This window comes from Arctopsyche grandis, chromosome 11 (assembly GCF_051622035.1).
Source record: "Arctopsyche grandis isolate Sample6627 chromosome 11, ASM5162203v2, whole genome shotgun sequence".
Classification (NCBI taxonomy): Eukaryota; Metazoa; Arthropoda; class Insecta; order Trichoptera; family Hydropsychidae; genus Arctopsyche; species Arctopsyche grandis.
The window spans coordinates 14,933,447-15,077,625 of NC_135365.1; the positions used below are offsets into that span (position 1 = coordinate 14,933,447).

The 144,179-nt window shown below is 33.8% G+C and overlaps 3 protein-coding genes and 1 pseudogene across 8 annotated transcripts; 2 read left to right on the forward strand and 2 right to left on the reverse strand.

Annotated features, from left to right (window-relative positions):
- The first annotated feature begins 3,224 nt into the window (after positions 1 to 3,224).
- Unc-115a (actin binding LIM protein Uncoordinated 115a) lies at positions 3,225 to 68,499 on the forward strand. Of its 2 annotated transcripts, XM_077441228.1 has the most exons (20): positions 28,124 to 28,436; positions 29,860 to 30,152; positions 56,190 to 56,350; positions 56,489 to 56,738; positions 56,810 to 56,867; positions 56,943 to 57,105; positions 57,186 to 57,276; positions 57,355 to 57,479; positions 58,371 to 58,442; positions 58,589 to 58,805; positions 58,895 to 59,031; positions 59,451 to 59,562; positions 59,645 to 59,740; positions 59,843 to 59,990; positions 60,076 to 60,263; positions 62,722 to 62,801; positions 63,209 to 63,278; positions 64,360 to 64,400; positions 66,723 to 66,944; positions 67,027 to 68,499. In XM_077441228.1, exons 2-20 carry the CDS (start codon positions 29,924 to 29,926, stop codon positions 67,138 to 67,140), a joined length of 2,574 nt encoding a protein of 857 aa, XP_077297354.1. In that variant the 5' UTR covers positions 28,124 to 28,436; positions 29,860 to 29,923; the 3' UTR covers positions 67,141 to 68,499. The 2 variants fall into 2 exon arrangements, with proteins under 2 accessions (XP_077297355.1, XP_077297354.1); XM_077441229.1 differs by lacking the exons at positions 28,124 to 28,436; positions 29,860 to 30,152; positions 62,722 to 62,801 and adding exons at positions 3,225 to 3,360; positions 62,012 to 62,091.
- Positions 68,500 to 73,240: 4,741 nt separating this feature from the next.
- mfrn (mitochondrial iron transporter mitoferrin) lies at positions 73,241 to 105,271 on the reverse strand. Of its 4 annotated transcripts, XR_013261180.1 has the most exons (7): positions 105,034 to 105,271; positions 103,393 to 103,478; positions 79,602 to 79,732; positions 79,327 to 79,383; positions 76,456 to 77,262; positions 76,246 to 76,376; positions 73,242 to 75,976 (listed from the first exon to the last, which is right to left on the reverse strand). XR_013261180.1 is itself a non-coding variant. In XM_077441230.1 (5 exons), exons 1-5 carry the CDS (start codon positions 105,148 to 105,150, stop codon positions 76,523 to 76,525), a joined length of 1,131 nt encoding a protein of 376 aa, XP_077297356.1. In that variant the 5' UTR covers positions 105,151 to 105,271; the 3' UTR covers positions 73,241 to 76,522. The 4 variants fall into 4 exon arrangements, 1 of the variants encoding a protein (XP_077297356.1); XR_013261179.1 differs by having other exon boundaries at positions 73,242 to 76,376; XR_013261178.1 differs by having other exon boundaries at positions 76,246 to 77,262.
- Positions 87,092 to 88,785, reverse strand: LOC143919213 (TGF-beta receptor type-1 pseudogene; annotated as a pseudogene). Its single transcript, XR_013261203.1, has one exon. The product of XR_013261203.1 is annotated as a TGF-beta receptor type-1 pseudogene (transcript).
- Positions 105,272 to 106,384: 1,113 nt separating the features above from the next.
- Positions 106,385 to 108,877, forward strand: HtrA2 (HTRA2-related serine protease). Its single transcript, XM_077440471.1, has 7 exons — positions 106,385 to 106,905; positions 107,016 to 107,147; positions 107,255 to 107,351; positions 107,427 to 107,594; positions 107,674 to 107,774; positions 107,854 to 107,918; positions 107,999 to 108,877. The coding sequence occupies exons 1-7, from the start codon at positions 106,453 to 106,455 to the stop codon at positions 108,168 to 108,170; spliced, it is 1,188 nt and encodes a 395-aa protein (XP_077296597.1). The 5' UTR covers positions 106,385 to 106,452; the 3' UTR covers positions 108,171 to 108,877.
- Positions 108,878 to 144,179: the final 35,302 nt, after the last annotated feature.

The window sequence follows — 144,179 nt, forward strand, 5'->3', positions numbered from 1 at the left end:
TATATGCTTCATTATTCCTATAGTACCGATTATTTTTGTAATGAATTTGAAGAGAAAGATAATTTATGATAGTAATATTCTATTAAAGTACAAAAATGGAAAATTAAAATAATTCTGGCTAACTTCATCCCTGTTATATACTATATTATATATAGAGATTGTAAGTCGAATTTTATAATAGGATAATTTTTATTTTCTTCAAATTTAATGTTTGTACTACTTCATTTAAAACATTATTCGATATTTGTAACATTTTATAGTAAATTTGTTTCAATGAAAATTATTTTCTGCATGCAAAGTAATTTCAATCATTTTCAATTCCGATCATTGAACGGCAATTCTATGTTTTCTTGTGCATGTCTTTTTGAATATAACATTAGTAATTATTAATGTAAACTATGGGCTTGTAGTTCAAAATAATGTGTCTGTAATCACGTAACTTTGTTTTCATTTAGCTATAATTTGCTTTCAATTTATAATACCTACGTTCGTTTGGGATTTTTGTGATTTCTAATAAAATATATGACTGTTATAAAATTTAATATCGAGTAGTTTTATTGTCTAAAATTTCATCACTGTGTCTTCATTCACACGTTGAATCATTTCATTTAAAAATATTATAGTATGAAAGTAGTTAAAAGCTATTTATTGTTATCGACAGAACTTCTCCATGTGATAAATCTGCGTAGTATTGTATAGTATGTGGTATGGCTTTATTTTTATTGTATCGTGACGTCTTGTGATTGTGACCGATCAACAGAAAGGTGATGCGATATTCCTTTTTAGTGACTATCTCGAGAAAGATCGGTGATGACCATGTTTTTAGTGTTTATTTATATGCACATTGTATACAGCAAATTAAATTCACAACTTTGTGCAATAACGCTTATATGTATGTTTAAAACGTTTTATGTTAATAATAACAATGAAGCTTGAAACAGATTACAATTACACAAATAAATAAATTTTGTTAATACGTATCACTGTTTTTTTACCAACCCATTTGAATTCAAATTTAAATTACACTTAAAAATAATTGAGGTTGTTTGATTTTTGATGTTATTATAAAACATTTTTTTAATTGCAATTATTTTTTAATGAATTTACACATCCACTCGAAAGTATTAATATTTTATTAAACTATCTATGAATATACCAATGTATAGCCAAGAGAAAATCAAGGCCCTGGTGTAACTCACGAACCCACCCAACTACTGTTTTTTTTTCATTACACGTAAGACAATTTTATTTATGTTTTCAATTAGTGTAAGTTGTTTTTGTTTTCAAGTTTTTTAATCATTAGTTTTTGGCATAAAAATTAGTCATAATTTATATATTATAAAATATGATGGGCCTTACCTTATAATGCGAATTTTAATATCAAGATATGTCATTTTATTTCAGAGAAATATAATTGCATAACTATATAACTGAAATTCTTTTAAAAATTTGGCATTGCTTCAAGTTTTTTTTTATTAAAATTCCACATGTAAGGTAGAGTGAAATGTGGCGCAAGAAAATTAATCTTCTTATAAAGAGTATTATTATTCCATTTGCGATACATTTCCGATTATTTAAAATGTAGTTATTGAGTAAATAATTTTGCAAAAAAAAAATTAATGCATCTAAGAAATTTTTGGTAGAATACTTTTATGTATTTTTTTAATAAAGTGGTCGAAGCTTAGAATAGTTAAGGTAATCAAATAATGAATTCCAAGAATATTTATATATAAATTTTCAAAAACGACCATATTTTAAAATTATAATATTTTTTTTCCATTCTGATGGATTCATGTAAATACCCATTTCTTCTAGTGCTGTGTTGTTTTTTTTTATCTTATACGCATTTTTTAAATTTTATGATTTGTTTTACTATAAATAAAAATGTTGTTTGCTAAGAAAATTTAAATCCACTTTCAAATATTTATATTATACGCGTGACTATAATTTTTATAATTTCAACTGAATTTGTAGTTTTTCAGATGCTTCTTATTCCATATGAATATTGTCGTGAACGAAATTGACGGTTATTAAATAAAGCTTATCATAATCATCTACAGTCACTCACCATCCACTGCTGGATGAAGGCCTCTACAACACGCTTCCACTCGTCTTTGTTTAGCGCAACTCTCATCCATCACACCTCACAAATTTTCCTAATTTCGTCCACCCATCTTCCTTGTGGTCTTTCTTTTTCCCTTTTGCATTCTCTCGGGTACCATTCTAGCACTTATTTTGTCCACCTTTCGTCCATTCTTCTAGTCACGTAGCCCATTCATTGCCATTCAATCTCTTTACTCTATCCACTATGTCAATTACCCTTGTCCTACTTACCCACGTATTCCGTTTTTTATCTCCCGTGCCGTACTTTTTAGTGTTCTTACCATTAGATTACAAAACGGGATTCATTCACCCAAAGACAATGCATCGTAATTTTATACATCCCTTTATTTTATCTTCTTTATCATGTCAATAATTTAACCTACGAAACGAAACATAAACCAGCAGCACATACTAGTGGTTAGCATATATGTAATGCTTTCGAACAAAATGGTCACGGGTTCAAATCCCACCGGATTCTACCCTAATGTTGACTACCCTTGTCAAAATTCTCACCCACGTGTCCCATTTTCTGTCTTTCCTCATTATGCCAAGCCATACTTCTTTATAAGGAGAAAAATCGGAAATGGCTTGCATCAACAGTCAGTAGCAATATATCTATGTATCAGTGGCGTGCGGTGAAAATCTTCCTATTTCTGTGACGTAGCTTTACTCACGTGTGCGCGAGCAGGATACAAGGGGACTTGGTATGACGTCACCTAATCCCCTTGTATCCTGGCTGTGCGACAAAAACAGGTGGAATTTTGCGTCACGCCACTGCTATATATGTACATAAGTACAGGAACGAGACGTTAAAACTAAACATCCCAAAATATAAGAGAAAATATCAAAATGAACTCATACATCAATTCAAATTTGAAAAATAATGATAAGCATAGGCTACCAGAAAAATAGTTTAATCTCAACAGGCATTTAAATCGGCAAAGTTATCGAAAACCTTCGACCGATGAATAACCACGCGTATAAACGATACGTTCACAATAATTGTATCGAGGGGTTCGCTAATGATCGTAGGTAATTTGCATCGAATTGATAAATTGTGCAATTTGGCGGGCGTAGATGGCCGTGCGGTGCGAGTGGTTGTGACGGCCGCCGGCAGATGTCAGCGCGAAGCGCAGTGCTCGTGCGGCTGTCGAGCGGGCAGGAGCTTCTCCGCCACTCCTCGCCGCCCCTCGCTCTTCTCCCCGCACGCCTCACCTCTCGTTGTCGCCGCGCAAGGGCGCCCCCGACCCACCATGGGTGAGTGCCCTCCACTTACCACACACCATACACTATACACCTATATGCCGGTGCCTTCATCCTGTCCACACTCGCAGCTCACACCGCCCCCTCTTTTACCGGCTTTTCATTTGAAAAATTGCGCGCGTAAAGGTTGCGGCGGGGCGGAGCGCCCACCGGGGGTGGGGGGGTGAGAGCCCCCATCGCGGTGTGAGCTGGCGTAGGCGCGCCCCCGCCCTCATCGCTCGATATGAGGGGCGAGGAGAAGGGGTGACCCACCCTCTGGAGCCGCCCCTCTCCTCGTCCCCCTCCCCTAGTGACAATCGCTATTTTTTGGCCGCAGGAGTGCCCGCATGGTCGGCCATGCACCCGTCAGAACAAAAAGGCGCCGATCTATAAATGCCGCGCTGGAATCTCGGTTTGTCCAAAGGGCGGACTACGGTTTCGTTCCCGATTGATTCGTATAAGAATTTCGATGGAATTTATTTATTCGACCCAAAGTGCCCGGCTTCGTCCGAGTCACAGTTTTGATTTTAATTGAATGTCGTGTATTTTTTTATTTAAATAAAATGAACGCGGTTCGTTTGTTTTCCCATACGAAAATAAATCGATACCGATTCAACGTTGCAAATACATATTTGTTTGTGAAGCAGATCGAAAGAAATATGTATAAAATCATACGTGTATTATTAATAAAAAAAAAAAAACTTAATAAAATGGACTTTTTTTTTTGTAAAATTTAACTTAGAAAAGTTTCCGAATCTTCCTAATCGAAATGGTACAAATTGTAAACTTCGAATTCTTATTTGCTTATAAAATTTGAGCGTTTGAAATATGGTTCGTTTCGTCACATGATAACTTATTTACTTTTATCGCAATTTAAAATGATATGCAGTTCTGCGAAATAGATCTAATTTACACAAGTAATTCCTACTAGCAATCTGATCGATTATTTTTCAGATAGTACATATGTACATTAAAACAACATATGTATGTACTTACTATCTGAAATAATACGACATAATTTTCAATTTTCAGTTCATCTATGTGAAAATAATTCAATGTTTTAAAGATTTCAAGAAGATTTTCAGTTAAAAACATCATATTTCATACCACAGATGAACAAGGTCACGTTTCCAGTATTATCAACAATTAAATTACACGTCTATACTACTTTTTACGTTTCATTGTTATGGTAATTTTTTTCAAATGCTAATTGTGGTATTGATGAATACTTGCCTGACAAAGATCTATAGTACTTTTTTTTTAAACATTTTTTAATTCCAAATTGACCCTATTTCATTTCAAATTGAACTTTTTTCATTTCAAATTGAATCTTTTTCATTTCATATTGACCCCTTTTAAATTTGAAATCAATACTCGCCTGACAAAGATCTATAGTACTTTTTTTTACGGGTTTTTCTTTTTTTACCCTTTTTCAATGTCAATTTGAAATGAAAAAGGGTAAATTTGGAATGAAAAACCTATATGTTATCATCATTTACAGCCAATGCTGGATGAAAACCTATCCAATACTTCTCAATTCGTCTGTTTTAGACAACTCCCATCACATTTTTTGATTTTCATCCATCCATCTCCTCTGTGGCCTTCTTGCACCCTTTTACATTCTCTCGGGTAAAGTTTGAGCACTTCTTTCATCCATCGGCAGCTACATTGCCATTTCAATCTCTTGAATTTCTGCATTATATCTACATATGTACTACCAATGCTGAAACGATCTTATCTATTGAAAGCAAGTATACATGTACAATGTACTTATATATGTATATGTATGTATGCATTTCACTCCCCAATATTGTTCTTCCAGTCGCATACTATTTAGGGTCAACGTATTTATGCCTCCCCCTCTTATTATATACAAGTTGCGACCGTTTTGCCAATCAATTCTAATAGCCTCAAAAAAGAAACAACAAACTACGTTTTTAATAACGACCTTCGAATGTTGTACATATGTATACACGTCGTGCTACTTTACTTTTCTTGTGATAACAAATTATCACAGAATTTTGAGTTTTTTTTTTTATTTTAATGTTATGTTCACGATTCGCGTCATTGATTCTCGTTGAACGAAAAGTATGTGCATATTATATTGTTCGATATTCGAACACTAACGACGATATCGTTAAATTATTCACATAATTACCACGGTACGCGCACAGCGTAAGCTACTGACTGATACGATTCTTATTGGAATATTTTATTTATATAAAAAATATGTAAATAATATCGCTGTAGGAGAAAAAAAAATCGTTTGCAGATATTATGTGTACGTATTGCGTTTCGTCACTTTCTTTGAACGGTAACGACCCCGGAAAGTGACGACAGGATATCCTTATAAGGAAGTCGCTACACGTGATTTTCATACGCGACGAAAACTTTAAAGGTGTATCGTAAAGCTCATTTTTTTTTTTAGACTTTCTATATATAGTATATAACTGATGATTTTCTTGTATGTTTGAAGTTGAACATGTTTGTGTAAATTGTTGGGGGTTTATTTTAAGGACTTTCAGGTTTGAATCAGTGGCATAGCTAGGAATTTCGGGCCCTCATGTAAAATTTATACAAGGCCCTCCCCACCCCTCTCCTCAACCCGATTTTTATAAATATTAGATGAAATAATTGTTGATACATATTTAGTATAATAATTCTATAATAAAATAAATTTAACTTAGCTCGTCGATTTTAAAAATTTGTCTTTCTCGATTTAAGGTTTGCAAAATTTTGGGATGTGTCTTATGGATATATTTTCAATAAAGTTTTTTTTATAATGGCGTTATGTGATTGATTATCCCACTTGAACCCAAATAGCTTTGTATGGTCTGCAACGATATATGTAAGTCCAAATAGACCTTTTCACATTTCTGCGTTGTAAAATAATAATCGAAATTTTTTATATGTACATACAAGTGTATTAAGAGTCATTTTACGAAGGCTTTTTTTTTAGCTTCACTTCGCCTATCGGTCTGTCAATATTTCCTAAATTTTTCCGATCTAAAACGTCCCCATTTTGCAAGGTTTAGTGTTTTTTTATAGAGTTTTCATCTACATATTTTCGCTTAATATTACTTTGGATATTTTTAAGTTGGACAATGCTTATTATATTGAGGGTATCGACTACTCGTGCTTTTCATGACTTTGCTATGAGGTATCTCCGCCGCTGGTTTGGACTTGTTATTCATTTGTATAGTATTTTGGATCATATTTCGCTTCGTTTGATCTTCAACTTACTTCAATGTACTGCAAGGAGGATCATTATCATCGAAATATTCTGAGAACACGCCCAAGTCGCCTTAATTGAATCATCTTAATAAAAAAAAGAGTTAACGGTCTCATTGCGAGTGAAGTTCAACTGATATTCGAAGGTAAAATGCTTGTACGCTTATTGCACAGCAAAGTATTTTCATTTATGCTATGCAACTACTGTGCTATCTTATCTTATCGACTCGGTGCTATGACATGTCGTAAACTTTTTAGTAATTTCACTAGATGGAGTTTTATGGCGGATGATCACCATTACAGGTTGAGAATGTGTACATTTTAATTCGATTAATTGGAATATATTGCAGGAAGATGCATTTATCTGGTGATTGTATATTAGAAGAGGAATTGCTTTCCGTCCATCTTTGGATGAACGACACTTCTTATGGCATCCGATCAATCTACGTATTGATTTCCCACCCCAATTTTTGGAGTGTTGGGTAGATTACCCGACACATTCTCACTTATACATAGTATATTTTGATCGTACGATCCATCCAGCTCATCATTCTCTCAAAACTGTTTTAAAAACATTTGATAATACAAATGTGTGATACGTTTATTTCATAGGTATTTTCACAGGTGTCACACAGAACGATTTCGACATTGCGGAAGCGTATCATGAGTTGTTTTGAGATGCATGGTAGACACTTGGGTATAATTCGAGGCTAATTACAAAAAAAAGTCGCATGTCAGAACTTGGAGTTTCCTCGGATATAGCGTTTCACACTTTGATCATATCTCATTACGTCTGTATTATATAGTGTTTCATACTATTTTTTTTCAGATGGGTATCGAGTATCGGTTTCTTTGGGCAACTCAGCTACCGTAACATTTTCGATATCACTTTGCACGGTCGTGGCACGTTTCTGGAACTCTATTCGAATTACAATAGTAATTAAATATCGACACGACTTTCGTCTGCGCCGTTATATGGAGATACATGTACCTACTTCCACACCTGGAAATATCTTATGATATGTATGTAGTTATAGGACGCGTCGTTTTGTCGGCCTGTCGACCTTGATTCCATTATATTACTTCTTTTATATACGGAGGGGGAGATGATTCTGGAAGAATATATACATGGATGTGTTCTCCCATAAAAACGTAACCCCTATAATCCCAATTTGTGTGTGGTTGTGTGTACTTTCGGCGTTCTCAAACTTTTGCTTGGATGGATTTGGATTTGTTTTTTATTTTTGATTGGTGTTTTGATCGGTCGTCATCTCTCTGCCTATTGTTTTCGATGTGAATTATGCCCACTGTTTAAAAACAGCACTTTATCGAGATGCATGGTCTATTGTTTTGTTTTAATGCAGACGATAGTCATCGTAACTGGTACATAATGTTAAGTTGCACGATTTCAGAACGGTGCTTTTCAAAATTTTTGTTTCATCCGTTTGTTTTATTGGAATGTAATGGGACTGTTTGTGGTACTGTCTGTTGGCATTCACCTGAAAAATAGGCGCTCAAACTGTCGCTATGTCTCTAGTTTACCTGTTTTTATATTGATTTTACCAGAAAGGTTAGGTTAGAATCGTGGTAAGATGTCAATTTCGTATTTTTTTTATCTACACATTATACATTTTATTGAGATTTTTGTGTCTACTTCATTAATAAATTAATTGATCAATAACTAAGGGTTGGAAAATATCGATGTTAAAATTAGCAAAACTACTTTTTTATGTTTAATGCAATGAATTTTAAATATCAGTCTCGTGCTGCAGAAATCTGCCTGTTTTTATTGCACACACACCTAAGTAAGGCTGTGCGATTAAAACAGCGAGTTTTCTACGGCACGCCATTGTTTAATACACATAATTGTGCTCTATTTCGACATTTCTGACGTCTAGTACCAAAAACCAATAAAATAACACATATTTTCCGTGGAAAACACAACTTTACTAATACTGTAGGTAGTGTAGTACAGTGAGATACATGGGACATTATTAGATGTAGAAAAGATGCTGGAATATGACTCAAAAGAATGAAATCGGTCTGACTCAGTAAAACGAGTATGTACTTATATTGAGTCAAACGTGTGGTGCTTAGTTTAGAGGGAATCAGATATACATATTGTATGTACATATGTAGTTGTATTTAAAGATCTTCGATCAATGTGTTTTGCTAGTGATGATGTATGGATGTAAAACTTGGATATTGAACGCCAAGATGCTAAACAAAGTCCAATACACTCAAATAAGTATGTACCGCTTTATATTTGGCATAACGAGGAAAGATAGGAAGCGGAATACGTGGGTGAGAAGTATGGCAAGGATAGTGGAGAGAGTGAAGTGATTGAAATGGCAATGGGCGGATCACGTAGCTAGAATAATGGACGAAAGGTGGACAAAAGAAGTGCTAGAATGGTACCCGAGATAATGTCAAAAGGGTAAAAGGAAGATGGATAGACGAAATTAGGAAAATGTGTGGGGTGAGATGGGTGAGTGTTGCGCAAAACAGAGACGGGTGAAGGAGTGTTGGATAGGCTTTCATGCAGTGATGGTGAATGGCTGTAAATCATGATGATGATTTGAGGATGGTTAAATTTGCATACAAATTCTTTCAATGTCGATATTGATCCATTATCTGTAATATATGGACGTATGGTAAATTCATATTATGTATTTTAGAAACAATATATAGTAGAGAGGTCGTCGAATTATTTACCTGTTGCGATGATAATATACGCGCATTTTGTCGGAACAGATTGTGTAGCTGCGGTTTAGGGTGTGTACGCGCGGGGGTGGGTCAGGCGTAAGGGGGAGAAGTTTGGGGGTGGGGAGGGGGCAAGGAAAACCACCCCTCGTTCGTGAATCGTTACCTACCACAACAGCTGCTCAGTTGCTATGGGCTACACACCCGCACACACCCATTCGCACCTAATGGCTGCTCTCGAACCTACTTTTTTTTCTACCCACCTACATATATGTCTGTTCTCTGGGTACGTTTTATTCCCGGACATTTTTCTAGGAAGTGCATATCCGCCTGAGGTAGACTTCTATTTCTAGTTCTGACTACAAATATGCGCCACACTCGCACCGTGTGGCGCATATTTGTATCGAGGAGGAATCGAATGCACATAGCTGGAGAGCCGGTCGCAGTATCGGGTGTTCTTGCACTCGATGATAGTAATTATTCTAATTGGTGCTAGTTTTCCGAGTTGAATGCGGCTACTGCTACTTTTTGAATTGTGGCTAGCTGAATATGTAGGTTCAGGTGCTCTGTTTGATCTATTTTTTATTTTGAAGCCTTTTTTTTAGCGAGGTGAGTAACGGTAAGAACATACTCTTACCATTACTCAACAAAACCAGCGGAATAGACTAGTGTTTAGCATATAATGCCTTGAGCAGAGCGGTCACTGGTTCAAATCCCACTGGTTTCTGCTGGCCAGACCTTGGATTTGTGACTCCAGGTCGATGGTCTCCTATCAGAGTTTGCCAATTTATCTGATTTTCATTGAAATGGTTCCAACAAATTGGCAGACTTACCCATTTTCTCGCAAAATCTTGAGTTTTCAGCAATCTCGAATTTCGCTGAATCGTATAAAATGCTGCAAATTTACAAATTTGACCATAGATCTCCGTGGATATTAATTGATATGTATTTATGTACTTTGTATAATAGTAATAACATTTGTATGAAATGTTAAATGTTTCTGGCCAGGAAGGGGCATTGTAGTTGCCTGTTACGCCTTCCTGGAATACATGAAGATATATAAATACCCAAAAGTCCGACACGGGACGCGTACGTCGACTCCAGCGGAGGTGTAACTTTATGTCATTGTTAATCGTACGTTACTAACATTATTTCGTCAAATTTCTCCTACATTTCTTCGAATATTTTATTTTATTTACAATTTTGCCATAGTTATTTTATATGAATAAATAAATATGAATACAAAAAAAAGATAACACAAGTAAATATTAGAACACATTTACGATCTCAAATTAAATTAATCATCATCGATCACTGTCAATGCTATGCTAGTAAAAAGATAAAACATTACCGAAAACACTCCAGTGGGTGAGGTTTGCGAAGGGATGCGGTGGTACAGATTTGGCATACCGTAGAACGTCTAGAGTTGTTTTGCATGTACAAAACTATCTAAAATAATGTGTCTTTACTTAAAAACTATGCCGGGTGTGAGACGAAACGCTTTGGCTTATTGGCGACGCCTGTAGGTTCGATATCTTCCACTTGGCCTCTGACGTTTCGATACTCATTTAATATTTGGCGGTGATGTGAGTGTTTTACAGTTGCGCTTTCGAATATAAGATCGTGTATTGAAAATCTATAAAACGAATTGAATGTAATATTTCTACATTTTTTTACACATTAAAAGTGAACATTTCTACTGTGCGTAGCCTTCTACACGATCGATTTTTGTTTGTTTCATAAAATAAGTCAGTATCAAGTCTTAATATATTTATATTACGATTATCTGTTTTTATTTTTTAATTGAAAACTGGATAAAAGGAAGAGGTCAACCGTCGCATGATTCAATATTTCGGGGGATTTATCTTGTATAGTTATTATCTTGAAGCAATTCATGTCAGAGTTCATTTGTTTGTTAACTTATTACAATTTGAATTTATGCATACTAAATTATTACAGTACGCTTTCGCATACAGTAGAGTGTGTGAGAAAAAATCGATTTGCAATTTCGAAAAACTGTGCTATCCATTGTCTATAATTGTGCTATCCGCTCAACCAGTCATGTTTTTCAAGATATTGTGGTAGATTCTTAAGACCGTTTCTAAAATTAAGTTATATTACTCCACTGCGAATAATTCGACTATGATGACTTCTTTATATTTCAAAACAACTCGCATATGCGCTAAAGGTAAATTGTTTTATACAGACACTTAAAAGTGTTAATGCTCGAATCGTAACGTTCGCTAGCGAAGGTTTCGTTTTACGAACCACATCAAATGGAATGATAAAACTGAACGACACTACTACTACTCACTATAAATTACAACATACATACATACATACATATATATACAAATCTATTTGTGCGATGAATTTTTTTGAAAGTTTCAACGTACATACGTGTATTTCGAATTATTCAAAAGAGGAGAAACCGTCACGGGCTGCACCCTAACCGTAGGGTCAGGGTTCAGTCGTACGCTCTGATGAACAACCTGGTACGAAATAATACCGTGTTTTTGTTGTAAATATCTATGTATGTAAGTATGTACACTGGGGCCAGACCAGACTGGAACTATTAAAATCAAATTATGCTCGGATTGTGAATCTCTAACCAGTGCGTCTCGTACAACGATGTATTTTCACGTTCGATTCTTTCGATCTACTCTACTTCTGTTTCGCAACAGCTGATTGCCGGGTTCGCTCCCGTTGCATTTTTGTATGCTGGATTCGTCCGTCTGCACCGCACGAGTTTACCGCGTATGTTGTATTTTTTTCTCTCTTACGAAATTGCGTTGGCTAGTGCCTTTTTTGTGCGCTATTACGAAACCGGGAAGTGTTTCGTGAGATTGATTGTGTGCGAGATTCGAGAATTTCGTGTCTGGCATTTGAAAGCGGTCCTCGTGCTCGACGACTCACCTGATGACTCATTTTGTCTGCCGGTGTTTCGTCTTTGCCCACTTGTGTGTTTATTTCTCTTCGAAGTGTGTGAGAAAGTTTGTATATGTACATACATACACCGTCTGTTGTGTCGTGGAGAAAGGAAAAATTGACAACGTATGATTACATCCCTAGTATTTGTTATTTACTGTCTATCATGTAAATTGATTCTGAATATTGCCAGTTTTGTGGAAAAGATGATGGTTTCAGATTTCGCCAATTTGGCACATCCACGCTTGGAACTATTGTTTGGCTACTAATATTATTTCACAAAACTGAACGGTCTATTGTATTTTTTTTTGTTATTAATTACACATTTGCTTTTATTTATTATACGGCAGTGGCAATATAGTGGACAATTCGGCTTTTTTGGACAAACATTATTAGTTACATTTATATTGTTTTTACATTAAACACGACGTCTACGGCCAAACATTGTACGTAAGTATTTAAAATATTTTTCAAGGCAAATAATAACATCCACAGATATATCTATGGTCAAATTTGCAGCATTTTATACAATTCAGCGAAATTTGCGAGAAATGGATAAGGATTGCCAATTTGTTGAAACCGTTTTAATGAAAATCATAAGATACATTGGCAAACTCTGATAGGAAACGATCGATCTCGAAGTAACTTATACAAGGTCTGGCCAGCCAGGAAGAGATCCCATGCCCACACAATTGAAAGCTTTACATACTAACCACTGATCTATGTTGCAACAGTGGTAAACGCAATGGAACAAAAAAAAAAGGTTTTCAACGAAATTAATAATAAATAGCCTTAGCAACCCAAGACCGGCAGAATCCGGTGGGATTTGAACCCGTGACCATTTTGTTCGAAAGCATTATATGCTAACCACTAGTCAATGCTGCTGGTTTATGTTTCGTTTCGTAGGTCAAATTATTGACATGATAAAGAAGAGAAAATAAAGGGATGTATAAAATTACGATGTAGTGCATTTGGGTGAATGAATGCCGTTTTCTAATCTAATGGTAAGAAAACTAAAAAAATGTACGGCACGGGAGATAAAAAAACGGAATACGTGGGTGAGAAGTATGACAAGGGTAGTTGACATAATGGAGAAAGTAAAGAGTTTGAAATGGCAATGAGCGGGTCACGTGCTAAAAGAGCGGATGATAGATGGACAAAAAGAATGCGCGAATGATACCCGAGAGAATGTAAATGGGTAAAAAAAGGCCACAAGGGAGATGGATTGATGAAATTAGGGAAATGTGTGGGGTGAAACGGATGAGAGTTGTAGCTTGTTGGAGAGTCCTTCATCTAGCTGTGAATAAATGAACATTTCATATTTTCGTTCATAGTTATGAAAAAAAATCGAATGATTGCTTTTTTGAAGTTCGATAAACCGTTATTTGAAACTCGAATTGCAATGATTTCATATATGTATGTACATACATATGTATACATATATTTTGCTTTGAAAGAAATAGGTAAGAGGTATAAGCCGCCGCTCTCATTCTTTAAAATCATCTATTATAAATGGCTTCACCTTTTCTCAATCTTGATAAATACAATGTTAAGAGGTTGATCCTTTCTGGTTTGGGATGCTATCGAGATTGAAGCGAAAGCAAAGATTCAAAGTAACCATGTATGTATGTTTTGATTCGCTGAAATAGTATTTTTATTGTATGTTCATAGCAATTTCACTTTAATCGCATAATTGTTCTTATATGGGGAAAAGGTGATGCATAAGCACCTTTCTCCAGACGAGATTCTTTCTCGTATAGTCGCATAGATTCTTATCGCATTTTGCAGAACGGAATTTTACCGCAAATTTAGAAATTTTTACCCTCACAGCTTTTTTACTTTTTACCGCAACGCCGAAGCCGTCAAATTCGGTTCCTTTTTTTTCAATTTAAATTCAATTTTTCCGGTCCAATTGCTAGCATCCGGCACCTACCGCTCGTACTTTTCTTGCGGCAATTAGTTTGTCGAATAACATTTTATAGGTCATCATTACAGTACCATTACAATATACGTTACGTTCATAGGAGAAAGAGAGGCTAGCGGTGTAACGAATTCTCTAACATTGACTGGATTTTGTATGGAATTCTTTAATAAAAGAAACACATTCGAGTGTATAGAAGAGTTAATCCATCCATCTTGAGCGTCTTTGGTACTCGGTACGGCTTCACTAATTCTTTTATAATAGCATCAGGCGTTGACTTGTGAACTCTGGAATTGAACTTTTCGTGACTAACCATTGAATGCCGTATACACCTGCTCCAGTTTCACCTCAAGTTGTTTAAGTAAAATACGTGCAACCAAGTACAAGTGTGTGCAACGCACACAGGCGGCCGAAAGAAATGAGAGTCGAAGAAATTATATTCCTTAAAAAATACGCAACAAGACATTGTATTTTTTAAAATGCATTTAAATTGTCTTGTTGTATACTTGAGGATTGTTGTTGCAAGTTACTTGTAACACACCCGAACTATAATTCGGGTAAATAACGGGATAGCAGGTATAGCTTCGGTCGGCACAGAGCTAGGTGTTTTATGTTCTATTATCTTTGCGACTGCCAGATTTATTTCTTCAAGGATGCTGAGTATTGGTTGGTCATAGAAAGAACATTGTCCTAGATGTGGGATTGGGGGTAAAAACACTATTTTCATTAATGAACTTGAAAACGTTCAATTTCTTTTCGTCTGCTCCTGTTTAGAACTAAACGTTTTGGTTTTCCGTGTTTTTCTGGTTAATTTTTATTGTGATTAAAATGTTAACACTATATTTCTCACACGATATATATCACAAGGTGAGATTTTTACACTACTCGCATGCACTTCATTTTTTTTATTAATATGATTTATACAAATGCTGATAAAATTGAAGAGCGGCCGATTTAATTTTGCACACAGGCGGTTGAACTCCTAGGCGCGGCCCTGCGTGCAACTAACTTAACATCCAGCTCTGCCCGGGTGAAACTTTGCATATAATAAATACACGACGGATCGTTTCAATCGTTGATTAACTTTTAGATATAAATGAATAGATAAACTTTTAAATTCAGGTACACTGATATGCTAGTGTGTATGTAGGATATGTCGCGTGTTTGAAATCATTTCTGATATCGGTTGTCCTTAATAATTCAATCAGACTTATTGACTCGTTGAACTGAGTGCTCTCCGAATTGATTATATCGTCGAAGTGACGTGCAACTGTCGAGATAAAACAATCATGTGTGTATGCATAGTTTAAGTAAATTATGAATTTGAACGTTTTGTGATCTTTTTAATTAGTATTAATCGTTCTTACGAACGACGCATGCTTTCTTGGCTGCTACCGAATGCATTTTATTGGTGTAAATTAGATGTGTATTTAATTGTTGTGTGTTTGTGTTGTGTACGTGTGTGGTACAGTACGAATGGATAACCTCTTGACTTTTTAATTAATTTTTTTTCAAAATGACTGGTATCCTCTTATCTGTGTCTGTTAAGTGTACATATCCGTTTTTCTTGTGAAATTAGTACATATGTACATATGTTTGTATATGCATAAGTATTTTTGGGTTTTTCTTTAGTTGTGTCCTATCTATGTATTCCGGTTTAAGATATTTTCGAACGTTCAAAGAATGTTTGCTTTTGCTGATGTGAAAGACTGAAATTTTGGGCAATTTTTTATATATAATTTTTCCCATTAATCCATAATGGGATGCCCCCGAGTGATTATGATATTAAACTTGTACATGTATAAATGTAAATATTTAAAAATTTTGAAACTATATTCAAATAGTGGTGACATAGTGGGTAGAATGGTTTTTGCCTATTTGATGAGGACCGTTTCAACAATGAAATCAGATAAATTTGGCAAACTCTGATGGGAAACGATCGACTTGGAGTTACACATATTCAAGTCCGACCAACAGTACTGCAGAAATTCTTTTCAATCGAGGTCAACCTAGGGCTTGAACCTCAGAACCTCTTGGCGGTTAGCATTAATGCAACCACCTGCTGGATAATAACATTGTTGCGTAAGGGTGGGTTCAGGATCTTTCTTATTAAGGACAAGTTGCCCAGCATAACATCCCCGATCCGTTGGCGTGTCTATTGTCTAGGCACGTAGGTCTACCCACACTCGCCCCGTTCTGTGAGAACCCCAGCGTATTCTTTACTCGGGCACTTACCGAGTCCCGCTAGCCTAATCCGGGTCTCTATTGTTCACCCACGAATGCACTTCGACAGTGAATACTCTCTCCCATGTTCCCACGTTGCAATATGTACGAGTATGATTTGTTTGCTGCGTATCCTGTCGCACCGCGTCGTTTCCGTGTGCACGCAGCTACGCAATATAGCACCAGCAATCATCACCAGTGTCTCACATCTTTCCAATTGCTTCTGTAGCTCAAAGATGAGACGCTAATACTATGTATTATGTAGTCTGCTTCCAGAATACTGATCATTGTAATATTTGTTTTTTTAGGGATTTGTTTAAAAACATACATGCATCCCTTCCATATTTATTATTATGTAAGTTTTAGTGTATTATTTTAACCACGAAGAAAAAGTTAAAAAAAGTTTTCCACAAGTGAAAAAGAGGAATTTCATCTTATGTACATATTCCACGCATTCTTTCAAATTATTTTTTGAATGCTTATGCATATTAGATTTTTTATTGAAAATTTATCACACAATTGGTGAAGTATGTGGTACGTCTCTAGATATTTGATATTAACAGTTTTTTTTCCCTCCTAGTTTAATACGACTGAACGGGATTCTTAACTTGTGTGGGTTTCGGGTCAAATGTCAAGAAGATCAATTGGTTTAAAACTAGTGGGGTTATTATTGACTGCGCACTACTTACCATGTAACTTTGATATTTTAACCGTTGAGTAAGACGATAATTTGTTTCATTCAATTTGTCAACGCGACCGTTGTCAATGTGAAATATTTATTTATGTTCGATTTAATTATAAGCAGCGTTTCGTATAAGCGTGTACTTTGAGACCCCTGCCGTCCGAGCGATTACGGTAATTTGCATAATCTTATGCAATTTATTCCGATTATATTCGTGCGGTCGACGCGCGGCCACATTGTTGCCAAAAAGTATTAATGTTTCAATATACAGACTACGTAAACTATCGTGCGCTTTTGCGAATCCATCGTTTCAAGGATGCTAAAATGAAATGGAAAAAAAATTGTGAATGTATAAATGCGTTAAAATCTCGAATCGATTCGACGCGCGTGCGAATAATAATTTTGAAGAATTCGCCGCGACTTAAAATCGTTGAGTTATTTTCGCAAAAGTTGACCTATATATTTGCTAAATTCATTGCATTTGGTCGGACGTCGAAATGTGCACGGAAGTTTAGTGTTGGTTTGATGATGATTGTTTGTTACTTGTATAATGAATTACTTTGATGTATTTTTCAATAGCAAAAGCTTTTAGTCGTTTTCGGAAGGCTTATTTTGCAGGGTTGGTACTGGAAAGTCAAAGTTTTCCAATTTTCTTAAGTTTTACTACACTTTTATATTTTTACCATTGTGTCATTACGGGATTGCCCCTAAGTCGGTATTGATAACTATGGCTGTCTTTGTACGGTGGCGTGATCAGCATATTATTCTTTTGAGCGGAGTGGTCACAGGTTCGAGTCCGACTAAAGTCCGCTGCCGGCCAGACCTTGGATATGTATGTGACTCCAGGTCGATCGTTTCTCATCAAAGTTTGCCAATTTTTCTGATTTTCATTGAAACGGTTCCTATAAAATTGGCATTTCCTTCCTATATCTCTTGCTAATCTCAAGTTTTGAGCTTCGCCAGTTTGATTATGAAATGCTGCAAAATTTTTCAAAATGTCACTGGATGAATTCGCATTATATAAAATGTTTATATATATTGAATGCTTGTATTGTATCTGTATAAGTGCACTCATTGCTTTGTAGGGATATGTAAAGGCGAGTGTTCATTTATTTGAAATAAAATGAAATCCTAAAAAAGTGGCCAATTTGGTAGGAATCGTTTCAACAATGAAATCAGATAGATTGGCAAACTCTGATAGGAATCGATCGACCTGGAGTCACATATCCAAATTCTAGCCAGCAACACTGGATCAAGAATCGAATCCGTGATCCCTCAGTTGTTAGCATTATAAGCTAACCACCGCGCTTTGTTGTATGTGGACATGGATTCATGATATCAATTTTTGACTCATTTACACGTTTTGACTCATGTTGACAGTATTATTCTATGTAGAGATTGCAATACCGGTATACCAGTAAATTGGCAAAATTTACCGGTAATTACCGCAAAATATTTTATCGCGAATTAAGTTCATATACAGGCATATAATTGCATAATATTACATTAAAATCGATGCAAATGGCGTATTGTGTATTAGGTTGCCTGGAATTTGTTTTATTCAGTATTAAATGTGGCAATTTCAAATTGATAAATTCACTGGCAACACAGACCAACCTAATCATAATAAGAGGTAAGAAATAAATGCGATCAGATGGTTGTTTCAATTATGATCAAAACTTTAAATAAATAAATATGATTGGTTAAAAATAAGAAATAAAAAAAATAAAATTTCTCTATTATTTTGAATTAACTTGAATTCATCTGAGATTTATTTTTAATTATTTACGATTCAATCTAGGCTAACGTTTTTAGGAAAAGTAACCACATGGAGTTATCTAATACTCATTTAGCGGTAAATACCGGTATTAGGAAAAAATATTTACCGGTTTATGAAAATTGACAGTAAATTGTAATCCCTAATTCTATCAAAATTTTAGTTGAAACCTTCCAAAAAAAATTAGGTGAATTGTTAACAAGATGATATACGTATGTATGTATGTAAGTTTGAAAAATGGTATATGTTTTCTTGTTTGCCCTATCAGTCGATCAATATCGAGTATTGGCTTATAGTGAGTGAATACGTCGTATTTTTCAATAGTCAAGAGAGGAAAAATGAAACATTTAAAAACATGTAATAGTCCAAAATTTGGTTTGTGATATCGATTTTTCTATCGATTAGATGCGTCAGTGTTGAGATCATTATACACATCTACATTGTTTTATTATTTATTGTAACTCACATATTATATATTTGAGTGTCCTTAAGATGTCCTTAAGAAAACCAATTCCGAATCCACACATAAATTCTTTTTTTTTTAAGTAAACTTTTTTTTAAAACCACACACTTTTTTTTTAAGTAAACTTGTATGTACGTATGTACATATTAACTGCATTTCATATTTTTTTCGATAGTCAAAGTTTTTATTTGCTTATTTTATTTTTATTTTTTTGTAATGCATACAATTTCAATAGTATATCAGAATGACGTTCAAGATTTTAAAATACGTACATTCCATTATCTCTTGCGTCTGATAAAGCCGACACGTATTGTGTTAAGTGCATCGTAATTTCATTCTTTAGCTTTACGTTTTTTTATTTTATTATTTTTTTAACAGGTGTAGGAAAAATATCACCTTCCAATCGTCATCTTACTGTGTTCGCATAAATATTTTGTTGTGTTCAGTGAGAGAAGCGTATATTTATATTGTAAATTAAAAACATTAGAAAATCATTGTTTGAATGAAAGGAAAATAGCATTGCAAATATTAGCCAAGTGTTACGACAAATCATACACGCTCTAGCTTGTATGTGGCTGATAATTGCTGATAACGCAAATTGACTTCGCCTTGATAATAAACCACTGCCACTCGTTTCATTTTTGTACCAATTCCGATCTCCCGTTTTTGTTTCATTTCGTTCAGACGCGTAACCTTAGTTGGCAACCTGCATTTTGCGTATGTATGTACATGGTATGTCAATCCAGTCGATTTAATTGATGCGAATTACATAGATGATGTAATAGTCCACAACGTGTCTTAAGTTGGCAAACGGAATGGAAAAATTAAATTGCGGCTCCGTTCTTTCATATCTGTCTGTATTGGTTCTTCAATGAGTTTGTGTTATACATACATATTTGCTCATACGATAAGCTCTCTTCTAGTTTGTACGTGTTTGTTTCAGATAAATATTTAATCTTTATCCTCATTTTAGTCAGTTTTTTTTCTCGTGCGAATATTATTATAATAATAATTCGTGCTTGCGTTTTCCTGGTGTATCATTGTGTTTACTCAGCGAAAAATTGTTTCGACAAGTCTCGTCTCTATCGAATTTGTGGTCACTTTGTGGCCCTCATTTGTATTGTATACGAGATAATAGAATTAGTCTGTTTATTGTGCTAATTTTAATCACTGGATTGGAATGTGAGCAGTTTTTATTTTTCTCAATTTTACTTGCGTATGACAACTTTTCACTCGCATGTTATGTTATTCACGGTTCGGTGATTGTTCCGCATTAAGTGATCTCACACACGTCACTAAAATCTCTATCACGGAACATCTGGCACCTGAAAATTTCATCCATCGAGAGTTAACAACGCGAACTATCATACTTACGAGAATTCGAGAGCCAGATATTCCGTATTTGTGATTTTCGTGGCAATTATGGCCGTGTGCGTGATCGCAATGTGCGAAATAACGCGTTTATATATTCACAAGTTAATATGTATAAGGTGACCACTTTTTTCAAATTGAAAACCAGAACATTTTAGCAAAAAGAAAACATATTTTTTTTAAATACTTCCACTAACAAAGAATTCATTTTATTTAATGCTCTTATAAAATTCTTCACGGAGCTGGTTAATGCTATTCTTATCGATTAGCAAACATTTTAAACTTTTAACATTCAATATTGCGTTTTATCACTAGACCACATATTGTTCATCAAAGAAAAAAAAGACCTTCGGGCAGGTGCATATGTTCTTGCTAAACAAAGACAATATTTGACTATTTTGCCAATATTTTTGTAGGACACATCATTTTCGCTGAAGGCTTTGTATGTTCAAATTCATCTATTAGATGAATTTAAATATATAATAAAAAGTGGACTGGTTTTATTTCATGACCAACCAAGTCAGGTACTCAAAAAACCAGTACTCTACTGGTAAAAATAGTACGAATAGTAACAGTACCTTAAGTTATGTAATAACGCTAAGCAACAAAAAAAAAAATACAAAAATATTTACTAAGTTGACCCACTGAATTCGAATATGACAATAATTTTTTAACTTTTTCAGTGCATTTCGTTGTCGAATTTGTATATACATACACCAGCAGTCACATAAAATGGAACGCTTGTGAGTTTTACGACTTCGAGGTCATTAAAGGATAATCCCTTTATGTGTAGGGTTTTTAACGACCAAATATTCTAAATATGATTGTTTTCTAAGATTTGAGTTCAGTTTAGTGTGGGTTTTCGAGGAGAAAGCATCAAATTCGAATTTTAACACGTCAACATGAAAAAACGAGCTCAGTTATCATTGCAGAAGAGTGTAAAAATCGTGACATTGGCGAGTTCAGGATTTTCCTTTCGGTCAATTTCCAAGAAAATGGGATGTTCTATATCGACTGTTTCGAGAATACTGATAAAAAAAAAGAGAATCTGGAAGTTTTGATCGTAAGAAGGGGACCGAACTGAAAAGATGCACATCGGAGAGGCAAGACCGTGTAATAACCAGATTATCTTTACAGCAGCGATTCAAAACTGCTGTAGAAATAAGAACAGATGTATCTTCACAATTTTCCATGGAAATCAGCGACTCAACAGTAAGAAGGCGACTCAGAGAAGCTGGACTGTACGGTCGGAAAGCTGCAAAAAAACCACTACTAACCAAGAGAATGAAAAACAATCGATTGGAATGGGCGAAAGCACATGAAAATTGGAGTCCATCAGATTGGCAACGAGTGATACTTTCCGACAAATCAAAGTTTAACCTCTATAGTCCTGATGGTTTTCCGTATGTCCGAAGGAAAGTTGGCGAAAGGTATAATGAAAATTGTACCCTTAAAAATGTTAAGCATCCTCCAGGTCAAATGGTCTGGGGATGCTTTTCGTACCATAGCATTGGACAATTGGAGTTTCTACAAGGTGCCATCGATGGAAAAAAATATAAAAAAATTTTAGAAGAAAGCTTTGTCCCATCGATGGAAAACCACCTTTCATATACCGATGATATAATTTTTCAAGATGACTCTGCCCCTTGTCATCGAGCTAAATTGGTGAGAATTCATTTTATTTGATAGCATTGAATATAAATTATAAAATTTCAATCAAAAAACTGATTTTTTTTTTTTACTTTTTTTTTGGTTCGGGACTATTTACAAGAAATGGGTGTAAAGACACTACGATGGCCTGGCAATGGTCCCGATTTAAATCCAATCGAAAATTTATGGATGGGTATCAAGTACAGGATAAGGAAGAACAATGTTACTACTCTTAAATCGTTGAAAGAAATAATAGAAAAGATATGGTACGAAGACTTCCCAATCGAAAATTTAAAAACTTTAGTAGATTCCATGCCAAACCGAATAAAAGAAGTTATAAAATCGAAAGGAGCCGCTACAAAATATTAATTTCTTTTTTATAAGTTGTAAATAATAATATGTGACTGTAATAAAATTAAAAATGTATATGTATAGTGTTATTTTCATTTCAAATTTCATTTAACCGTGAAGTCAACGCACGGTCGTAAAATCTGCCCTCCATTAAATTTCTCCCCAACTCATTTTTGTCAACTTTTTTTTTTCACGTTTGGTATTACACGAATGCACTATGGTACAACCTATCATTTAAATGACTTTCGGTTTTGGTTTTATATAAGATTACCGAAATTTCACGCAAAAACATGTTTCGCTTAAGCGTTCCGTTTTATGTGACTGCTGCTGTATATACAAAACCCATATACGAAAATGTTTTACATATTGAAATATTTATTTTACGAGATAAACATAAACAAAACATAACCATTGAAAAATATAATAATAATTGATTTTTAAACGTTTTTTCAAATATTTTAAAGATGTGTTAATAGCTTAAAAAGCTATGAATGATCACAATATGTCTCGTTAAAGATATTACATACATCTATACGAAAGAAAAAAAATTATACAATATACAAACTCCTGTCAAAGCAGACGAAAAGTTGAGAAAACGAGTCTTGAGATATTGCAAGTTGGTAGAACGTAGCGCACCGATATCATATGAATTTTTGATACGTACACGTGCACGTCTTATTTGCAATTCAGTCGGTTTTAAACGTGGGAACTCTGTTCAGAGTAAGATTTTCCATCTAAAATATTACACAGTCTCTGAACATGATTTTTTCATGCATCTTGAGCGCATATGTGCGTCACCAGTTAGCGACACATTGTTTCATCTGAGACACAACAACATTTGCATCATTCGCTATGCTTTTTACGACCGTGGCTCGTTACTTGTCATGAATATGCTTATACGCTTGTATCTATTCATACATGCATATATTGCATTTTGCCAGATCGTTTACGACTCAATGTCCAATTACAGTGGGCTCTTTTCGCTTTACGTTGATACTGTACGCTTTTGTTCGTACCGACCGGTTAGTTAGTTTGTTTGTCGGATGCTGCGTTTCGTTTTGTATGGAACGCATTTTAATTTGTGGTTGTGAGCGCGCGCTTTTTAGTCCCCAATCAAACGTGACGCAATGTGGCCCATAGGCTTAAATTGATCCATTCAATTCTGATCTTTTTATAAAGGTTTGCGTACACCGTGTGTGAGTCATCGTCGAAAAGAGGGAACACACATGTATGTGTATGATTGTGTGTAAACAGACTTCTGTTGGGATGGTTTTGCACGTGATTTTCCAGATACGCGTCATTGTTTGATTTAACGTTTGCATTATTCATAGCTAAGATTTTTCCATATAGAAAAAAATTAGTTTTGTATCTACTGGAAATGGTCGAATTTTATTTGTGCCAAAGTTGATTTACAGCTCAATCTGTAAATTTTGTTGTATATTAAGTTCGCTTTTATAACGGATGGATAATAATATACAGTTAATTCGCTGTGAGGAAAATTTGCATGGCTAAAATTTGTTGTTTTTCTTTTGAAATTGTGGTTTTCTTTTTTATTGTTATGGAAGGCGGTCAGTGCTGACAACTTTATTCATAAGCAGTTTTTGGATTTTTTTAAAATTGAATGTCAATTGTACAAACAGTTATGTATGTAGCAGTATTTCTACAAACATGTATCTTGTTTTTTTTTTTAATAATAATTAAACATTTGTATCAGACAAACTTTCAAAAAAAAAATTTTGAATATGGAGTGTAATTTTTTCAGAATTTCAGCTTTTGGTACAAATCGCGATTGTGTGAATTTGTATTTTGCAAAAAGAGTAAAATTCACGCTACATTTATGAATAAAATTATGCATAAAATATTATCGATACAAAACATCGATTTATCGGTAATGCTTTTTAGTGATTTACCGGCTTAATCTTAAGCAGTGATTATTCATCAAAATGTTTTAAAAAAAAAATATGTATTATATTATAATAAACGACACATTTTTTTATTATTAATAATTTTCGATTTTAATTTTATTTAAAAATATTTAGGGATACGGCAAAGGAAATGTGTTTATTACGTAACAAAACAAAACAAAACAATTTAAAGTCTAATATTCGCATGGTCACAAAATCTATTGTTGTTACGTTTATAAATAGATGAAGTAAAAAGGCGAAAAAATAAAAAATAATAACAAGGAACCGAAAAATAGTATTAATAATAAAAAAAGCTTGTACTGTAAGTATATTTTGTCTAGCTTCTCCCGTGTTGTCCCATTCCCACGGGACATCACTTAACACCTAGGAATTTGAAATTTTGACGATTATATAATTTTTAATAAATATATAATACATATGATACTATTACGGTTACTTATGTACTTATCTAATCGCCCGTGCGGTATTTATTTCTTATTTCAAATACATAGTGTGTTTATTTATCAAATCGTTAAAAAAAACCTACCGATTTATAGTTTGGTTTCAAACCGCTGACATCGGCCCGTATGTACATGCATATGTATTTAGCTAGAAGGCAGGCACTCATGTTTTTCTTGTGTGAGCGATTATTTTCTGGCGCCTTCCACCCCTTACGCCACTGTTATATTTATTCTATTTATTTATAGTCAAATGTATGCCATATTTTTGACGTCTTTTATGCGCCTTTTACACTGCGGCGCCTGTGTGCATCGCACACTTCACACGCCACACTGCGCATTTGCGTATTGTTTTTATACAGCCAGCAGCATAGCTCGGACGTTAAGCTTCTGCTTACCGTCAAGAAGGTGCCGGGTTCAATCCCTGAATGAAAATGAATTTTTCAGAGTATGCTGTTGGTCAGACCTGGACTTGTGACTCCAGGTTGATCGTTTCCTATCAGAGTTTGCCAATTTTCTCTGATTTCATTGTTGAAACGGTTCCCGGAAAAAAAAAATTGGCTAAAAATCCTTCCTACCTACTATGTCACCATTATTTGAAATTTGATTGATGTACAATAAAAATTTATGTACAATTCATAGATGTCTCGTTAATTTGCGAGTTTTTTCAGTGTCTCGCAATTCAACGACTTATAATAAAAATGCTGCATTTGTATTTGTAATTGGCCAGGAAGGCGCATTGGGATTTACCTGTAAGGCCTTCCTGGTATATATGTAAAAATAAAAAATAAAATAAAATAAAAATAAAAAGCGTCGTTCTATCTACCTGTTATTGAATGATATGATATGCGACCTCAATTGAAAACTGTTTATATTGTTTTTCTCGCTGTTTTCACGCGAAGGTCGGGTCTTGGTTTTTACCGACGCGACTTGTTCTCGTGCCTGTTTTACTGTCACTTTAAACGCCATTTGGTCTCGCAAGTTCTCACTCGAAATAAATATAATGACACGTGGATCTGATTTACCCCGTCATTATCGAGGGTGGTCTTCGAGCCGTGAGCACGCCCATTCAAAACTGGGCATTTTTACACGATGACGTCATGTTGCGATCTGTGTCACTATGTGAACGTGGTGTGGTGTTGGGTATGCAGTGCGAAACCTTTGGTCTTCGATTCGTTTGATGGTTCTTACAGAATAAATTAAAAATTCGAATGGATATGTGTATAGATGTATAAAATAAAACTTGTGTAGTTACATACTTTGTATATTGTGAACAGTGTCGATAAAAAAGTGGAGCAATGTTCAAAGTTAGATACATCTAACATATGTATGTATGTATGTAGAATGCGATAGATGCTCCATCACTGGTTTTTAGCGTGTATATGTAGTTCCAATGTATGATGTGAAGAATTGACTTTGTATAATTGGATAAAATCGCCTATGTGATTGGAATATACATAATTAGTAAATTTAATTGTAAATTCCCTATTATTATCGGTTACGTAAGTAGGTTATAGTAAAACTGCGATATGACCTGTCATGTATGCTTATCTGATTGTTAGCAATTATTTTATCGTGATCTTAACTTACTCCTTGAGCCGTAATCTAGCTTGTATTTTACACAATTTGCCGACACTTTATAATTCTTACTAAAATTTATACACTTGTGAAAGAATTAAATTTAAATCTGTGTTGAGAGGACGAATATTTGATTATTGAATCTTAGTTGGTTTAACTGCAACCAAAATATAACAGCTAAAGCGCGACAGGTTTTCATCATCATCTGTGTCATATCGAGTGAGTAAAAGTTCCATCATTGTTTCCTGAGAGAACTTCGGTGACTATTGCTATCTCTTATCAAGTTCGTCAAATATTTTCTTTTCAAATATTTTTATGGCGTTTGCTAAATGTTTATTTAGAGTACTGCTGGCCAGACTTTGATATTTGTGACTTCAAGTTGATCGTTTCCTATCAGAGTTTTTATCTAATTTCACTGTCGAAACGGTTCCTCGAGAAATGGGCAAAATCGTCATACCCACTATTTTTCACAACTATTTGAATATGATTTCAAATTTATATACATACTAGTGATTAAATAAATTTTATTATTAACTAATTAAATTAATTTTAAGCAAATAGCGCTAAATGCTCGTGGCACTATTTTCCAAGAGGAATATTGGTAGTAAACAGTATATGTACATATATACGGGTTTTTTCTTGATTCGTTATTATATTCTTTCATTATGTTGGCAGTGTTTTAACTGTGACGTATGTCGAATCGAAACGACTATTACGGCGAAAACACACAGCAAGGAACGTGGCACGTGGAACGTCCTATATTTCTTCAAATATGGGATACACCGTTATCGATCACTGTCAAGCAAGGATACAATTTTACTGAAAACACTCTAGGGGGTAATTTTGAGACGGTCCGTACCACATTTTTTTTCGCACGTTTGAAACTATCTAAAAAAAACATGTGCCACGTTCATCGCTGTGTGTTTTCGCCCTTGTACTACGGCGAGCGTTAGAACACAGTAGCGTCTTTATATATATATATATATATATATATATATATATATATATATATATAATAATATACAAATTTAATTCTATATTTGTCGCTCAGGGGCAAACCGTAATGGCGTCATGGTGAAATATAAATTTTCAGAAATAAATAATAATACCAATGAGTGCATTTAATTTTCATTATAACATTGGAACTGTATAAAAAATCATAATTTTTATACAATGATATTAATCTACTTAAATATGAAGTATATGAAAGGAGTTTATTTATAATTACAGTCACGACATATGCTTCATTATGTATGCGCATAAAAAAGCCACGATTTAGGTACCCAAAATTAATCACCAAAAAAAAGCATTTGCGTGCTTAATTTATCGTGAAAATTTGACACGTTCGAGTACTTCTTTACAATTTGCACAAGCGCGACCAAAATAGTCATCACACACTAGCTTTAATGTTGAAGGTTACACCTGCAATAATTATATTGGACTTTTGGCAATTGTTATTCCGGTATCGCGTGCTTTTGGTTGCGGTTTCCTGAGCCCTGCTATTTCGGTGTGGTTCCCTCTGTTTTGCCGGTTTCCGCGCGGCCAGTCGCCCACCAACTCTCGCGCTCTCCTCTCGTCTCTCCGACACGCGTTTCCCTTTTTCTGTGAGATTTTCCCTACCAGTGTTCGGAAAATTCGCATTCCGTTCGTCGGGAAATTTTCAGTTTTCCGACGCTTTTTTCCAACCGTTCAATATATACGAGTTAAAAGAAGAAAAAAATAGTCGAACGATAAAAGTACGTCCAATTCGCCTTCGCTGGCCGAACGCCACGCGTTTTTCTTCTGTGTGTTCCAGCAGTGGTGTTGTGTACGAATTCGATTCGTCTTGTAATATACGCAACCGGAAAATTTGTGATTATTTTCTTTTGTTCAATGCTAGAAATGTACGTTTTTTTCTCTTCAAAAACGGTTATGTTTGTTAAAAAACGCTCAAAAACGGTTATTTTTGTCTTGTAATAACTCTTTATCAGCGCACTTATCAGATAGATTAGGTATAGGCACTATCGTCTGATCAAACATTCAATTTGTGATTTAGTATCATTTTTTTACTTGCGAAAATATCGCCGTATTTGTATTAACTATAACATTTTAACATGATTTCTTATTATTATTTAGTTACAATTTCGTAAAAAAAATAATTCCTATCGAGGTATGGTTTTATAATTTTGCGGTTATTGTAGTAGCGAAATTAATTGATGTGACTTTGAGCTGGCTTTATCGAGCTGAACTAAAACTTGAACGTTTACCCTACACGGTTCATAGATTTCTTAATCGAATGTTAGATCACCGGTTTCAATGCGCAAATAAACATTTACACAAAAAAAGTAACGTCATCATCGTACCTTTTAAAAAAAACATTTTTAGTCAAAAATTGTGTAATGCCTGTCCGAATATTATTATTTCATGTCAGGTAAACAATTGTGCAACGTGTCCATCGCACATGCCTGTCAGAAGCTGTTTAGTAACCGACACATAGTTGAACCAAAGATCTTATGGATGTGCTTTATTATTTTGCACCAAGTTGAAACGGTCGAATTTGCTTTAGTTCGTGATGGATTGCCCACAGTCCAAAATAGATTATAGCAATTCGAGTGAAAGTGCTGTCGCCGCTCGTTTCAGAGCTTTCGTTTCTGTAAGGTTACAGGAAATGAACGAAGTGATGCAATCACTTTTTTCACAGTGTCGGTTAGTGGTTGGTCGGTGAACGCGAGATTTCACCATTTGGTTACAATGCCCGTTTGTTCAATTGTGTTACATATTATATATAGTGGCAATTTCCCGAATTTGACCGCGTCCGGTGAAAGTCACCGAATCACCTGTTCTGTCTGTTAACGATCGCCACATAGATTATCCCAAAAATGTACACCTGTCATTACGGTATTACCCAATTTGCGTGTTTTATATGTGCATTGCCATTTGGAATCTTGTACCGTGACGAAAACGGTACCACTTGCCGAAATTCATTACTGATACGATACAGTTTTAAACCTTTTTGAATGATTAGATGTCTATCTTTTTATGGATTGAAGAATTTTCATCGTGACACTTTGTTCTAAATCAAATTTTTGAATTTGACCATTTACATATTTATGTGGTAGATATATTCATCTGCGTGTAAAATTATTTGTACTGAAAGATTGTTTGATAGATGCAAGTGTCCGAGCTTGATTTGTTAGTTAGAGAGGTGCCAATTGTATGAAGAGAGAATACGTACATTTTTTAAACGCTGTATAAGTTCAATGTCAGTTTATTTATTCTATTTCGATCATTTTAGGCATTGTCTGTAGAGTGTGTATCGTAGAAGTTTGAAATAAGTGTGAACATTTCATCGAATCATTATGAAGCCGAAGCCTGATAATCCTGTGACGGATTTAAAAGCCAACACCGAAGGGTTTATAATAACCGAGAAGATGAGCGAAACGAAAAGTCCTATAAAAAGTGAAAAGGATTTGAAGAAGGACGCAAAGAGACTCGAAAAGGAAAAGATCGAAAAAGAGAAACTGGAGAGGAAGGAGAAGGAGCGAGCCGAGAAGGAACAGAAGGAGAACGAGAAGAAGACCAAAAAGGGTATTTATTATTGTTTTGAATGCGATTTTCTTTTAACCCAAGTATGTAGTTCAGATACGTAGCACCATTCTACCTTCACGTTCTATCTCTTGGATCAGACCTTATTTGGTCTCGGTTAACCACGTTGCAATTGTGACATTACTGGGTCGTTTTCGCATTATGGACCTGACCTTCTGCACTATGTATAGACCCATGTATATAAATCCGCTGGTCGAAATGATGTAATTCCCCCTAAATAGACGACATATCCTCGCGGACGACGGTCGCTCATAACTGTTGTTTCCTTTTGCCTCGCGAATTTGCATGAATTACCATGTTGCGGATTTCGAATGCTAGATGCGTTTACGTACATATTTGCGTTCGTTCGATTCGCGAGACTTTAAACAAAGTGGTTTTTGCCCGTCTTCGATATGTTTACGTTGCTGGGTGTTATTTCCATATGAATCACCTCGACCATATCACGGTTATTATATGTTTTCTATTCGCGGAGATGATAACACTCTTGTCTGCGATGTAAACCTGAGAGTTATCACAGACATAAATCTAGAAATTGTACTGTTTTGAATTAATCTCGTGTCGTAAAATTGCACTTGGTATTACTGTAATAAATGTGTGTACTTTTATAATTTTTCATTCTTTGAGTTATATTCGATTTTTTATTTGCCATGGTGAATTATATTTTCTAGTATATTTTTAATTTTAATTGACGTTTTTATCCGCAATGAGTCGGCCATGTTTATTCAAATGTTTCAGCAAGAGTGATTGTATATACAAAATAATTAAATAAATAGGATTGCCAGTCATCATCGCACTTAAAGTCGGTATTAATATCAGGCATTGTCAAATTGTGGCTTGGGAGCCGTTGATTTGGTCCATGAAAAATGAACCAACTCAGCTAACTCAGCTAATCTTATTTTACCAACCTTCTCATGAAATACTTATTTTCACCAAGTTGAGTCGCACGTGAATCGTACGGCATGGCATGCCCAGGTAACCGCTATCTGTGAATGGGGGCGAAAAGACACTGAGTGGGCGTGTTTTTTTTTTTTTTAGTTATTTTTAAACATGTGAAAAAAACGCAGCACCCCCATCCCATATATGTATATGATATACAGTCCCAAAAATCACCCCCTAGAGTGTTTTTGGTGAAATTTTATCCTTGCTTGACAGTGATCGATAATGGTGAATACCATATTTGAAGAAATGTAGAAGAAACATGCACTCTGCATGTACAACTTCGCCCGAATTGGGTTTGGGAACACCCACTGTAACAGCGTGGAGCCAAAGACGTGACGTTCCGTACTATCCAGTGTGTTTTCATTTTTGTAATTTTTAATTCGTACGAATTTATTATTTCGACAAGTTTCTCGTATATTTATTTAACTATGGGAATCACCGTTATCGATCACAGTCAAACCTATGTTATTACAAATATTTTAGGCCTGGGTGTCATAGCATAGATAATACGTGCAAGCGGTTTTTTTTACAAATTCCGAACTATCTAAAAAAAAACACGTGCCGCGTACCACTGTGTGTCTGCGTCCTTACTCATTCATCTCTGCTCTCAATATTTTTCCATCTGCAAAGTAATAATTTTACATTCGTCTGATCGTATTTTTGTTGTGCTCCTTCTCGTTTGATTCGTTTATCGCATGCAATAATTTACGATTTTTTCTATAGCGAACACAAAGTATAAAAACTTATCGTATGATGTACCAAATAAACACTTCAAGGCGGTTTTGACCTGGCCAAAGTTTGGTTTTTGCGATGATCTCATACGTGTGCATATACATACATACATATGCATGTGTGTTTGGTGTTGCAAAAATACATACGGTGTGGGCAAAGCTCGTGTCCAATACTACGCTTACTTATCTTTATAATTGTGCACGTGCTACTTTAATTTACAATTTACCCACTTATTTAATACGCGACCCGAATCTTGTTCTTCGTCGCTATTTACGTGATCTCAGACTGTGTAGTCGAAATTAACTTTAGGATAAAATGGCGTGTGTTCTTTTTGGCGTCGAGTTTTGTGTATACACGCAATAGCATTTTATATTCGTTCATGTTTATAAGAAAGAATATGTAGGTACATACATACATACACATGCTTGTAAGTTGGACGAAATTTATTTTACCTTACGGGACAGGTGCAATTAACCCTTTACTTGTCGCGTTTTGATACTTGAACCTTGTCATGTGTAATATGCAATAAAATATATGTATATGCCAGCGTATTGCTTGTTGCAATATAAATTCTATACTGAAATTGAATATTCGAGGTTGCATCGAATCTTTTTGGAACTTTCCATTTTAATTTTTATTGATTTTATTTTTTGTTTTAGTATATTCAGTACTTCTTTTTTTCTCTTGAATGGCAACCGTACTGTTCAAATAGTGCCATGCCTACAAATATGTCTAAAGGTATAAAATTAATGAAAGCTATCTATTATGTATTTGATCTAAATTTTTAATTTTAAATATGTATTCTTACTGTACTCACATATCTACTATTTCGATAGAATAGTGTTAGTGGTGCCATCAAGTCTAAAATATTCTACATCTTTCGGATCTTTAGCTTCGTATTCGGTCAGAATACTTACATATGTATTTAAGTAGATTCTGAATGAATTTTAGTATTTCAATAAAGGAGCTATGTAAAAAAGCTTAATGTTAAGAACACACTGAATCGTACGGCATGGGACGTGCTCGCGGTTTCCAGCTGTGATGGGCGTATCTTCAAGTTTTCCCTACATTTATTCAAATATTGGAATTACCACTATCGATCACTGTCAATATAAGGATAAAATATCACCGAATATGTCCAGCACTTAAATATAGTCAGTCTTGTTATAATACTTGGATCAGAAATTTTGTAAGCGATTAATTTTATGTCATTGAAACCGGGCTAATGCAAATGCATGCACGTTTTTTACATTGTACAAAAATCAAATTATTAATCATAGGTTGTGTGTCTGCACCTTAGCGGTTGGAACAGATACACTTTGAATACACCTGAAGTTAACCAATTAGTGAATTTTCTCAACCGTTTCATAGAACTTTTATTCAAAATCCTTTTCAACCCTCGGAGTTGCATTCTTCAGCACTTTATATTATAATACATACAAAGGAAATCCAATGCTTCTAGCTTTTAGAACTTTTTTCCCATTGAATTTCATCTGAAGGGTGTTCGTGAACGTCCATGTAAATATTGAACTTTAACTTTCGCTCAGCTGATGCACGTCGAACAGGTGTCGTAAGGTCAACCTGTCGAACATCTGTCCCCTTGTTGAATGTATATTCAAAATAATTTAAATGGTACATGGGTTTTTATTTAGGTATAATACCACGACTACACACTACGTTCAACATATCTTCGTCAGCCGTAATTTTCGTAGCACCGAGCGGCTTCACGTGATGGTCATTACGTATTGTCGGCATCAGTCAAGAGCGGTCCATGGTTATTAGCGGTCAGTCCCGCCATGAGCCGCTTTTTTCTCATCATCAATTGATTAATGTCGGATCCACTCGGTCTACGTACGACCTTAATGACTTCTGAGTTTTTTTCCCCCGTTTCCCTCCCCTTCCATTCACCCGTTTAGAACTAGTTCGTGTCTATGCGTGTAGTGGTGTCACGAAAATGGCGTGCTTTAATTACTGTTTTCAGTCTCCCCTTTTTTTAGACATAAGTGTTTCTTAAAGCGTATGTAAATCAAACGAAAGTCGACGAGTTTGAAAATTGTTCGGTGCTTTTGAAGTGGCAGGTCGAGAGAGAAGCTCACGGTGCATTGCTTCCAAAGAAGTTACAGTAATATAAACCGTTTGTTTGGGGCGAGATTCGTTCACGTTGAACAAATCTTCGAAGTACTTTTATGTACTACACACCAAGTGCAGTCATCTCTGGTTAACCACTGGACCAAACGTGATCTCATCTCGGACAGGCGTTTCAGTATTCATAGTACCTATACACAGTACATAGATGGAACGTGTTTAAGGGAACTTTTTATGTTTTAGAATTCGTCAGTGTAGTAATTTTTGTGAATGTAAATAACTTTTGGGTTTATTGATTTACCTATTCTAAATAAAAGTTATTATTTGCTCTGTAGAATTCTAGTCACTTGAAAAACCAGATTTTTAGTTGAAATATTTTGTTATGAATTTGTCAATACCGTTTTTTTTTATTTTATTATCATAGTATTTTCAAACATTTATATGTTATTTCGGGCTCCACTCAAGCTTCCATTTTAGACTGCATCTCAAGAAATCATTGATCTCAAATTACCAAGGATGTTTTGTAAATATTAGCAGTTTTAACCGAGAAACTGATTCATCGACTTTACAACACGTCTATTCGAAAATACAACGTCCGTGTGTATATATAAAATATAAAACTTCCGCTAATCCATTTACTTTAGTCTACTGAATTTGTATACAATTGTTTCACGGTTTGTATACAATTTTGCAAAAAGGATCCAGTAAAAGAAAACACTAACTACCTCTACTATGTACTTATAACATAGTATAAAAATATTTATGAAGTTGCGGTTATATGTAATACAAACATTACTCATGTGTGTTTATTTGGGAGAAACAATAGGCGAGACATATGGTCAGAAGCTTAAGACAGATGTTTCAATTGTACCTATGAAGTGTGTAGAAGGAAGCAAGATAGGCCACAAGTCGTATGAACTGAAGTGTGCTTTCCTATTCCTAGTATTTTTTCCAGCAGCGTGGCTCGGTGGTTGCTTTTTTTTTTTTCAGATTTGGATGTTTGTAACTCCAAGTCGATCGATTCCTATTAGAGTTTGCCAATTTATCTGATTGCATTGTTGAAACGGTTCCTCCATGAAATTGGCAAAAACCATCCTACCCACTATGTCTTTACTATTTGAATATGATATTTATGTACAAGTTGAAATGCATATGTCTCGTTAATTTCGAGCGTTTCGGCATCTCTAAATTCAGCAATGTTTGTAATTGGCGCATTGGGGTTGTCCTGTTAGGCCTTCCTGATATATACATATGTATGTATATATGTAAAAATAAATAGTAGTGCATGATTTAAAATGAATAAATAACTTTTTGTATACTTAATTTCGCAAAAAATATCAATTTATTCCATTTAAAATTAAATTTTACCGTAACATTCATAGATGAGATTATTTTAATTGCATTTCAAAAAACCCATTGTAATCGCACCGCAACACAAAAAATCGATAATTTTCAATTCCGTGTCAAAGTTTCATACTTATTTGATTCTTATTAGATTCCCATTTGAACGCTACGTGACACGTGTTGTGACGTGTAATACCAAAGAGCCGACATGCGTGAAAAAAATCGCATCTAAAGCTGCCTATTGGATTACTTACACATGTCAGAAGTCACAACATTCGTACACATCGCCTAATCAATTAGTGTTGAGGTAGTGACAGAAGTTTGGTTTTCAGATTTGAATGTCAATTATCGCATACTGTTTTTCCACCTGGAATTAATTATTTATACAATGTTCGCTAAACAAAATAGCATTCACACGTACTATTGTAGAGTACGGTCTGTAACTGACGGCCAGTCTACATTTGCACACGTTGCATCACATACACACATTAATTTTATGTTTCTATTCAATTCGTCATCTCTACTAGAGTCGCAACTTTGTGTTGAGACATGTTTCAAAAACGTGAGTAAATTTGTTTATTTACGCGTGTTCGATTTATGAACTTTACTGCTTCGGCGTGATAGTATTTGTATTACTCTCTACTGTTCGTTGGGCTTAAGATAGGACTTTTCATTAGAACCTTGTAAGAACTGAAGGCATTTCTATTTTTTATGTCAATCTGTATACATATATATATCAATATGTTATAGTTGAAGTGTATTTTCAGTTGTAATATATTTCAACTGGCGTTTTAGGTCATTCATATTCGAATACAATTCAACTGGTAAATTATATATCAAGAAGCACAAATACACTTTCAATAACGTGCGCCAGTTGTAATATAAAAATTGAGTTTTGACAGCTCCAATGTTTTTATGAATGCTTTGGAATCCAATAATGCGTTAATATTTGCTAAGTATTACGAATAAAGGTAAAGACGTTTTCACGAAAACCCAATCTCTCTATCTGAACTGTATTTTCAATTGTAATATATTTTGACCAGTTGTAATTCGCCATTTGAATCAATTTACGTGGGCTAGACGGAATATATTCCAACTAGTCAAAATATGTATATTACAATTGAAAATACACTTCAACTATAATGGTAGTTGGTACCAGGTTAGATGGAATATATTTTAACTAGCTAAAGTATATTACAACTGGAAGATACACTTCAAATCTAACATACTTACATAGGAATGAATTTGTATGCTTGTCTGCAGTACAAATATACATATGTACAGTTTTATTCTTGGTATCACCAATTTTGGTATACAGTCAACTTTCTTCTAACGCGCTAGATCTGTTTCGCAAGAAAACGGAAAAAAAAATAGTGGAATTCTAATAAAACAATACAAACACTAAAATTTTTAATATATATTTTTTTAATTTTAATTTATTTTCTTACATTTCTTACGCTTTTTGCTGAACCAATACATTGAGCATTATAGAAAGGTTGACTGTAAGTGTTATTATTATGGTAATCTTAATCCGACCATAAACGGGTTTTGAAAGGGGTTGGAGTCTCAAAAGAGCTCCAACTATTGGCGCACCGTGAAAATTTCTCCGTTTTTATCGCACAGCTTTTCTTACGTGTGCGCTAGCAGGATATAGGAGAATCAGTATGAAGTCACCTAGTCCCTTTCTATCCTACTCGCACATACGGAAATAAATCCTTGCGATATAAACGGAGATTTCCACGGTACGCCAATAGTTGGAGCTCTTTTGAGGTTTTTTTTCAATTTTCATCAGTCCGAGCAATTCCGGCTATAATATGTTTTTTTGTATGAAGATTTCGAAAAATAAATGTTACAATTAACAAATGTTCATAAGAATGCAAGATATTACACCGTGACTACTGACAAAAACACACGTTCATACTTATACTCATTTGGACGTACGAGTGAGAGTGCGGGGATGGAATGAAGGGGCAGCACGAGGGGTGCAGTAAGGGGGCGATACACAATAAATAGCACTATAAATGAGCAGAGTATTACATAGTGTAGATATGAGAATTGATCGCAAGGACATTGCATGCTGAAACTGCTAGTGAGAGTAGCCTCAGGCGTGGTTCACGTATCAATTCCTTTCTAAAACCGCCCGTTGAAATAACAACGGGCATAACACTAGTATGTTTATACAAAGTGAGTTATTTTGAAGTGCTAAAAAATTCCGATTTGTAGTATGAAGTATACTTCAGAACTCTGGGCTTCTGTGACTTAATTTTTTTAACGAGTTATCTTGTTTAAAAGTCGCATACCACGCCGTGTCGTGCTTTTATTTATTAGCTAAATTTTAAAAGCTCATGTCTCTCACGCCATGGAATAAGAGAGAAAGAGCTTTTGGCGTGTTTGAATTAATTTTGACGTTAATCGGAGGGGTAACGCCCGTTAACCTCGTCGTCGACTCCACTGGAAATAGAACGAAGCATCCGTATGCTTTCTTCGGGACACGTTCCAGAAATTCCCGATGAGTACACCTATTTGGGTACAATCGAATTTATTTATGATGTAATGATTGAGTCAACACACATGATTTTTTTGAATCTTGGAATGGTTCCCTTCTTGGTTCGTCAAAACTAGATTGAAAATCTCTCTTAATTGCGAAAATTCTCACAACCGACACGCCAATTAAACATCAGCGGTGGATTGCTAAAATCAATCGTAAAACCATTTTAATTTTTGTAATTACACCGTGATCATCTATTAATGGCCGGTTATTATGTTTTAATCAAAGCCAAAGCCGAACTGGCACAATTGGCGACATTGACAGTTCGATGTTTAAGTTTAAATGTGTCAACATTTTCCGTTCTAAGACGTTGAAATACGCTTCCTGCCCGTTCGAAATGTGTATACAATACATTTCCTTCTGTTATTGCATACTAGATTCATGACTAAGCCCCCTCTTCACGTTATGTTGGCCCAACGTGAACTGGAGGCATTAGAATCGGCATGATAAAGAGTAAATTTAGATAAACATTTAAATTCTGCGTCTTGTCAATTTTCGCGTTTTGAGTTGTTTACTAGAGAGTTATCCAATTTAGTTGTGAATGGAGCTAGTTGTAAAGAGTTTGTTTATATTTTAAGTAGTATACTTTTGATGATTGTTTGATAATAAGTTTTAAACACAAAGACGCTGGTCGTTTTGAACCCAATTCATAATGTTTTAAATCGATTCAGACGATACTATTCTAATCTCATGCTTGAGTACCTTCCTAGTAAGGATAGTCACGCACAGAGCAAGCTAGGTTTTGGACGTAATGAAGTAATTAATTTACTGTGAAATTGTGAATTTTACTTATCTACGATTTAATATTGTAATAAAGAATCATATTTTAAATTGAAAAATTCCGTCGGAATTTTAATATTCAATAAAAAAAAAAGTTCAATTTCACACTTTGGTGCTTTAATTGCTGAGCTTTTATTCCCTTCACCTATTCCAGCCCTTTGGCTCTGGAATTAGTCCTTTCTCAGTTTTTGTATTTTTAAACTGTGGGGGAGTTGAGGGCCACACCGAAACCCATTAATACTTACACGATGATATATATACATACGTGTATATAAATGTGTACACGCATAATGGCACTTTGTGTATCGATCATGACGTTTCCAGCTTTCAAGGCGTCCGGTAAAAGCTCACTTCCCTTTTTTGCCTCGGCTTCCTGATGAATAGCACGTGGCTCCGACCTTTACATTACCTTGCATAACTTAATTATGTTTTACAAACTGACTTTAGTCACCCATGACTTTTTTGCTGTATGCGGTATACAGCAGATAAAATCTTTCTGAGTTTTTCATTCTTTTTTAGTGCTACTAAAGATGTGCAACAATAAATTATCAATGATGTCTATTGCTATTTTATCATAATTCATTATACTGAGCAATAAAAAATCCCGTTTTTGAGTTACCAGAGCGGAAACTAATCAATCTTTACTAAGTTTGGCCCACTGAATTCGAATATGATAATGATTTTTATTGGTTCGTGATTGTTTACGAGATATGAGCGTTTAAAAAAATGCCACAGGTTCTATCCCTGGCTTTGTTGCTAGTCGGACCTTGGATGTTTCTTCAAGGTCGATCGTTTCCTTTCCGAGTTTTCCAATTTATCTGATTTCATTGGAAACGGTTCCAACAATTTGGCAATCCTGTCCTAATTCATGCAAAATTTGAGTTTATAGCGTCTCATGATTTGTTGATATTTAAAAATGTTGCAAAAATTTGTCCATAGATGTCTCTTTGATGATCGATGTTTGTAATTGGCCTTGTATAATACATATGTACAATGTTGACCATAGATGTCGTGTTAATTAAAGTCGGTATACCTGTATAAATAAATAAATTTTGAAAATTATGAATTGCAAACACCATGCGATCAATAATAATGACTACCCGACCTTTACTGATGACTTTTTATGCGTCAGTAGCAAAAATTTACACTGAGAATCTGATCTAAAACACTAAGTCTGTATGAAAGTACCTTTATTTTAATGACAGTACATGTGTACATTGTATGTACGATTTTTCACCAAAAATATTTGTGATTATATAATAAAACATCTAAATAAATATCATTGCTACAATTTATTAGCAGAATTTTATGTACATATGTATGTATATCACACATGAAAAATCGGCTTCTTGTTCGGTTTCATACGTTTTAGCTATCTGATATTGATTCTCGCGGCTTATTGTGTATATGGTGGACGCTAAAAGTCCATTGATATCTAGAGTGTAGTAAAAATTTACTTTTGTATTTGGGCAAAACACACTGGGTGTTATGGGACGTCACTTGTCCTTGGCTTCCCGCTGTGACCGTAAACAGTGGATGTTCCCCAAACTGAATTCGGGTGTAGTTGCACGTGCAGAATGCATATGCTTGGGATGTCGCACGTGTATTCATAACCATATGCAATCGAAAACACTCTAGAGGGTGATTTTTGGGACTGTGTACGATGTATATGTGCTAGAGGTATCCAAAAAAAAAAAACGTACTACTCAGTGTGTAGTGTGTACATGATATGTATATATATTTCTTTTTCACAAATTGATAGTTGGATGAGATACGTGTGGTTTTCGTCCGAGTTGTAATCAACTACAACGACTGCCGCACGTGACAAAGATTTATCTACCACAAATTTATGTGCTTTCGTTATTTTTTTATATTTTTTTCCGATTCATATTGCGTGTACCTGTCGAGTGGAGGGAATCCGGACGCGGAAGTGAGTTATTATTAAATAATGGACAATGGGGATGGGTTTGGGAACGGCTGACACTGATGGTCTATCACGCATCGTAAAAATTCTTCTGTCCACACACATTCGTATAATATTTCACGTTTTTTTTCACACGCGCTTTTCGTGCGAAACAACTCGCCATTATTATTATTATATTTCCGCGCGTCGAATTTTCGCCGCCTCCAGATCTCTCTCTCTCTCTCTTTTCGTCGCTTCCCCTTTTTATTATTATCTCTTTTATTGTCATTTCCTCCTCCGGTTCGTGTATTACGTCTACAGAAGTAGGTATATAAATTTGCCGAGGAGTCGACTGATTGGCCATTTCCGTTTTTGGGCAGACGAGCTTATCGGAGCGAAGGGTTGAATTAAAGTCGTTACTGTCGATGGTCAAGTCTAGATAGTACGAATTTAGAAAAAGTCAACCGAGCGACTCTTCCGCTTGTTAAATAAAGTCTTGTTATTACACTTAAATCGGCAATTTTTTAAGCGATAAATTTTATGTCATTGAAACCAGGCTAATATGAATGTATTTACGTTTTTTACATTGTACACAAATGATTAATCAACATATTACACATGTGGGTTGATTTTTTTTTCGTAAACTATAGTAATATAAATAGGTATAAAGTTGTAATTGTTGCGAATACTGAATCTTACGGCGCGGCATGCCTAGGTAGACTCTAGCTGTGAAGGGCGTATTCTCATGTTATTATTAATTCTTACGATCTTATTATTTCGAAGTTTTTCTTACATTTCTTCAAATATGGAAATTGCCGAAAACACTTGATTTTTGGTCTGGATCGCCATACAGGTGTGTTAGCGTTTTTGTTATGTGCAAAACTATCTAAAAAAAAGTACGTGGCGTACCACTCTGTGTCCGCGCCGAGCCTGTCTACTATCAATGCTATTAATATTCATTTGAAATTATTGACATTAACTTTTTTTTTTAAATTATTTATAGTTAGTTTTGGACCATTGTGGCATTACAGGAAGAACCTTAATGCTCCACAATGGCCTAATTTAATCATGTACATCAGTATATAATATAATAAATTTAATCATGTACATCAGTGTTCGCCAAGTTGGCTCTTTTTGGGGGTAGTTAATTATTTGTTAGTTATCTATATATGCAGTCGACAGGGATTTTTAATATAAAATATAATATGTATTGTAATAAAATAAATCAATAACACTGTTAAATATTGTAGATAAGATCCGTCGTTTCGTTTTGGTCTTTGTCGCGTATGTTTATGCTTACTTTTGCATTTAGACTTGCACTTAAACTTAACAACATCCGTCCGTCCGTCCATAATACACATTATTTCCTGTGTTTAACTATTCGGCTTCTTTAAGAGTATTATTTTGAAATAAAATGAACATCCCTGCTGGTATTTAAATAATGTCTTGCTTAGAGGTAAAAGTATTTAGTTAAAATTAATTTAATAAAAAAAAGTCTCAATGAATGGGCATTGCAGGTACTACTATTATACCATAAGTATTCATTGCAGTTTTTTCTTTTCAAAAGATGCGAGAACGACATAAATTTCTTGACTGCTTTTCGTCCATTATTAGTAGAGGTAGGATAGTCACAGTGCTATCCATTGTTACATTGTTGTAAATCCTTTGTAAAAAAGGTTCGGCAAACCTTTAACAATGCATTTGCAACCTTTGAACAATACGCGGCACCTTCTGGGTCCGGTGACTAATTATAAGTCGAAAAAGGTTCACGTCCAAAAAGAGCCCACTTGGCGAACACTGATGTACATTTACATAAATATATGCAATGTGATGTTTTCGATATTTCAGTTGCATGCAACATAGAATTTCATGCAACTTTTCAACAAATGGTATTGTTCTTCACTTAAATATGAAAAACTTGAGGGTTTGTAAAAAAAATGGAGTAAAAATCCAATCGCAATATGTTAAATTTGTCCTTATTTCGTTTCTGGGTCATTTGTCAGCACGCTCGTATCCAATTTATGTTTATATATAAAACTTTTGTTAATTGTACAAGTTTTGGGTTTAGTTTATATCCTTCGTCATGTAAATTAGTTGGACTATAAAAATTTATCGACTTCGTAAAAAAATCATATTATGTATGTAGAGAAAAATGCTTAATGCTAGTACATATTTTTTATCTATTGTTCAATCTCATGTTAATTGTTTAAATCACAGCCTAGTTGTGAACGATTTCATGGTACACATTGATATGTAAAAAATAATTGTATTACGCGTTATACGAAGATAACGAGCGTATAACGGCGAAACGTAATTGTGTGAAACTACCAAACAGTAACAGAAAGAGAATATGTAGTACACGCTTCAGCAAACTTGCCCAGACCCAGAACTTACTTTGACACTATCTTCAAATCCGATCGTTTCAACATTCACTCACTCATTACGAATGGGAAATAAGCTCAATAAAAATTCACCCGTACATATGTACATACATACACCATCTTGATTTCTCAGTCTTCGTCATTCATTACGGCAGATGAGAGAGCGTTAATTGAATCAACACCGTGCCTAATCGCAACCTTACGTAGACGTTTTCCTTTGGAGCTCGCGCCGCTTTTGGGTCACACCTTACACGAGTGATCTGTTTTGTACTGACGATCGTATCTGTCGTCGATTTAATCTGTTTTCGTAGATCTCGATCGGTGAGTCAGTTCATCACGGGCCGCTGAACACAATGGGATCGGGCCTGCACCCACGCATCCCGCTCACCGGCCCGTGAATTCCCGCAGAGCTCCATTATTATTCACATATTTGCTGTGTTATTTATAAACGTTTCTTGCATTACTTCTTTGCATTGGACAGCGCAATTGTGACCTCTGAGAATGTCGGCCAAGTCTTTTTATTTTCAATTGGAGAATCTGATTATGCATACGGCTTTGGTACTAATAACACTGAGCAACAAAAAAAAAATACCAGAGCGGAGACTAGCTAATCTTTACTAAGTTTGACCCACTGAATTCGAATATGATATTGATTTTTGTTGGTGGGCGATCGTTTACGAGATATGAGCGTTTAAAAAAATCCGCGATTTTTAAAGTTTTTTGGCTTTTGCGGTCTTTAACTCAAGATTTAGGATTGTTACGCTCAAACTGAGTATTGTAATCAATAGTCAGATATTTTTCCTATTAATTGTTATATTTCATTGCTTTAAAATACTTCTAATTAATTGTCTAGCGAATTTTAAAAGTCAAAAATATATTTTTTTTACGGATTTTTTTTCCGTGCTATTTTTCATTTATTTGGCAAATTTTTTATTTCACCACGTTTATAAGGATTGGTTTTCTATCTCAATATTTTTTTTTTTATCAATATCATATTCGAATTCAGTGGGTCAAACTTAATAAAGATTGGCTAGTCTCCGCTCTGGTAACTCAAAAACGTGATTTTTTGTTGCTCAGTGTAATTACAGTCAAAATATCGTTCCTTTTTGTTACATACCTCCTTTACGATTCTTTAAAAAATAATTGAAATTTTTTGACATATAATAATTCTATGAAAAATATAAAGCAATCGCTCAGTTCGGCCCGCGAAATAACAATTTTTTACATGTTTCCATGAAAACAAACGTAATCAGTGATTGATACCGTATACAAATTTCGAGGTTAAATTTTCTCTCGATCACAAAACTTCATCTAATAATACATCATAAATAAAGTAAAAAAAAGCATTCCGAAGGTCGTTATTGTTTATTTTTTACTAATAAGATTGGACTAATCCTAAAAAGCGGAGGAGTTGCCAATTTTAACTGCTTTTCAAGAATGGCTTCTTTGCTTAATGTCCGATATTGGATACATACCTATGTATATGTGTATATCAGTCGGAATTTCTCACAAACAAGTAATAAATAAAATAAGATAAGTAATAAAGCTGCTAATTTGTTATTTTACGATTTTAAAAAATACGCTGTCGCCGCAAATTATTATATGTAAAGCCATACGCTTTTCTGTGGAACAATCAGTATGTTATAGCACATATACAAAAAGTTTTAATTTTTAGTGATCATTTCTGTCAGCATCCATATATAAAATTGAATTCGGTATCGCTCATCGGAAAGAGGAAAAGTTATTGCGAAAATACCCAGTTCAATTATGCATACATGCGTATGTATTACAGATCGTCAGGTCATCTAATATTAAATGTGACTAATTTATTTTTTAGATAATTGGCGTATGTATAAATTTGCGATATTAACATGTGCTTTATCATTTCGCATACGAAAATACATACGTATATGTACATATTGTAATGAATATTCTAGCGGATAGAAAGGTCAAAAACATTAAAACGTTGACTGCTGATTATTACATACATATTATGATAGTGCATGCTGTTTTAAAAATAGCATGTCAATAAGACAACGAGTGCAAAATGGTTGACCTTGAACACTCTTATTTTGCCGCAAACGCTCGTTTTGCGTTAGCTAACCTGTTGATATCCTGTAATTTACTTGTGTATGTTTTGGCTTTTTCTCAATGTATAAATCTCGAGCTGTAATAAAAACTATTCCGCAGCATTGTGCCGGTTTTTTTTCCCGCCACGCAATGATTAGTTTTGAGCGTTGTTTTGGTTTGCCTGTGCCAAATAGTACGATGGCCTGTTGATTTGTCTATACTTTGCTCCAGCTGGTGCTGATGCTGAGAGTAGTCCATTTGAGATTATGACGGGGTAAATTTGAGGTGATGGGTATGAAGTATCCAGGACAATATTACCATTTTCTGAATATTTTATTTTGAATTTGCACTCATGAGCTATGACTAGACACCGGACCCACAGCTCGCCGTCTATTGTTCAATTGTTGTAAATGCTTTGTTAAAGGTTCGCCGAACCTTTTTTTTTTGCAGTCTAGCTTTGTAAATGGAGCTAAACCGCCCCGATTCCTGGAAAAAGCACGGTCTGTATCCGTAGTCTAGTTATGACTAAGGGACGGAGGCCGGTTTCTATTTTTACAAAAAATGGGTTCACTATTGTCAACTTTTTTTTTTTGCTCTTAATCTGTAGGACAATGGTAATCGATAATAGTCAACCCTCTTTCCTGGAAAATGGAAACGCTACCGCCAAACTCTAGTTACGACTAGATTTATTATTATTACTAGACTCAAACCAGTATATATAAAATATATGCTGGTTTGTATATATTTTATTTATTTATCTGTGATAGGATAGTGTGTTTATTCGTTACGATAAGTTTAATTTAGTTTTGGAATAATTATTGAGTATAAAAATAACGTTTTTGTACGCTATTTTAATAATTCCGTGAGCGTTATGTCGCGTGAGTGATTTTTCCCGTGAATAATTTATCTGTGAGTGTAATGCCCATGAGTCAGTTGTCGCGTGGGTGAAATTTCGTGTGCGTAACGCCGTTGAGTGTAAGGTCAGTGAGTGATTTGTCACCGACATAGACTAGGGATCGGGGTAGAGGATTTTCGATTGTTAATTTTGTAGAAAAACCATTTTTACACGCTCTTAGAATTCGATGGAACCGTTGTTTGCAATTGTCCCAAAGACTATCCGATGTTTAGTCATGAATAGACATCGGATGGTCATTAGGGAAATTTGTTTTTGACGCGTTACGGCTATTGCTAACTTCGTAGAAAAACTTTTATTGCTCAACATTCAACAGTTGAATGTTTGAGGCGTAGATACACAGGATGGTAACTGTTTTTTTTTTTTTTAGATAGTTTTGCATATGAAAAAAACGCTACCACGTCTGATCTATATCCAGCCCAAAAATCACCCCCTGGAGTGTTTTCGGTGTTATATTTTCCTTGTATTGACATAGGTTTGAAAGTGATGGATAACTTGTCGAAATAATAAGATCGTACGAATTCACAATGTCATAGTCAGACTTAGGCGGCCAGGAAGCTTTCACTTACAAAAAATGGTCCACTATTGTCCTACAAAGCAAGAGAGCATAAAAAAGGTTGACAATAGTGAACCATTTTTTGTGGGTAACAGCATCCTGGCCGCCTAAGTCTGGTCATAAGATACGCCCATCGGCCCATTTACAACCGGAGTCTACGTAGGCATTCCGTGCCGTACGATTCTGTGTGTCTGCGCCTTTATTGTTATTTGTCATTGCTTGAGGTAGGACCGGAAGCGCGCCGTCTATTGTTCCATTATTGTAAATGCTTTGTAAAAAAGGTTCGGCAAACCTTTAACAATGCATTTACGACATGTGAACAATGAACAGCGCGCTCTGGGTCCGCTCTTTAGTCATTGCCCTATTGACCGTCCACCTTGTAATCATGACCCGTCTCAATCTATGCATATTCATAACTAGTTCACGATCATCTTCAAATTATAATTTTGTTCTGCCAATGATCGTTATTGTCTAGAATGACAATCTGATTATCACATTAGAAACAAAACCGAATCGGTCGATCCAAGATCATTCCGTACCAGAACCTTTGCTGTTTGGATGATGCGAGTGCTTTTTTTTTATCGAGGGTCATATTTTGACGTTTGACGTCATGACTTTTTTGTATTTGAAACTGCTCATTTATTTATTTATTTTTTAACTGTATGCATCATATGAAACTTAAAAACATTTTATCGTTTAAATTAGTATCTCACACTTGTGACAATGAGTCATGTTTGTTTGTGCGTTTTCTGTGTCATTCAGATGCATGTGGGTTTTTCAAATGCATTCAACCTCACTTTAATTACGCCTCACTCGATTTTTGCCAACATTGTCCGTAGAAAGTGCAAATTATGTAAAGTGGCGATTTTTCTTTCTTACAATGGAATTCGGTTTTTATATCACACACATACACGTTCGTGTTATGAGTTTTGCATCATCGGTGTGACTTTTTTTACTGAAAGGTTATCAACCTTCTCTCTCGCTGATACGAATGTTGTTTTATAACTTTCACTTTTTTGCCATAAAAGCTATCGTGCACATCCACCATAACTTGCATAACTGGATGTGTGCATATAAATAAATCTTACCTGATCGCATATATGAGTCACGCAGTGTAAAAAGTGAATGCTTACGTGAAAAAGCACATTCACTGTGACATGTGACTGAACATAGCTTTTTTCATTAGGACGTGTATGATAAATAAAAAGGTCCTAAAGACTGTGTGATTTATGGCATTTTTCTAATTAATGGTAATAGAAGACGTGAGCGTGAAATTGATTGCATATTCATAACGTTGATGGATTTTATATGAATAATGAAATAAAAAAAATAGCCAACATGTATGATGAATCATAATCGAAGTCAACCTTGAACTTCAGGCGAGAAGACTCGTCCATAATTACCCTATTGCTCATGCTTCATGTTGTGTTTGTGATATTTTACTTCATTCATATAAGAGATTTAAATAATAATCTTGTATCGCTTAGTGAAAAATAATTGTGTGCCGTCGAAACGAAAAATCAGCCACCAGTTGCTGTCAAATTGAAGTTTTATGCACCGATGGGATATATTGTGTTTATGTTTATAGTTGGTGTTGGTTGGCACCATTAAATGACGTCAAATTGAATTGGCGTTTGACATGTGAGATTTAACCTCGGATCTATATTTATTACCCACGATTTTATTCTGTGCGGAAGCGGGCCTCTTCGCTAGTATTCTATATTTACTTGATATTGGATTCTAGTAATGCTTGTTTTCCAGTAGTTGTCCTGTGTTTAATGGAATGTTGATGATGGCAATTTTATGTGAAAATACTTCAATTACGTTTAATTATATCCGCTGCTCTCGATACAATATAATAAAAATCTTATCAACTAAGATCCTGAGAATTACTGGTGTACCTGTTGCCATATATAGCGTTACTTGTTGGATGGGACACGTTTAGGTATATGTAGTTCTTGATAATCATTGAAATACTTGAATAAATTTGTAGACTCAGCGGAACATTTTCTGCTTATTTTTTTATTTTATTTTATTACTGGTAAAACCATTTTTTTGGAAATGAGTAACAATTCCAAAAATTACGAATACAAAATGCTAAAAACTCAAGTTTACGAAAGTCGAGGATAGGTTGCCAATTTTGGTTTGTGCCGTTACAAAAATGAAATCAGATAAATTGGCAAACTCTGATAGGAAACGATCAACCTGGAGTCACAAATCCAGGTCTGACCAACAGCATTCATTTTCATTCGAGGCCCGGGCCGAGGGATCGAACCCGGTGCCTCTCAACGCTAAGCAGAAGCTTAACGACCGAGCTATGCTGCTGGCTAATATGTACAGTCGTATGACAACGAATTACTAACACCCGCGTATTTACCCTATTTTGTGTACCTGCGCCGTCTTAAGTAACATTTTGGGTTGGTTTTTTTTGTAGACCATTCATTGTATCCTATTCTATGTATTTAGAGAAGGATAGGATGAGTAGTGTTTATACAAATAGTTTAAAAACCGAACAAGTGCAAATACACAGTTTGGCTTTGAAATTCGTTTGGTGTAGACGTGTGCTTTCACTGGGAGAAAAGTTAGTTTTGAAGAGATTTTTGCTTTCCTGTATATTATCGATATCATTGAAGTAAGTTAAAGTGTTTAAATTTTTTAAATGTGACTTAATTATTTGTTTAAATTGCTTGTGAAAAAAACCCCTTTCCTTTTTAGATGGGAAGAAATAAAGATTTATCTATGGAGAAAATCGCCAATATTTCCACATTATTAAATACTGGGAAGTATTCTATACGATATATTGCTAAAGATTAGGGGGTTAGAGTTTTCAGTGTGCATAAAATTAGCACCCAACTAAAAAGAGGTGAAAATCCTACGGTCACCAAGCGTAAGAATTGTTGTGGCACTCGAAAATACGGTCCTCGAGTCGATCGATATATTATAAATACTGTTGAGAAGGATCGGTTTGCCACAAATAAAAAAATCCAGACAAATTTACGGGAGCGGAACCGAAATATCGACTCGGACAATACAACGCCGTTTCGCAGACGCGGGGATGAATGGCAGACAACTACTTAAAAAAACGCTTTTGACGCCAAAAATGAAGAAAGCCAGGCTCAATTTGGCTAATGAGCATCGCCACTTCACCCTCGACGATTGGAAAGGGGTAATTTAATTGAAATTAAATTATTTGTCTAATTTTTTTTGAATGAATTGAATTAATCGATGTTTTTAACATTTTTAAGGTTCACTTCTCTGACGAGTCGTCAATTCAATTGATGACACCGACTCACCAATACGTACGTAGGCGAGTCGGCAAGCGGTATAATGAGTCCTGTGTCATAAAAAATGTGAAACACCCGCTGTCACTCATGATTTGGGGCTCAATTAGAGCGGAAGGTCGGGGGCCATTGTATTTTGTAGAAGGGATGATGAATGCTTCGCAATATATAACGGTATTGCGATACACCCTATTGCACTCTATACAAAACAAAATTGACAAAAGGGATCGCCTGCACTTAATGCAATATTTTTGCACCCTGCCATAAAGCCAAAATTGTGAAAAAAATCATGTCCAACCACAATTTACCGCTCCTTCACTGGCCCGGTAATTCTCCCGATCTAAATCCTAAAGAAAATGTCCGGCATACCCTTAAAATGAAATTAAATAAGCTCCAATGTACCAATAAAAATATCCTAAAACAAAACATAATTTCTGTGTGGCAGGGAGATCCTGAGATAAAGTCAACCATTGCGTCTTGTATCGAGAGTATGCCCAAAAGAATAGCATCGTGTCTCCGAAATAAGGGTGGACATACAAAATATTAATAATATATATATATGTTGTATTAATATTGTAAATAAACTATGTATAATCATTATAAACACATCTTTGTTTTAATTTTACGAACCTACTCTTCAATATATAGCTCTAAACATAGAATTTGCAAAATCCGCATGGTGTTAGTAATTCGCTGTCATGGGACTGTAAGATCCATTATTTTTTAACTCATATTCTATATTATTAAACGAGTTAATCTTGTATATTTGTCATTTTTTCTTCTTAAAAACAGCCAAAGATTCTGTCGGATCTTTTCACATTCCTCAATTCTGGTCTAAAAACCAAAATTTAATGGGTTTTGACCATGAGATAAATTATTCAGGAGGTTAAACTACCTTTAAAACTTTTGACATTCATATTACGTGACCTTGGCATTGCATCTTGCTCTCACACACACAATGCGAACAGAATGCAAGCTGTTTAACTTCATTGCGTGTGTGCTAGTAGGATGCAAGGTGGAAAAATAAGAGCCCTATCACCCTTAAGACCATAAAATTCAACCGTAGTACATTACGTACACATATGTTGCAAATAGATCACCCTCTCCATAAATTCCTCTTTATCATATAATATATATGTATGATATCGCTATTCCGTCTGTCTGTCTGAGATAACGCTCGCCGTACTATAATAGTCGTTTCGATTCGACATACACATGTACGTCATAGCTAATCCACTGCTAAAACGTACATATATAAAAACCTATATATATATATATACTGATAACTACTAATGTTTCCGCTTGGCAGAGAATTTACCGCTATCTATTGAACATTTATGTAATTAATTAATTATTTTTTCATTGTTTCTATCGGTGTTTTATATTGTTTATATGTAAGTAGGTATGTAGTTTTTACCATTTGAAACAATTAAATATAAATATATTTAAAAGGTATTTTAAAAGACCGCGTGGGGATCGAACACATGACCGACGACATATTTCTTTTAATTTTTTTAAATTTAATAACTTAATATGCCAACACCCATGCGATGAAATGTCATCGGGTACAACACTAGTTGTTAAAAAGAAGGGATCAAAAGTGAAACAATTGACTGTAAACCTTGTCCAAGATGATTTATAAAGTTCACACTGAATATTTTACGTACAAATTATATAAATTTTGTTTAAAATAAGCCAAGAATTGACTAATTACTTAGTAATCACTAATGGATACTAATGATGACATTCTATAAGGAAACACTTTACCGATTGAGCGATTGCTTTATGCACGCAAATATAAGTTTTGAATTTGTGACCTAGAGATTTTTTGTGCAATAATTATGCTTCAATTGAATCATTTAAGTGTGTCTAGGGTTTTGTATATGAAGTTCGGTAGTATTATGTGTATGAAGAGGTATCCGGCCACATTCTTCTGGTGTTGCGGATGTGAGAATATTGCGCAATAGCAACAACAATTCGGCCTCGAGTCTCCATGAGAATGACTCATCTAATAATTGCACCGAAAGTGCTGCTCGTCGTCTGTCTCAATAACGATGGCCTGGAACATCTGCTCTCGACCAGATTTTGAACTTGCGTTCGTTCGTCTGACAGTGACCGTCGAAATGGAGCAGAGTAGTCCGGCAAGTGTTCTTCTGATCGCACCGAATCTTCATTTTTTACGTACATCGTTAGTTACAAGTAGCTCGTGGAAAATAAGAAGTAGGAGGTTGAAAAAAAAAAAGAAGTACCGTAAGCCCGGTGGAACTATAGTTTATTCTTTTATTTTTGTCTTCAAGCTCGATAGATTATAGTCTAAATTCGTGTCAGGTTTTTTTTCGACACAGCCGTCATTTCACAATAGATTTTTCATAGTTGGAATTGGAGCGAATGGTCTCTACATTTGAGGTCTTGAGGTCGAAGAATCGGCTCATATCGAATTTTGTATGGAAGTTTTTTTCAGTTATTATTTAGAAAATGATACGGTACTTTTCTGAAAATTGCTTTCTTTTTTTGTATGTGTTCAATATCTGCCATATAAATGTTAAAATTGGCGAATATATAACAAATGTAATAAATAAGCAGGAATAATTGTTTGTTTTTATGTTAGTGGAAACTAACTGCTAAAATTAAATATACAAATGTTGAATATAAATTTCAAATGATTTTCCAATATCTGCTAAAGGATATGTACCGAGATATAAGCCGTTATAATTGAAAGTGGCATAAGTCCACTTTTCTTCATTTCGAGAAATATCTCGCAAAATATTAATAATGCTTTGCGTTTAACAATATTTAAAAAAAAATACCCTTGGCCTGTAATACGCCTATTCTGCTTTTTTGAGATTCTCAACATATCGAATTAAAATTGTATCTTGGTCAAAATAAACATTTAAACCAATAAAATATTAGTTCTATATAGAGGTTCTATTGTCATATTGTATATGACGAGGATATACACTTGATGCCCACAGCCTCCGCCCCCCTTTTTAAAAAAAAAAAAATTTTATAATAGATAAAAGTTGAAGATGAACATGTTAGGAAAAAAACATTTGTATTTAAAATTGGCACGTTTTATATCAAAAAAATTATATTAAAATTGAATAATATATGCATAATATGCAAATAAAATTCTCTACGCACATTTAAAATCTGGATGGCTTTTAATGTTTTCATTGAATTCGTACTAAATATTTTGATTTATGTCACGTTTCAGCAATATTTTAATAAAATATAATACAATTCCAAGCGACCATTTTTAATGACGATAGTTTATTGTTTGACATGTTTTATTCTTGATGGTTGATGTTTGACATTCAACCCTGCGTTCCTCGTAAATTACAACATTTTATATTCGGTATAGTTACTTCAAGTAAAAAAATTAAGCTATATATAAAATGTTTTATAAGTTCGAAGAGGATCTATAAGTTTTATAACTTCAAAGAGTTTTATTTCAATTCAATTAAAAGAAAAAAAACAACACTGGGCCTAGTGTACTGCCCCCCTAGACTTTGGCCTGTATAAACCTTTAAAAATGTTATCAATTAATTCTAAGATAAATTGAATACTGAAAAATGTATCTTTTTATTAGTTTTTTTTTTTTGTTAATTTGAATTTGTTATCGCTTCAAAAGTTCTTATAATTAGATGCCCGAACTGTAAAAAAATTTAAGGTTGAAAACGAATTTATATTCAGTTCGGAATTGATAATCTGCAGTATGAAAAAAATATAAGATCAGTTGCTATGTAAATTCTAGCAAAATCATGTTTTGATGGATTTATATAATAGTGCTATAATTATTATTTGATTTTCCTATCGCTGTTTATCAGCATAGCGTAATAAATTATATTTCTAAATTCGTTGAATTTTTTACAGCGGTTTGATAACTTTCTACTGCTGCAAGTTTTTGCATTGATAAGAACCGTGTCCTTCACTATTTGTTTTTCATAACACTTTGATAATTCAGTTTTATAATCTGTGGTTTATATATCGGTCGAGCAAATTGGGGTTGTGGGCCACATCCTCATAACACTACACCTTCCTGCCTCGCTCTGTCGATTAGGATTGTACGAAACGTCACAACGCTTTACTCCATCAAATCAAATATTGCAAATAATCCAGCTGGAGCATCCAACAGATTCGCCAAAGTCGTTTGTCCTCTATTCAAATTGCGCTTTTTTTTATTTCTGTTGTGACTGGAAAGATGACATCAGCTCGCCAATTTCGGCAATCAGGGGAACCTTGATATGTGTTTTATTGTGTCGCTCAAATGCACTGTATCAACAAATATTAACCCACACAACGACCGAGCATTGTCCTTACCTTGTGAATCTCTGCATATATTACCATTAGTACGGATTTAGTAGTTAGGTTGAATTTAGTGAGGTATGAATTTTTTCATCAATAAACCACAACGTTTTATTGATGTCACCCAAAAATGTAACGTGAACAATGATGTGAGACGTTTACCATAATTGGACTAATGTGTCCTTAGTGGGTTATCTGCATTGTCTTATTACATGCGGGTGATAGCGTAACTGTTGAATGATTCAATTTATTCAATAATAATTGTAATAGTGAGCGTCATCGTGAAAGTCATGAGCCTGATAGTGGTTTTATAATGCGTATTTATTGATGATAATAATAGCTTGGAATATACGACTCCACCCAACTGCATATCCAGAAGTTTTCAATTAAAAATTGATCAACTTTCTAATATATTTTTATTTTTATATATACAATACATACCAGAAAGTCCTAACATGTAAACTCCAATGCACTGTCCTGGCCAATTACAAATATTGATAAAAAATTATATTTATACAGTATCATAGAGACATCTATGGACAAATTCGAAAATACTAATATTTCGAGAAATACATATATTTTACAGAGTGGGTAGCGTATTTATAACGTCAGCAAACTCAATTTTGTAAGAGTCAATTTGGTGGAACCGTTTTAATGATATCAGATATATTGGCAAACTCTGATAGGAAACGATGGACCAGGAGTCACATACATATATCTCAGGTCTGTTCAGCAACACCGGACCAAGGAATAAGCATATGACTACTAAGTTGAAAACATTAAACGCTTACCACTGAGCTTTGTTGCTGGTTAAAATTATAAAAATCAAATTTGAATCAATTATATAAAGAAACTTACTTTTAATCTTAGGCTTTTCAATCGTGCTTCATTTTATTTGCAAGCCAGGCATTTTGTCTGAAAGATTCTATCATCTATTTATGTATGTACGTATGTATAGCAATAATACTGATAAAATCATTTACCGTTCGAATTAGTACATTTAGATAAAAAAAATATATATGTATATACATATGTATATATTGGGATAGAAAACAAATCCTTATAAACATGGTAAAGTAAAAAAACTGACCTAATAAACGCATAGAACGGAAATATCCCAAGACTCGTTTTCCCAACTTCATTTATCGGCCCGGCAAATAAAAATAATGCCCCTCTCTAAAATAACTCGCACGACAGATTCGGTTCTCGCCCGGCAAATCGAACGTCAAATGGGGGCTGTCAGTAACAAAAATAAATACCAACCCTAACAACCTAATCTTAAATGTGGTAATTGGATTATTAGTCACATTGCGATCGCCCAAAAGACACTTTTTGCCATGAAAATCGCGAATATGGAATATTTGGCACTCGAGTTCTCGTTAGTATGATAGTTATCGTTAGAATGGTGGACTTTTCGGTTGCCAGATATTCCGTTATAGAGATTTTAGTGACTTGGGCGAGCGCTTTGTGACCAATAATCACCGAACCCTTAAATGTATAGGGCCAACCCTAACTTAACCTAACCCTTATATAAATAAGTGTTGGCTGCTAAGATATTACAATTACCCAGTGAAAATGTAACTGGTTATGATTTCACTGAAACGTCAAATTTTATTTTTATTACTGGCAATCCGTTTGACGTTTGATTTGCCGGGCGAACGCCGATTTTGTCGTTTGAGCTATTTTAGAGATGTTAATTTGACATTTGTCGTGTAATTTATTTTACAGCCGTGCCAAAAATATTATCCCGATTTTTTTATTGCTCAATGTATGTATGTAATCGGCATTGAAATAATTCAATGCTACATTTTATATACATTATTATTTTATTACAAGCCCTATTACATAATTGTCGCCCATCGTGTGTTCGGTTGCACGTATGTAATGTATTATAGATTTATTTTAAAGTGTGTCATTAGGTTGACATGTGTGATAGCATTTCAAAGGGGTTATCAGTGTGTTATTTGAGCGATGTGTTAATGCAAAGAATTAACACCTCGTAGTGCATTTGTAGTATGTGCCGACACTGAAATTCTCTATAAGTTGTCTTTAGTTGCATCATTTGTTATTCATTAACAAATGAAATCAATTATTTCACGTTGACGTGTTTAAATTATCTCACATGACTGATTTGCTTCCTTGTTGAATGTGTAATTAATTTTTATTTACAATTTTGTTACAGGTAAAGCTTACTGTCAAGCATGCAACAAAAAATGCTCCGGAGAGGTTCTTCGCGTAACCGACAAATACTTCCACATGAGCTGTTTCGTATGTCGAACATGCAATACGTCGTTAGCACACGGAGGATTTTTTTGCAAAGATGGAGTTTATTACTGTCCACAGGTTAGTCGAGTTTACGTTTATTTCCGATTTGTCCTTTGAAAGTCACATTACAAACGAGTTTTGCGACATTAAAAACCACATGTCTTTTGCATGTATTGCGTTAATGATTAATAAAAATTTTATTCTCTCGTATTACAGGACTACCAGAAGTCATTTGGTACAAGATGTGCCACTTGTAATAGTTACGTAGAAGGCGAAGTCGTCTCTGCACTGGGAAACACTTACCATCAGAAATGTTTCACCTGTGCAAGATGCAGGCAAGCCTTCCCGTCTGGCGAGAAAGTAACCTACACTGGCAAAGAAGTTTTATGTCAAAAATGTGTGAATGTACCCGTGAAAGAGGTGGCACGAAATCAAACCGCTAGTCCGACCACCAGCAATCCCAATGGTACTATTTACTCACTTTACACACTGAAATAGTTGCAAGTACATGTTTAAAATACTTTTTTTTATTTATAGAATGTGCTGGTTGTAACCAAGAACTATCCGAAGGGCAAGCGTTAGTTGCTTTAGATAGGTATGTAAAATTGTTATCGATGATACGTTGTTTTTAAAGTATCTTTTTTAAATATTATTATCTTATTTTTTCCAGACAATGGCATATGTGGTGCTTTTCTTGTCGCGCTTGCGGTTGTGTTCTGCACGGCGAATATATGGGCAGGGATGGAATCCCATATTGCGAAAAGGATTACCAACGACTGTACGGGGTTAGGTGTGCGTACTGTTCAAGATTCATCTCCGGCAAAGTCTTACAGGTTCAATTATATTCATTGTTGTTGTTGAAATTAAATCTAATGCTTAAAGCAGTGTTTTATTTCTCTATTATTTTTTATAGGCTGGAGACAATCATCATTTTCATCCTACGTGTGCTCGTTGTACTAAGTGCGGTGATCCTTTCGGCGATGGAGAAGAAATGTTTCTGCAGGGTTCGAATAATATATATTTTTTTTATCAAGTATGCTCATTTTTTTTATTTTTTGTAATTCTGTTTTATTTTAATTTAGGCGGAGCTATCTGGCATCCTCGTTGTGGTCCAGGACCTGGACTTGAAAGCATTCCACCTACTAATGGACATGCAACCGATTCGGAAGTTGACCGAGCATCTAGCGTTGCTGCTAGTGATATGCAGGTAAAAAAGAGAAGAATAAATGAAGTTTTAGCGTTTTTTTTTCCTTTATAGTAATTTAACTTTTCATTTTTTTAATAATTCTACATATATTAAAGCTTTTGTCGTTGTTTTTTTTTATTATTATTATTTGTAAATCGACAATGTTTGCATGATTTATTATACTTAATGTAAATATAATATTTTATTTCCATATAATTTCGTGTTCTGTATCATAATAGCATATTGATTTAATTTAGTTTTTATTGTATTATATTAAAATTATTAGTTTTGATCAATGTGTCTTGCCGGTGATGACGTATGAATGCAAAACATGGACATTGAACGACAGAATGTTGCATAAGGTACAATGCACTTAAAGAAGTGTGGAACGCTGTGTGCTTGGCATAACGAAGAGAGATATAAAACGGAATACGTGGGTTTAGAAGTATGACAAAAGTGGTTGATGTAATGGTGAGAATAAAGAAATTGAAATTGCAATGGGTGGGTCACATTGCTAGAAAAACAGATAAAAGAAGTGCTCGAATGGTACACGAGATAATGTAAAAGGGTGTAAGCAAGGCCAAAGGGAAGATGGATATGTGTGGAAGAAATATGTGTGGAATGAGATGAATGAGAGTTTCTCAAAACAGAGACGAATGGAAGCGTGTTGGAGAGGCCTTGGATGGATGGCGAATGGCAGTGAATGATGATGATGAGTCATGAATGCAGAGATCTTCACTGGGTGTTCAATCACTAGTACTAATTAGTGTTTTTTTATTTTAATTTTAAATACTTCGCTTTATAAGTACGATGCTAAAAATAAGCATGTAGTGTTTAATTTTATTTTAAATGCTGAAAGAGTTTTATTTTGCATTTTGTTATGTGTTTGTTTGTTTTTATAACATTTTACAGTTTTCGATGCGATCCCGAACTCCCAGTCTGAACGGTTCCCTATACAGTCCTTATAATAGTATTAATAGAAAGGTTTGTTTTTATTTTATTTTTGTTTTATATTTTTCATAGCAATGCATTTTATCCTACATAGTAATTTTAATTTATTATTTATTTTACATTATACATTTGTGGTGGTATTACAAACACATTATTAAATTTATAACATTATGTTTCAGCAATTCGGCAGTTACTGGAGTCGTGTGGGTTCTCCGGGATTGATTCTTCGCGAATATGGAGGACGAAGTGGTTCGGCCACTGACGGTGCATCAAGCGCACCTCATCGCATATTGACATACAGTTATTTGACGGAGCAGCCTACTCAGGGCTATTTACGCCGACCGATTGAACCTTACGATCGTCCACCTACGAGTCCCCATTTCCACCGACCGCACTGTAATATACTTATACATACATCACACGTTTTATTTATTGATGTACTGTACATAGATTGTTTTGTGACCCCATCAATTTCGGTTTTATAGCGTCCAATTCATCAAGAGGAGGTACGCTATACTCTCGTAGCAGTTCGAAAAGCTCTCAACGTCCCGGTATGCGTGTCCTTGTCGATTCCATACGTAGTGAAACACCAAGACCGAAATCTCCAGCCATGAATAATGAGGTAAATTGTTTTACAATTTGTTTTATATTACTAATAGTGGTTATTTATAATATAAACCGCTTATACATGGCTAATCTAATAGTATATTTATTTGGATATTTAACGACAGCCAATTAAAAAACAAATTACACACACAACGAATGGTCATTGTTTAGGAAAACGGATTATTCCGCATATTTTGATCACGCAAATGATAATTATTGCTATGAAAATCGCGAATACGGAGTATCTGGTAGTCGAGTTTTCGTTAGTATGATAGTTTGCGTATGTGACTCTCAATGGATGGAATATTCGGGTTGCAGATGATCCGTATTGGACATTTTAATGACGTTTGCGAGATCGCTCTGTGCTGAAAAATCACCGAACCCACTGTTTTATATATAAGATATATTGGTTTTGATTTATTTTGTGTTTTTTAGGAACCGATTGAACTTGCGCATTATCCAGCTGCTAGTAAACCACCTCCAGGATACAAACCAAAGATAGAACGGGATGATTTTCCTGCTCCTCCCTATCCATATACTGATCCTGGTGCGTGTATTAAAATGTTTATATATGTGTGAAGTATTGATTGATGAAGTATTAATTTGTTATTTTCGTATTTGAATGAAAGAACGTCGTCGTCGTTGGTCCGACACGTATAAAGGAGTTCCTGTATCTGATGAAGAAGAAAATGGAGAATCAAATGGAAAAGTTAACGGTAAATCTGGTTAGTTGTTTTTTTTTTATTATTTTTTAATTTTTTTTAATATATAATGTTATTTGTTATATAATGTAGCATTCGTTTTTTGTAATCATTCATTATTTGCAGAGGTCAGAGATCCACAGTTGAAAAAAGAAGAACAAGAGTTATCCAAAATTGAAACTGGAATGGCTAAAGTATTCCTAAAGAATGTAAAAGACAGGGAAAAGGTTAAGCAATGGAAAAAAGCTAATTTAGATCCTAGGAATGCTAGCAGGTACGATACAGCGGATGAAGTTAATCGAATATCGTCCGGTTTGAAGTCGTACGTTAGTATGAATGTGTCATTAATTATATTTCAGAACACCTTCGGCTAGTAAAGAACCCACGTATCGTTTACGCTACGAATCGCCCGTTGGCGCATCTCCTAGCCGTAATGTTGATCATCCACGTCTTTTTGACGAAGAAGAATATTCTTTAACTATGGATAGATCGAGCAGTTACAGGGGCAGTGTTGGCAGGTCTGTTGGTCAAATTCCTAGTTACAATGGTGAGTTTCAATTTTTATTATTCGTCTTAATTTTTAATTATCATAAAATGTTAAATAATATGAATAAAAGGCTTTCAGTTCAGTTATATCATTTAAAAACATTGACAGTTTATAATTAAATTCAATATGAGAAAGCTAATCTTGAACAAGTTCATCGTTTTTCAGTAACAAAAATGATTTTTATTAATCCAAAATCAATTGTCTAATATATACAGTCAAAGCCTTTCTTTTTAAATATTTTTATGTGAATTTTATTATTATTTTAGATTATTTTTCATGAATTTATGTTATAATTAGGTTTTAACGTATCTTATATGAAAAGTGCAATAATAGTAATATATCAGATATTCTTTGCAGATATTCCTTGATATCATGCAAATAAGTATGTAGTTTATAAATTGCAACATTTTTTACTTTTTTGGAAAATATTTAAATCATCATTTAAAATATTATGCGAAATTTAACACTTTGCTAATCATTTTGATTGTATGCTTAGTATTTTTTCCATAAATATTATGCAAAGGTATCTGCTATAAATATTATAACTTTAGTATTAAATACGTACATATCTGCATTGGTATAATATTTTGCTTGAGTATTAAATTTGTTAGAAATGACAGAAGTCATTTATAATTTATATATACATATATATATATATGTATGTATGTATAAGTAGCTCTAAATTTGCCAATGAATTTAGCCAATGTCACCAAATTTAATACGATAATTTACGAAAATAAAACTACATGTTCTATATTTTGGATCAAAATTCTTAAATCTTTCCAATGAATTTGAAAGATAATCAAAAAGGTGAGAAGCATGAATTTTAATGGATAGCGTGACATTCATTAATAATATAAGTTACCGAGATCTCATTTTTGAATTATACTAAGTCGCTTCATAATATATATTTTTCGTTCATATAATTTCGTATATTATTATATATTATATTTGCTTTAATATTTATGAGGCTTTTTTTATTAGTACGTATGTTGTGTAGTCTAGTTTATTTTGTGATTGTTTTTCATATTTTTTGTTATAATTTTATATGAATGCTTTGTTTGACGCTTTTTTTATATCTATTGTACGTTTTAATTTTGTTTCAATTCAAGTTTTTTATCGTAAGAGTTTTTCACAGCTCGTATTGGTTTTATAAATTATCATTTTTTTCTTATTTTCACTCCGGACTTCATATCATTTACGTTATTATTTCGATTGAATGAATATATGTAATATTGATTATGTTTAGTATTTATTTGGTATGCTATATTTTGTATGATTTGCCTTATCAATATTTTTTATGCACTATTGATATCTCTGTGAAGTAATCCGCGCTAGTCAATACATGTATATAAATACAATTTATTTCACATACTACATTTATATAGAGGTTGTGTATTTTATATTCACATACTTAGAATACCAATCTAAAAATTGAATTGAAAAGCTTTGACTATACAATCGCTTGACTATACAATTGTTACCTAGCACAGAAATATATTATGTAATTCTCGATGTTGAATTTGAAAACTTGTTTTTTATGCCGTTCATTTTTCACGCACATAAAATCCGTTACCTGTGTATCAATTTCGAATAGAATCATTCCAAATTTTTGCATCTTTTGAACGTACATTCACTGTCTAATCAAAATTATACATATATATATTTTGGTGATTGTAACTGTGTTCCTTTTTTCTGTTTGTGTTTTATTTTCCGTTGTATTATTTTGTAATCTTGTGTTGTGCTAGTGATGCACGTGACTTCCCGACCTGGATATTCTCTCAAGTCGTCAACACTACCGGCTACCATACATACAAATGGATGTAATGTGAGTATTTATCGCTTACAATTAATTATCTCAAATGAACTGTTCTTGATTGTAAATTATTACATGGTATTTTTTTTATTAAATGAAATTTTGACGGTTATTTCAAGAGCATTTCATTTGATAAGTCACAACACGCATGCTGTTTTATCGACGCTTTATAAATAAATCTGATTTTATTTTAGTTGATGTGTGCTAACATTGTCTAAAGCTGATGTGTAGATTTTAAATAAATCAGGTTTATTTAAATCACTCGCCTGTATGAAAACTACATCAAGTTTTTAACTGAAATATGAAAAATCATTGATTTAATTTAATTTTGATGTAGTTTTTCTTTGGCGATTTATTCAATCAGCTTACAGGAATAGTAGGAAAATGTTACGGTAACTACGGTTATGAATAAACATATGTATATATTATATATTAGTTGACAGGTTTGTGCTACGGTTGTTAGAGTTTAAATAACGGTGATCTTTGGCAAATTCACTAGGGCGGTTACAGTTGACTGTAAAATAATGATTTTTATATTATTCAAAATTTTTTTGATTTTTATGACTGAACCAATTGGCTTTTTTTTATTTCTGATGATAATATTCATACTTGGATGTGGTTTCTTTTTGCTATATTTCGCAGTCGTTTCATCATTGAGGCAAGTGCCCAAACCAGGTTATGGGCTGGGTGCCAGATCACATACTTTTTCCTCCAGCACTGGTGTAAGTTTTAGAAGTGAAACATTTACAAGATTAATTAAGTAGGCAAATAGTGTATTTTAGATTTAAAAATTTTGTACATACACATTAAATAGCTATTTTTTTAATTGAAAAAAATATATAATATGTGAATTTCACAATTTTACTGTATAATTTTTGGATTTAAAATAAACAAATTGATTGAATTTGAAACATTGGATGTAATTTGTTAGGATTTCTTTTTTATGTTTTGATGTTTTGTGCAACTTTTTCATGCGATGGCACGCATCATGTCCAGACATTTTTTTTTTTTTAAAATTCACGTACATACATATTCCCGCACAGTATTCATTCATTCAATTATTAAAATGGCAATATTTAATTGGAATTTATATGTGATGTATGACATTGTTAATGATTTCGTTTTACAGGGAGATTTTTCATTCAGCGGCCTTGGTGATAAAACGCACAGTACAGAATTCAGCAGTGGAAAATCTGATAGTGAGTTGCTCCATTTCGAAATCATTTTATAAGATAAAAAATAAATACTAATACTAATATTACCTTCATTAACTTTACCGCTTATTTTTACTTTAATACATCCACTAACATCTACTGAGAAGAACGATTTTATACTGTCTTAATGTATTTTGGCACCGAGTTTGAATACTCATTGCATATATGGAAGAAATATTGTTACTGTTTAATCATGACCTATGTTTCTAGTTGCATGTTTCACTGCTACATATGGTTTATGACGTAGGAAATGTATTTTTCTTAACTCTATAATCGTCATCATTGTAATTAACCTATATTTTATTTTATATTCTCATTTAGAGGGATAGAAAAATAACAGATTTTGAACCATAAATTTGTATATCTTAGAAATTATTCCGTTTCTACAAGCCTCTTCTACATATATTTCACTTTGCTAATTATTTATAAATTTCGTGGACTTATTTAAGTACTCTGTCATTATTTGTATAATAATCTAATATATAATTTCGAAAGTGACTTTGTAACTATGTATTTAAGGTTTGTTGGGAACATTGAAAACAAATCAAAGTTTCTAAGACGACGATATCGATTCAAATAAATTTAATAAAATAACAAATTAATGTTTACTGTTAGATTGTTTTGCCATGTTTAAGCTATTTATATTACAAATACCGAGCGAAGCCAGGTAAAAACACTACTCGAATATATAATTTCGAAAGAGACTGTATGTATGTATGTATGTTTGTCTGTCTGTCTGTTTGGTTCGTAAAATCCGTGACGTTCAATTTAATAAAAAAACAAATGAATATTCAAATAAATTTAATAAAATTTTTACTATTTAAGCGGTTTATATTACAAATACCGAGCGGAGCCGGGTAAAACGCTAGTATTCATTATATTAAAAAAATACATAGGATTTTCCACATATTATAAGTTCATATAATTTTTAGGTGTTACGAATAAGAGTTTTATTCAAATACTACAATATGTATGATAATTGTAAATTTTGAATTATTGAAAGTATTCAATAAGTGTATATAAACTAAAAAGTATTGCTTACGCTTTATTTATTGCTATTTAACAGTTTCCGGAGGATCCATCACAGATGTTGACCGAAGTGCTATGGTAAGATTTTTAAATAAATATACTTATATGTATGTGTGTAATATGTTGTCAAACAGCAAACCCGATGAATTTCTCACATTTGCTTATGAACGAAATAGTTTCACGTTAGGTTGAATCACTTTTGCCTTGTACATTTGTACGTACACTACTACTACTACACTGCGTTGCATGTTCCACAAAATTAAGATTTATCATTAAAAAAACAATAAAAGATTCATGCATAAATATTTCGCTCTGAATAGAATCAGACTTTGTATTATAATAAAAGGCATTTCAATGTCAAAAATATTTATTTGGGAATTTGGTTTGATACAATTAATTAGTGCATGGGTTTCATCACGTTTGGATTTACATCATCGTAGTTTGATTTCAATGTACATAACATATTAAGGTCCGTTTATATTATCCAGCACTGCACGTCAACAGCTCGGCACAGCACTGCACTGAAGACTACTTTTGTTCATACTATACAGCACCGCTCGTTTTCGGTACGTTCATTCTTGTTTTGATGAGTGCAAAGCAAAATGGCTTACATATACATACATTGACATAGTGGGTAGGAAGATTTTTTCCAATTATAATGGAGGAACCGTTTCAACAATGAAATCAGATAAATTGGCAAACTCTGGAAAGGAAACGATAGACTTGGAATCACAAATATCTAAGTCTGCCCAGCATAAATTAAAGATTAGCACGGGATCTAGCCCGGTAACCTCTCAGTGCTTAACATAAACCATACTACTGGCTATCGGTGGAAACCGGTTCTGCTTGATACGTTTCCATGATATGTATCATATATATAATATCGCTATTCTGTCTGTCTGAGATGACGCTCGCCATACTATAATGATCGTTTAGATTCAACATACATATGTATGTATGTCACAGCTAAATCATTGCCAAAACGTATATATGAATACAATAACAAAAGAGAAAACTTCTCTATATACCAGAGAAATGTTATAATAATAGAACCGCCCTTTCGAATACATTTCTTGTTTCAATACACGCGTACCGTTTCCATAACTACGGAATATTGTACGCGTATGCGTATGCTATTGCCGAACGCCATGATGCTTTCATGAAAACTTTCATATACAATGTTAATTAAATGATCAATTTACATATGAAAATGTATCCCATGTTGTTTATTCTGTGTTTTTGAATGCATCATGCAATTTTTAACGATGCACTTGCCCGTTGCCTTTGCCCAGAGAAGTTTTTATCGGACATACGTCGACCACCAAACATCAAATACGACTGATGCTAAAATTATTTAGGATTGTCTGCGGACAATCGTCACTTGACAACAATATAACGCCTAAAGCCACTTCTATTATTATAACATTTCTCTGATATATACTAAATGCTACCAATGTTTCCTCTTGGCAGAGAAGATAGGCTTTTATAAGATAAATTTTCAATAGGCCACCTATTGAAAATTTATTTAATGAATTAATTTTTCTATTGGTGTTTTATATTGTTTACATATAGGTAGTAAGTTTGTACCTTTATTTTCACATTAGACAATTAAATATAAATATATTTAAAAGGTATTCGACCGCGTGCGGTTCGAATCAACACATTTATTTTAATTTTTTTTTATTTAATAACTTAATATGCCGATACCCATGCGATGATATATGTCATCGGGCACAACACTGGTTTTATTTATTTATATATTATCTTAGCTATCAAGCTAATTTAAAAAATACATCTTAATTACTTAACTGTAAAATTTATAATTAATTTATATGTTCTGTCTGTCACAGAGGTGTCTCTTCGCACCTCGCAATAATGCATCCATGGTCTTAGCAGACCTGATGCACTCAGGGAAGGCATTATACATGAGCACACCCCTGTGAAAAACACCCCCAGCTGTCTTATTTTTTCTTACTCTACTTACAACTAGTTTATCTTATTTCTATTCCTTATTATATAATCATCACAGTACTTAGGCAATGTATAATAAAAATAGATCTTGTGAGTTGTTGCTGTTTTATAAACATTCATATATGAACATGTGAATGTGTCAATATAGAATGTACTAAAGAATATTTTTCGTACTGCTGTTTACGTGCAGTTGCCGACTCGAGCTGTGCTGGTATAAACGAACCTTAGTCGTAGTTTATAGTAATTTAACACAATATATTATATACTGTATATAACGAATTAATTATAAGTTTTTTCCCAATAACATACACTTACACCACTTCGCTTTTTTTTATATTCACAATTATTCATTTGTCTTTTGACTTATTTTCGAACCACTTCGAATAACATCACTTTTTAATTGTGTTGTGTGTTATGATTTTGAATTAGACTGCAGCTGAGTTGCCAGTATCATCCACGTTTGTAGGGGTTTTACGAGCTGGAGCAAGTTCGACTAGTGCACCGTATCGTGCACCCGGTGGTGTACGTCGATCCTTACCAAACATGGCACACTCTCACCTCGTCCACGAGCCAGCTAAAATATACCCCTACCATTTACTGCTTATCACCAATTATCGGCTGCCACACGATGTCGATAGACTAAACTTAGAAGTGAGCATTTTTTCCCGTTCATTTTTCTTCTCTCCGGCGTATATTTACTTGTTAATCATTCGTTTTTGCTTTTTATTTTCAGAGACATCTTTCCGATATGGAATTTGAAGCTATTCTTCAGTGTGGTCGACATGACTTTTATCGCTTACCTCAATGGCGGCGTAATGATATTAAAAGAAGAGCCCGTCTCTTTTAAATAACGTGACTAAAAATATGTTTTGCATTAAACCATTAAATTTTAGATCATCCACAACTTTGAATTGTTCTATTTTATTTATTTATATTAGTTTAAAATAAAATGGTATATTTATAATATAAAAATTATAGATACATATAGTCATAGTTATGTAAAATTATTGTACATGCCAAAATTATATTTTTGCATGTTAAAAAGAGAAAAAAATATTCTCCGGCATTAAATATTAAAGTGTGAATATTGAAAATTTCCATATTCTAATTTATTTTAGATTATTTTAGTTTTCTAACAAAAAAAAAAAAACATCTTAATATTTCATAGTAAACATTACTACTTACTAGGCAATGCATTATTTTATTTTTTATTGGTTAAAATTCTTTTTGTATGTAATTTGTAGTAGTGGGGCATTTTAAATGTAAAATTCAAATATAGATTTTTATATGTCTACATAGATATATATTTTCAAAGAGTTTTCGTACTCAAATGTGCTTAGTTCTATATTTTAAGATTATTTACACAACTATGTATGTCCCAATTGGAAGTCACAATATTAGTTTTTTTTTTGCTAAATGTTTTAATCACATTTTTGTCATTTAATTTTGGGAAATAATTTTGATTATAATGTAAAACTTTTACACTCGTAGATGCACGCTTTAAAATGTGTACGCCGTGATTCTATGTGTAATTCATGTTTATGTTCCACTCTTGGTTTATGTGCTAAGGAAGAATATGTTTCGTTTATTAAATATTAAACTTTAAGTTTAAAATTTTAAGCATAACGTATAGGAGTTTTACCTGTTAATAATTTTTTTTTCACTTTTAAGCAAACAATCTAGAAATATGTATATACAATTATATATTTATTTGTTTCTGTGCATTATTACACGTTTACACAAATCATTTATGATTTTTACGTTATTTTATTTATAATGATACATTCTTTATTAAACAAAACTATTTATTTGTTTTATTTTTAATAGTTTAAAACTGAACGTAAATGTTAATGTAAAAGTAAAAGTTGGCATTACATAATCCAGTGTATGTAATAACAATAATTCTTTTCACTCTTTACACGACCCCTTAACTATTTTAACTACTCTTTTTGGTCCTTATAAAATTTTATATTTATTAATAACAAGTGTTCAAATCCATATGATTCAAAGGATGATAAAAATAATCTTAAATTATCCCTTTTATCCTAAATATAAATCTTAAGGCTCCACCAATATTTAGACTAATATTTCGTCTATAATATGCAACACAAATTTATTGTAATTGTGTGTAAATTGTATTGACATGTGCATTTTTTAAAAAATATAAAAAAAACAACAAATAAATATAAAATTGATTCTAAATCCTAAAAATGATAAAAAATCAAATAAAGAAAAAAAAAATTATACAATTGATGGATTTAATGTGTCTATTTTGACAGATTTGGTTCAATTATAATTATTATACAACACATGTAACTTTTTATACACAGTAAGAGCAATTTAATCGGTAGTTGTAATGCTTAAGGTCAGAATTAAGTAAGATAAAGATAATTAATTCCCTTTAGTAAACCTTAACGCTTGCCAAAATCAACATTGTACTTTGCATTTAAGAGTGGAAACTAATTTAGGAATAAAATTGGGGGACCCTATTTTTTATAAACAACCTGCAAAATGCTGCGCATAGAAGATATATTACAATTTATTGTTGGGTGAATATATTTTACCCTTTCATGATTCAAGTAAAAGCATTGTCACTGCATATTTGTATGCAAGTGTTCACACATAGATAATTGTCTATAAATTTTAATTATTCTTTTTTTTTTTAATGTTCAATGATGAATATCGTTTGATATGATTGATTGAATCACATTGTTTGCTAATTTTTATATATGTTTTATTTAATTATGACAACTTTTAGATTAATTATATGTTCTTTTATTCTATTCAAATTCATATCTGTACCTTGTGTACATATTTCATTGCATTTATAGAGCAATATTAGCTTTTTACGATAAATATATACATACGTTGATGAATGGAGGGCTTCTAATTTGTATTAAACATTTAGTTTGGTGTATATATAAGATTGTGTGCCTGTTCTCATTTATAGAGGCGAAGCTGTACAGCATTTGTGTTTCGAATTTGATTTATTGAAAAGACGCTCGCACAATTGATTGGCGGATTATGATCCTATTTGCCTGATATATACGCTTGGTGCCTGTTATTCGCCTCTCATTGAAAGTATTGTAAACGCCTGCATTATGTATAGTAATAGTTGTTCACGATACGTAAAGTATATATAATTATAAAAAGAATTAAACCGTGTGCTTTTTCATAGCCAATGTGTCGTTAGAAACGTGTGAAATTATATGCCGTCGTTAAAAATCATCTAATGGTATAGGATTATGTATGTTTTATTTTATTCAATTGGTTTTGTATTGAAAACGATGCCAAATATAATGCAGGCTGAAATTTCTAAATTATAATTTTCCCTTCAAATTTATTTTCTGTGATATTTTGTAATTGGGGTGAATCACATTTTCAACACATTTTTTGAAATTCAGTATCATGCATAAAGGTGTACCTACGTCGTGATTTATCAGCATGGAATGTTGTGAACGTTGGAAGTATAATATGTGGGTACTTGTCTTTGTCAAAACTAAATAAGTATACTTTTATTATTATCAATGAACATTTTATGGCTTAAACTATTTGTAGTTCTTCAATTCCACAATTTTTTTATATCGGTTCCTTCAATTTAACATATTGAAGGTTTTTCAACATGAGTGAAATTTAAAGCTTTGAAATGTTCATTGATTTTAGCCGTTCATTGAATTATTGTGAATTTTATAAAATAACCAAAACAAGATGTCACTCTATGCTTGTTTGAGAATTGGGTTTCTCAATTATTATACTCTAAATTTATGCTAATGTTACAAATATGCCTCATAAGGTGCTAAATTGGAACTGTCTTTAGGTATTTTCTAAAATAAACCAAGATTCTTAATTATCACATATTTGATAATTTATCCATAAAACAAATACTAGTGAAAGTAATATTTTCTCAAATTTCTTTTACGAATGTTTTAGTTGACTTGTGAGGAACCCATTGTAATTTAACTTCTCAACGATGCATTATTTTTACCTAATAGATATTTTATTTGTTCAAAATTTGCATTGATATTCTTTACAATTTTTGCAATGCCTAGATTGATACCATTATAAAATATAAATATTTGCTTTAAGAAATTGTTTCATTTCTAAAATTGTACACGATTGAAAATCAAATTCCCTGAAAATATTCGAGCAAGAAATCATATTACAGCATGACTGATAACGCAAACTATAGATAAATAAATAAAATAGCCCTGTATTTATTTGGTCAGTAACTTCATTTGATTCGGTCAGCAAATAGATGGCCAGTATATTGGTCACTGCCTGCTTGACTATTGTTTGTCAAAAAAAAAAAAATGCTTAACCGTTTTCTTTGGGCGACAAATCTGTAGCGCGGCTGTCTTTCATAGAATTTCTGAACTTTACACGGGATTTTGAGCCTTATATGCGCCTATTTCAACTGTTTTAAGGTTCAAAATTGGTTGAATATATTACTGAGAGTTGAATCCCATCTATTCAATTTGCTTAAAATGAATATATACCAGTCAAAATTAGTTTTTGTTGGAACCATACTGAAACCTCGTTTATGTGACGTCACGTCTGTTGAACAATGGCGACGATACGTCTCAATCGTATGAAGAATGATTATTTGACAATTAAGCCAAAACTACGAGATATATTATGTATTTTATTGTTTAAAATAATACTTAATGTGTTAATTAACATATCTGTTTGCTTGAGTAAATATTAAAATCTGTATTTAACGTCAAAAACTCGATTGCCAAATTCGCGAAAAAGATGCCGAGTACAGGGCTTGTTCGCTATATTTATCGCTGCGGGCAAAAGGTTAAAACAATAATCAGTTTAATGGCTGTTCATTTTTTATCGCACACTATTATCACTAAATTTTTGCAAAATTTACACCTAATTGTAATATATGTAGCTACTAAATATGGTATTTATATTGATAATAACTTTTGATGTGTCTAAAACAAAAAGTATGTAGGTATGTAAAAATATTGCAATACAACACCTTGCAATACAGCATTGTCTGATCAGCAGATAATTCAACCGCGATTAACACTACATGTAAAACCTTCCTATTTAAACCTAAATTATTTACCAACTTGTGGTTGGTGATAAGAGAATGAAGCATATTTCAAATATACTGGACCAACCACGTTATTTTACAATACAACAGATTTTATTTCATCTATCTGCTTACTATCTGAGTTCGTTGATAATATTCAGAGATCTTTAAAATCACAATATTCAATCTTCAACAATGAAATGTAATACTTACATTGAATCACTTCAGTTTAATGTGTGATTGTTTCCAAATATGTATTATTGATTACCAAACTGGCCCAATAATTGAAATTAGAAATCAAATTACATACATATGTATGTGCATTCAAATTCAAGATTCACTAATTTCTAAGTAACTTTCATAATGTATTGCAACGTGGGAACATGAGAGAGAGTATTCACTGTCTAAGTGCATTCGTGGGTGAACAATAGAGACCCCAGATTAGGCTAACGGGACTCAGTAAGTGCCTGAACAAAGGATACGCTGGAGTTCTCACTGACCTGGGCGAGTGCGTGCGTAAACAATAGACTCGCCAGGGTAGACCTTTAAGTGCCTAGATAATACACATTAATGGATCGGGGAAGCTGTGCTGGGCAACTTGTCCTTTATAAGGAGATACACACGGTATATCAGATCATTCTGGAGTGGGCGGTGGATCCATGTGGACTCTTGGATCATTGAATAAATGCTGTGAAGCGACTTTGGTCTTTCATTTGGATCCTGAATCCACCCCTATGCAACAGTATTTTATTATTATAGGTTAGATTTGGTTCAAGAATATGTAAATAGAGCATATATGTATGTATATGTGCTACAGTCCAAGTGTGCATTTCGTTCGTTCATGAATATACTAGTTTTGTTCATACACGAACCAATCTAACCAGTTATAGTGTACACAAAAGAACATGTCGACAACGAACTAGTTGATTAATGCATAAACCTTTAGGCATAACTATTATCAATCGTTTGTCTCATCCTCTTTGTAAATATGCTTACCTAGGTTGTAATATTTTTAATATAAGTGGAAATGGGAATTATGGTAACGTTGTAATGCAGTTTTCAAAAGATTTTCCATTTCAAATTCTTGGCGTTTTAACATATTAAATGTTTTAATACCTTTAAGTTTCATACGACAACACCTGGTGAGTCTATTTGAAGACAGCTTTTGGCTGTTAGCACTTACACTAAAACCAATAATTCGTGTATGAACAAACTAGTATGTTTACGGACCAACTGGAGTGAACACTTGGACTGTAACATACACATAAATTGACCGGTTCCCGGATGAATGCACTGAATAGTGACACAGTTTCGAGAAATCCCAATTATCAAAGGCGCTCTAGAAGAACTTACGCAGTAGAAATCCACAAAAAAGGGTTAACACCCTCGAATAACATGAAAATACCCCTTGATGCTTTTTTACTTACATACATCTTTAAGTTTCACTTGCGATTACAATTCAGGAAAAAGTTTGCCTCTTGTCCGATCGTTTTCATCCTTTGCCATATTTCTCATTTTGGTCATCAATATAAGTAAATGGATCCTCCGCCATTATGATGGTGCAAAAATATCGTGTAAGACGCGTTTGATATCTGCCCGGCGAGATAGTCGCTAACGTTTATCCATCGTTTGTTTATTAGTTTTAAACATAGATGGCGGTAGTAAAATAAAATTATTGTTTTTATACAAAATAATAATTTTATATACAAATTATAGAAGAGGTATGTTTTTAAAAAGCTTTTTTTTATGGAATTCTATTGCGTTAGTTCTTCTTGAGCATCTTTAAAAGTTTGGATGTCTCGAGAGTGTGACTCTCTCGAGTGCATTTATCCAATCACCAAATTGATCTACAATAGACTTCCGTTCATCTTGATAATTTTGAAAAATAATAAAACACAATTATTAGATAATAACAATAACTTTATTATAACTATTTTGTTTTATTTCAATATATTAATCCGGATTTTCACAATTTGATTTTTCTCCCTTTGAGACGCTGTGACAAATTTAACAAAATCGACCGTTGAAAAAAAGGAATTCTTTATATTGTAGAAGTAACTATAATATTTAACATTGCAAAAATGATTGTTTTGAAATTCAACTGAAATACTTGCATATATGTTGAATTTGTCCAATAATAGGAGAGTTCAATGCAAACGATCGAAAGTAAAATATGCACATGCGTGCCTAGGGAGTGCATTTGTATCTTCAAAGCGTACTTAATTGCACAACTTCAGAGAATGTTTCTCATTGACAATATTATGATATATCGATCCTCACTAGTAATACTTTTCTTTTTTCATTTATTACAAAAGATGACACCCAAAATTTTATAAAAATATTTATTCACGTTGTCCAGCAACTTTGCCACATCAAAAATATATTAAACAGAAATTTTGCGAGTGGCGAATCAAATTTACAAATTTGCAATATTATACAATTTCCAATCATCAAACGAAATAAAGCCAAATTAATACAACGATTGTACATTTTTGGAATGAAATATTACACCTTCATTCGGTTTTGATTTAAAACATAATTAAATAAATAATACAGAGACAAGACAGATATACAGAGGAATTAACAAAAAAAACAAACGTTTAAAAGTAAAAATCTCAAGCAGGCACTTTATCATGATCGATCAATACTTAATTAAAAATTTGTTTTTCTTTTCAATGCATCAACTAATGCAGATTATATAATAAGCATATACATTTTTTAAGTTACAAAATAATTGAAAAACGATCCTCTGAAGAATGTAACAACACGTCATTAGTATTCTAAAGATTTAAAAATAACATTTTTAAATAGTCGGAGACGAGTGTACACGGCCATATGTCACTAATATAGTGGAAATCTGGCCCTGTGTACACCCGTCTCCTTAAAAGTTACATATTTCAAACATAAAAATAATAATAAACAGGCAGTTTGCAAAATGCATTCTGAATTTATTATCGAAAATGAACTGTGCAATTCAGCATCCGCGCGGAGCGCTAAAACGCCTGAAACGATACCACCGAACGGCGAACATATCATCAGACGTGCAACGCTCCACCCGAATAGACATATTTTACAAATATATAATCATATACAAGAATAACATGGTAGTTTTATAATCGTAGAAAAAAAAAACAATGTTCAATTTATTAATATCCAATAAAATCTGTGGCATCGTAAGGTTTTTTGAGCCGATTGTGTTATTTTAGCTGACTGCCGAATGACACAACACAAATATCCTTACGCATCTCGCTCAATTTATACGCATGTACATACATATGTATGAATGACACATGGCACAAAATGTTTTTCTTGCATTGCGCGTGCAATCTCACAATTGACATGAATTTCCAACTGCAACTCTTCAATCGATTATTCTGAAAACTTGTCGAGTTACCAATCTTACATGAAAGATGTTTTCCCCATTTTAACAAAACAATAGGAACACAGAAACTGTTTAGAGTGATGAACCGGTCACTAATTAAAAAAAAATCATTACTTCAAAAAATTGTACTTCAGAATGATCAGAAGAGAAGGAATTCAACGTATCAAATAATTTTACAATAAATTTCTTACTATACAAGAATAATATCACAAAACGATTAAAGAAAATTTGCCAGCCTCTCTCAAACGCTTCAAATACATCCAACTGTTCATATGTACTTTGAATTATTCAGGATACAGCAGCTGTGCTATGCCGTATTCGATTCCGTCCGTTGTATTATAATTATATATAAACGTTTGAGCAAATTTTTGTTTTGACGAAGCTCTCGTTCACTGTTATGAAACAAAACACACACTAAAATAATCACCGCGAGATAAATTTAGAAGCCTGAAATTGAGCACAGGTTGTCTATTGACAGTGAGAGAGTCTCCGGTGCAGATAAAAGGTTATCAGGTTATTCAGGTTATCGTCTTTTTCAGTAACCGAAGCAAAAAAAAATATGTAATGGTTGTTTTGAGTAGTGGCACGCGATCATCATCGCTTTATCGATTATGAGACTCGAGGTCAAGGTCGATCGCCAAAAATGAATCTCAATGGACAAAGTAAGCCCCTCGACAGAACCCAACACACAACCGAAAACCCGTTTGATACAACTGACGATTGTCCACGCATAAAAACCGGTCAACATTCGCACGTTTGCTTATTGAGGAAATTCTCATTACATCATCAGAATGACAGGCTGTCTTCGCAGATTAACGCGTACGTTCAAATCACAGGAAACTGAAAGATCGTGCTAAATGCAATTTAGCGAGAAATGTACTACACGGCCAAAAAAAAAAAAAACGCTATTTAGTGAACAATTGCGCAGTCGTTTCAAAACGATTCGCAATTCTCACTCATGTATACACTTGTCAAGTGGCTATTGTGAATTAAAAGCGGTGAAACTTGTTACATATTAATTTTGCAGAATCGATCAAGACAACTCGATGAAATAATTACGTATGTACAATACATTGAATACTAATAGATGAGGAAAAATCAATAGAATAATATTATGATGAACGAATCGAAAACACCCAGTGGGATTTACGTATTCATTACCATTCATGCGATTCCAAACTAGATAGTAGGAAACACATATGAGATTAGGCGATAGTCGGCACGTTCCTATCTTCGGATTGGCGTGAGGTCTGTAATCTAAAAACAACAATAAAACCGATTGATAACAAGTCGAGTTATGATCGACAGACATGACAAGGTATAATAAAAAAAGGCGACGTAGATTTGAAGCTGCAATTCTCAGAAATATAAACTTGAATCAATATCAAATCGATTTTTATTTACACAAGTGGACGATGATTGAAAATAGTCCCATTAAATTTGATATATATATATATAACAGTGGCAGTGCGTTACGCCTTTTCAAAAGTTTGAATATATAAATGTATGCATTTAAGGCTTTATACTTATCGTTTTGTCAGATTTGTTTCAGAGCAATCAATGACAAATCTCGCACAGCGATCGCTTAGCAATCTTTCAACAGTTTCGTTTGGGCGTTTAAGGCGACTGGCGACCGAATTTTCTCGGTGACTATATTCTGTTCAACACAACAATATATATGTATACATATTTATGTACAGTATCTAAAAGTAACAAAATACATATGTAATTATAACAATTAGGATTGGGGCGTTTAGGAGGATATTGGTGTATCCTCTGGGGTGTCTTTGCGGCCGGAACGGCTTACGTATGCCTCAACGTCGGTACTTGACAATCACCGTGGTGCATTGTGCTCAAACTCAAGTTTCCGTAGAGATTTGCACTGTTGACTGCGGGTAGCTCCATGGTTTTGATGCCTTTGAGGCCATCGGCAGGTGGGCCGGAGTGTTCCGAGGCGCTGTCGGCTTTGACGGTCGTCTGCGGCAGCACGAGCCTTAGATTGATTACTTTGTCTTTCGAGGACGGGTCTAGCTTAGGTTTCTCAGGCACTTCGATAACTGGTGACGATTCTATCCTGCCCCTGAATAGGTATTTGAAAGTTTCATAAGTGGACCAACAGATGGCGGCGGCTGGCATTTGATATAATACTCTAGCTTGTAGGCCTTTGAAGAAGGCGAGGGGGCCGCCGAACTTTGAGATGTAGTGAACGGCGTCCAGGAAGTTTTTGGCTTTCACGCCGGCCTCTTGAGTGTTGAGCACTGTCTTGCAGACGTCGAGGGGTGTGGTGGCCGCTGCGGCTAAGGCTCCGGCGATCGCTCCCGAGACCATGTGAGCGGCCGGATTGTACGATTTATCTTTGTTGGTCAACGTTTGCATGGTCTCGTACGTCGTGAAGTACAAGGATTGGAAGGGGATGTTCATCGTCAGCTGGGTGGCGTACGATCGGTAGAACGCTCGCATGCCCTCAGTTCGATACACCTGGATGATGCAGTGGAAAACGCTTCGATACGGAGAATTGTACATTTGCAATCGCTGCTTAACGACTGAAATAAAAAGGAAAACAATCAAAATCACGTTAACAACATTCGTAGAGTGCTTCTGTTATTCCTCGGCAAAATCAACAGATAACCTCTAGTTACATAATAGAAGTGAATCAATGAAAATCGGAAACACTAACATTCAATAGGTCAAAATGCGGTTAGGTCGAGATATGTTCCGTTGTATTCATGACCTTTTAACATTTTAATAGAATATTATGGTTACCATACATAGGTATACAATCCATCGATAAAACAACAAGCAAGGTCATTAAGACTTGGAGATTCCCAAAATACCTTTTCTTTGATAAGTTAATTTTGCATTATTAAATTTTTTTTATTTTTTCTAATAATCTTACTTAATTCATTACTTATTTGCTTATTTTTATTATTATTTTCTTACCACTATTATTGGTACTATGTATATTATTATTTTTTATTTTTAATGTTTAAATTTTTCTTTTTCTTTCACCTAAATATATGGGAAAATTTTTAAAATGGTTTATCTTCTAATAATCATTTTTTGTTATCAATTTTGTAATCAATAAAACTGTAAATTTTCCTAACAAAATAAATAAATTTTTATCCCTGTATGATTAAAAAATCAAACCTACATTTATTAATTTATCTCCTGTTCTAGCCCTTGCCTTTTGAAGCTGGTTTTTTACGTTATTGACGATAGACTTCTACTTATTCTATTAATAGTGTATATGAACAATTTAATTCAGATAAACGGATACTCTAATAACACTGAGCAACAAAAAAATTAAGTACATAACAATACGGAAAAACATAAAAAATTGACATAAAAAACCAATCTTTATAAACGTAGTAAAGTGAAAAATTAGCGAAATTAGCCCATAACATATCGGAATAAATGTGTTAAAAGAAGTATATTTTTGACTTTTAAAATTTGCTAGATAATTAATTACAAGTATTTTAAAGCAATAAAAAATCACAATCAATATCGAAAACATCTGACTATTGATTCCAATACTCACTTTGGGCACAGTAATAATAGATTTTGAGTTAAAAACCGAAAAAATTAAAAACCCGTAAAAATTGCGCATTGTTTAAACGCTCATATCTCATAAACGAGAGAGAAACCAACAAAAATCAATATCATATTCGAACTCGATGGGTCAAGATTGGCATAGAATGATTATCAACCCCTATATAAAATAAAAAAAAACGCCATTTTTGTTGCTTCGGCGTTTCAACCCGTAGCGTTAGTATATATGCTTTCGAACATAATGGTCACGGGTTCGAGTCCCACTGGTTGTTGCTGGCCAGATCTTGGTTTATGATTTCAGATGAATCGTTTCCTATCAGGGTTTGTCAATTTATGTGATTTGCATTGAAAGGGGTTCAAACAAATTGACAACCTTTACCCATTTCTCGCAATTTTCGAGTTTTCAGTATCTCGAAATTTGATGATTTATATTAAAAAAATTATTCGAAAATGTATCTATGTTGCTCTGTTAAAATTGTACATATATCGATGTTTGTAATTATGTAGCCAGGAAGGCGTATTGGGGTATACCTGTTAGGCTTCTTGGTATATGTATATGTGTATGTAAAAATAAAAAGCATTGATTGACTTCGCAAAAATAGCACTTAATTATCTGTACAATACTAGTTCCATATAGATTACTATAGGTATATTATTTTTATTATTCATAGAATTTATTTAGGGATACCAAAGTTCAAGGCTGATTCTCGATCGATATAAGCGATAACCTTCATAGCATTATATATTTGCCTTTGATTACCTATAGATAATTCATAAAATGTGGATTATACCCGGCTTTCGATATGCAATAATATCAGGACGAATATGAACGCCATAAAAGTGTGTTTTTGTCGCTAATTAAAATACGATTTGTGGGTTTTGCGGTTGCACATTTAAATCAAAGCACAATTGTGGCGAATTAAACGACGCGACCAACTTTCCTTATTGAATAATTCAACCAGACAATGCCCCAATATAAATCAAGAGCGACATAGCGCTGACCGCAAACTGCACAATCTAAATATAAAATTTGACTATGAATAATTGAAAAAATTTACCTTCTGTAGGATTAGAAATTCCATCATGTATTAATGAGGCTAGACAACCAGATGCGCCTGCAAATAAAAACATACATGTATAAAATTGCACATGCGATGACATCATTGATAAACGTATAGTGCGAGTGCGATTAAATTGTTAAATATGTTTTTGTTTTATTACTATTATAAATGACTAGATAAGTTCACTTTCAAGGAAAGCGATCTACTGTTTACTTATTTTATGATTTATTGTGACGTTTAAGTATGATTCGGAATATAGACATTGGACTTACCGTAGACGAGATGCGTATGCCGTTGATTAGTGACTTTTCCTAAGAAATCTTTTGAAAATTCGTATGTGCTGAAGTATAAAGCGTGGGCTGGACCTGCTCCGGCGACCACCGCCGACATTCCACGTACAGGTCTGCAAAAAAAAAGCAAACAATTGCATTTTTGTAACATACATATAATTTGTACATTTAATGGCATTCAAGATTTCAATACGAGCAGCATAAGGTTTAAGCCGTAGCGGAATATTTGTGATGCTAATTTGCGATAAAAAAACATCACACTGTTGAAGAAAATTAACATGCAAACGATGAAACGTCATCGCATTTCACTTTCAATGTCAATTTCAAAGACATCTGATCATAATTTATAATTGCTGAAGCCAGTCTAATCTGGCCATCATAAAATAATTGATGGGACTTTCGTCGATAATCCAAGTTAATGCGAAGATAAATTGGAATTAAAAGTATTGAATGTGTCATTCCAAATTATTCCGTTATTATCTAATATATAATTTCGAAAGAGACTTTGTATGTAACTGTTGTTGGTTCGTAGAAAAACAAATGAATATTTAAATAAAATGTTTACTATTATATTTAAGCGGTTTATATTACAAATACCGAGCGAAGCTGGGTAAAAACACTAGTAAATAATAAAGGCAAATATTACCGAGGCTGAAATTGATTCACCTGCTTAATTTTATTCTACAATCATCGTTATCATTTTTGCCTTGTACATCATTGGAATTAACAATAGTTTCTTTAATTTTGATCATTTACAGGACTTGACACAATATTTCATACATTTTTCACATTACTTTGGTGCAATGCTGCAGATTAACTGTATGTCACCAGGTCAAATAATTATTGTTCTTACAGGTATGTTACTGAGAGTTGGCGCGTTCTCATACTCACGCAGAAGCGCGCGAAAGAGACAGAGCGTATTTTTATTATTTAATGCAGTGTGATAGCACGCTATACACTTATTCATAGACACGACACAAGCGCATTTGTTCGCGCCAACCTTTAGTAACAGACTTATACAGTTATTTTTGCTCTATTAAAAATTCTGGATCTTTAAACATATCTATGACGATTAAATTTTTCTATCGAGGACCAAACTTCGCAAGTTGGCAAAGTTTCAAAGCGATCGGAAGAGTTTAGGAAGGGGTGTCTTGTCTTACTAACGAACGAAGTGAAACGAATATAAAACCTTTAAAAATGTAAGTATTCTTCTTATAAAGACGATTTTAAGATACCGCTATTATTATACATATATACTTTTGCGTAAAGACTTAGTTCTACATTAAAATAAAGTAAAAAGTAGTTATTCATTTTTCTTTTATTCACATGACATTAATATAATAAGGATTAAAGTGAAATTTTCTCGTGAAGAGCACACATATTTAAAGGGTCGAAAAAAATAGTAGAAAAAAAATTGAACCAAAGTAAACTACCACTGACCAAGATTAAACACCCGGTTGAATTCACCAAATTTTAAAATATATATTTATATAAATATTGTATTTAGCAAGAAGCATAAATAGCCATAACGTGGTGGTTCCGTTAATGCTAATCACTAAGAGGTTGCCTGGTTCCATATAAATAATTTATTCCGAATATTACCTGTAGTGCTGCTGGTCAGGTTTGGATATTTGTTACTCCAAGTCGATCGATTCCTACCAGAGTTTGCCAATTTATTTGATCTCATTGTTGAAACCGTTCCTCATCAAATTGACGAAAACCATCCTTCCGACTATGTCACCACTATTTGAATATGATATCAAAATTTATATTGTACATATGTACTATAGATACTATAGATATCGCGCAGGAGCAACTTTATAACGGTATTATGGAAAAATATAAAAATTGGATCCATTGGCTATGCCGCCTTTTCCAAGAACGTATAAATGAATAAATAAATATTTCCTACAATATATTGATATGAAATTCCAGTTCAATACACTGAAAGGTTTCAGAGAAAAACATATTCTCCAAAGTAAAAGTACTACTTGCGAGATGATTGAATCTAAAAACTTAAGAGGGATATATATATGTGGAGGTACCACTTCCGGTCAATCTAAAAATTTCCATTAAATAATAAGCATTTCAGTTACTGATTTAGTATGATAGTTTTAATGGTATTCGAATTATCTCCAAAATACACACAAACACATTTTTTCTAAACCATGAAAACGTAATCAGTGATCGATTCCGATTTCAAATCAGCAAAAATCTCAAGGTAGAATTTTCGCATGATCACAAAACTTCATGTATTGTTACTACGTATATAGATAAAGAAAAGCTTATAGTCTATAGAGTGTTTTGAAAATGATAATATGACATTAGATAGATATGTAAGTAATAGGAATATAACTGAAGTGCCCTCACGGAACTGAAAAGCTCGACACTTGTCATTGATTCAATGACATTCCTATCAAAACATTAAACATTGATACGCACAAACGCATACAATTCTCAATTTATCTCCCAAATAGCGGAGAACTAAAATAAATCCAGCCGTATCTAAATCGCAGTGGCAAATACCGAAGCATTTGCAAATCAACGAGCATGTAACAATTATGTACATACACATTATTAAATTTACATAATACGACAGTCGCCGCATTTAATTCGCAACCGCCAACAAATCACACACTAGAGTTATATTTGACGAATCATGGCACGTAATGATCATTACAACACAGCCGGAAGGCGAAAAACAAAAAAATAACTCATTTTCAGACAATCCAACGACATCTGACAAATCAAATGAACAAAAAAAAGCTTGACTAATGTAAATTCACAGTGAAAAGCTTGACTATTTCTGATTGAACGCAGACAAAAGGAGACACGAGGCATTGTCCATCATTCAATATCTAATAAAGTGCTACTTGTGTTATCGTTCAGGAAGTGAGATACTGATCATAAGCACGTCCACAATAACTCAGCATTGATAGTCGTAAACATGTGTAAAGCCTCGGTCATACTGATAAAACTAATCAATACTGAAAACAAATATGTTTCAAACTCGATATTAGATGTATGAATAATAGTTCTGCAAAAAGGATTCAACCTATATGAATAGTATTTGGAAATATGTGATTGCGAATATTTTTTTACAATCTGAAGAAGCAAGCACGAAAAATATAATGATAGTATAATTTTGTACTGTCTGGAGATCCTCATTGTATTGTATGGAGTATAGATATAGACGCTTAAAGAGAAGGAAAGGTACATGTAAGATGTCTTCAAAATGTGGTGCTAGAGGCGGATTTCATGGACCACAAGAGGCACGTACATCCCCATCCTTAAAGAGATGGCAGTTTCAGAAAGATTCCACATGTAGAAAAAGGATTCTTTCCTACTTTGGCCATATTGCTAGGAAGGATGTAAAGAAGCTGGTAGTCATCGGAACACGAGAAGGAAGAGCTATCATAAGATTGTCAGACCAAATTAAAGAACTGAATGTCCCTAAATGCTGATTTCAACTTGGAACAGGACTAGGAGGAGTGGAGACGGATCGTCCACCGGATTCCAGATGATACAAATGACGCTCATCATTGAGCAAACGAGAAAAAAGTATCTTGTACTAATTTTAATACATTTTATATATACTGTTGCGTAGGGGTGGGTTCAGGATCCAAATGAAAGGCTCAAGTCGCTTCACAGCATTCATTCAACGATACAAGAGGTCCACACGGATCCACTGTTCACTCCAGAATAATTTGATCTACCGTGTGTAAATCCTTATAAAGGACAAGTTACCCAGCACAGTTTCCCCGATCCATTAATGTGTCTATTGTCTAGGCATTTAAAGGTCTACCGTGTCGAGTCTATAGTTTACGCACGCACTCGCCCAAGCCTGTGAGAACTCCAGCGTATCCTTTGCTCGCGCACTTAATGAGTCCCGTTAGCCTAATTCAGGGTCTCTATTGTTCACCCACGAATGCACTTAGACAGTGGATACTCTTTCTCATGTTCCCACGTTATAATACTTTATTTATACAGTTGTGATTTTAAAAGATTTAGAGCCGAGGTACACTGAGTGAATTGCGAGCAACTTGGTTGGTGACTTTGTTGCGCGACCAGATCAAATGTATGCAGTTGTGTGGAGCATGCTATACCGGGCAACTCACTGGTTGCCCAAGCAACAAAATAGCCCAACCAGCGAGATCAGTTCTGGCGTTCGGATTAGTCGCTGTGATTTTATTGCTTGAGTGACCAGCATGATCCCTCACAATGCATAGCGTTGTATGGAACATGCCACACCGGGCAACTCAGTGGTTGCACAAGCAACAACATCACTGGTGTTTGGTTTGGTTATTGCGATTTTATTGCTCAAGTGACAAGCACGATCCTCAGTGTATTGCGTTGATTAGTCTACACTACACTCCACTAGACTACGTGAAAACCATCGAACACGTGTGACTATCGTCACAGCAGTATGGCTCGATGGTTGCGTTCATGTTTAGTACTGAGGTTACCGGGTTCGATCTCATGCTAATCTTTAATACTGCTGGTCAGATTTGGATATTTGTGACTCCAAGTCGATCGTTTCTTATCAAAGTTTGCCAATTTATGCGATTTCATTGTTGAAACGGTTCCTCCATCAAATTGGCAAAACTCATCTTACCCGCTGTCACAAATATCATAATTTGATTTATGTACAACTAGTGGTTTTATCCGGCTTCGCTCGGTATTTGTAACAGCTTAAACATGGCCAATCTAATAGTAAGCATTTATTTGAATCGAAAAAAAATAATATTCAACAATATCGATATCATCGTCATAGAAACTTTGATTTGTTTTCGATGCTCCCACCCAAACATTACATAGTTATATACAAAGTCTCTTTCGAAATTATATATTAAATATGTAAACATTTATATGTAAGTCTAAATTCATAGATTGGATCCGGGCCACACCGAGCCACTTGGTTGAAGGCGACCAGACTAAGGTATGCAGTTAGATGGGGCTTGCCACACCCATTAACTTCTTGGTCGCTCACATTTCCATACATTTTACTGGTGTCACGACAAGTCGGCCGACTAAGTTGCTCGGTATGGCCCGGCTATTGGGCGACTAAGTCACTGACGAAGTTCCGCAAGTCCCGGTGTAGCCCGGATCTTACTCTGAGATGTATTCATTTTTGAAAAAAAAAAAAAAGGATTTACGATGTTCAAACTAAAACATTTGTCTGTAAAAAACTTTTGAAGCAAATGTCGAAACTTGTTAGTTTATTTTTACAAGTTGACGTGTTGCCAATACGAGTCCTAAAGAAGCATCACTCAACACATCAATGGTGATCTACATATTCATGAACCTTACACGTTGTTTGCGTCGATTACCTTTCAATTGAGATTCAGGATCGAATAGGCCATGGAAGTGTTCGGTGCAATGAAACAACAATTTCGTTTACATTAAAAAATATATTTTCATTTTATCAGTATGGAGTCTATGAACAGAATTGAACAGTTTCAATTATTCATATAAAATTATCTTGTACTAGCAACAGAATGTAAACTAATCAAGGAATGAATTTCATGAGGCAGTATATGGAATTACACAGTTCAGAAGTTACCAACAAGTTATCGGCTGTGTTGTATACAAAAGTTGACGACACGCTATACTATTTATCATTAAAAGTATCACTACCTACTATTGTATATACTTAGGTAAAAAATTATAAATATATTATCATTATGTAATATAATATTATAAAATACAAAAAGCAATTAAACAAATTACAAAAAATGAGGTATATAAGAAACATCCATACATTTTATGTAAATTTAAATATATATATAAATTTTATAATATACACATTTGTCACACGACGAAAATACTACCAGATTAGTATTACAAATTGTAAACAATAACGGGATACCGAGTTCAACTCGAAGATTTGATTCAGATCATTTTAAGATTTGTAGGTTGTTAATTCATTGGCGCACAACCTTTCCTTATCTATCGTATTGAATTCTAATTGTGCATAGGGTTGAGCACACTAACAGTACAAAATAAGGATCGTGTAGATTTACTGCTCAAGGTTAAATAAAAATTGGAATGTTGTCAATTCCATTGAAATCCTTCCAAGATTTCAATTAATTGATGCATTCAATATGCTCAATTTTCAATTGTATATTGAGAACGTAGTACAATTGAAAATGTAGTTTAGAATTAAGCCTCCGGCTGATTCTATAGCAAGATCATAAAAAAGAACTTAACACGTAAACCACTCCCATCTGATAAACAGCCGTATCAAAACCTTATCAAAGCACATTATAAAGTATATAGGAAGAGTTATCGGCATGACAATGATTCGACGGTACAAAACGTTGAACATTTTCGAGATTCGACTGGTATGAGAATTAATAATGTATTCCAGATATTCGAGAGTGTATTCGACCTGAAGGATAGATCAATCAAGTGTTGTTTCATATTAATAATTAACTCTAAGGTAACGAACCACACACAATTTGGTTTCGATAACAAAAAATTCAAAAATACAATTAAATAAACTATTCATGTATTAAGGATAAACATTCATTGCCTTGTACGATATAATCAAAACCGCGAATTATTGCAATACTAGGATGAAATCAACGACTGATTTTCAATACAACAAACTCGATTCAATGAACAATCATTGCAAAAGGATCCAATTCAAGTGAGAATTGTTTACATTTATGAAATTTTCTTTTAAAATTAATCACATGAGTTGGTATTTATGTGTGATTACATCTCATTGCTGATATGTATGTGTAAAATAAATGTATTTATACAAAAATTGTTATCTATTTATTATGGAAAGTACCGTGTGAAGTAGTGAGCTTCGTAAATTTAACTCGGGGGAAGACTATGTTGAATCGAAGTTCTTTTGTATTTGATTGAATTATAGTTGTAATATATAATATTAAAAAAAGGAAATAATTATGTCATAGTTGGCAACATAAAAATAATTGTAAAATTAATCACAAAGCTTATAAAATACATAACAAATAAATAATTGTAAAATGTAAACTTAAAAAATGGAACTACACGGGTAAAACTTTAGCTTCCTTCAAGGAATGGAACAACAAAATACTGTCATCATAAAATATGCGAAAATACAAGGCAATATTTACAATATCTTGGAAAAATTAAATAAAAATCTGTAAACAAAACTTGATTTGATGTCAAACGAGTGATTAATATAAATTTTTTTCATATATATTCATATAATTTTTCTTATAATATAAATTAAGTGTACTCATTAGGCATAAAACTATAATATAATTTAATCAGTTGTTTGACAACTTTCATAATAGTAAATAAAGCGAATTACATTTAAAAGCTACACTGTGAATCAATAAATCTTTGAAAACATTATTTGTATATCATAAATGCTATAAAGATCCAAACAGGGATTCGCTTCAGTTGATTTATTGAGTCAAATTTTATCTTTCAGGTCACGACATGTACTAATTGGTTTTTTTATTATTACTTATCAAGCTTTGTAGTATGAGATTACAGGAATGCGAGTAAAAAATTACAGTCGGAACATTTAGACAATTAACACACCACACCTACTGTTGAGGATTAACATATTCGTATGGCAATGGCAATAATTGCAATCTTACAATAAATATAACCACCACCAAATAGCATCCGAGGCGGAGGCGGGCAAAATTGACGTTGAAAAGTCTCACATTTTGATGTGATCCTCCGCCACGATGTTAGATAAAGTTTTTTTGATCCGAAGCGCCGTCAATCTAGCGGCCGGATTGTGATACCAACACTCCTTCATAACTTTGGAGATAGTCTGCAATACGTAGTTGTTGTGCCAGCGGTTGGAGATACTCGGGCGGCGCTGCTCGGTGCAGACGACCCGCCTCATCTCCTCCAAAGTCGGATCCGGTTGAACAATGTCGTAGTAAGGCAACTGGTACTCGTCGTAAATCCCTCCCACGCTGCACCTTCGAGCGATCTCCCACAAGACGAGCCCCAACGAGTACACGTCCGACCTCTTCAACGGATCGAACTGCTTAGTATCGATGGTCTCGTCGAGCACTTCCGGAGCCATGTACCGCTTAGTTCCGACCCGATTAGTCGACGGTATATCGAGCGTATCCAAAGTAGCATCGTGTCGCACAGCCAGACCCAAATCGCCGATACAACACGTGAGATTCGACTTGACGAGTATATTCTTCGACTTCAAATCGCGATGAGCAATAGCCGGCTTGCCGGAAGTGTGATGCGACAGTCCTTTAGTGCCGACAATCTCCATATGCAAATGAGCAAGGCCGGTAGCTATCGACAGAGACATTTTAATAAGCGTATGCGGATCTACAGTATAAACGTTCAAGTAATCAAAAAGCGATCCCCGTTCGTGATACTCAGTTACGAGCCAAAGTTGAGTCCAAGTGCCGTTATCTTTATTATCGGCAGCGATGAAGCCGAGAATGTTCTCATGTCGGAGCATGACCGTTTGGTAGATTTCAGCCTCACGAAACCAAGAGCATTCCTCCCGGGATGAGAAGATCTTAACGGTGACGTTTTCACCCCTCCAACAACCTCTCCACACCTCTCCGAAACGCCCCTTCCCGATGATATCGAGTAGTTGTATCTGTCTAGCTATAGAGCGTTGGACTAAAAGCGGAAGTCCAGAACCAGATCCGGACGTGGTAAGATCTATCATGTGCTTTAGATTAGAAGCACCTAAGATGGGTCTGGTGATATCGCAGGAGTCGTCCGGGCGTGGGGTTCGCCTCCGGCAAGGCATCGGGAGTCTCTTCCAGAATAGGAAAGCGACGGTGACGAGTACGGTGAGGACGACGAGGGCGAGAACCGTCGGTATGAGAATGCTAGGCGTGAAGTGGAAGTTGGAAGGTTCTGTAGTCGGCTGTAGAGGGAGCTTGACTCCGTAATTGCACATGTCCTTTTGACAGCACCTGATCCTGACAGTGGCGTTGCGAGCATCGGTGTCGTGGCACAGTATGGGATTGTCGACGGGAAACATGTGTTCCCTGTCGAAGCATCTGTAGGAGTAGATGGTTTCCCCACGCTCGAGGGTCGTGGAGGTGAAGCAGTATCCATCGGTCTCGCAGACCTCGTTGGGGCAGATGTTGCAGTGACAGCGGAGGGCCGAGACGAGGGGAGCCGCCCCGGCGATGCCCGCCCACAGCCACTTGACAGTCCACATGGTCTCCGGCGGGGGCTTAACCCATAACAGGGGGCCCGGGGGGCGAGGGGTGGGGGTGGACGAGGAGATGGAGTCGGAGAGTGGCGTGGAGAGCGGCGAGAACGGCGAGAGCCGGCTGCCGGTGCGAGTGCACTTGCACTTGCGCATACAACGCGCCGGCCAAGCCCGCCATCTGGTGGAAGTTTCGCGCAATTATTGCCAGACAGCGATGTGTGGTCGTAACAAGTTTCGCGCAGGCGATGCCACTGCGAAAGCGCTTCGACGCGGGGGAAACTTTCCGCGAGAACTATGCTCGGCGTGTGTGTGTGTGTGCGCTGTGTTGTGTTACGTCACGATGTGATAGTTTTGACCAGTGGTGCCAATTAGGTTGGTTTGTTTTCGCTTTCCGTGTCGGTGTTCTGCTCGTGTGACATTTTCCGCAATACGACTTTAGTGTTTTTAAAATTTCATTTTTTCCCTATACATTGTACAAGTTACATTATTTTCCTATACCAAATTGAACTAGGTATATAGACACAGCCGAAATTCATGTCGAACGGGCTAATTTTCGAATATTTCTGGCGTACTAAATATTACAGAGGGGCGTATACATAGGGAGACGTAAATCAATACCTTTCAATTCAAAATGAAACTCATAGATCACTAAAAATTGACATGTAACCCAATTTATTGATAATGAAATAGGTATAAATAAAAAGTGCATTCATGGATAGGGCTTTCGGATTTATTAATATCCAAACCGGGACATTTTAATTGTGTGTGTGTGTCATCCCCCCCCAGGTCATATGAGTAGATGTAGGATAGCCAAGTTGTAAGTCTTTTGTAAAAAAGGTTCGGCAAACCTTTAACAATGCATTTACAACTTTTGAACAATACGCGGCACCTTCTAGGTCCGGTGACTATTCATAGATATACTTTATGAATAGGGCTGCCAGGCGTCCCGGTATTCCGGGTTTGTCCCGGTTTCAAGCCTCTCGTCCCAGTTAAGTTTACGCTTTTTACAAAGTTGTTTTCATCATTCTTGTAATATATAGAGGTAGGACCGGAATCGTGCCTATATTTTAAAGCCCGGACCCTGAGGGGGCTGTGTATTGTTCAAATGTTGTAAATGCATTGTTAAAGGTTTGCCGAACCTTTTTTACAAAGGATTTACAACAATTGAACAATAAACAGCACGCTTCCGGTCCTACCTCTAGACATGACGTTGATTTTCTCAATATCGCTTTTCTTGCTTTTTTTTTAACCATGGATGTGGATCTCGGTGAGATTGAGATTCGTACATTTTTGCAGTTTCATGACTGCAGGGGTTCAGTATTTCTGAGCAATGAAAGGTCAATAAGCAGTTATCGAAAACCGGGACATTTGGCTGTCGCTAAAGGTCCCTTCGGGACGCTGGGACGAGAGGCTTGAAACCAGGACGCCTGGCAGCCCTATTCATAAAGTATATCTATGAATTTCATACACAATCAATTTAATAAAAAAAATTCGGATGTAACCAACCCATAACTTTATCTATGTATTTGAGGAATATAAGAAGCTCACAAAACAAAATAAGATAATTAAACATACCTACACGTTTACACATACCGGTTTTCGATACAAATCGAGCGCAAATGTAGGGAAACTTACACAACACAAAATTTCTACAGATTTTGTTCGGAATAATAATATAATTTTTTTAAATAATTTTCTAAATAGACAGAAAATCAAAACGTTTAGTTTTGAACAGGACTAGACGACAAGAGAGACTTAACGTTTGCAAGTTCATTCATGAAAATATAGTGTTTTTACCCCTAATCCCACATCTAGGACATTGTTCTTTCGATTTTCAACCAATCCTCAACATTCTTGAAGAAATACATCTGGCAGTCGCAAAGATAATAGAACATAAAAGACCAAGTTACATGTGGACCAAAGCTATCCCGTTATTTCTACGAATTATAGTTCGGGTGTGTTACAAAATGTAACTTATAGCACCAATCCGAAAGTATACAACAAAACAACCGGAATGCATTTTAAAAAGTACGATGTCTTGTTTCGTATTTTTTAAGGAATATATTTATTTTTAACCGGTAAATTTTATGTAATAGAAGTTTCTTTTATAATCATCATCATCATCTACAGCCATTCGCCATCCACTGCTGGATGAAGGCCGCTCCAAAACGCTTCCATTCGTAACTCTAATTTGTTTTGTAACTAACGACTGTGTTGTAATTAAACCCTTGGTAGATTTCAAGGAGTTGTCATTTTCGGAAAAACTTTTTAAAAATACAATGTTAGTATGCGTGTGTTTTTGTTTGCATTCGATAATGGTCTTTCATTAATATGTAGATAATTGAGTAACGTCAAACATAAATTATCAGGTTGTTTCACATTTGGTATAAATTTAAGGCAACCGAGGTTTTTTCTTGGAACAAGTCTAGGAATTAATTGCACACATTGCATATATAGAAAGGGCGGGACTATAGGGACACATTGCATATATAGATAGCACCAATCAGGAGAGTTTATTACTAAGGGAAGGATACTTATTACTTTATTAGCGCAATCTCAAATAACAATACACGTTCCAACAATGCTAAAAGCAAGAGCAATAAAAAAAGTTTCCTACAAGTTATCATTATAAATAGCCATAACGGCAAAAAATCATATTGATCGACAGGTAAATAAATAAATAAATAGATTGACAATGGAAAAATAGCATGCAATACAACTTACAAATAATTCTCCTTCCCAATCGGCATTACACTAACACAACAAAGATTAAAATATTTTGTCCTCATAAATTCTACATAACATTCAAATCTTGATATGTAAATGAAAATAAAGTCTAATCATAGATATAGAGCTATATATATATTATAAAGTTATTCTATATCTAACAATTAAATCGAGTAAAACCGAAATAAATAAAAAATACGTCCCTTTAGAATCGAATAATGTGTCAAACTGAAAGACAAAGAATTTTACACATGTTTGAAAAAAATTGGAGTCTTCGGCTTTCTTTGGGTATTTATGGAACGACACAATAAAACTTATGACTTTTTCTAGGAAGGATCCGAGTGCATACTGCAGATACATTGAAGATATTTTGCTCATGTGCAAACGAAAAAAAGGTCTTTTCTCTTTACCTGCTATGTAATCGAATGCGAACTTTGCGAAGTTGCAAATATCGAAAGCAATTTTCAAGATTTGTATAATTTTCGACAAAAATTATATGAATTTTTAGATTTATAACGGGTTTCCGGAAACCCATGGCAATCATTAGGGAGATACCACTGACTAGAGGTAGCCTTTTTGAAGATTTTTCTCCTCCGTATGACAAAAGGTTCAATAGGCTTTGCTTGGTGAAGGTTTGTGAAAAAAAAAATATTTGTGGAAACACAATCACAATGTGCTCCGTATTTAGCCGACTCCAACTCTGGTGAAAAATGGACACCTGGATAATTCGAATAATTTATATAAACCATCGGATCTCAACCTATTTGACTGGTACACCCATTGATGTATAATATAATGTGTATTATACATCAATGGGTACACCCCTTGGCAGTCCATTTCCATTTTTTTTAATTCAATAAGCCTCCAAACGCCACCCCTCACGTTAAGTTAGACCTGTAACCATAGCGCACTAAATCTGTTCTGCAAGTAAGCGAGAAAAAAGTGAGAAGTGAAAAGAAAATAATTTAATTGTATGAAAACAGGATACAGGATATAACGCAGACTTACAATTTCACTTTTTTTTATTTATATATTTCCTTTTCATGCATTCTAACGCCCTTTTGATGAATCGATCTATCGAGTTATGGAAAGTTTGACTGTATTTAAATCTTTGCTATATTACATGCTAAATGTATAAATGGAGCATTTCTTGGCTGATTTTCGAGCAAGTTCAGCAAGGCAGTATTTTTCAGCAGAAGTAACAACGAGTCTTTAAAAATGATATAATTATACTGTATCATATGAACGTTCATTCAATAAAGTTGACCTGCAATATCAATTAAGTCAAGTCTATAGATCCGTGTGCCATCTACTTGCACGCAAACCATGACCCAACCGTTTAAGTGACGTCACATGCGAGCGATTTTAATGTCATTTTCTGCACGCATCCAAAAGCGATGGAACTTACATGGCGTTTTATGTTTTGTGGGAAAGTTCAACCTTCAACTTTCAACTTGACTTCTACACTTGGAAGCCTAGACATAAGAATGAACGTTTGAGAAGAAAACTTGTTCAAGGCAATTTAGTAAACATTTATTTCAGTACCTACATATGTGTATGTACTAAGGCAGCGATGGCAAATACTGGTCTGACTTTGAACTTTGGCTTTTGAAATGTTGATTAAACAGGAGGTCGTGCATACGATTTTCAGTACTGTAGATTTTCTCCAGTTAATTTCATCATTTTATGCACATATTGATGAAATTAATAGGATGTGAAATTGTATGTGCACATTCGATGTGGAAAGCAAGATTGATAACAAGAGATAAGAGATATAAAAAATGACCACTAACACGAAAACCATGTGAAATGCAAAGGAGGTATGTAAAAATAATACAAGTCAGACATGTTGATCTTATTCATTTGCAACGACGATGATAGTCATCATGCATTAGTTTAGGTCAGGGTCATTTTGAAGGATAAGCTAGGCCAAGGCTAGTCACCGTTTATCGCAAAATTCCTGGACGCATCCGTTTTGCGGAATTCGAGTATGCACCGGCATGCCACACAGCATGTTTGGTTCTTTTTAGCACAATGCCTACGTGACCTTGAAGACGACGCGAGTCAAACACGCCTATTTAATATGAAAAAGCTGTCAGCTTTAATATTAGAGTGTGTGCGAAACGCACACTTTGAAGAGAGGAAAAAAAGCCATTGCTATTTTTATGCAGGTGATACAAATGGACACGTTGAAAACAAAAAGGGATTGTTGTACTCGCTGAAAGATTAATAAGATGAGTATAGCATTGCTGTCGTTACACATTGATTGTATGGCGGCCATTTTTTTTTGAGAAAATAAAGAATTGTTTTATAATTTAAAAAAATGCTTTATAGGTTTATAGAGCGGACCCAGAGTGCGCCGTTCATTGTTCAATTGTTGTAAATGCATTGTTAAAGGTTCGCCGAACCTTTTTTTTTTGGACTCTAGCTTTGTAAATAGAGCTAAACCGCCCCGATTCCTGGAAAAAGCACGGTGTCTATCCGGTGTCTAGTAATAACTAAGCTTCGGCGCGACCCTGCGCACCATTGTTCATTTTTATGGTGAACCTTATTTTTTCTCTCTAGCTTTGTAGTTTGCCTTCTTTCCTGGAAAGTAGCCCCAAAACTCCCATTTTTGTTCCAAAAGCACGCTCCAATATTGTTATCGATCAAATTAAGGCGATACTTATCCTTCTTGAATAAGTGATAATACTGTTTTATTTCTGAAATAGAAACGTCAAATTTTATACAATGTATATTTAATGATACGATAGAAAGCACCAAGTATGGTTGACTGAATCGACTTCAAAATGGCCGCCGCCGTCAAATTTCATACTCAATTTGAGATCTAGAACAAAATTTGAGGGTTAAAAGATTTTTGTCAACTATGATACATTCTAATACAATTGCACAGCTTTACGCATCCAAAGCTATTAGAAAATGACATTCGATTCGGGCAGGTTATTGCAGTGCCGTCACGGCATATTGAGACAATCATGACCAGTTGAGTATACATCATGACCAGTAGAGTTGTTTCTATTGCGTGTACTTAATAAGTCGAAGGCGAGCCAAGTCCGATTTACACGCATCCAGTGATTTAGTCAACACACAAAATCTATTCGTGTTACACTGATAATGACGTTCTTGCATTCCACAAGCATCGACATTTCAAAGTATTCGGAAACAAGTTTCATTGTCAGATGTCGTAGTAAAATTATTTTTGGAACGAAAAATTCCAGAACATATGCGTATATCACAATGTGTGAGAACGCTTAGTATACACGCGTTAAGTTGCAGTGCGAATTTTGTCAGAATATTAGCACCATAAAAATGGACTGCTAATAATTCTACTTACTACATGTTAAGGGCGAAAACACACAGCACGGAACGTTGAACGTCGACAAGTTCTCCTACATTTCTTCAAATATGGGATACACCGTTATCAATCACTGTCAAGCAAGGATAAATACAAGAATACAATTTTACCGGAAACACTCCAGGGGGTCATTTTGGAACGACGCGTGCTGACCGTTCCATGGATCTGTGCAAGGCACGCCACATTTTTTTGCACGTTTAAAACTATCTAAAAAAACCCATGTGCCACGTTTATTGCTGTGTGTTTTCGCCCTAAGGTTCGTCATCAGTAGAACTTAATTCAGCAACTGCACGTACATTTATATGTTCCGTAATGTGTATGTGACGTATTCGAAACAGCAGCAACCGATACGATCTATTCATTTTATACAGCAGCACACTGAAACGTATCAAGCAAAACCGGTTTTGTTTGGCCACTGGGGAAATATTCACGTACGACGTGACGTCATCTGACGCACTCTTTAATAGATATTTAAACCGATTTTGTCTTGCAACAGGCGTAGTGTGAATATAATTAGTCTTTTCCGTGCAATGTAGTGCCGAGCTGATGACGTGCAGTGCTGGATAATACAAACGGACCTTTACTGCTTGAAAAAATATTAAAATTTTCAATACTTGTATTATAAGTAGACACCGGATAGTCACAATGATTTTTATATGAATCGGGGCGGTTTAGTTCTATTTACAAAGCTAGAGTAAAAAAAAAAACGTTCGGCGAACCTTTAACAATGCAATGAACAATACACAGCACCCTCTGGGTCCGTTTTTTTCAAGACGGCACCTTGGTTATCCGGCCTTTAATTATAAGATGTACAACAAAACGTCAAAAAATTCTGACAGGTCTATCTAGATAAGATATTGTAACGTGGGAATATAAGAGTATCCACTGTCTAAGTGCATTGTGGGTGAACAATAGAGACCCCAGATTAGGCTAACGGGACTCAGTAAGTGCCCGAAAAAGGATACGCTGGAGTTCTCATTGACCTGGGCGAGGGCGGGCGTAAACAATAGACCCGCCAGGGTAGACACATTAAAGGATCAGGGAAGCTGTGATGGGCAACTCGTCCTTTATAAGTACATAGGGTAGATCAGATTATTTTGGAGTGAGCAGTGGATTCGTGTGGACCTCTTGAATCGTTGAATAAATGCTGTGAAGCGACTTTGGCCTTTCATTTGGATCCCGAATCCACCCTTATGCAACAATATGTTAATACGTTTCCTTAAACTATACTAAATTCATACTACCCATAACTTTACTTCTCATTTGGCATTCCATCATTTCCAAAAGGTGATGGGAGGTCACTCGAGAAATACTATTCCTTAGACACCACTAAAGTAAACAGTAAAATGTTTGTCACGACGAATCAGCTATAAATTATAGCCTATATATAAATCGATCAGGCATTAAGAGATAACATACGTATAAGTATTGGTCAAATTCTATAAATATGTATATACATATATATGTATATATTTATTATCGGGTTTTAAACGCACATTTAATGATCATTGCAAATCATACATCAAAATAAATTATGAATTGTATAGAAATAGCAAGTACATCAAAATAAATTATGAATTGAATAATCGGAAAACAATGGAACTAGTAACATTTGCGACCTGTCCTTGTAATGGCCCGATAAAACAGACCAGGCGATTATTTTCAAGTTCAACGTATCGGGTTTACTATGAATGGAATACCAACGGTATTTGCTAGGAGAAGGATTGCGAAAATTACGCCAGTTGAGTGACGTCATTGTCACGTTTATCGGATTGAAAAAAGTGTGATAGTAACATCTGATGTCTCAGTTTACGATCCGCTATTAAATATAGTGGGTATTGAATTTCATAATATCCTTGAAATAATACAACGCGTGTTTGTTGTGACGGTTAAAATTTACTTCCCCTCAAAATAGTGTTTCTCAAGACGAGTGTTCCATGAATCTGTCGTTTAATGAATATTGTATAGATTTAACATTGCCAGAGGGCGCCAGCATTGCTTTCTACGCAGCATAGCTGCCGTTCGACTTGAGGGAATATAATTTAAATCTTTCGATTGTTTCTTTGATTTCTCCTTTTCACAGAATTGCAAAACTTTATAAATGACGTTTTAAAATCAACGTGAATCTTATATATAAAAATGAAACGACGTCTGTAGTTGGTTTCTGATTGGCTGGACGTTTGTGATTGGTCAGTCGTTAAATATTTTTTTTTTTATTCAAATAAACTTAATAAAAAAAAAACTAATGAAGATTTATTTCATGGTTTTCATTTCATTTCTATTTAACGAGCGAAGCTGGGTAGCACCAGTAATTTATATAATAAAAATGGCATGAAATTAGTTTTAAAAAAATCGTGATGAAAGTTTTGTACTATCGTAAAATTAATAAAATGATTTTACATTTGTATACTCATTTGACACATTTTGTGTATTTTCACATGCGGCGCATGACTAGGGTTGCCAGATGGTATCCAAAAGGAGGACATGTCCTCCTTTTCCATGTTTTGTCCTCCCTTACCTACTGTAAGTCCTCCTTTTTGCTAAACATCGGGCGGGACTTATTTATGATGATTTAGTTTCATGCATTGAGTTCTTGAGCATCAGAGGTGTAGATATTGACGATGTTAAGCTACACGATCAATTTTGTAACTTGATTTCATTTCTTAAATCAAAATCAGATGAAGATGAAGCATATTATGATCTGAAGTTGCACGAGCAGAGGACAATCTACTTCAAAAGTGTTAAAAACATTGAATGTTTCTCAGAACTGCTCAAGATCTGCGAGTTTTATTTTTGTATAAGCGCACATAATGCAAATGTCGAAAGAGTTTTTTCACTGATTAATACTCAGTGGAGCAATGAGAGGAATAGACTAAGTGTGCAGTCAGTTAAATCTTTAATTCTTACTCAATACAACTTCAAAAACATGACATGTGAAGATTTTTATAATTATTTGTTAAAAAACCAAGAACGTCTTTCCAAAATTGGCAGCTCAGCTAAATATGATTAAAATAAAGTAAAATAATATAAAAAATTCGTTTAATTTCTGAATGTCCTCCTTTTTTTTTTACAGAAAATCTTCTCATCTGCCCTCCTTTGTCAAATTATCATCTGGCAACCCTACGCATGACAGAAGGTAAGGCCACACAGTCAACGAAGCACGCGTTTTTCTTTTTAGATAGTTTTGCACATGAAAAACTAGGTTTGACAGTGATTCTGACTTTGATGATATAAAAGAGAAACTTGTAGAAATAGTAAAATCGTACGAATTAATAATTTTATTTTGTACCCAGAAGGCCTAACAGGTAACCCCAAAGCGCCTTCCTGGTCAGAAACAATGTACGTTTGATACAAATATTATTAGTATTATACAAAGTACATAAATACATATCAATTAACATCAAATTCGAGATTTTGAGAGAAAATGGGTTAGGTTGCCAATTTCTTGGAACCTTTTCAATGAAAATCAGATAAATTGGCAAACTCTGATAGGAAACGATCGACTTGGAGTCACAAATCCAAGGTCTGGCCAGCAGAAACCAGTGGGATTTGAACCCGCGAACACTCGTTTCAAAGCATTATATGCTAACTACTAGTCTAGTCTGCTGGTTATAATTACAGGAAGATACGCCTCTCACAGCTGGAGTCCACATACGCATCTCGTGCTGCACTTTTGATTATGCTCTTACCATCATATTTTAATAACATATTTGATTAGCTTATAATTGAATTGAGCGAAAAAGTACTAAGCTACAAGGAAGATGGAAATTTCTCATTTAACTATTTTACTATTGATCTGAGAAAAAGTTTACCAATAGATGAATTTATTTTAATATATTTTTCACAAACCCGACTTAATACATCCACAAAACAGGTTTCAAAATGAGTTTCGGCCCATTATGAAAAGAGTATCAGGAAATTTCCAATTCTCTAGTGTTCCAAGCTAACCCCGTTATAAATCAGGGTCAGGTTTCCAGCTGTGATGGGCGTATCTTCATATCATTGATAATTCATACGATCATATCATTTCGACAAGTTTCTACTAAATTTCTCCAAATATGGGAATCGCCGTTATCGATCACTGTCAAACCTTGGTATGTCAAGAGAAGAATAAAATACCACCGAAAACACTAGTGTGATTTTTGGCCTAGATGCCATAGCATAGATCAGGCGTGCTAGCGGTTTTTTACATGGCTTCACTACGCAATCGATTCAGTATCTTTTCCGATCGTTTTGAAACTTTGCCATTTTGTGGTTTGGTCAACGATGGAAATTTAAATCGTTTCTGATAGTTCACTGGTGAAAAATAATCGTAATAGACACGTTTAAAAATGCTACAATTTTGACTATCTTGCCGTTCACTGGTAAGTAAACTTATATATTTGCCTTTCCGCCACTCTCTCGTTTTGTCAGACTTTAATTATTTAAACGCCTATAACTTTATCTTTTGCACACTATATCTTATTTACGCGTGCAAAACTATTTAAAAAACACATGACGCGTACATCTCTGTGTGCTGCGACTTTAGGCTACTCGTCAGGGCAATTGTATATAATAATAGGCTGTTTCCATCAGTGTTCAAATCAAGAGAGCAAAAATCCTAGCCTAAGTCTACTCATTAGGGCAATCCCAAATAATAATACACGCTCCAACAATGCTGAAAGCAAGAGATTAATAATGAAAAAAAAATCTACGAAGTTAGCATTAGTCGTAACGGTAAAAGACAAAATCTAATCACATGCCTAATCACCCTCCGCTGTATAGTTAAAAATAATTAGTGAACCACGTGGTTTATGCAAGTGAGCCGTAGCCATTTATATTGGAGACATTGCTTTATAATATTTATAATAAAGCTCGTTGATAAAACAAATTACACAGTGCACGATCGATAAGCCCAAACAGCGTCCCTACGCGTTTTTTGCGCATTTCAACGAGGTCAAGCTCAGACGAGCAGAGCAATAGGCATCGAGTTCGCTAAATTCGCTAATCGCATTCGCCAATCTGGCCCTGTTTAGCGCTCAGACTCCGAATTATATAAACGTTCTCTGTGTGGTTATTGTATTTATTATAAAGCCACTTTCACGGTGCGCAAAAATTATGCGCGAACGGCACAATGGAAGCGCAAACGCACAAACGCCATTTTTGCGAATATTTTATAGTCTGTTGGTGCAGTTGTCGGCCATTTTGTTGCCGGCGCGTAATATGCATCTGCAACGCCATCTTATAGCGAATTCAAAACCTGTGGGGGGGGGGGGGGGAGAAAATGTCCCCGTTGGTATAAATATACATATTTTAAAATTAAAATCTTATAAGACCGGGGGAAGAAAATGTACCCTTTTGTACAAATATGCATATTTTTTTGAAATTAGAATCATATAAGTTGAAATGAAAATATTGATTAAATAAAAAAAAACGTAAACAAAACAATGTTTCATTATAAAGAAATAATATATAATGATCAAATAGGTAGTGTTTTTATATCACGAAGGCTTATTTCAATAAATCAACTGCGCAGGTTTTAAGGTCTATTCATACTATCCAGCAGTTCACGGCTGCAGCACAGCATAGCAGCTCACGTAAACGACAATTTCTATTCATACTATCCAGCACCTCACGGTTTACATATACATAACAGAGCGCGACATTACGACGCAATATTGTTTGCGTCGTATTGTCAAGTCAATATTGTCACAATATAATGCACATCCACTAGCCACTGTGCTGGATTCCAAGCGTCCAGTTATAAATGTGTGTTTTAAGTTAAAATAATGTAAAATCTGCGGGATTAATTATTTTAATTACCTATAAAATTTATTTTATCAAATATTTAACGTCGAATAAAAATAAATGCAAGAGATGAAAAGAATGACGGCTGAATGAACGTCATTCCAAGGTGGATTGACGCTTTCTCTCCTCTCTCTCTCTCTCTCGCATCTGTGAGGCATTCGTACAAGGGGCTTCCTGCGAAAATAATTATTTCTGTTGATATTGATCAATGTTTTTATTTTGGAATGGCATAATTCGGATCATATAGGTTTTGAAGAGGAATAAATAAAATATGAAGACCCCACATTCAGTATATTTCATTCCATGGCAAGTATTAACCAGTAAAAACTGAAAACCAAAGTTAGGTTAAAATAAATCTAAATATATAACCAGAGAAACTTTTCTAAAAAAAAAAAACAATTTCATTAATTGAAACCTTCATGACGCTCGCTAAATTTGGTAACCCCAACCTTAAGTAATCGTTAGAATTCAACTCAATTACAAATCGATTAATGCGTACTATAAATATGCGATTTCTAAAAATTGTACGATAAAAATTCACTAATTGCCTTTAAATTGCGACGCAGATAAGAATCAGAAGTAGCGAATGTATGTAGTAAATCAACAGTCATCCAGCGAAGATAAAAATACAATATGTAGTCTTGTTAAAAGGTTAGAAATTAATAGGCATCGCATCATCTGCGTGTAAAGGAAGTACAGTTGCACCACAAATGATAATCATTAGTTTAGTGACGTGACACCGGCACACGTGCATATCAAATGGATAGGAAAATTGTAACGACACTTACATCTTATATTCCAATGGTATTTGTTTTTATTTCCATATTTTCATAATAAACTACATACGTTTGTATTCTAGTATGATTGAAGACGGCTAGTATAAAATATAAACCAACATTACTCTACACATAAAATAAAATGATAAGAAATACGAAAAGGCAATGCACTGGCGCGCAAATCGTGCAGTAGTCGCATATAATACATTTCAATATAGGAAATGAGAGATAAAAAAAATACAGAGGAATAAAATAAATTCAAATGTATACCGAAAGGTTACAAGGTTGACTTGCCTATAGGAAAATTTTCAAGGTCAGGTTTTACAACTGAGGAAACAGATGATTACTGTTGTTATTTGACAAAACATGGCTATATTGTTCACATGACGGGTGAAACTAATATACATCAGGTATTCGTAATCGCATTGTGGAATTGGCAGACTATCTATTTTGATGCAGCATTCAAGTGCCGATTCTAAACAACAACAAAAAAAAATCAAATGCTAATATTGAACGTAAAGGACGTAGCTCACTTTCTGATGTCGAATAATTGATACCCGATGATGTTAAGGTATTGAAGTTGATGTGTGATGTATTTGACGCAGTTTTATTTTGGTTTGGGCCAGCAGGAGGTCAATTGGGATCGTTCTCCTTTCCGTATCCTTTGAGCAGTACATATATGAGTTAAGTTCAATTGGAGAAAAATCAGTGTCACATCAATGGAATACAATGTTTCGTGAACAAAAATAGCGGGCAGCAGACTAGGCCATCGAAAAATTGGTAACTTTTTAGTGAATCGGGATCAGAAAAGGTCGTAATGTCTTTGGTAATTTATTCTCATTGTCTGGATAGCGATATTTTTACCATTTTCAATAGCTCACTGGAAAATTTACATCATCCGAATGACCTGCCCCTAAATCTGTAACTCGTGTATACAGGGAATTTTTTACAATATCTAAAATTGAATTACAGTCAATTGTATTAGTCAATCCTCCAGTTCTTTGAACAGCCTGGAAAAATTGGTCATTCTGGGAAGCAGAGGAAAAAGAAGATCCCAACAAGATGAAGCGGCCAGATCAGGGTCGTCATAGGGAAAATGGCCGTTTATTCACTGCAGGATGTGCAGGGAAGGAGCATGATGGAAGTGAGATGACTGGAAAGACACGAGGAAAGCGACTGGAAAAAGTATGAGTCAATAAAACTTATTTTGTGATGGTAGGTCACAAATGAGGACTTGTTTTAAATCATGATATTTACAGCAATGTTATTATTAAATGAGGCAGGCACGAGATATGCAGAATGAATCATCAATGATCCGAAGCTACGAGACAAATTATTTTCACAATTCGTGCCAACTTTCAGCTTAATGCAGTTTTCGAGCTTCCGAGTGCTATTCCTTTTTAATTTATCATAAAATATGTATTAATAAATAATTAGTCACACACGTATTAAAATGAATAACAAACATATTCAATGTATAGCAAATATTGTTATCTATAATATCTGACACACACTAAATAATATACGTAAGTCTCACTGACTTTATCTACCACAGTTTCTCGGCTTCTTTAATTTTATCTCACACTTATCAGCTTGAAATAAGCTAGGTTTTATTTGTTAATGTAAATTTCAGTCGAATGTTTGACCGTTCGTTTATGATTACGACAGCAACATTCAAAAGTTTCTATTTTGATTCATTTCCTCGAGGCGACACCTATTGCCAAAGTTGTACATATGTACTATAAAGGTGGCAAAGAGAAGTGGCCAATTTGATGACGAAACGTTTCGACAATAAAATCATATAAATCGACAAACTCTGATAGGAAACGATCGACTCGGAGTCACATATATCCAAGGTTTGGCTAACAATACTGGGCCAAAGCTCGAACCCGTGACCCTTCAGTTGTTAGCAATATACCCTAACCACTGAGCTATGCTGCTGTAAATGTAAATGTATTTTATTTATACCTAAAAACTCCTTCATGTTGAACCATATGCCTAAGTGTTCCCAGAACTGTCGCATTGCTTGTTACTCCTAATGATTGCATTCGAGTCTGTAAAAAAATATTAAATAAAAATTAGTTTCACAGATTGAATAATTCAAAAATATATACAATAAAAAACTATATCTAATAAAATAATATAAACAAACGCATACATATGTATGTATATTGTATGCAGATTAAAACATATGTAATATAGCAAGTTAACAGTGATTATATCGATGATATTACATTTTATAACAAAAACACGTAAAAAACAGTTATTACCTTATGATAAGACAAAAATAATGATTTCCATAATTGGCAGCTCGCGGATAAAATTTAAAATTAGCTTTTGAAGATGTATAATTATCATAAGAAATGTACAAAACTTGATTCAGTATGAATAATTCGACGAAATTAAAAGGTGTAATAGCGTCGAATGTAATGATAATTTATATTATATGTAAACTACCATATGTACGAAAAAAATTATCAATTTTCGTTGCGAGTGTAGTAAAAACTCTTTCATATTTACACAATTGATATTGTAATGAATTGGCGTTGACAATGTGTACTTTAGCATACCGTTAAAACTGGTATTATCAAATATTAATCCACAGCTTCTGTTTAAAACGTATATTATAAAACATATATGTGTGTATTATATATTCGAGTAGCATTGATTTCAATTCCTCATCGTTTCCATTGAATTTGAAATGTAAATAATCTACAAATTTAAAACAGAATGCACTTAAATCACAATCAATTCCTCAAATATGATTTAATATAACCATTCCGTATACCTATTTATATCTAATCAAACGTAAACACAGCCAGTGTTAGGTTAGGTTTGTATATTTACTTGAAAATTTACTTTTTTTTTGGGCTATATTACAGCAATTGTCATTTATCATTCGATTGAATAACAATAACAATGAATGCATTTCACAATATATCAGTTTTATAAATGAAAACAATGTATGAGGTAACATGCTTATCTTGTTTGGGTGTTGTTTTTTTTTGGCAAGATACGATTCATTGACAATTGAATATATTCAAATTCGATTCCAAGCTGAAAGTTTGTCATATTTGTGTAATGTTTTCGAAGATATGAAGAAGTTGTAGGTGATTAATATAAGTACTACGATACCGAAATGAAGCACTTAGTCGACGTGTCTACTGAAAGATTCACACTACACTCGATTTAAAAGTGGCTTCATCAAAATTTTACTCCTTGAAAATGTGTAACATGAGTGGGGCGCGTTTCAAAATTGAAAAGCTTAGAACTTGGGGATAGATTGGGAAGAAAAGGAAAGATTCGGTGCAATGTCGGTTGATTGCGAGTGGAACATGTGTCAGTCGGGTTGGAAGATAAGCTGACGGCCGGCAGCGATAGAAAGGTCGGGGCGGGCGGGCGGGTGACGGAAGCAGAAGCAGACGAAGACGAAGACGAAGACGAAGATGAGGCCGAGGAGTCGGAGACGTGTGCAGGGGAGGGGAGGGGAGGGGAGGGGAGGGTTTTTACGAAAGAGACTTTACGTAAGGTTCGGTGTCGTGGAGGTGGAGGTGGAGGTGGAATGGAGGTGGAGTGGAGTAGCAGCGCACAAATAATGCATAGACTGACCTTGACGGAGTCGAGTGGATACATGATGCAGTGCTCCATGACTCCGGCGATGGCCCCGGCAGCCATGTGCGCGGACAGCCGCTGCGTCGGCAACGTCTCATACTCGTCCGCGTTCATAGCGACTAGCGACTACACACGACAACGACCAGCCCGCGCGACACGCCGCGCCGCACTGACAGCACACACACACGGCACTCGGCTCTCGGCACACGGCGCACTTATGCAACTTGGCTATAACGCTCACTTTCGCGTCCTTCCGATATTTATATTTTCACTAGCTGAACCCGGCATGCGTTGCAATGCCACAATAACGCATGCAATTCCCGTTTCTGTTCCCATTCCCATTTGTCGGAAAATGCAGGCAGCGAACACATTTGAAATTATAGCGAATGACACTCATTCCCGTTTTTCCCGTTTCCGTTCCCATTTCTTCCCGAACTTTTTTTCACAGTAATCTTCCCGGACATGCATACAACAAATCCTGAAAGTTTCATCGTAATCGGCCGAGTGGTTTAGGAGGCTATTCGAGACACACACACACAGACATTAATTTATATATATATATATATATATATATATATATATATATATATATATATATATATATATATATATATATATTTAGTTTTAGTGTGACGGGTGATCACGTGTGACCGATCTAGAGCGACCGGTTCACATTTGACTAGTAATCGCCGAACCGTATTTTCTATACATGATAAATTTTTAATAAGTAATACCCATTTTATTCAAACTTTCTGTTAACATATTGTGGCGATATTGCAACAGTTATATAATGGCTTATCATTTTACATATTAGTACAAATACAAAGATATTGGCAGGTCCCATATTACTTCTTTTCTGCCTTTCAAATAAACTTATCGTGTATTAAACCACTAAATAAACCCACAATGAGAAATATAAACACTTTCGCTTAGTGTTAATTATGTTGAAGTGTAACGCGATGAAAACATTTTCATTTAGAGGTAAAACTTATATCATAGAAGGGTATGGGGGATGAACGAATGAGACGACTGGCATGTTAATGCACGTGTTTATTATATGACAGCTGAAGACAGAGTGAGTAGTGGCTCTCCGAACCCAGCCGGGTTGGTCCCCACTCGCAAGAAGGCAACCAAACTCGACCATGTCGTATAAGCGAGCCGCCACAAGGGTAAAGGTGGGAATCATAAAATTTATAGGAATCCGTTTTGGAGTAAATACCCATCAACTTGAATCTGCCATAATAAAGTTGTGATATTAGTTTCGTATTATCGTAATTAGCTTACTTGATATTATTGAGTATGCGAAAATAGATCACACGCCTTTTCAAGTAACTATGAAGTGACAGTTGTTGATGCTATTGGTAGTTGTGGAGATCGGATTGGCGGGTGAGACAACCTCTAACGACAGCAGCTGTCATGTCTGTAGTGACGTTGAGAAGAGTGGCCCGAGTTGGATTGAGAACTGTATCTCAACGAGCAGCCAGTGGAGGCCATGCGGGACCATCGGAATGGAAGATGACAGCTGGAGCGGCCGTTGTGGGAGCTGCGGCTTTAGGTACTGCAGTTTACAATTTATGGGGATTGCAATGGTCTGTTGGCCCCTCCGTGCAGGCCGCTGTCCCCACAGGAAGCACTTCTTTGGAAGGACGTCGTAAAATGTTCAACTTCATCGCTGACGTGGTCGACCAGTCTGCAGCCTCTGTAGTCTATATTGAAATTAAAGATAACCGCCGCATTGACTATTATTCCGGCCAACCTACCACCGTCTCCAATGGTTCCGGTTTCATCGTCAACGAAGACGGCCTCATACTGACCAATGCACACGTAGTCGTCAGTACACCCAAAAGTACCGTCCTTGTTAGACTTCAGGTATATTAAACTTGCAACATGATAAATGATTTAAAATTTATATTTTCCTCTCTGAAGGCTGCCAAATGGTTATTTAATTTGATGCGAGCTTGTTATATTGTACTTTTCAGGATGGTAGTATGTATACTGCAAAAGTGGAAGATGTAGATTTAGTATCAGATTTAGCGACTATAAGAATACCAGTGAAAGGTCTGCCTGTGATGAAATTGGGACAATCAGCTGATCTACGACCGGGAGAATGGGTAAAAATTTGTAACAAACTGTTTTTGTCTTATATTTTTATTATTGTTGCAAATACTTGCATTGTGGTTTTACGATTACTAAAAATTGTATAATCGTTTTTGTTAAGGTTGTAGCTTTAGGAAGTCCTTTAGCTTTGAATAATACCGTAACAGCCGGTGTTGTTAGTTCAACGCAAAGGGCACCCGAAGAATTGGGTCTACAAGGTATTGAAATTTGATTTATATTTTTTTAATCATATTCTTTGGCAACATATTTTGATCAAATCATTTTTTTTACAGGAAGAGATATGTCATATATTCAGACGGATGCTGCTATTACTTTTGGCAATTCTGGAGGTCCTTTAGTAAATTTGGATGGTGAAGCTATTGGGATTAATAGTATGAAAGTTACTTCAGGAATATCTTTTGCCATACCCATAGATTATGCAAAACAATTTCTTTCAAGGCGTATGTATTTTATATTTCGATCTTTTAGTTGAATTCTCAATAATGGTCTCGGTGTTTATTGTTTTTATCTACATTTTAGGTTTAGGAAAACCAACTACTCTTGGTAGGAAATATTTGGGTATTACAATGCTATCTCTTACTCCAAATATATTAAAAACTTTAAAACAAAAAAATCCCAAGGTTTGATTTTAATTTTAAAATATTTTTTTATTAATATGTAAATATAAGATTTGAATTTGTCACTTGTGATATTTTATAGTTATCTACTGAAGTTAGCCATGGTGTTTTGGTGTGGAAAGTTATCATTGGATCTCCTGCTCATGGGCAAGTTTTATTTAATGTATTTTTTACATGTAATGTAATATTAAAATTTAATAACAACATATTTCTTTTTTTTTTGACAGATCTGGTGTTTATCCCGGTGATATTATCACTCATGTTGATGGTGAACCTGTAAAAGGAGCAAACGATATATACAAAACATTAGAAGGCGATTCTAAATTTTTAACGATGAACATCTTGCGAGATAACCGATTCATTGAAATCAAAATAAAACCTGACGATCAATCCTATTAAAATTTTCTTAGTACTGCTGTATTATAGTTATAAATATAGTTTGTTTTACAAATGTTTTATTTAGATTATTGCATATACATACAGATTTTAGTGTTTAGTGTTTAGTGTTTATTGATTGAATTGAATCCACACACTGTTACGCTTATAAATTTTTTTTGAAAACCATTATTTCAAATGTGTATAATTTTTAAACTATATAAAAGTACGGTCAGAAGGTGCTATAAAAATAATACATAATTATAAAAATAAAACAGTTGATTTTCCCTTGAGTGAAGTATAGCTTTGAATTTGTGGGGTTTATATTTAATATGATTTTTGACAGTTATGGAGTTGTGCTTTTCCTTTTGTAGAAGTGTCGTTAAATTATAGTGTATAATTTGTTATTAATAATTTGCTAGATCTGTTTTCTAAATTTACTTATGTTAATTGTTGAATAAAATTCAGCACTATATACATGTATGTTTACATATATTGCTAAATTTTTACGAATTATTTAAATTATTACCAAATAAATATTGGTATGTGCATGTTATTTTTTACAAATTAATGGAAAAAATTCGCCACTTCTGTTATTACTATTGATAATATGAAATATTTTTCTGACTGAATTAACATTTGTTATAAAATGTTGCTGTATGCTGTTTAGGTGAAAATAATTTAATATTATTCATTTGGTTGTTGATTAAATAAATACTTATTTTTAATTGAAAATTTTGTTTAATTGATATACCATAATTAAGTGACAACCTAATGGATGCTTAGTTATAAACAGGGACCCAAACAGAAAACCGGAATAACCGCTATTTTTGCCGGAGCGAAAACCGAATCCGAACAAATATTTTTTTCCGGTTTGGTAAAATTAATATATAGTATATACTTTTGGAATGATAGAATTAATGGACAAACATACAGGAATGTATATTAAAAATATGTTTTTGAAACTTTTAGATAAATATAATATCGATATCAAACAAATCTACTCTGTTACAACCGATAACGGAGCTAATATGATCCAATTTGTCAACTTGTTAGAAACCGAAGTACACGAAGAAAACCAGAATATTAATTATGAAAGGGACTGGAGCAAATATGCTACCTTCTATAGAGAGCTGTTCTTTTCCTCATCTCATCGGAATAAAATGTGTGGCACATACTTTATAATTAGCAATTTAAAGATTCTATTAACGATACCGATTTAAATACAATTATATGTGAAGCTCGCGAGTTGTCAATGGACTCATTATATATAATATATATAGCATAGATATCAATGAACACATTATAAATTGACTATCAAAAGTGCGCGATTCAAACATCTGTGAACGGAGTAAGCAAGAGTAAATACACTCATACCTAACTAATTAACTTCTAGAATAAAACAACCTACTAGATTCTTTTAAATTGTTGTCGCACTTTTATTCCTAAAAACAGGGCCCGATGAAAAGTTGGTAAGCCTAGAGAAAGTCAATTAAGTATGAATAAAAAAAAAGTATTTTGTCTGCATTTTAGCAGCATCAGAATCTGCCCTCTATTGTGCAGTGCACCAGCGACAAGCTGCACATGCTAGGAAATATTCTCCTTTGACATTTTAAATATGTATATGATCACACTAAGTTAAAGCGAAAAGCTGTATAAAGAGAGGTATAGACGGTGTGGGTGTATTTTCCAGAGATCTGAAGCAACCACATTTTGGAATTGCTCCACTCCAGCTCCGCTCCAACACCTAAATACATACTTGCTCCAATTCCGCTCCGTGCTCCGAATAGTTTTAATAGGAATCATAATATTTATTATTTTTATTTATTTAATTTATATACATATGATAAAAAAACATATTTATAGACAATTTATTTATTATTAAAATATTTAATATATGTCATGAAAATACATACATATGTACATAGATACATATTAAATACAAATAGTATAACTATACTACACGGTGCGCACATGGTTGTCCCAAACTCCCACAGTAACAAGAATAGAGAAAATAATCAAGAATATAATTTGATCATGATGGAAAAATAAAAATGAAAGCTCCCTCATTCATTTGTACAAAACAACAATAAGTAAAAAAATTATATAAAACAAAATATTTAATTGTAAAAATACTTACATATTAAATACAAATAATATAACCAAACTACATGATGCGCCACATCTCAAATGATTCCAGGATAATAAACCATCAAATATTGAATTTATCATAAATTGCAAAATAAATTTAAAATTCTGAAAGAAATTCTAATACATAAAAACAAAATATCGGAGCAGTGGAGCACTGTACATTTTCGTGCTCCGGCTCCGCTCCTGCTCCGCGCAAAAACTCGTTGCTCCACTGCTCCACGCTCCTGCTCCACGCTCCGCTCCAGATTTCTGGTATTTACATTAACTTGCAAATATTTAAATACAAGAGAACCGAAAACCGGAACTGAACCGATATTTTTTTTTTTTTTACCGAACCGGAACGAAAAAAATTACGGTTCGGGTCCCTGGTTATAAATAACCTAAAAAAATCAGCGTCCACTACAATTTATTTCCAGCATCCACAATAGATGGCAGATATTGATATAATTATTTTTCATTCATATAAATCAGTCAAACGCATAATTTTTTTATTATTATATGTAAATACATATATGTAATTACAGTCAAACTGTATTTTCAGTTGTAATATTTTCCAACTGGCGTTTTAGGTCATTCATATTCGAATACAATTTAACTACTAAATAATATCTCTACAAGCGCACATACACTTTCAACAATGTGCGCCAGTTATAATAAAACAGTTGAGTTTTGACAACTCTGTTGTTTATACGAATGCTTTAGAATTTAATATTACATACGTTAATATTTGCTAGATATTACGAATAACGGTAACGATAGCTCTAAAAATGTGTTAAAAAAAATTGACTTCCCAATTCAATATATGTAGTAGTCGAGTGACATTTTCACGAAAACCTAACCTCTGCATCTTAATTATAGTTGAACTGGATTTTCATTTGTAATATATTTTGACAAGTTGGAATGTAATTCGTCATATGAATAGAGTTACGTAGGTTAGGTAACTAGTCAAAATATATTACAATTAAAAATATACTTCAACTATAACGGTGGTTGGTACCAAGTTACATAGATGGAATGTATTATAACCAGAAATATGTAATAATAATAGAGGGGCCCTTACGAATAAATAATTGTTGTCAATTTTACGCGGTACGTCTCTATAAATACGCTACATCGCACGGAATACAATCGGATCAATTTACTTATAAAAATGTATCCCATGTTGTTTATTGTGTGTTTTTGAATGTATTGTGCAATTTTACCGATGCTTGCCCATCTTGCGAGTAATATAAACAAACAGAGAAGTTTTTATCGGACATACGTCGAGCACCAAGCGTCAAATACGACTGATGCTAAAATTATTTAGATCTGTCCGTGGACAGAATGTCACTTGACAACAAAAGAACACCTAAAGCCACTTCTATTAATATTACATTTCTCTGATTATAACAAGTCGAAATATATTACAATTGGAAGATACACTTCAACTGTAACATATATGTATGTACAAATATGTATATACAAATAATTTTCAGTACTGGTCTAAGCTATTTTTAAGTCATTGAACAAAATGAGCATCACCGCGACAGAGAGAGAGTTATTCTGGCTCATTTTGTATACTCGTTTATGTTATTTAATTTTTTTTAGAGGGGGAGGGGGTTGGTGATGGAAAAAAATCGTACGGTTATAAAAATAAATGAAGTCATTTGCGGGCGGCTACGACGAATTATCGCCCACCCTCAGGGCCGGATGACACCTATAAAGGGGGGCCATTAATGCCCTATCTGGGGGCTCTTGTCTCTTCGGTTTTTATTCACTTCCGAAACCTATCGACCGTGCACCAACTCGAATACCATTAATTCACCATTAAGTCGCGTCGACTATTTTACAACCAGCGGCACACTTATTTAGAAACGCCAAACTCAACACAGCATTGGGGTAAATGGAAAAAAATGTGAAATATCTTAGTACCTCCTTTATTAACATCATTTTGAGTTCACTATGATAAAAACATCATTGATTCTGATAGTAGTCAAAATTTTATACAACTTGTAAGTAATTGTTTGAAAATTTGAAATGAGAGATGAAACTGTGGCGGCTCTATGACATGGTCGAGTTTCGGTCAACATCCTGCGAGTTAGGACCAACTCGGCTATGTTGGTTCGTTGCTACTTTACTTCCTTCCCGTCACATTAAATAGTCGTGTCTTAACAGTTCCGTCGTTTCACTCCATACGCCCCCCATAAAACAATAGTACTTCAAAACCAAGATGGAATAATCAGTGGCGTCGCTAGGAGTGGTGTCATCTGATGCGTGGTGGTGTCTATATATATATATATATATATATATATATATATATATATATATATATATATATATATATATATATATATATATAGCTACACCAGATGGATTTCACGGTAGCTGTATAAATACAGAAAGCTGTATATATACAGAAATTGCAATGAGGCGTGTAGCCGCTCGAGGACCGTCATACAAAGAATATATCGAATTAGCGTTTTTCAATTTGAACAATTTGGCGACACCTCAAAAATGGTGTCACTCCCTGCACGGGTCTAGCGACGTTACTGGTAATAATGTTAATACATCAAATTCTATAAATATATATATATATATATATATATATATATATATATATATATATATATATATATATATATATATATATATGTATATATATATATATATATATATATATATATATATATATATATATATATATATATATATATATATATATATATATATATATATATATATATATATATATATATATATATATATATATATATATATATATATATATATATATATATATATATATATATATATATATATATATATATATATATATATATATAGCTACACCAGATGGATTTCACGGTAGCTGTATAAATACAGAAAGCTGTATATATACAGAAATTGCAATGAGGCGTGTAGCCGCTCGAGGACCGTCATACAAAGAATATATCGAATTAGCGTTTTTCAATTTGAACAATTTGGCGACACCTCAAAAATGGTGTCACTCCCTGCACGGGTCTAGCGACGTTACTGGTAATAATGTTAATACATCAAATTCTATAAATATATATATATATATATATATATATATATATATATATATATATATATATATGTATATATATATATATATATATATATATATATATATATATATATATATATATATATATATATATATATATATATATATATATATATATATATATATATATATATATATATATATATATATATATATATATATATATATATATATATATATATATATATATATATATATATATATATATATATATATATATAGCTACACCAGATGGATTTCACGGTAGCTGTATAAATACAGAAAGCTGTATATATACAGAAATTGCAATGAGGCGTGTAGCCGCTCGAGGACCGTCATACAAAGAATATATCGAATTAGCGTTTTTCAATTTGAACAATTTGGCGACACCTCAAAAATGGTGTCACTCCCTGCACGGGTCTAGCGACGTTACTGGTAATAATGTTAATACATCAAATTCTATAAATATATATATATATATATATATATATATATATATATATATATATATATATATATATATATATATATGTATATATATATATATATATATATATATATATATATATATATATATATATATATATATATATATATATATATATATATATATATATATATATATATATATATATATATATATATATATATATATATATATATATATATATATATATATATATATATATATATATATATATATATATATATATATATATATATATAGCTACACCAGATGGATTTCACGGTAGCTGTATAAATACAGAAAGCTGTATATATACAGAAATTGCAATGAGGCGTGTAGCCGCTCGAGGACCGTCATACAAAGAATATATCGAATTAGCGTTTTTCAATTTGAACAATTTGGCGACACCTCAAAAATGGTGTCACTCCCTGCACGGTTCTAGCGACGTTACTGGTAATAATGTTAATACATCAAATTCGAAATTGACGTCAGTTGCCAACTTACAACAGTTTGGTTTACAAGTCAGCATATAATCCATACATTCAATTTTTAATAATCTAAGGTGTTGGCTGGTAGACATATCGACAGTAAACTACCTCTATAACACTCACTGCGTCTTTCTCTTCGATCTATGGAAACTCTTCCATTCTTTATGTGATTATTTATTTTATTTTTACATTCATACATATACATACATATATCAGGAAGGCCTAGCAGTTAAACCCCAATGTGTCTTACTGACTAAAAACAAACATCGATAAAAATATTATAGAGTAATTTTTACAGAAGATCATAGATACATCTACGGATAAATTTGACAAATTTAATAAATTTGCGTAGTGAAGCATTTTTTTTATAAATCGCCGTATTTCGAAATACTGAAAATTTTTAAATTTGCGATAAATAGGATAGGGTTGCCAATTTGATAGCACCGTTTCAATGAAATCAGATAAATTGGCAAACTCTGATAGGAAAATATCAAATTTGTAGTCATTTAGTCATTATCCAAGGTCTGGCCAACAGTAATTTTTAAATTTGCGATAAATAGGATAGGGTTGCCAATTTGATAAAACCGTTTCAATGAAATCAGATAAATTGGCAAACTCTGATAGGAAAATATCAAATTTGTAGTCATTTAGTCATTATCCAAGGTCTGGCCAAAACAGTACAGCAAGGGATTGAACCCGTGAACACACAATTGAAATCATTACATGCTAACCATTGATCTATACTGATAATTAAAGTTGCCCCAAAGTGACACCTATGGCCAATCTTGTGCATAAATACTAAGCACACGTAGTTACATATATTTAACGGGTGACCGTAAAAAAGTCGACAGTGAAAAAGTCGAAAATGTTCGTTTACCATGCATACATATGAAAAACGGTTAGTATATATATTAGTGGCGTGCGGTAAAACTCTCTCTCCCCCCGTCATACATCCTCACTTAATTTGCACGAGCAGGATACAACAGGAATAAGAGGAACAGGCTTTTCCTCCCGTATCCTGCGCGCGCACATTAAACAAGGCTGTATGACAAAAAGAGAGATAATTTCACCGCATGCCACTGATATATATTATATATACATATAGTACCGTTTACCATGCACCCTTTTTTTTGATCTTTCGACTTAAGATCTTTCGATTTTCGATCTTTGCCTTCCGATATTTACTTTTTCGACCTTTTCACGACCCATATTTAACAATCAACACATTTGAATTCACGAGAAACAGAGTGCAGGGATGCCGATTTTGTTGGATCCGTCACAATAATTAAGTTAGATAAAATACTTAAGTCCAACAGGAGACGGCCGAACTGGATTTAATAACCTTTCAGATTGTGACAGCAGCGTATATAAACCGAATAATTACTCGATTCCGCCCGGGATTTTAAGTATATTTATACTTTAAAATTTCTAAACATTTTAACTATTTTAACATTTCTAAACATTTGACAGTAATAATACTAGCAATTACGAGTATGATTTGCTCGGCCCACTGCGATTGGTCAATCTGTACTCACATTACTATAGCTTCTTTTATTTTTAATTATAATTTAAAACAGTTTTTTTTTTATATATATATGGACACTAAAGTTTAATAGCGCTTCAGAAATATCATACAACTTTTTCCTACGGTGTAATGTAACATTTCTTACAACAAATCATATTGATTGCTCGTTTCCACGCTATGTAGTGCATAAATGTGTAGTTTGCCGGTGTGCGTTCGCACCGGTAGCGGTCGTTAATTGACATTCGTTAATGTTTCAATTAATCAGGTCCGGTCGGTGTTATCGGTTTGGAAATTTCAGGAATTCCACGTGTGAAGGCTGTCTGTCGGCCAATTACCATGGTTCTGTGTTGGGACGTTTCGAAACGTCCCACTGCTACCGTTCTCCAGATCATCGGCCAGATTAAGTCATTACCTATGTATCCAGTAATGAGAACAAATATATTTTTCGGCTGATGGACGGTCACGTCTTCGGTCTGTGTCGAAAAAAATCTAAAAATAAAAACAGATCTGCAATTTTGGAGAAAAAAATTGCCAACGCACAGATCAGTATCGAAGATTTTATTTTATGTACATAAATTATAATTACAGGATAATTTTTCAGTTGTATAGCGGGCACGTTGATTGAATTTATCAAATGTTTTTGATTTCGATTCTAAAGAATGTTTGACCTTTTAGCAATATAAATAATTTTTTCACAACATTTGTGAATTTTAAAATTTATTTCTCCATTATAAAATGTGTTTTTCTTTAAATTGGCAACACTTTTTTAAGCAACAGCCAATTTAACATCTGATAGCTGATTTGTGATAAGTTTAGTTTGCCATTTTCGAATTAATAGACTCGCGCCAGAACAACGCTTGAAAATTGTGCAAATTTATTCCGAAAATCTTGATTCAGTTCGCGAAACTTATCTTGTTTTACGTCCATTTTATGATTGTGAATTGGCCTCCAATATCATGTGATTAAACACCTTTAGACTATTTTCTGTATATGGGATATGTGAAGTTGCTAGTCTACGCCGATACACCAGAGACGATGGACGACTTGGAAGCATTCGCCGCATTATTGTCTATATACGGCTCCAGCTGCTCGAAAAAGTGGTCGAAAATTGGATTTCTAGATTGCGCTTTATTCAAACTAGCTACGGCGTCCATATGCCAGGTATCATATTTAAACACCAATGGCATAACATTATCTTCCAAGCCAATATCACAGCCATTGCCACGATTTTTATGTGTTTTATTTCATTTTAAAGTTTTACGCCAGTCTCTAATTATAACCATCGAAAGGTTCCGGGTTCCAGACCTGGTTTGACCTCGGTTGAAAAGAATTAATTTGCAGTATTTCTGCTGTGTTGCTAGTAAGACTTGTATATTTGTGACTCCAAGTCGATCATTTCTTATCAGAGTTTGCAAATTTATCTGATATCATTGTTGAAACGGTTCTTAACGAAATTGGCAACCAACCTATCTACTGTTTGTAACCATTTGAATATAATTTAAAATTTATAATATATAAATTTATTTATATACACGTTTAAAACCATAGATGTCACTTTGAGGTAAGCTTCAATGGTAAAAAAATAAATTTACAAAGTAAAAAAAAACATTAGATGAAAATAAATCGGGCAAGAGCTTATGCAATTATTGAATAGAAGCAAATAAAAGTTTTAAACCTATTTTCTCGATAGATTAACAAAATTTACTTTTACATATTTGATACATTTTTTATGACTATTGAAATGGGCAGCCAAATTTTCTACGAAACAAATAGATTACTTGCGAATTCTTGAAAGGCACATTTTTAGAAGGGATTAGATGTGCAGGAAGACGGTGTTATGAATGTAATCTAAAAATAAAATAAAGATAAAACTATGTATGTATAATATGTTTTAACCAATTAAATTTAAGTTGCTTCAAAGATTAAAGAATCAATTATTTTCAATAAGACTGAATAAAAACGGGTATTTCAAATAGTACAGAAAAATGTATGATAAATGTGACTTTATTTATAAATTCAAACAGATATTAAAAAAAACCGACTGAAGTTCTGAAGTGGCTTATTTCGAAAATAAATTTCACATCATGTATCGTACTTTATTTATTCAACCTAAGGATTGCAGACATTAACGCCATTAAACTGATACACTGTGCACATTTGCGATTAAATTCAATGTACGTATATATTTTTTATCATAAGAGTAATAACTACATACATACATAAAAATATCCACTCTTTAATGAGTGCGTTGAATACTGCGATGTATTCATGTACATATATAATATTTTAGATTTTTTTCAACATAATGAAAACATAAAATGGTAGTAAACAGACGTTCATAGGAACAGGAGACATAGTATAATTAATCAAATGCGAAAGAACTTGCCGTGTCAACGAGTCTTTTATAAAATGATTATTATTATGCATTGTGCAATAATAAGCATATTTAAATACTTATGTATGTTTGTGTATATAATATTCTTCGCGTTTCTATAGTGTTTAGTACTTTATTTTGGGTAGCGCAGACAATTTGGTATTTTTTCATCGCGTCTTTTCGGTCTTAATAATCTTCAAAACATGTGTTTTGACAGATGTCGCTTTGCACTTAATCTTCCTGCCCAATCTACGCGCATTTTTTCCAAACTGACATTTTTATTTGTGTCGGTGGATCTCAATCTTCGTATGAAAAAATAACCGCAAACGTAAAATTAAATTTTCATATCAAAAATAATGTTATGAAAAAATGATCACTTTGAGCAAAATAATAAGTGTCTGTGTTTCCGAACTTCAAAATTAGTCCACGCTAATATAATAGATAAAGATGATAATGCATTAGTGGCAATGCATAAGTGATTCTATCAAGTTTTTCAAATGGAAGTGGTCGTCAAAATTTTTATTAAAATTTTATATATTTAAATGGATATCGCTCGATTTAACCGAACGTTACCGGCTACCATTTTAATAACTTTTACTACCAAATAGTAAATTAGCTCATTAACCGTGACCGCTGGATAAGCCGAAGTAGTTCTATCAAATCAAAAAATTTTATGGCAGTTTTAAATTAAAGTTTTTATCGAGTTGTTAACGGGTGTTAAGATTTCATTCGATACATTTACGATCGACGGAAATTATGCAACATTCATTGCCAAATAGTAAATTACACGTTAGCTGATATATTTAACTATTATATATTTTAAAGTTGTATCAGCCACATTGACTGTAAATTATCTCGATCTCGATTTTGGAATTAGTATGAATAAATCAAAGTCATGGGTTCGGATGACACATTTGACATGCAGTAGCGGCTCTAAAAAAAGACAACTGTCATTCATTTTTTTAATACATTTATAATTGTCGACTGCTGCCGGTCCAGACGCAGTTCAAAGCAAGACTTAAACTTGTCAGACATTCGTTTTTATTTTTTGTATTATTATTAATATTTATTTACGACATTCAAAAACAAATTAATCATAAGACGGAGATTTCAAATCTACATTAGAATCTATAGGTGCATAGCTTGTCAAAATATTTCAACTAGTTTGTAGGTAAGGAATATGGATAAGTTTAAAAATAATTCAATAAAAAGAATCGATTCATAGGTCTAGTTTGATTGTTTCTTTTCTAGGAAATGATTCTAATTAAATATTTTGATTGTATACACAGATGTTTGAAGTAATTCTACATCTTACATACATATATATCGATTGTATGTGTATATATAAATATATTGATTTCTAGAGAGAGCCGAATGTTTACCACATATATAAGTGTATATAATAATAAATATGAGTACAAGAGGTGACGTGCATGTGTAAGCTATTTAACATGCGTTTAACTAATGAAAAATGTTTTAGGGTGATGTATCGCTGTTCCCTGTCACCAAATGAATGTCTTTGGTTTGTCTGCTATTAAGCAGTATTACAGTTCATCTGCATCAAATATATACTTCGTATTTTTAATAGATTGAAATATTTGAGTCAATAGTTGCACTTTGAGTGAAAGGTTTTATATACCTATGTATAGCTTGGAGTATGGAGATTGGCGAATGGTTTGATATAGGATAATGATGTGTTATAATGTTATTCAAGATGGCATAAAATACAAAGAAGAAGGTTGAATGTATGTAAAATATTTTACGTAGGAATTTTATAGAGGTTTGCCTATGTCTATCATCTGTTTACTGTCCTTTGTTTATGATAATATTTTTATACAAACCATCTGTGATTTTCATATACGTTTATGTGTTTGTATTTGTCTCATCAGTTAGCTTTAAAGATTTTTAATTTTTAATTTAATATGTAATGGATGTATTTAGCTCTCCGTTTGCCTGTACCAAGTAGTGCAGTCTTTTTTCAGCCACATTTTCCCAGTTTTTCTTAATAGCCCTATCGTCTGCGTCCCTCCCAGTCGCTTGTACGTTTCGATCGTCTCGTTTGTTTCCTTCTTCACTATTATGCTGATGAATTGGGTACATTATGTATACCAGTATACTGCTTGATTTGATCGAAAGTGTAATAAATTGAAAAATCAGCAGGTACTCTGTGATAGAATTGTCGTAGAGATTAATTGGAATAGTATTTATACGATTTTATAATTGAAGTTGAGTAAAAAATGTATCGATTGATAAATGGGTATGAGTCAAGAAGTTTTAAAACTTATCTCAAATAGGTGGGAAGGTAGAAAGTGGAAATAGGAAGAATGTGTGATGTGTAGTTGTCTGCATCCGTTCTCGGGTTAAATTCTATGTTAAGCTGTGATCGGTAGACGTTTTGAACGGTTAAATGATATCCACGCATTCATGACAAGGAGCAGAGCTTTTCAAACTTAAAGCAATATAATATATTGATAAAAAATATATACCTATAGACTTTTAAAAAAGTGGAACTATTACCGTCCAAAAATCAAAGCAATCAAAAATCAAAAGTATGCATCGTTGAAACTTATTTTGTGAACTGTAAAATTAATAAATTAAACGGTTATAAAGAACGAGTGATTTCTCCCCTTTAAGATGATAGGGTATATGTTTAAAATTGCTTTTTGCATGACACGACATACTATTGATACGTCAACCTTTGTTTCAAGGCGTATCAAACTATCAGTTAAGTAATTATTACGGATTGCGATATCAATCTTTTAACCTTTATAGTAGGTATATATACATATACATACATACATATGTATGCCTTGTGATACCTAGTCAGAATTTATGGAATGAGAATACTTCCAATTGGTGACTGCTATATGTAAATGTAAGCGATGTAACTTGCATAATTAGAGTCGAGTTGTTTTTTTTTACATGGGCAAATTCAGTATACAGCATGTATGTACATATGTATAACTATTTAGACAATAGTAATTATGAAAATATATATTATGGTTTTGTTTTGTGTTATTGTGCTGTGTGAAGTCACTATATATCAGTGGCGGACGGTGGGTGTTAATACCGGGTGTGCTGTGTATGCCGTAGGGCGTAGGGTATAAAATTAGCAATTAAAAAAAAATACTCGTTTTGCATTACAAAAATGTTTAATTTATTAGTTATTTATACATAAGTTCAATGCGACGTTTCTGAGACATAAACTTTTCAATCACGTCTGCATAGAATGTGTCTTTCTGTTTTAATTCCACCAATAACTTTTTTTCTATTGAAATTAAGCTAAGGCCACATAATCTATCTTGACCTTGCGTACCTCTATAGCAAGTTTTTATTCTTTTCAGCGCCGAAAAAGAACGTTCTGCTGAAGCTGTACTGCTTGGTATCGTTAATATTAATTCTCCCAGCTTAAACACCTCTTTAAAACCAGATTCGAGGTTATTTTTTGTCATGAATTGTATTAATTCATGAACAGGTTTCTCTGAAAATTCAGAGCTAGAATATAGCACAATGAGTTCGTTTTTCAATCGAATATAATCAAACAGTGATCCATAAAAATCTTTTAATTTACTAATTAAAACATTTGGAAAATTTTCTTTATATTCGTCATATTTATCATTACAAAGAAGGTGGAAATATTCTAATTTGGAAAGTGAAGAATATCTACATTCGACTTGTGCGATTATGCTATCAACTATTTTGAAATATAATTGACGAAATGAAGTTTTATCTTCTACTTCTGAATAATTTTTTAATCTTTGTGGCCTACGATCATGATCATCATTTTTTTCATTTAAATAATTATTCCATAACATTTCAAAATTATTATCCCTTTCGTATTTCAGTTGCTGCAAAACATCATTAATTTTTTTACAACAATATAAAACGTCCGAAGATTTAGATTGAAGAATGTTATACAAAACATCAGTTATTCCAAACAGTTTTGAAAAAATTTGAAGAAGTTTAATTGTTTGAAAATCCTCTAAAAAGCCTAAAAACCCTCGTGCTTTTATAACAGTATCTGTGTCCCATAATTCACAATTTTCTATAACATGTCGAAAAAAATCTGTAAATTGACTTCTGTATTGTTGTACTGTGCTACTTAAACGAGATGTAAAATTCCACCTTGTGGGTGCTACAGAGGGAAGTCTTTTTGTCACAAATTCCTGTAAAGCGAATACTCTTTTGGAAGATTTTGAAAAGTATGTAGACAATCCATTTAAAGTTTGAAAAAATGATTTACTTTCTTTAATATCAGAAAGACCTTGCTGCAATACTAAATTCAATACATGAGCATAACAGTGTGTAAAAAGAGCAAAAGGATAAGCATTGAGGACTTTGGATTGCAAACCATTTACGTGTCCACTCATTACACTTGCTCCATCATAAGTCTGTCCAACCAATTTGTCTTGAATTTTAAATTCTTCAACTATGTTCACCACGTGACGGAATAGACCATTAGATGTTTTATCAGCACTAACGTCTGTAAAACTAATAAACCGTTCATGTACATTGCCTTTACATACAAAACGTAAAACTGTTGAGAGCTGTGATTTTGTCATTATATCTGAAGTTTCATCGAGAATAATAGCAACAAAACTTGCTGACTCTACTTCATTTTTTATATGAACTTTAATAACATGAGCGATTGCTTCGATTATGTCATTTTGTATACTTGGAGAAGTACCACGAAAGGTAGTAGCAGTATTTAAATGAGTATCTAAAACAGAATCATATTCTCGAAGAGCATTTAGATATTCAATGTAATTGCCTTTGTTTACGGAATTACATGACTCGTCGTGACCTCGCAGGGACAGTTCTTGTTTTCCTAGATAGATTATTGCGTTAATAATTCGTTTTAAAACATCTCTATTTTTATTTACTTGTTCATTATGTCGACTTATTTCGGCTTTACGTTGACTGTCAATTAATACGTCGATTCGTTGTTTGCCAAACATTTGTATGGAAAGAAATGATTGTACGTGTGCCTGCGATCCTTCGTGTTTCTTCAGTGCTGCTGTCAAATGGTTGAGATCAGCAAATCCTTCTTTGTTCCACACATTAATATCTTTGGAGAACAATAAACATGGCCAGCAGAAAAGTTTGGATCGAATTTCACAGCCTGTAATCCATTCGAATTTTTTATAATTTGAAACGCAAAAATGTCTAGTGTAAACTTTTGTTTTTTCTTTATGCAAACTGGATAAATTTGGAAGAGACGGACACGGTTTCCCATCCTTAATTATTTTTAATTTTATCTCAAAACTTCTATTTGAAAACGGAATAGTTAAAATGTCTTGAACACTGTTAGCCATTATTAGTTATTAGAGGTATGACTGAGATACGAATGACCATAAAAATACGAATGTGCGAAAAAGTACGAGACCACGTGTCGCATCGCATTCGGTCAATTGCCGAGTGGTGCGGTGCGGTGCGGTGCGGTGCGCGGTGCTCTGAAGTCGTAGCACACCGTGCGTCTTAATATCGCGAACAAACCTATACAAGCGAATATCCGCCTGCACACTCCAACCAAACCCACCAATTTGCTGCACGGCATAGGTATTCTCTCGTCGCGGCGCACAAACTACATACACACAACACGCTGCAGACTGCACACCACACCATACACCATACATTTAGCGCACGCGGTAAATACACCATACACATCAATGCCTGTTTATACAACAACACATTATTTTGTATTAAAATACTACTTTATGTGGTCTTTGGTTTTCACGGGTGTGCGCCGCACACCTAGCACACACCCAATATACGCCACTGCTATATATGTATGTATGTATGTACATATGTGTAATGTAGACTCATATAAATTGAAAGTCTTAATGAGAGTACACATTGAGTGGAGAAGGTTAAGCACACGTGTTCGTAAAATTAGACTTCGGATTTAAATACATATATATTTATATCGATGATTTTTTTTTTAAAGATTAATTATAGATTTTAGTTTTTCAGCTGAAAAATAGATTAATCTATGACACTAAATTAAAGTTTTGAAAAAGAAACAAAGAAAAATTTGAAATAGAAGATATAAGAAAAATTTTATTTTTTATTTTATTTAGAACTTTACGAACGACATTAAATACTCTCAATCATTATAATAATAGAAATAATGAATCTAAAAAATGAGCGTCAGTTAATCGCATATTATTAGTAAAATTCATAAAATTATTTAAGAGTCGAGTTTGGTATCGACTGTAGAATTCGATGATTTTGTTTATAATCCTTTTAATCCCATTTATTATTTTAAATTTAAATTTATTTATGTTCGTATTGAATGATAAAACGGTAGTTTTGATATTTTACGTATTCGAAAATTTTGAATAAAAATTTGATAAATAAAGAATAAAGGGGAGGGGAGGGGGGAACTAGTAGCATGTTTGCCCCCGAGTGCAAACTACCTTAGCTACGGTTCGAGATGCTCCCAGGTTCGAGCCTTGGGTTGACCTCGATTGAAGAGAATTTATTCGGTAGTATTTCTGTAGTACTGCTGTCAGACTTGAACATTTCTGACTCCAAATCAGAGTTTGACAGTTTATCTGATTTCATTGTTGAAACGGTTACTCATCAAATTGATATGAAAATATCTTTAGGCATTGGATTTTCAATAGCTATCATTTGATGTAATTTGTATTGTTGCGTAGGGGTGGGTTAAGGATCCAAATTAAAGGCCAAAGTCGCTTCACAGCATTTATTCAACGATCCGGGAGGTTCACGCGCAGCCAGCGCTTGTTCCAGAATGATCTGATATGGCCTAAGTACTTCCTTATGAAGGGCAAATCGCTCACTACAGCTTCCCCGATCCGTTTCTAAATTGTCTAGGCACGCGGTCTCACGCTCTCAGGGTTCTAGGAATTCTACCAACCACTTAGAGTCTCGCTAGGCCAATTCGGGGGGGTCTCCACTGTTAGCCTCCGAATGCACTTTAGGCGGCGGATAATCCCCATAATGTTCCCACGTTACAGTATTTTTTCTCGAGTACCACACAAATTGTAGGTGAAAACCTGTGCACCAATTTTTATTACATGTACATAAATTTGACAAAAATTTTACTTTTTTTTTTTATATTTTTTGGTTATTATCACTAAAGAGCGGACCCAGAGCGCGTCTGTTCAATTGTTGTAAATGCATTTCTTTCTAAATAGAGCCAAAGCACCCTCACACCCCGCGCTCTAATTATCACCGATGCGGTGCATACGATCGACAAGCGCCAGACAGACTGAACCACAGATTAACGACACGTGTACCTTATGCGTGCGCACTGCTCGCACTTACACTAAGCAAAATCTACCCGAATTCCCGACATACCTACCCTGTATACGTTCTGTGCTTCTGATACTTTAGTTCCGAATTTCGCCTTATTAAACTCGCCAGAAAGATCCAGCTCAATTTTAATAATTACCATTTTAATAATTGCATCTGTGCACATCGAAAGGTTACTCGTCATCTGATGTGCAATCTATCATTCGTGAAGTCGAGAATTGCGTTTAAAGCAGCCATCCAGGTAATCTGTGGTTCAGTCTGTCTGGCGCTTGTCGATCGTTTGCACCAAACCCAATTATCACATACATATATATTAGATGTTCTACAACCTGCATAGTTGACTTGGTGAATTATAATTATACGCCAAAAACGGTCGACTACATAATGCTGCCTTCGTTAATTGGTGATGAATTTAGTATGGCACGCGGCACCTAACAAACTTGAATTGTAGATTTTTGGACACGAACTCAAAAAGGTAGTCAGATGATCTACCGAGCGAATGACGTTTCCGTTGGCCATAACAAGCATCACTTATCGGTTTATTACCTCAAAAAGTATCATTTGGTCCTAAAATTGTATTCAATGGAAGGCATACACCTCAATGCATTATTGATCGAATCATTTTTTGTCCGCGCGTCTCGTTTTCGATTTCTCCGGTCCGTACAATAATTTTAATTTTTTTTATCGTCATTTGACACTGGCCGTTGAACGACCCGTTTCAACCGTTGACGAATTAAAACAAACGAAGTTACCCACATTTATATATGTATGCGGTTATAGGTGCGATACTCTTGTACGTATTTATGAGCTTTTCGCGCGGGCGATTATTAAAAAAGTTAACGACGTGTGTAGAGTGCGTATCGGCCGTGGCATGGCTTTCGATTTTCTCGTTTTGGCCATGCCATTTCCCGCGTTATTTTAAAAGCGCTTTATTGCGCGCTCGTAAACATATTTGCGCGGAAGCGGAACTAATCGCACTATGACCGCGTTCGATACCAATAATGCCACACAAGTGGGTACCTCGGTGTCCGATTTGTGGATAAAGCTCGCCGGAAAATCACGTATCTGTTTATAAATATCTGTGAATTGCGGGGATCATGAAAAATTCAATGGAAAAAAAAATAGTATGAAAGTGATTTTCTTAAAAGGCTGCTTTATTATTATGAAAATTTTGAAAAAATACATACCAATACATACAAAAATTACAACTTAAATGTACTTACGTATAATTTTTCACGAATTGCTTTTTTTTTTTTTAATTTTCGATAGGAAACAGGAACTGTATTGCCGTTGTTTTATTATCGTCATAATTTGCAGTCGTTTTCCATCCACAAAGAAGAGATTAGAAAATAAGAACCAAAATTTCTTCTGACTAGAAATCGTAAGTGAAAGTAAGAAGAGGTTAGTAAAAGTTACATAAGTGTACAAAATATACTATGAATGAGTTTCGTGGTTTTAAGACCGATTAAAGTTTGTGAAAATCTTAAATTACTAATTTTCGTCGGAATTTTTTTTTATTTATTTATTCAACTCTGGGTGGAAGTTTAGTTTTTTAATCTATCTTATTTTATTTATGGTGTAATTTTGTACGGAAAAAACTTTACATAGGATGTTTATTTATGTACATAAGACATTAAAAATCGTTCGCACCTACAGCTTCAGTATAAGAGCATATCCAATTCAACTTTTACATGTGTACATATTTTATTTTTTTATTTTATTTTATTAATTGAAAAATCAACAGACAGGATGTACAGAGATAGGTATAAAAAAAACAAAAAGTAAATAAATAATATATGTAACATCCGAGTCCAATAATAGATTTTTACAAAAATGAAAAAGATAAATATAAGGAAAACAAATTAAAAAGTAAAGAATAAAGGCATGACAAAATATGTAGTACATTGCATAATTAAACTATAGTATTAAAATATTTGGAAAAGGTTATAAGATAGAATATAAGAAGAAATTGAAATTTACAAATATAAAAAACAAATGAAAAAGGTAAATACAAAATAAACAAATGAAAAGGAAAAGAATGAAAGCTATAATATGATTAAATAGCACATTACATAACTAAACTAAAGTATAAAAATAATGGAAATATTGGAAAAATAGAATAGGAGAAAAAATGAATCAATCGGTCAAGATTCTCTATACTGATATATGTACATATGTATGTATGTATATTTATATACGTGCTTCTAACATTTATTGTATGTTTTGAATATTGCATATAATATTATTTTCAAATAACAATATATTTTAATCGATTTCGACATAATTATTTTTTCAATTTATTAAATAAAATATTTGAAATCATTTATTTTTCTTAACCACTTATCATATTTGTAAAAATAAATATGATAAATATGATAATAAATATGATAAATATGATTATACAAGATGAACCTGTTAAATATTATTAAATAAGGGGTGCGATTTAATGCATTTAAAAAAATAGCTTTGCTCGTTAACGAATCATGTGCGCATTAAAATAAAAGAAATTGCACATTAAATAAATATTTTTATTTCTGTTAAATAAAAAATGTTACATTCAGAAATATTTTATTTGTAGTATGAAATACAAAAAAAGTTTTGATAACAGTTAAAAAGTGCACAGTTAAAGGTAGAATAAATAATAGAAAATAAATAAATAAATAAATTTGCAGTTAAATTCACAAACATTTTAGAGGCTTTTAGCTTTATTGCTTATTTAATTTTTTTAAAGTGTACAAATATTATATATGTATAAAAGACTTTTTATGTGTTCTTTCGTTTTTATTTTATTTTACATAGAAGACTTTTATCAGGAAGACTTGACAGGAAGACTCCAATGAGTCTTCCTGGACAATTAATTACAAACAATTCATCATTTTATTATTACATAAATCACTGTATTTCGAGAAGCTGAAGAACACGAAATGACAATTAATTAATTAATTAAATAATTAATCCATTGAGACATCTATGGATAATTACATAATTAATAAAGACATATATAATTTTTACAAATTGTACATACAATAAATACAGAAGATTTGGAACCGTTTCAACAATGATCAGATAAAATTGGAAAACTCTGATAAGAAACGATCGACTTGGGGTCACAAATACCCCCAAATCTAACCAGCGGTATAGCGGATCGAACCCACTGATACCTTGGTGCTAAACATACACACTACCACTGAGCCATACTGCTAGCTAATTTTTTAATCTAATTACTAATATTTTAAAATAATATAATATATTTTTATTTCACACAAATTTTATGAAATGCTTTCGATAAATGTGCATTTGTTTAATAAAATACTAGTGGTTTTATCCGGCTTGGTTCGGCATTTGTAATATAAATTGCTTGAAAATGGCTAATCTAATAGTAAACGTTTTATTAAATTTCTTTGAATACTTTTATTTTCTTTAAATTTATTTGAATATTCATTTGTTTTTTTTTTATTAAATTAAACGTCACGCATTCTAGCGCCCAAACCTTACATTAAACCTTACAAAGTCTCTTTCGAAATTATATATTAAGAAGAAGAAGAAGATGAATGAGTTTTGGGTGCTTTTTAGTATGCAGTCTACCTTCACATATCTACTTTAGTATGCGATCTACCTTCACGTTTTTACTTTAATATGAGGTCTCAGTTATCGCGTGTGACACTGAGACTGAATTATACCGACTCTAACAACCTAATCATAAATTAATAGAGCCAACGCTTTTTTTTCCGGCGGGGAGAAATCTTATGGAAGACACCACGAAAGTGTTTAATGCCGGTGGTAGTGTGGGATTTTTACCCACTAAAACCCCCCTCCTCTTCAGCTACCACCCGGCTACTAGTTAAGTATTGCTCAAGGGTGGCAGCCAGTAAGGCCAAGCTTAACTTAACCTAACCTATCCTGACCCTTAAATGAATAGGTGTTGGCTGCTAAGTTTTTTTTTTTTAAGTTTTATTTCATCAATATTTTTACAGAATGTATCTGCTGACGATATTTTGATTGAAATGCTTCGGCAACATTATAGGGCGGCAGGAAAAAATAAAAATTATAATAAACATTTCGTTGCTACGATACAAATAACAAAAAAATAGTCGACTGCGATTCAAAAGTAGATCGCATATTAAAGTAGCGCCGAGTTTTGTTATTATAATATTATGTATGTATGTAGTTTAAGACTCAATTTTTACTTTATCTATGTACGTAGTAACAATAGATGAAGTTTTGTGATCATGCGAAAATTCGAACTCGAGATTTTGACAGATTCGAACTCAGAATCGATTACTGATCACGTTTTCATGATCTAGAAAAAATGTGTGTGTGTGTCTGTGTGTGTGTCTGTGTACTTTGGGGATTTTTTTCAACACCGTTAGTCCTATCAAACTGAAACTTTGTATCGGTTACTGAAATTCTTATCGACACTACGTACATTTTTTTCAAATTTTTAAGTTGACCGGAAATGGTACCTCCCCTTATATGGTGTCCTCTTTTTTTTAAGTTTTTGAATTCGATTTTCTCCCAGACTACTAACTGAATCGGAATGAATTTTTTTTACATGTACAAGAAATAATAATTTTTATAATTTTATATTTTTTAAATATTTTTATCTGAACCGGAAGTAGTACTTTTACTCTAGAGAATCGAGGTTTTTTATGTTTTTCTCAAAAGCCTTTTGATTTATCGAACTGAAATTTCATATGGATCAGTTTAAGCTTAATACCAAATTATGTATAAAATTTGGTAAGCGTCCGTCGACCGGAAGTGGCAGCTTACTCTTGTTCGATTTTTCTTCCACTATTTTTTTCGACCCCTTAAACATGTGTGGTCTTCACGAAAAAATTCAAGTATAATTCTTGTATCAATGTGATTAAAATAAAAAAAAATCACTAAATTTAATAAACCGGAAGTGGGATTTTTTCCATTCCGGAAGCTTCCGGAAGGAAGGTCAAAAATGTTGTCGCCTGGATCCTGACCACACCCCTGAACGTATTAAGCTGAAAATTTATATTTATATTCTATATGTACTAACTTAGATTTGGTAACGTTTTGGTCAGAATTCGTAAACCGGAAGTAGTCTTTTTTTTTAAAACAATATTTCATTATTTTTTCATTATTTTATTTTGACCTTTTAAATTATTTTAAGCGTCTTGATATTTATTGTGTATAATAAAGATAGTGATTTTAAGTAAAATTAAAAAATTAAATCACTAAATTTAATGAACCGGAAGTGGGATTTTCTCCTATTAGAAAGGTCAAAAATGTTGTCGCCTGGATCCTGTCCACACCCCTGAACGTATTAAGCTGAAAATTTATATTTGTATTCTTTATGTACTAAATTAGATTTGGTAACGTTTTGGTCAGAATTCGTAAACCGGAAGTAGTATTTTTTTTTAAAACAATATTTCATTATTCTTTTATTATTTTATTTTGACCTTTTAAATTATTTTAAGCGTCTTGATATTTATTGGGTATAATAAATATAGTAATTTTAAGTAAAAATAAAAAATAAAATCACCAAATTTAATGAACCGGAAGTAGGATTTTCTCCTATTAAAAAGGTTAAAAATGTTGTCGCCTGGATCCTGTCCACACCCCTGAACTTTTTAAGCTGAAAATTTATATTTGTATTCTTTATGTACTAACTTAGATTTGATAACGTTTTGGTCAGAATTCGTAAGCCGGAAGTAGTATTTTTTTTTAAAACAATATTTCATTATTTTATTTTGACCTTTTATATTATTTTTAGCCTCTTGATATTTAATGTGTATAATAATTATACTGATTTTAAATAATAAAAAAAATTTGAACAAAATCCGACAACCGGAAGTAGAACTTTTGTCTTGTGCAAGTATTTGCATATATTTGCGCTCAATTTGTATCGCTATCATAGTTATTAGTTCAATATCGAATTTTGTTTTGTAACCTTCTTATATTCCTCAAATACATAGATAAAGTCATGGGTTGGTCACACCCGAATTTTTTTGTTACACTATATCAAAATTAGTGAATATCGCTGCGTGATTGTTTGACGCGTTTGTTCAATGGCGTCATCCAATCACGGGATGCGAGATTTGCTGTCGTCAATTTCAGCTCTCGAACACCTGCAAACGAGCGCTATTATTGAGATTTATTTATTGCTGGGTGTCAGGTGTTGGGAAGGCGAGGGTCGTGCGCCCGATTCGGGCCGCACGAGGCGGCTGCAGGGGTTTCCATCGCGCGGTCGCAAACACACAATCGCGGGTAGTTTTGGGCGGCCGGCCATTGTTCGTTGTGGCGAGCTAAATTGTGGCGGCTGCCGTACTGACACGATCCGCTCTCAACCAATAACTTTCAATAATTGGACTGCTGACCTGGTCAGGGGCACTCAACCTACGAATCAGGACTCGATTGTGAATATTTTCACGTGCGTTCTGTGTCATGACAGCTTTTTTAATTGGTTGTGGCTATTTGCAGGTACTATATCTGCAAATTATTGGCTGTTTGCAGGTACTATATTTGCGAATTATCGGCTATTTGCAGATACTATATCTGCGACAGGCGTAAAGCCTTCTGCGCATGCGCGTGAACTGTCACTGTCAGCGTGTTTACTGCTAAAATTTTGTTTTAAGCCTCTTAAAATTTAGTTCGAACTCGTAAAGTGACGTAGAGTAAAAATATAATCCAAATTAGTTAATATTATGAATTGTTAGAAAATTATTATCATATACAGCGTATAATACCTACATACAAGAACAAGCCGCGAACTAGCTAAATGATATAAATCTATTATAATAACGTGCGAAATTTATTTGCCTCATGTATAATGAACGATTGATTAAACAAGTCTAGCATACATTAAATGTAAGAAATTATAATCGGATTATAAGTTCACGCGCATGCGCAGAAGGCTTTGCGCATGTCGCAGATGTACATAGTACCTGCAAATAGCCACAATCTTTTTAATTGCGTTTGACATTGAATTTTACGTTTTGGAGTTATAAATCGGACGATTAAAGGTGCTCGTGTTCGTATTCGTTCGTTCTACGACATTGGTTTATAGTTAGAGACTAGTTTTTCACTCGGATCATCTGGCTGATTGTATTGTGCTATGAAAAAATCCGTATTTGTTGACGGTTAGCTTGCTGGTCTCAGTGAAGTCGCTACATCAGACAAATTGATAGACTAGTCTGTGATAAGCTTGGAGATAAAGATACACGTTCATATGTACTTAAGAATTGCCAGGACCATTTTTTAATTTTGTCTGGTATATATGTTACAGTTGAAGTGTATTTTCAGTTGTAATATATTCCAACTTGCATTCAAGAACATTCATATTCAAATACAATTCAACTAGTAAATTATATCTCTACAAGTGCAAATACACTTTTGATAATGGGCGCCAGTTGTAATATAACAGTTGAATTTTGATAGCTCCGATGTTTTTACGAATACCTTGGAATCCAATAATGCGTTAATATTTGCTAGCTATTACGAATAAATATTATGAGTACCTTATTATGATAACTCCGAGAATGTGTTCAAAACAAAAATGTGACTTTCCAATTCAATTTACTGGTCAAGTGACGTTTTCGCGAAAATCTAACCTCTCTTTACTTATAGTAACTAGTCAAAATATATTTCAACTGAAAATACACTCTTACTATAACGGTAGTTTGTAACAGGTTAAATGGGATATATTCTAACTACTCTAAATTTATTACAACTGGAAGATACATTTCAACCGTAACATATCTACATATCATAATTTAGAATAAGCCTGTATAAGATTTTTATTTTATTCAGCAGTGGAGCCCAACTTCAATAAAAGTCTACTGCCTTTATTACTCATGATTTTTTAATGTGTCAGATTTGGACACATAAATGTATCCAAATTATTTATATTTTCTTCTTCTTCTTTTTTTGAGCAGATTCTTAAGACAATGTTTTAATTTGGCATTTTTCTATGACCAAAACATAATTTTTAAAAATTTACATCTCCTTTTACACGTGGGTTATATATAGTGGATCATTCAATATACACAGTAGAAGCTTGATTATAAAGTCAAATTGAGATTTTCCTCTTCGTCAGCTTGAACTTGATCTTCAGAGGTAGACATTCAAAATTTGGAATCGAGGATCGATCACATCGCAATATAACCAGCCAGTGACTTCTTCATCGAATTCTCTGTATATTGAAATTTGTAATATTGCTTTCGTGATGTCTACAAAATAATTTTCTGTTGTATTACTGGAACTTAAAAATTTCTTTCTTCCAAAAGGTCTTTGCAAAATTTTGGTCCACGATTTTGCGGAAGCTTCTTCACAATTTTCGTTTGAGTAATTCAATTACACCCCGATCCGTTGGTTGTATTATAGACAATTTACAAAGAATTCGTAAAGTTTGGGTTTGTTTTGAAAGATCCGGATAATCGAGGTTCTAATGTGTATTAAAATACAATAGGTAATAAAAATAACGAGTATCAAATATTTGCGGAATGGAAATAAATAGTCGAGCTTATGATCTAATATATAATTTCGAAAGAGACTTTGTAAGGTTGTAAGGTTTGGTTGAGAGCTTCAAAAACAAATCAAAGTTTCTATGACGATTGTTGAATATTATTTTTTTTTGGATTCAAATAAATGTAATAAAAAAAACAAATGAATGTCTACTATTAGATTAACCATGTTTAAGCGGTTTATATAACAAATACCGAGCGAAGCCTGGTAAAACCAATAGTATTCTATAATTTCATAAATATAATGACTTTCAAATTTTGGTTTATTCCTTGAAAAGGTTTAGTACACCGGTCGTTTGTGATTTTATTATTTTCGGAGTGACCGTTCGATTGATCAAAAGGCTATAAACATTTAACGTGAACAATCCTTGTAAAATGATAGTCGCTTCTCGGCATGGAGGCGACTGACCCTTTCAATGCGCGAATAAATAGCAAATTAAACGAGATTCAATTCGATGCGAATCCAGATAATCAATTTAAGATTATATTGCACATTATATGTTTCAAATTATCGGTTTTGACGACAATCTCTCAAGAAAATGCAAAGAAAATTAAATAGCTCTAAACAACAATCATAGATGTCACTACTAGAATTTTCATATTTTGTTTTTATTTTTCTATTTCAAAATTTCTATGGTATTTTTCTTTTTAAGAAAACATACTCTATATTGTCGATATTATATAGTTGCTTTTTATATATAAAATATATTTTGAAATTGTTTATTTTTTAATTTAAAACTATATCGTAGTTCAAAAGCTACCGCTCGCTCGTTCTCGAATTTTGTGCATCGATTGACACGCCCGCTAAAGGTTAAAATGCATTTGAATGCATCAATGAGCCCCGTCATAATATGGCCGATGAATTAAACATAATTAAGCATGTAATTACATCATTGTTCGCAGCTTGTTCCTGTCTGAGGGAACGCGACAATGGACGCGTTCATTATCATAATGAAAATATAATGCCTAAGTACACAAGTGGAATTCATTTTTTACTGCCGACTACTTTTTTTTTTACTTATCATTCGGTTGGGGTATGCGAAAGTGACCCTTAATTAATTTGCGTCCGAGGGTTTAGTTATCCGGCGATTGTGGCAATATCGCATTTTAATATGTCCATTGTTTGACAATTTTTAGTTAGTGCAGGTCGAAATAAAAACGCATTTCCTGTTTGCGTTTAATGTAGATTTAAATTATTTAGTGAATGTTTAATGCATATTTTTGTATTCATTGCTTTGGGCTGCATCTACATATTGTATGATTAAACTAAAAGCGCAATTATCCGGACTAAATGACGATTAAGGAAAAGCTATCTATGTAGTAAATTATGTGAATACATGTATATAATACTATATGCTATGGCCAAAAGTCCATTATTCAAAGGAAATCTTCTTCTACAAACAAATGTATATTCCTTTGTTTTTTTTAGTTTATTCATTTTTTTGTTTAAAAACATTGAGCGTATTGATTTGTATGCCAATAAGAAAATATTTTCTAGACTTATAAATGGAGTTACTGAAATGTTAAATTAGAAATTGAATTTAATTATCAACGAAATCATTAATAATTACATCGGTGTCAGATTGAAGCCATGACAGCTAGATATAAAAATATATCTTTCTACCGTTCCTTCACAATTCACAGGATAAACAGTTAAACAGTTCTAAGAGTTACTTTTTTCACTTTAATTTACTCTCATCTCGTATAAACTTAATATTACAAGCTTTTATACTTTTTCGCATACATTTTAAATTCAATAATAGATTAAATAAAGTAATATGTTGGAGAAATCCGTGGCGTAAAGTCCATCAGCTCTAGGATGATACGTATGTAGGTAAAACGCACATGCTGTCCCCTTTACCCCATATCAACTAATAGCATTTCGCACGTAAAATTTTCTATTGTCTATAATAAATGCTATTGGTCTAGAGGCGGTGAAAGAGATAGCATGTACATTTTTCCCAAGTCTATTTTCCCTACAGCGGACCAACTATAACTATTGAAGTACTTTGGCCAAATCATGTTCTGGAGGGAGATGTTCTGGAGCGTCCACAATCCTCTTTAGAAGACCGATGAAGGTTGCGACCCTCAAGAATAAGGGTATCGTAGAGAACATGCGTATTTAGGATCAAGACTATTTGCTGCCGGGGAAACCTACGATGACATTTGCAGAGCAAAATTACTAAGCGTATTGCGTATTGAAGAATTAGACTGCTCTAAATTAAGTGACAAAACACAAAATTCTGAAACTCTAAAAAGCATAAAATAAAATAATTGTGGTTTACTACTTAAAAGCTTTTAATTAGTGTTATTTCCTCACTTTGTCTACTCATCTCACTTCTATGTAGGCGGGGTGCGTATAAAAATAAAGAATATCAATATTTCTAATCGTACTACCTAATTGCCTACCCACTTCTGACATTATTTTACACTCTCTTCGAGCACTTTCCTTGTCTTTCTATTTTTTCGTTCCACTATGTCAGCTACTCTAGTCTCACACTGTAAGCTTCGTTTCCCGTGTCTCTTCGTTAAAACACAACATTTCTCTGTGTATACGGGTACGTATTTTTTTATATACTTTTAAACATGCGAAAAACGCTGCACCCCTGGCCCATATACAAACATGGTATACAGTCCAAAAAATCACCCCCTAGAGTGTTTACGGTGATATTTTATCCTTGTATTTATCCTTACTTGAGAGTGATCGATAACGGTGAATCTCATATTTGAAGAAATATAGAAGAAACTTGTCGGTTGAATTTATTTATTGATTTATTTATTTTGTTGGGAAAATTAACAGTTTATTAAATTACATATATTGATAAAATAACATAATTATTTTAAGAAAAATCATTAAGAATTTTTGCATATAGCTAAAAAAAGAAAAATTTAAACATTTAAAATAAAAAATAAAAATAACAATAGAGTAAGATAATTAGAGAAAACAAAAAAAAATAGATATAACAATATAATAAAAATAACAAAACAATAAGAATAATAAAAAGATAACAGTATGATTAAACGAGCAATTTGGATATGCATACACGTGCGACCTCACAAATATATGCATTCTGCACGTGCAACTACACCCGAATTCGTTTTGGGGAACACCCACTGTTTACGGTCACAGCGGCAAATCAAGGACGTGACATCCCATACCTCTCAGTGTCTTTTCATTTTTACACAAAATTCTGGCAATCGGCTTTCAAGGTTGTGAAAATTGTCGTATAATCATCATCCGCAAATATAATAAAAACAAACCGCTCAAACGGTTATTGGAATTATTACCACACGAACTTTCGACCTGCTATTGTTCTGTCACTTTGAGGAAACATTCGACACCTTTTTTCCAGACGAATGCAAAACGAACGGCGAATGTTGTTGACCCGATCGTCTATGAATATGCATACATACACGCTGAACTGACCTACGATAACGAAATCATAGGCGTTTATTCTACATACATACGTAAATAGTCGGGCAATATAAATTAGACGTTGATTTTTTGTTGTTAATCGAACGGGAGCTTTCAATTTTTTCGGGGGGCCAGCTTTTCGGTCTTTCGGAGAGCTGTTACATTACAGCCGATTTTACGACGGTTCACTTAACCTTTTTCCATTCACGTTGTTCTCTACGGTAGTGTAGATAAAGATGTTTGGTCGTGATCATAAACGGCTCCTTTGGCCGAATGCCGACCCGTTGAATAAACATCTTGGCGGCCGCAATTAACTCGTCCATTAGGCGAAAGGTGTGTCGGCGTCTTTACCCAGCTTTTCAGTTAGGGGGCTCGCGGTTCTTATGGCTTGTTCACACTTTCGGCCCGGTGGCTGATATTGACGATTGTCCTAATTTACGGTCGTTCTGTGTATCAGGTGTCGCTAGGAATTTTGTCGCTACAATAGACCATATTATATTTAGATAGCGGTCGTAGCTCCGGCCAGTTTCTGGGGACACACTCTCGCCGATCGATGCGCGATAACACTGTTCAAAAGTTTTTTCGTCCACCGGTTAATTACTCTATAAATTCGTTAGATTGATGACAAGGATCGTCAATTTTTAACGGTGGACATTATACCGAGCGTTCGCAAAAAATGTCGGAAAATTCAATTAAGGACTGTGTTATCGTTTCGATTAGCATTTTAATTTCTACAGATGCGACTCCGCACGTATGGCTTAATAGAACTATCGTGGAATCTATTATAACTGTAATCGTTTTAGTCTGTTTGAGAATTGTGTGGGCTTATGCAACTGTTTCTTATCTCGAATCAGAATATATGTAAATATTATGAATTGTTTACATGTTGCATAATTCCTTCCCTCGTAAAGACGTAGAGGCATGTGTTTTGCGGAATGAATTTATTAATTATATTAAGCTACTTAAAATCTATGGTTTTTCATTTTCTAACTAACATATGATTCGTTATCTTATATATAATTTCGAAAGAGACTTTGTAACTATGTAAGGTTTGAGTGGGAGCATCGAAAACAAATCAAAGTTTCCACGATGACGATATCGATACCGTGAATATTATTTTTTTTCAAATAAATTAAATAAATAAAAAATGAATGTTTACTATTAGATTGTTTTCCCATGTTTAAGCTGTTTATATTACAAACACCGAGCGAAGCTGGGTAAAACCAATAGTATTTATATAAGTGGTGGTAATCCAGTTTTCATGTCCAAAAACATTCACAGATTCAGATTTCAGTTTCAAAAACACTGTCTAGAATCACGGAAAAGCAGAATAAACGTATTACAGGTTACCATTATTTTTAAATATCGTTAAACCCAAAACATCATTTATATTGTTTTGCAAAATATTTCTCGAAATGAAGAAAAGTGAACTAATGTCAATTTCAATTACATATGGCGTATCATATATGTACATATGTATGTATGTATGTCGACTTTGGATATGTGACTCCAGATCGATAGTTTCCTATTAGAGTTTGCCGATTAATCTGATTTTCAATTAAACGGTCCTAACAACTTAGCAACCTTTTTGCCCATTTTCTCACAAAATTTAGATAGAATAAATATAGTTTTCAGTATTTCGAATTCCACTGATTTGTATAAATGCTGCAAATGTATCCATAGATGTCTCTGTGAATCGATATTTAATGTTTAATTGATATTTGTATTTGCCTCGTATAATTATTACAATACTTCTGTACAATTATTGATTATAGGTGTCGTGTTTAATGTAAATAAATGGGTGTATATCTGTATATATAATTATTAATTCTTAATCTCTATACCAATCTCATCGCTTTATTTTAAGCAATCTGTTAAGGCGAGTGTGCATAATTGATTGATATAAATTTTTAAAATATGCATATGTATATACCTACATATAGTATGTACATAGTTCGTTACTTAACTGAGTGACTTTAACTTTTATTTCACACATATACATATCATTAAAAAAAATTTATTGATTTTTGCAATTATTAATTAATTTAAGTTTTGAGCACTCTGGCATTACAGGAATTTGTAATATGCCACAATGGTTAAAATACATAAGAAAACAATAGCAGGAAAAATTCTTTACAGTACACATGAACATTGGCCATAGGTGTCACCTTGGGGAAACCTGTAATGGAAACATGGTAAAATTCGTATTATATCTAATAATGGAAATGCTTTTAAATTCAACGAATCTTCAACACTGTTTTCTAGAACTTACTGATATGTACGTTATCAGTTTGTGGATTTAAATTTTCATATATTTATCGTGGTGATGACGGTAAATTTTTGGTAATCGTTCTCCAAATGTCCACGTTTTCCCGACCTCGTAATTTGTCCTCATGAAATGACTATAAAATAAAAAAAAAGGAAAAATATCTCGGTCGTTCTGTAAAAGTCGTGCAAATACATATCTATAATATAAACATAACTGTTCAGCACGGCATGGCATGGCATGGCAGTCGACTGTGCATAATTTCGTCATTTCGTTTCTCAGTCTTATCTCGGACGACTAACTGGTCCGATTGCTCCAGCTCGATTGTTACTCGTGAAGACCGGAATCTTTTCACTGGAAACGAACGATAGGTATAATATCCACTGACGGGTATCGTAAGCGTTCGCTCTATGCGCGAAAACGAGCGAAAAAGTCTGGGGAATGTTGCAATTACGGAAAATTGCCAGTTGCACAACTATTCGTCGTATGAGATGGATATCGAAGAAGTCGAGTCGGAATTTGTTACATGTTTTTTTCAGATGCTTCGATTGTTTTTTTATGAGAACGTGCCGTGCGGAGGATGATCAATCAAGTGGCGTAGATTCGGAAAACGTTAAGGGAAAATTCAATACAATATGTGTATAAGACAATACCTCCTATGTAGAATAGACAGTTGACAAATTAATATAGTGTTTATCATAAGCAACTTTAACTATGTGACTTGTTCTTATATATATTTTAAAGGCAACTATTAATGATACTTTACCAGCAGGCAGTTTAACGAACTTTTTTTTAATTAGATTTTTCATTTAAGAGATCAAAATTTGTCATTACATCATCATTGGATTTGATTTTGAATAATTTTATTCAAAAGGAGAAAATATAGATAGATTTCGACGGAAATTTTGGCCTTTTTTGACTATTGCCTGTCGGAAAATTTCAAGTTTTCCGGTCGCTCATCCTCTTCTCAATCTGTTAAATCTCCAAAATAGCATATTATTTGAGTTCTCTTTGGAATATATTAAATACTTATATTATTATTACTCTTCTTATAAGGTATCCGTCATTAATTTAACAATATGAGCAGTAGATATAGTAGAGAGCGAAGAGATTGAAATGGCAATGTGCGGGTCATGTATATATGTAGCTAGAAGAATGGACGAAAGACGGACAAAATCTATCATATATACATATATATATATATATATATATATATATATATATATATATATATATATATATATATATTTTTTTTTTTTAAATTCATATAAATTATATTATAGGTATATAGAAAAGTTTAAATTCATTTTATTTAACACCTCTTATTTTAAAAAATATGTACATTGGTCGAATATCTTTTTCTTCTGACAAGGTTAGTGGATATAGTGGAGAGAGTGAAGAGATTGAAATGGCAATGGGTGGGTCATGTAGGACGAAAGATGGACAAAAGAAGTGCTAGAATGGTACCCAAGAGAATGTATGTGAAGGGGTGAAGGAAGATCGTAAAAAAATGGGTAAACGAAATTGGGTAAATGTGTGGGATGAGATGAATAAGAATTTCGCAAAATAGAGACAAAGGGAAGCGTGATGGAGAGGCCATCATCCAGCAACGGATGGTGGGTGGTTGTAGATGATGATATAGAATAGTTCAACGACTAGTATATAGTTGTAATTATTGTCAAAAAGAGATGAAATCAATTAATATGTAATACATTTTTCTTCGTAGACATATGCAATGTTTATTGAATAGTCGAACAATCGTAGAGCGTTAGTTGCGCGCTCTTTTTATTTATTTACCTGTGTCTAGAATCTCTCGAGAAGATATTCCGGACCAATTTCGTGTCGACGATTTAAGAAATTGAATAAGATATTTTTGGTCTAATCAATTGGGTCTTTCTCGGAATCGAACCACCGAATAAAAAAAGCAAAAACAGCGCGCTACGACGTGGCCGCCCGCTCCACCCAATTAGGCTGCCGACAGATATTTATCTATGACAAAGGGAATTTTATTATTTTCGGGTTCGGTTCTCGAATGTACAAATACACATACAGGGGACCCACGAAATAATGGTGCGGTTGTTATTTGTCCCTCGGCCAGAAGGACATTTATTTGGTGCGCTCGTTTTATTTGTCTCAAATTTATTTTCGAACATCGTCTTTATACGGCGCGTAATGTGCGTTTCGTAATTTCGTTTCGAGACTAAATGGTTTATTAATTCACTTCTTCTTAGCTACCATCCAGGCCTTCGTTATACACAGTGTATAAGTATATTAAAGCATAATTCCTAAAAAAAATCAGCTCCCAAAAATAAAATTATTCACATTTTGTTGAACCGAATGTATGATACATACTTCTACATATTTAAATCTACCATTTATAATTGTAGAATCACCAATTTGTTATATTATATAATACATATAATATCACAAATATAATAAATTTAATGTCTTTGTGTCTTAAGTGTCTTGGCAGGGATGACGTATGGATGCAAAACTTGGATATTGAACGCCAGAATACTGCATAAGATCCAGTGCACTCAAGTATGGAACGCTGTCTGCTTGGCATAATGAGGAGAGGCAGAAAACAGAATACGTATGACAAAGGTGTTTGATTTAGTGGTGAGAGTAAAGAGATTGAAATAACAAGGGTTGGGTCATGTATGTAGTTAGAGGAACAGATGATAGATGGACGAAGGAAGTGCTCAAAGGGTACTGAAGGTAATTTAAAGGGGGAAATAATTGGATGAAATCAGAAAAATGTTTGGGATGAATGAGATTTGCTCAAAACAGAACCTAATAGAAGCGTATTGGAGAGGCCTTTATTCAGCAGTGGATGATGATGATGATTAATATTTAATGGTATCTTTTTCAACTTACATATATACATACATACATATGTAGACCGTCGTATTACCTTTTTGGAATTGAAAAGCAGTTCAGTGATTTTCATCATTATTATGCAATTAGAGAACTAATTAAATGATCAAATGAAATTATACTAGATGAACTGACAAATTTAATCAATATTTACCATAAACCATATCATTTTAACTCGTTTACCATCCATTGCTGGATGAGAGCTTTTCCAACACATTTCCATTCAATTTTATTCTCAGTAACATTAGTATGTATGTATGTATGTATGTACATAATCGAAATTTGATTTTTTGCTTTTAGAATTAATTTTTGAGACATCACTTTTTAAGAAAATATTTAAATTAAAAATGGGATTGTTAAAAAAAAAAATCAAAATACTATTCAATTGGGTTGGATCTCTTTTGTAAGATGGCTTCCAATTATAATACATATATTACGAACGATACCAGATCGACGTGATCACCAAAAAGACATAATCTCAAGATGTAAAAGCAATGTCGATCGATCGAACAATAATCGCAAATATTTCGTTTAAATGAATTGCGGTCTTCCTTTCACGGCCGGTCAGGTATCGCCTCACATAAATCTAGTTTAAGTGTCAACGCCAAATTGACGTTTGGAAACCATCCGGGTAACGTGTGATCCGAGGTAGCTCTCAGACCAGGGTCGGCTCAACCCCGAAAAAAAATCACACTAAAAAAAATTCAATAAATTATAAAAGAAACCATCAAGTCTACGACACAATCGCCGATCTCATAAATAAGCATGATTAAGTGTCAAGCGAAACGCGGGGTCATTCGATTGTCATTTCACTATTAGTGTGTATGATTAATTAATCGGCCGACGAACCGATACCGTTTGTTTTTACATAATATGTATGTATGTAAATTTGTTTTCGTTACACACTCGGACGCCTCTGTGTTTTTAGCCGTATCGACATCTCGTATAGAAAATTCGGTAGCGAGGCGTATTTTTTTCGATTGGATACATAAAAAAGTAACAGCAGCGGTGCTATTTTTTGTGGTCGAAAATCTTGAACTCCTCTGTATGTTTTCTTATTTTGTATATTTTAATCGATAAGACGTTGTATGTATTCAGAGAATAAATTGTTTCTATAATTCGGGAACTCGACGGTACGGTCGCCAAATGAACCGAGTGAAATCTTGGTATTATTTATTTATAAATTTTTTAACCATATTTCAGTATATGGTAGCGTTGACGCAGCAGGATCGTGATAATTGTAGTCGTTGTACATAAATTGAAATTTTTCAAAATTCAATTTGTAGTATCAATTACGCTTTGACGTAACTTTGATTTATCGCCGTAATATTGCTTCGTCTTGTATGTATGTACATACATATAATATAATATAATTCGTACGAGCAGCATAATTGATTTTTTCGTGTGTCCGATCGAACGAAAATGATAGTAATTACCCGTTGTAAACGGATCAATCTTTGCGTAGTTATGTAATAATGTGACATTATATTTAAATTGTATCGTATTATTTTAATTAAAGTGTACGTGTAACGAATTGCCTCAGGTGAGTAACGTCTGTTTATTTTGAGGATATTTTTTTCATAGGCAACGGACAACAAACAAGGACAACTTGGACCGACAAGATTTCGCAATAGAAAGCGATCGAATATCGG

Coding starts and splice junctions, on each gene's coding strand:
- mfrn (XM_077441230.1), bottom strand. CDS start 105,150: ATGAACGCGGACGAGTATGAGACGTTGCCGACGCAGCGGCTGTCCGCG. Junction 103,479..105,033: donor ATCCACTCGACTCCGTCAAG/GTCAGTCTATGC, acceptor ATTTTTTTACAG/ACTCGAATGCAATCATTAGG. Junction 79,733..103,392: donor CAACATGAAGGAGTTTTTAG/GTATAAATAAAA, acceptor TTTTTTTTGCAG/ACCTGTACGTGGAATGTCGG.
- HtrA2 (XM_077440471.1), top strand. CDS start 106,453: ATGTCTGTAGTGACGTTGAGAAGAGTGGCCCGAGTTGGATTGAGAACT. Junction 107,775..107,853: donor TAAAACAAAAAAATCCCAAG/GTTTGATTTTAA, acceptor GATATTTTATAG/TTATCTACTGAAGTTAGCCA. Junction 107,919..107,998: donor ATTGGATCTCCTGCTCATGG/GCAAGTTTTATT, acceptor TTTTTTTGACAG/ATCTGGTGTTTATCCCGGTG.
- Unc-115a (XM_077441228.1), top strand. CDS start 29,924: ATGAAGCCGAAGCCTGATAATCCTGTGACGGATTTAAAAGCCAACACC. Junction 57,106..57,185: donor TCTCCGGCAAAGTCTTACAG/GTTCAATTATAT, acceptor TATTTTTTATAG/GCTGGAGACAATCATCATTT. Junction 59,991..60,075: donor GATCCTAGGAATGCTAGCAG/GTACGATACAGC, acceptor ATTATATTTCAG/AACACCTTCGGCTAGTAAAG.